General features: G+C 37.0%; 6 protein-coding genes across 10 annotated transcripts; 3 read left to right on the top strand and 3 right to left on the bottom strand.

Annotated features, from left to right (window-relative positions):
* Nucleotides 1-375: 375 nt before the first annotated feature.
* LOC128864125 (uncharacterized) lies at nucleotides 376-27,730 on the bottom strand. Of its 3 annotated transcripts, XM_054103641.1 has the most exons (8): nucleotides 27,604-27,730; nucleotides 27,197-27,471; nucleotides 6,724-9,275; nucleotides 4,263-4,388; nucleotides 4,039-4,180; nucleotides 3,826-3,966; nucleotides 3,534-3,753; nucleotides 376-2,227 (listed from the first exon to the last, which is right to left on the bottom strand). In XM_054103641.1, exons 3-8 carry the CDS (start codon nucleotides 9,207-9,209, stop codon nucleotides 1,020-1,022), a joined length of 4,323 nt encoding a protein of 1,440 aa, XP_053959616.1. In that variant the 5' UTR covers nucleotides 9,210-9,275; nucleotides 27,197-27,471; nucleotides 27,604-27,730; the 3' UTR covers nucleotides 376-1,019. The 3 variants fall into 3 exon arrangements, with proteins under 3 accessions (XP_053959616.1, XP_053959617.1, XP_053959618.1); XM_054103642.1 differs by having other exon boundaries at nucleotides 27,197-27,730; XM_054103643.1 differs by lacking the exons at nucleotides 27,197-27,471; nucleotides 27,604-27,730 and adding an exon at nucleotides 16,965-17,236.
* A 5,081-nt stretch (nucleotides 27,731-32,811) lies between these two features.
* LOC128864126 (uncharacterized) lies at nucleotides 32,812-79,135 on the bottom strand. Of its 2 annotated transcripts, none has more exons than XM_054103644.1 (5): nucleotides 78,233-79,135; nucleotides 35,995-37,088; nucleotides 34,404-34,661; nucleotides 33,411-34,336; nucleotides 32,812-33,306 (listed from the first exon to the last, which is right to left on the bottom strand). In XM_054103644.1, the coding sequence occupies exons 2-5, from the start codon at nucleotides 36,521-36,523 to the stop codon at nucleotides 33,097-33,099; spliced, it is 1,923 nt and encodes a 640-aa protein (XP_053959619.1). In that variant the 5' UTR covers nucleotides 36,524-37,088; nucleotides 78,233-79,135; the 3' UTR covers nucleotides 32,812-33,096. The 2 variants fall into 2 exon arrangements, with proteins under 2 accessions (XP_053959619.1, XP_053959620.1); XM_054103645.1 differs by having other exon boundaries at nucleotides 78,757-79,135.
* Nucleotides 79,136-79,798: 663 nt separating this feature from the next.
* On the top strand, nucleotides 79,799-98,270 carry LOC128865241 (uncharacterized). Of its 2 annotated transcripts, XR_008454774.1 has the most exons (9): nucleotides 79,799-80,877; nucleotides 80,944-81,251; nucleotides 81,332-82,666; nucleotides 82,746-82,886; nucleotides 82,948-83,087; nucleotides 83,154-83,293; nucleotides 83,358-83,648; nucleotides 90,835-96,947; nucleotides 97,074-98,270. XR_008454774.1 is itself a non-coding variant. In XM_054105376.1 (8 exons), the coding sequence occupies exons 1-8, from the start codon at nucleotides 80,568-80,570 to the stop codon at nucleotides 92,643-92,645; spliced, it is 4,476 nt and encodes a 1,491-aa protein (XP_053961351.1). In that variant the 5' UTR covers nucleotides 79,799-80,567; the 3' UTR covers nucleotides 92,646-98,270. The 2 variants fall into 2 exon arrangements, 1 of the variants encoding a protein (XP_053961351.1); XM_054105376.1 differs by having other exon boundaries at nucleotides 90,835-98,270.
* Nucleotides 98,271-102,736: 4,466 nt separating this feature from the next.
* Nucleotides 102,737-105,624, bottom strand: LOC128863919 (sterol carrier protein 2). The gene is made up of 5 exons (XM_054103340.1): nucleotides 105,402-105,624; nucleotides 104,519-104,842; nucleotides 104,275-104,465; nucleotides 103,261-104,144; nucleotides 102,737-103,184 (listed from the first exon to the last, which is right to left on the bottom strand). The coding sequence occupies exons 1-5, from the start codon at nucleotides 105,444-105,446 to the stop codon at nucleotides 102,994-102,996; spliced, it is 1,635 nt and encodes a 544-aa protein (XP_053959315.1). The 5' UTR covers nucleotides 105,447-105,624; the 3' UTR covers nucleotides 102,737-102,993.
* Nucleotides 105,625-107,504: 1,880 nt separating this feature from the next.
* On the top strand, nucleotides 107,505-117,318 carry LOC128862742 (transport and Golgi organization protein 1). The gene is made up of 11 exons (XM_054101446.1): nucleotides 107,505-107,839; nucleotides 107,902-110,340; nucleotides 110,421-110,905; nucleotides 110,977-111,109; nucleotides 111,171-111,490; nucleotides 111,591-111,734; nucleotides 111,796-111,956; nucleotides 112,015-112,116; nucleotides 112,185-112,399; nucleotides 112,465-113,178; nucleotides 116,431-117,318. The coding sequence occupies exons 1-11, from the start codon at nucleotides 107,704-107,706 to the stop codon at nucleotides 116,514-116,516; spliced, it is 4,935 nt and encodes a 1,644-aa protein (XP_053957421.1). The 5' UTR covers nucleotides 107,505-107,703; the 3' UTR covers nucleotides 116,517-117,318.
* Nucleotides 117,319-119,654: 2,336 nt separating this feature from the next.
* Nucleotides 119,655-121,004, top strand: LOC128864058 (uncharacterized). Its single transcript, XM_054103545.1, has 4 exons — nucleotides 119,655-119,809; nucleotides 119,924-120,565; nucleotides 120,630-120,743; nucleotides 120,819-121,004. Exons 1-4 carry the CDS (start codon nucleotides 119,724-119,726, stop codon nucleotides 120,922-120,924), a joined length of 948 nt encoding a protein of 315 aa, XP_053959520.1. The 5' UTR covers nucleotides 119,655-119,723; the 3' UTR covers nucleotides 120,925-121,004.
* The last annotated feature ends 892 nt before the right edge of the window (nucleotides 121,005-121,896 follow it).

Below are 121,896 nucleotides of genomic sequence, written 5' to 3'. Positions count from 1 at the left end.
TGTCGTACTCCAAACCGGTCTCGTTTTAAAGGACTGTAACGTCTGAACTACAACGAATTTCAATATAAAAATTTGCAAGTATATTTTTGAAAGTATAAACTATCATAACATAAAAAAAATCGATTTTTTTGAGATTCTATACCAGAAAGGTCCCTTAAAACAGTACAGACCCCTCCATTTTTAGAGGGTCGCAAGACGCACACCACAAATGAGAGAAGGAGCTCGGCCGTACACCTGACAGAAGTGTACGCGCCAATTATTTATTTTTTATTCATTTTGAGAAATCTTTGTCTTCCTGATCATTCAGGCTTTGAACCATGTCGCACTTACATCAAATTCAAATACAAATTTGTTTCTTCTAAGATAAAGCACTGATGAATGTTTAATTTATTTATTGTATTTAATTTGAAATTATCCTTTATAATATTCTTACATTGGATACATTCGACGTTTTTCCATGATTTTCAAACTAATTAGCCGATAGCATACACATTTTGGTTTGTTTTAAAATTCACAGAAATTCATCTAGAATAACATGTACGTATGTTTGCATCTACATCACAAATACTGTTGACCACAAATTCTCCAGTTCACGTTTTATTGTTTAAGTTTTCGTTTCTGTTGATTTTTGTTTTGTTTTTTAGCAATAATAATGTGGTGATATCATCAGTTTCTAAATTTGTATGCCAAGCTAAAATGTGTGTAACAACACTTTTGCTGTGAGACTTTATGAAACAGTGTTTAATTTATTTTTTATCTTATTTTTACAACAAAAATTTCATCTAAAATTTTTCTTATATTTTTTTCGTTATAATCATTATAAATTTCGCATTCGCGTACTAATTTAAATAGAAATCTTTCTTTCAGTTCTATCTTACAATTATATGCAATTCATCTCCATAATATAAATATTTTTCATTCATTTCCTGCTTTTTTCTCTTTTTGTTTTGTTTTGTTAAATATTATATTTTTTCTTAACATGTTTTGAATGCATTCTTTAATGGCTAAAATATGAATCTCTAAGAAAGTTTTACTACATCTACACTACTACGTTGGTTGGTATTGCAGCTGCTATTGTTGGAATTACTGCTGAAGCTAATGTTGTCACAGTTTGACATTCCTATTGATGCGGGCGATGATGTTGAAGCCAAATTGTCGCAACTTTGCTCCTCCTTGTGCTTACTATCACCCCCGCCGTCGCCGCCGCCGCCGCCGTCATACGCCTCAATATCCGGCAAACTATTTTTGCTTTGTGACGATGCCATTGTGGAACAAGACGGATATCTAATATCCTTTTTTCTCGCACCTCCACACACCTCAGACGTTGGCCCATTGTACAGCGTCGATTTGCCACTCTCATCCAATATAATGTTCAGCTTATCTGTACATAGTTTCCGGTGGCCTTTGCCACCGCTACCGGATGATATGCCTGATCGTTGGAAGAGCTCCGTTTCAAGTATGTGTGTCGGCTCACCGACTGGATTTAATCGTGTGCTATTTGCATTGCCGTCCCCCCTTTGGTTGTTGGTTAGCAACTCATGCAGCGTAGAGCCATCCTGTTGCTTGGACATTTTATAAATGGCTGGGCAAGACTTAGAGCTCTTTACGTCGTTTGTGTCTTTATAGTCGCGTAATTCATTTAATTCAATATTGCTGTCTCCGGCAATAGTGTCTGTAGGAGTACCGTCATGCCACCTGCTATTGTCACACGGTGAAGCGTGTGCCACTCTCTCACATCTGTGTCCATGGCAATGGTGATGCCTTTTCTTTTCGGCAGTTTTTATTGGTACCAACTTATCCGCCAATGTGGCGGCATAACAGTTATCTTCAATGCTACCCGCACCCGCCGGATGCTTATCGCTTATTTTCAATTGACTTAAAGTGAACTCAGCCTTGGATAGTGATGTTAAGCCGTCGCCGTTGCTTCCGCTGCCACAACCGGCAAACATCATGGGTGTATTCATTAGGAATTCCCTGCTTATTTTGGATGCATTTAAATCTAATTTCTTATGATCCAAATTCTCATTGATATAATTGATGTGTATCGGAGAGGTCTGCAATTGGAGATGTGAGCACCGTAGCTCATCTTCAGGTGGTGTATAGTATACTGATGCTTTGCTAGCCGAGTTCAGAGCCATAACAGCTAATTTACTTTTTAAACTCTTCACTTTGGCCGCGCTAGGATTGAATTGATCTCCCAACTGGCTTTTGAAGTATACTTCAATATCTAAAAAAAAGAATATAAATAAAAAATTTTGAACAAAAATCGTCTTAATACCAACTTAGTTTAATACGAAAGCAGAAAAGCTAGTTTAATACGAAGCATTTCCAATTTATTTGATAATCTAATTCTTGTCCAGGTAGGACGCCGTAGCTGAATGAGTTGGTGCATGACTACCATTCGGGAGTGCGTAGGTTCGAATCTCCGTGCATAAACATCAAATTACGGAAACAGTTTTTTCTAATAGCGATCGCTCCTCGGCAGGCAAATGGCAAACCTCCGAGTGTATTTCGGAAAAAGCTCCTCATAAAAAACCCATTTGCCGTTCGGAGTCGACTTAAAACTGTAGGTCTCTCCAATTGTGGAACAACCTCAAGAAACACATCACAAATAGGAGGAGGAGCTCGGCCAAACACCTATCAGAAGTTAAAGGCGCCAATTATTTACTTATTTTTCTTTTAATTCTATTTAGAATCAAAAATGTCTTGCATACATAAAAAGTGGCGTAAAATTAATCCGCCTATCGGAAGATTTACAATTTTTAAAAATGTGAACGAGACAGCTGCAGTATACAAATATGTGGAGTGCGTAAAGGTCAAAATAAAGTTTCCCATCACTCAAAAAACAAATTGGATGATGATATCTTCTTGTTTCAAGGTAATAATGATTTTGTGATGCACATGATGAGAATATCTGCCTTCTACGACACGGAAAAATACTTCATTTTAAATCTTATTACCAGGAAACCGAATATGTAATATTTCAAGGTTATGTTTAGTTAGTAGCATCTCTTGGAAAACACCCACCAAGTTTCAGCCACATCGGTATATTTCTTTCGATTCTTTCTATTCCTTTGAATCGAGAAAGTCGAGCGCTTTACCTTTTCCATCACGACAACATCAACTCCCTCACACCTCAGCAAAATTAATGGAAATAGGGTTCCTACTCGTTTCACATCCGCTCTATTCTTCAGACTTGGCTTCCTCGGGCTAATATTTGTCTCCCAATTTTAAGAATTGTCCGGCGGGAAAAATATTTTATTCAAACGAGGAGGTGACTAAGAACCGAATGGCTTTTTTCCAGACTTGGAGAAATCTATTATTCGAAAGGGAATAACAAACTAGAACAGCGTTGGACAAAGTGTAGGTATAACTTTTAGACTAAGTCGAAAAATAAAAAAGGTTAACCCCAAACTATTAAGTAATTTTTATTTTTGCCCAGACTTTACAAACGACCCTCGTATTTGTAAAAAAATAACTTTAATTATGAATTTTGTTACTTCATGCGGAGCACCAAAACTACTTATACTAACCTTCAGCAATATCCTCTTCGCAGCGACCCCGACAGTTTTCAAAATAGAAACTCGGAAGATTTTCCAACACTTTATTAAGTGTTTGTTGTTGATATTTGTAGCCTTCACGCAAGCGCAAAACTTGGTGTGCACTAAATTTACGAATTTTGTTACGTTGGAAGACGTAATTTTCGCGCACCCAATTCAATTGGCCTGTGGAATAATCACGAACCTTTTTCACCTAGGGTCAAAATAAAAAATTAAAAATAAATTCCAAACATTTACACATTGAAATGTCACGAGGCCAAATTACCTGATCATAGTATTGATCCTTTAGCGATGTTAAATGTGTGGAGCCCATGTCTCTAAATTCTTTCAAATATTTGGCTTGAGATGTATAACTGCTTTGTATCCATTCAACTTGTTGTACGCAATTTTCCCGAATGCGATGCACCTAAGATTATAACAAAATTTTAATTAAAAAAAATCAAACTTTTTACCATTGCAATGTTTTCAATATTTTTACTTGTTGCGCATAGTTTTCGCGTAACCGTTCCAATTGTAGGCTTTTGTAACTTTCAATACTGTCAAGCATGGCATAAATTTGACGCGCTCTTGGGGATTGCTTGTTGCGTGCACAGCAGTAAAATTTATCGAAAATGCCGCATCTGCAGTGAATGTTAAAGCAAAAAGAAAAGAAGAGTTCAAAAAACCCAATTACATGCGCATGTATTTGCAGGCTGTACTTACTTGTCGCAGAGCGCGCGAAGCCCTTGTACGATCAGTGTCAGCGAAAGGAAGGCGGTGGCGGCGGCGATACCCGATAGAAGGCTCTCAATTTTAACCCGGTAGAAGACAATTGGATCGATGTAGATTCTTTAAGATTTATATAAATAATTAATACAAGGAAAAGTAAAAAACTGTTCAGCTTAAGCTAGAAAAATATATCTTTGAAAATAACGCAGTAAAACTACAGAGCCTTTCAAGTTCGAATTTCTTTTTAGCAGTCTTTTTGTTTTTTGACAGCTCGTACGGTTCCATGATCACTATTTTGAGAAGTGTTAATTAGAAAACCCACAATTGACTAAAATGAGTTCGATTTGTTCGGGAAGAGTACAAAAATAATTAAACAAATTGTGGATAAGAGTATTAAATGTTAACCTTTTTTGGTCTACTGTTGAGGGTATGGAAATGGACGACATCTACGTATGTGGTTTAAACAAACCAGTGTGACATATTGCAAAGTTTTGTCTATATATTTATTTTTTATTTGATTGTTTGTAGTATGTTAAAAAAATATAGTTTTTACTACAACGAAAACCATATAATAGTTTATATATAGTTTCAAACTTTAAAAATTGAATATAAAAGTCAAAAACTTAATCCAATCAGAATATTTAGCAAAATTTCGTGCCAGTTTAAAGTGGCTCAAAATTCGCTTTGATTTTTTAACTTTTGCTCTTTTCTAGCCAAGGCGGTAAATCAGCTGATTTGTTTTTTGTCTTTCGCCGTGTTCATGTGACTGTCAGTTCAGAATGAAGCAAGGCGAATTCATTATTTGTTTTCTAGTTTCCCAATACTTTTCTTTGACAATCAACTGTGCAGAACATTGTTGTTAATCTATTGCCACCACATTTAATGAATGCGCCTTGTTTCTAGCGGTCTTATGTACAATCTCTTCTATATACCTTCTGCTCAAATATGAACGAGACGTTATCAATAAAACGGTCCGCGGATGACATATGGCAAAAATAAATTTTTTGTTTTTTGGTAGGACTGTTATAAGCTTACATGGCAAATTTCAGCGTGATATGTCACATAGTTTGTTTTCTGTGCTACTGTAAACAAGTCAAGCTCGATGGTATATTAACCTGTATACCCAGTTTATAAAAAAAATTAAAAAAGTAAACAGCAAAAAACATTAATTTAAAAATATTTAAAAACAAAAGGAAGTTTTTCTAAAAATTTTGACTAAAAAGGTAGAGATTTTGATAAATTTTGAACAGTCTACAACTTTATAAAAAACAAAAAAAAATTAATTAACAAAAAAATTCAATGGTCTATAAAACTGCATACCCAGAGCTTTTCTAAAAATTCTGATTAAAAAGGTAAAGGTTTTGATGAACTTTTTTAAATTTTGAACAAAGTTTGAAAATTTTAGTTGTAGGGATTTCGTTGAAGTAAGAACTTTATTTTATAAAAAAAAAAACGAATAAAAAAAAATTTCAAAAAAAGTTCAATGGTCTATAAAAACCAAAGTTTTCCTAAAAAACTTGATTAAAGGAGTGGAGGTTTTGACAATTTTTTTTAAACTTTGGACAACCTACAACTTTGAGTTGTACATATAGTTGTAGTATGAACTTTATTTAAAAACATAAAATTAAAAAAAAAAAATAAAAAAAAAAATAAATAAAATATTAATTTAAAGAAAAATTAAGTAAATATAAAAAAAATTAAGTAAAAAATAAATAAATAGTCAAAACTTTTCAATAAGTCACCCTGCCATTATTGTGAGCATAGCTGTATACCCACAGTCAGTCATAAAAGTTTTGGCATAGTTAATTTTTTTTACAATATTTATTGTTAATCATGCTACTTTTTCTCGTTAATTTTGTATGAAAATAGTTTTTAGTATAATAAAAGTGAAGTTTCAAACTTTATCCGAAATTCAAAAAAACTTCTCATGCAATTTTCGAACTTTTTCTATAAAATTTGCAATTTTTTTGTATGCAACTTTATAGCTCATTTAATTAGAGTGTAAAATAAAACAAGTTTGAAATTGCTGAAAATTCCCCTCGATTTTTAATAATTTTTCTGTATAATAAAGTTTCTGCATTTTTCCCTTCAAGCGTTCAAGCATTCTGTTGAAAATTTATATGAAATTCAAAATTTAAATTTTTAATGATGCATAAGATTTTAAATTTTAAAATGTGTTTTTTGTTGTTGTATGAGCAATATTTCTATACAAAGTTAACGAAAAAAGAAAATGACACGAAAAACATTGGGAATATTGCAAAGAAAAAAACTCACGGAACAATACTTTTTTGACTCACGGTATATATTTTTTGTTATTTTGCTCACATAAATATCCATGAGACCCTCGTATCGAATCATTTTGCAACGCTACGCATCTTTGAGTATTTCTCTCTCTTACTCTTTCTAATTTTACTCTTTTATAAAACTGTAGTTTTATAATAAATATTATACCCACCTCATAAACGCCGATGCATTGCCCATGATGTTGTACGCATAACAAGTGTAGAGCCCACTATCGCTGCGCGAGATATTGTGCACCAATAGCGAACCATTCTCGATCAAAGTCACCCGATTCATCACGTCGCTTGCCTGCAAACTGACGTTCAACATGTTGTTATCGTCCATTATGAGCGATGTCAGTGGCAAATGACCGAGAACTTTATCGTTGTGATTGATGATGACCGGCCGCTTGTCGGGATCAGCATGGTGCCGCAAAATCTTATTTGTAGGTGTTACCCAAATGACGTCAGGCGTAGGGCTGCCTGAAAACATGCACTCTAACTTCGCCGTCGAGTGTAGTTTGTGCATTTTCGACTCGGACGACTCCAAAATTACCGGCTTCAAGCAATGCAAATGTTGCAGCACATTCACCATGTCACCCGGATGACCATGATGGCATGTCAGTGACTCAGTCAACTCATCAATATCATCACCTATGTCCATGGACGACACATCGGCCGACATAATGGTGCCTTCATACAGATTGCTAACATGGTCGGCACGCAAACGACGTAGTGTTGAACTGCTATTGCCCAGCCACTCACCCAACCAGTACATGCGGCAGTCGCATATGTAGTCGTTGTGCCGAATGTGTATGAAGCGTAAATTAGGCAGGTATTTCACACTCTCCGGTATGTAAGTTAACTTGTTGTCGCGCACATTCAAGCGTTGCAACTGGCCAAGATGTCCTATTTCAGCGGGCAGATGCTGCAACCCATTTCCGGCCAGCAGGAGCTCGTGCAGGTTGGGTGTATTGCGGAAGAGCGTGCGTGTGAGCTGAGTCAATTGCTTGTTATGCTGCATGGAGAGTATGCGCAAATTCGCCAACACTTTCGGATCGACATAGTCAATGTTGCGCGAAATGAAGTTGCCGATTTTCTCCAGTGGCGTTGAGTCAATGCGCAATACAAGCAAAGCACGTTGCGACATAAATACGCCACTTGGCAGTTGAGTGAATTTGTTGTAACTCAAATCGAGCTGCTGAAGATTATGCAGCGGATGAAAGAGTATTGAGGAAATGGTGCTAATGCTATTCATCGACATGTTCAACATAAAGAGGTTCGAAAGTGATTCAAATGCTTTGCGATCTATGCTATTTATATTATTTTCCGATATATCCAAGTAGCGCAATTTTGGCAAATTATAAAATGTGTTCTTGCCAATCGTCTCCATTGCATTTTTTTGCAAGTACATTTCACGCAGTTCGCCGTTCAATGCGAAAAAGTTATCCGGAAAGGAGAGTAATCGGTTATTGGACAAATCGAGCGTTTGTAAATCGCGCATGCTTTGAAACAATTGGAACGGTAATGTCGTTAAACGATTGTGTGCCAAATAGAGCCGTTGCAACTTTAATGCGCCAGTGAAGGTGTTACGCGGTAAATCGCTTAGTAGATTGCGCGTCAAATTCAGTCCTTTAAGTTCACTTAGGTGGCCCAAGAATTGCTGACTCAACACATGTATACGATTATCATCCAATCGCAGCTCGATCAAATGATTCATGTGCTGGAATTCCGAGAGTGTACAGCTTTGCGTGTCCACAGCATTGCTCGTCAACTTCAGTACTCTTAATCGTCGAACTGTCTGCGATTCTGCCCAGCCTGTGCATTCTAACTGATTTGCGGTCAAGTCAAGTGATTCCAAATACTCGAAGTTGGATTTGTAATTCGAAAATAGCATATTTAGTTGCTGGTCACGCAAATTGCTGTACGCCCACTTGAAGTGCCGTACGCTTTCGTACTGCTGCAGCTGCAAAGATGACGCATCCGCATTGGCATAACAATGCTGCAAAATTATATAACCGTAATTGATGTACATCTTAGAACGCAGTTCCGCGTTCACATTACTGATGGTCGTATTCTCGCAGAAGAGCTTGAAAACGTTCACATCATCGGCTCCACCACTGCGCTCATATGCGGTGTCTACATCGCCACCAACAGCTCCAACGGTATTTGAATCCGCAGCCGTTGGCACCGAAATACCATCCATTACAAATGAAGGTATTTGTATTTTATAACCTAGCACAGAGATTTCATGCTCATACCTCTTCTGCGCCGGTTGTCGTGGTTCTTCTTTTGCAAACGTCGATATGCATGAAGCGGATAGCTGCTGGATGAGAGATAATGAAGCTGACGTGTCTACTAGCTGCTGGTTTTGTTTTGGGTAGAGGTTGCCTTCAGCTTTGAATTTGGTAATGGTTTGCTGCGTTTGTGATTTTGATGGCGCAGCATGTTGTTGTTGTGGCGCAGAGCTTAAGCTAGCAAGTGATGACTCGTCTGCGACTAATGCTGCGGAAGCGGCGGCCGCAGCACCAGCTCTGGTGGCCTTATAGGCATTCTCTTCTACATTGGCCGCCGACGAGACTGCATATACATCAACAACAAAAACACTTGCAACTGTTAGGAATAGAATCAATATCAGGGAAATCTTGGATATTGTTTCCATTTTTCAGTATATAATTTTAGAAATTTGTATGGCATTATGTTGACATTTTTCAGCGGCATATTATACCTGAAAAATCAGAAAAGGTAAAATGTTAGCTTGTATAATAAAAATTTCAATTAAATTAGTTATCAGAATTTTAGTAAATCATAACTCACGCGCAAATGTTTCATATATAATATAAGCCATTGGACAAAAATCAAATGTTAACGAGGCACCTCAATTTTAAAATGGCCTGGCAGCAAAACTAGTGAACATGAGCAACTGCTAGTGGTTCCCACTACAGTCGGTTCTACGTTACCGGAACGACCCGGATTTATATCCGGCCAAGGACTGTCACTTCAGCAGCATTCCCCATATATGTATGTATGGGGAATGATTATGCTGCTACAACAACAACAACAGCAACTGCCCGTTCCACATTACCGGAACGACCCGGATTTACTATATCCGGCCGAGAACTGTCACTCCAGCGGCATTCCTGGAACATGTATGGAGAATATTTATGCTGCTACAACAACAGCAGGATGGTCGTTTCCACGCGTGTTACCACAGCATTCAACAAAAACAAGAATAATGTTTTATGCTGTCACAAAAGCAACAGTCCACCATGTCCCGGTCCAATTGCTCCTTCAAAACTTAATTTCGCTATAGCGAATCCGTAACGATCCGTTTAAGAAGTTTAGATCCGTAACGACTAGTTCGATGTGAACTGAAGAGCGGCGAAATTTGCTACACTCACCTCGACTGAGACCATCTGCTGTACTAGATTTCGGAACATAGTGGTACATAACGAATCTCATAAATGAGCCTACTACTCCTCATGAGCATAATAGCTGGGCACTTGACCATTGGCCACATGGCGACCAGGTTCTGAGCACCACGTAACGATTTCTATAGGATCTTTTTGATCTGTAGGTTTGAATGACCTGCACTTCGACGACGGTTATTTCTTCGAGGATGAGGACAGACAAGGAAGAGTTGTTTAACCTCAAACAAGATTCAATATAAATGTGCTGTTACTTTTTTCATACAATAATTGTATTCCCAATAGTCGGCGGGCCTGTTTTCAACTCAGCTTAGGTAATTATAGGACTGTGCGGCTGAGGCGGCCTGTAATCTCATTCATCAAGAGCCTTGATTAAACAAATTCCTTTTAACAGAATCCTTTTAATCCGTCCAATACTTCGACGACCGGGATTTCTACCTGCTTCGATTACAGCCACTGAAGATAATTGCGGTTTCTGATAGTGATGATGTTTTATTGGCCTAGGATTCGAAGGAGCTCACACAAAACATACATTCTCCAAAAATGTTTAAGACAAGCTGTTTCACCAAGTTACAGATAGAGGGACGTAAACGGCAGATAATTGGTTTTTGCTAAGCTTTTCTTGACATAAATACAATCGGAGGTTTTATATAGAGCTCATTCTCCTATTTGTGGCGGGTGTCTTGATGTTTTTCCACAAATGGAGGGTCCTACAGTTTTTAGCCGACTCCGAACGGCAGATATTTTTTATGAGGAGCTTTTTTAAACTCGGAGGTTTGCCATTGCCTACCGAGAGGCGACCGCTATTGGGAAGAACTTTTTCTATCATTTGAAGTTTTATGTATTTCGAATGTACGCACTTCCGAATGGTAGTCACGCACCAATTGCTTAATATCCACAGTTAGAATCGAACTTAGACTTTACTGCTTATGTGCCACGTTCAGATCAGGCTATCAAATATGCTTTAGTACAAAGCGATGTCGATTCAATCTTATATAAAAACTGTGAAGTATAACGGGTGACCAAATAGCTTTGATAAGTTTCTATTAGGGATATCATAATAATTTTCAGATGTACTTATCTATTGCCTATCTATCTATGATATCCATTGCCAGCTATAAACCTCCCTAATGCACGCAATCATTCCCACTGGTTACTGCAAACTGCGAAGAAATCTAGACAGGCCCGGGATATGGCTTAATGAGTCCTGTCAATTCTGCGAATTATATCCAGATACATCAAATTTCATATCGAGAAGAAGCAGTAATCATCTTGGTGTGGTATAGCCGGAAGAGACGCACATACGCTCAATCGCTAGCTCTGCATCATCTGGGCCTGCATGAGATATTACAACGAGTAGTGGGCACCATAGATCTTAAGGTCGAAGTGCACAACTCTATTTCCACATCCATCGACCTATCTAAAATCTAATTTATGCATGTGTAAAGCATGGTCATTACAAAATATGAAACAAAAAATATTTCATACTATCCTAATGGAAATTTGTTACTACCTTAAGCGTAAAATTCTTTTCATCAAAGTTGTTACATTTATTATCCACTGCTAAGCAAGTAATTTATCAACACACTGTCAACTAATCAATCGACCACTCAAAATGAAAATGAGGAAAAAGAACGATTCTGTGAAATGCAATGATCAATTGCCTGGCACCGACACTACACCGCCCCAACAGCATTGACGATGCGAAATGTCGAGGTGAAACCAAGAATGAAAAGCAAGCTTGCATCGACACACTCTGCCACAAATGTTTAATGGGTAAACAATTCTAAATGTAAATGACAAAAAGGTAATAAAAACTGAAAAACTTCTAAAGTATACAAATGTACACAAGCATAAAAGCGAAGAAAGAACGAATAACAAATGGAAAAGCCACGCATATAATTCTTAACAAATCAATAATGCGCCGACAAAGGTGCTTATAAATATACTCGTATATATGTAATGTAGGTATTGCTTATATATGAAAAAAGTGAAAAGGGAGGAAATAACTCATACATGCTACCGATTTAAACACTTTTCATTTCTCTTCTACAATAATGAGGGTACACCGAGAACTTCAACTTTAAACTCCAGTGCAATCGATCAAGGCCTTTTAGAAAAACTGAAGCGCCGGTTTCTTCATGAGTAGGCGATATGCATGCATTGGTACTGCTTTGTACGAGATATGTGCCTCTCATACTTGTCAGTAAAATTTAAAAGATTTTGAATTCTTTTGAAAGTTATTTTTTACCGTTATTCCTCATTTTCTCCATAAATATCCATAAAGAATGCACGAAATTTTTGTTTATATAGAAAAAATGCGCAACCCGGTCAAGAAAAAAATTATCAAAAATTAAACGAGACTTTGAGGCACTTCAAACTTGCACTTTATTATACTAAAATTTAATGGACTACATATAAAACTGCGTACCCAAATTTTTTACACTTTGGAGAAGTTTTGTGAAGGAAGCTTTGACGCACCCCGCGTTGTAATGCTGTGAATGATAAAGTGACCCACATTTTTTATTTCTGAATTTCGAATTTCGTCCTAAGTTTGAAACTTTGATTTATAGGATATTTGTTGTGGAATGAACCATAATTTTATAAAAAATTTGTTAAAATTAAAAAAATTTTTTTTTCAAAACTGGTTAAATTTTTTTTTTTCAAAATTCACATAATAGTCTTAAGCAAATGCTCAATACTAAACAATTCCATGCATTGATGTAGACAACAATTGGATTATTAAAACTAGTATTAAAAATTGAATAAATAAATTTAAAGCAAGTGATTTTATGAGGCCTGGTTGAAATATTGTACGACGCTATTTGCAAAAATTATAAATATTCCGATAGGCTATTTTGTAAAAGATCTTTATTTAACCCGCTTCAAGCACCCAAAAACAGACCATCTAATATGCAATTGTACTTTTACAAAAGGGTTTTTAATAAGAGGTGTTATTTTGATATTCAAAGAAAAATGTTATTTTTTAATATAAATGATCGGATGTTTATTTCATTATAAAGAGGAAGGTATGCCGTTCATAGTGGAAAATAACATCAGGCAAATGACCACCACGACCACGCTTACAGGACAATATTCTTTTCATGAAATTTTCCATAACCGAATTGCAAAGTGGATGTCCTATGTCCTCGATAGCCTCACGAATTCCATCTTTAAGGGCTTGAATCGACTGGGCTGTTGGTGTAGACCTTCTCTTTCACGTGGCCCCAAAGAAAAAAGTAGCAAGGTGTTAAATCACAAGATCTCGATGGCCAATTGTAATGACTTCTTCGAGAGATAACATGGTTCGGAAACTTTTCCCGTAAAAGATCAGTGATTTCGTTGCTTGTGTGGCACGAAGCGCCGTCTTGTTGAAAATAAACGTTGTCCAGATCAATACCATCCAATTCCGGCCATGAAAAATCGTTAATCATCTCTCGATAGCGCAATCCATTTACCTATAACACCTGTTATTGAAAAATCCTATATATACACACCTTAATTTGATAATACATATAATTGATCGTACCATCAGCTGTGCCGCAAAACGAAATCAATCAAATTATCAGCAAACTCAATCCAATCGGGTCTTATTGAAAGCTCACTTTGACGGTATAGGTAGTATTTTAGATAGTATTTGGCGTTCATTACTGTTTATTTGAATTAATTTAATAATTAGCTACCCTTAACCAGTCTCTGCGTTGTCTAGCCCGTAATTGTGTTGTGATTAGATTCAACGATTGCATAAAAATCTAAAACAATCACAAAATTCACTGAATATCTAAGTAGGTACATACGAGGGTGGTTCAATAAGTACGCCAAATTAGAATAGATCTCGTTGGCACCTCAAATTTAAAATGTTGCTTGTCAAGAAGTATCTAACAGCCATTTGAGAAAGAAGCCTACGAGCATTTCCATAAAAATTTTAACAAAGTGAAGTTTAAACATTTTTACCATAATTGGATCAAACAAAAAAGGTTGAAAAGTATTCGATGCGCACACTCATACTAGCACAAGTGATGCCGAACATTCAGGTCGTTGCAATTTAAAGCTAAAACGAGTACATTTAGAGAGAAAAAAGTTCCAACTATTCAAAACATTCTTCGTTTTTAACGTCATATACTCATGTGCGAAACAGCGGCTCCTGCCACAAGTTTTATCCCCGCGGGTGGAGCATTATGCATAGCATTTTGTGTACTGTTGTGGCAGTACAACAACAACAACAACATAGGAGATATAGCTTAGCGTTAAAGATGTGGGTGGAATGAAGAAACTGCCTATTTTAAGGACGTTGAGAAATTGTATTATTTGGGTCACATCAGAAAATTTAAGGAATATTAGTTAGATAAAGTATCAGTAGCTAAAAATAGACTATGCTGGCAAACAAAAGTTCTATTTACTCAACATGACGTTTCTTATTTCAATAACAGGGTGTTATTGATCCACCCTTGTGCATATCGAAGGCAGTTGTTAAAACTAAAAACACAGATAGGGGGAAATTTACTCACACATACATACAAGAATACACATATATGTACATATCTAGGTATAAATACTTTTAATTCCATTCGATTTTTAATTTCGTTTTTTTTTTTTTGTGTTCAACAAACTTGCATTGTGAGAGATATAAAATTAGATATGTATGTATATTTCATAAGACAGATTTTTTTAAATAGTTTTCTTAATGAATGAAAAGTATGAAAAAACCGAAAAGGGGATAAAGTACAGGCTATAACATATAAACCCTTCAGCAAAATAATAAAAATCCTTCACAATTTTATTATCATCTCCAGTTAAGCAGTCCTCTGAACTAGTCTAAGTAAACCTATAATAGTAGATTTAGATTTAAAATAATTGGAGGTTTGCACTTCGCAATACTTCGTCCAGAGCCAGTTCCCTTATTAAATTCAAGATAGAGCTGGGTTGGACTGAGCGTAGGCGCCTTTCTTCTGGCTGCAAATGTCCGAGATATACCGCGCTATACCTATCTTTTATCGTTTTGGGCTTGTATGTCCTACCACCGGCCTCTTTTGGTCAAGGATTTAGTGATGTATTCGTGACATAAAGGCGTTGTACTTGTAAGAAACTTGTATTGGAACAAGATTTATTTAAAACAAAGAAAAGACAAATAAAAAGTCCAAGGAGTTAATGGGGTTTGTCAGATAACAGTGCCAGGAGCTGAGAAAGCAATTTCAACTAATGCAAAATTATTTTTTCGAAGAAGAGAGAAGTCTTTCCTAATCATTTGAGATCAAGCGTCAAAGTTTAGACAAGGCGATACCTTATCGCAGAAATTATACCATATAAACGGTTCCGTGCTACTTTTTTAATTATGGTTTTACAATGTAAACATGTGACAGGTATTTGAAGAGCTGGTCTCAAAATGAAGGTCATTAAACCCGGGTTTTACCAGTTTTAGTTCAGAAAGAAGCAAAACAAATTGATCTAGCGGTGAATGATGGTAGTGCACAGTACATACTAGCAACAAATCATGTCACGGTTATAAAGTTTGAAGCAGTGAATGTCCGCATTTTTTTTTCTTTTGAACAGATATAGCGTTTTTGAGAAGCTATGCATGCCAAAAAGGAGCTAACGATACAAGGGCAAAAAATGTCTATTGTTTTAATTTTCGATTTCCGCAATGCAGGAGATCCTAGGCCCCACTGTCGGTATATGAGACACAAATGATGGACGTGACCTTTATAATGCCTCAAAAGCATGCCATTACGTCCCATTCCATTAAATACTGGCAATGACAAGCAAGGAAATAGTATTAGTACAGGGTGCCTCATCTCAATTTGGTCAATTGAGTTATTGAATATTTTTGCACTGCTCAATATTCAGAAAATTTGTACTCTTTCAAGCGTCATAATTTATCTCAATTAGTTTCCAAAAACAATATCGATTAAGTGGCTGCTTTTATTGGTTAGACAAAAAAAGTTGTTTGATTTACAATTTTAGAATTTTGCTTTCTTTTGCCTAACAATTCGCTGAGATTTTGTTTAAAATGTTATCTCTGAGCTCTTCATGGTCTTCAGTTTGTTGATATACATTTTATTCTTTAAAAATCACCTCGAATCCTAATCAATATCATCTTTATTTGAGACCAGACATGCCGGGAATTTCGGTCGCAAAAATTCCATCACTAATCCTGTGGTGTGGCATGTCGCTAAGGTGCATCGTACGGCCAAAATATTTTCCACGACACGCACGCTGAATTAAGTTTCGGTGCATATTGAAATTATGGCTGATATTTAAAAATTAAAATGTGTTGAAAATTGTCGAAGTTATTCGATAATTCCATTGACCAGATTGAGGTGGCCGCCGTAGCCGAACGGATGGGTGCGTGACTACCATTCGGAATTTGGAAAGAACGTAGGTTCGAATCTCCGTAAAACACCAAAATTAAGAAAAACATTTTTCTACCAACGGTCGCCCCTCGGCAGGCAATGGCAAACCTCCGAGTGTATTTCTGCCATGAAAAATCTCATCATAAAAATATCTGCCGTTCGGAGTCGGCTTAAAACTGTAGGTCTCTCCATTTGTGCAACAACATCAAGACAGACGCACACCATAAATAGGAGGAGGAGCTCGGCCAAAGACCCAAAAAGGGTGTAAGCGCCACTTATATATACAGATTGAGGTGGAGCAAAAAACTTTGCTTTGCTAACAAAACTTCCCGCTCAGGATCATATACGACCGTAACACGGGTGGTGTATCATTTTCTTTGCATAACTTATGCTTGCAGGTCTATATACAACAAACGTCACACCAGCTTGTATGCGTGACACTGTTATTCGTTTAGCAATCAAGCCAGAGGTTATTTATGGCATGGCACAAGTACCAAAATTGGTATGAACGTATGCATTCTTGAAAATCGTATGAGTTGCAAAATAGCTAACATTTTCACTTATACGAAAAATTGTTAAAAAACTTTTTTCTTAACCTAAGATACTTTTATACTATATTATACTCATTGTTCCACCGACCGTGTTCTGTATGCACTATTGCTTTAATTTTTCCACACTTCACATCTCTAATCGCCATTTACTTAAAGCTCCTTCATCCGCATTGAACATAACTTAAAAAAGTTTACTTCAACATGAGGTTTGCAAATAAATTACCACTTAAAAGTTCAGAACAATTTGGGTTTTATGTTCAATTACACCATTACCGCCAACAATAAAAACAATCAAAACAAATGTCACAAATGCAGACTGCGCCGAATTCCTACGAATGCCTCTGCATTGCCACGAAAGCTACGACTGTGACTGTCGCTTTTGTGCGCCACCTGAATGAGCAATAGTAGCGACATTTTTTCTAAAGCAAAAGAATAAAATAAAACAAAAACAAGACAGAAATGAAAGTAAGTGCAAAAAACACAGAAATTCGATAATTTAATTAGACGAAAGCGATAAAAACAGCTGAGTGCTATTTAAGCGAGGGCTCCTTGTGTTTGCCAAAGCTTTTTCGCTTATATATTTTTTTATCACTAATAAGTAAAACACGCATTTGATAAAATATGATATTTGCATTGTTTATATTTTTGTTTAGGATTTGACGATACATAGAAAGACGAGAACCTTTCTATACCGAAAAAATACACACAAAAAATTATAATTATGTATGCGTGTGCATACAACCGACTCGACTTAACTCCCAAAAAGAAACCGAACCTTCTGCTTAACTTTTCAGCAAAAAATGAACTCATTTCGTTGAAATATCATTTATAACGGGCGTATATTTTTTTTGTTTTTTATGAAAATACCACTTTTATGACTTTATTTGTTTACAAATTGTATGACACTTAGTGTTTATCATAGTGCAATAATACAAAGTGTGCCAGGTGGCAATGACATTCGTTTTTAGAATGCAGACTTGGCAGTTAAATAGCAATTTTTTACATTCTGCTGCATTTTTTCAAAAAATATTCTTCAAATATGCGTACACAAATCTTGCTGGCACACTTTGTATTAATTACACTAGGGTGTTTATAAATAATTTCAGACATAAGAAAATTATAACGGTTCCTTATTGGTTTTTGTAACACGATAAAACATTCTCAAAAATTGTTGGGGAATACAGCTGAATTGACAATCCTTGGCCAGGGCGTTCCGTTCGACTGTTGAGGGAACGTTCCGTAATAGTGCGATTATAAGCTAATTGGATAATGGGAATGGTGAAACACTAACCCGTGATAAAATTTGTAGCATCTCGCAATGTACGACTGGTTAACGTGGGAGTTTACTAGGTTGTTCAACAAGTTTTGCGGTTCGATAAGAGAGAGCGTTGCCTATTTTATTTTATTTTTTGATATTTCGTTATGATGATACACTGCTCATATTAACGTATATGAAGTTTCATTTTAATCTGTCAATTCATTATTTGTTTACAAACCAATTAGGATCGACGTGTCACAATATTTTCTACAAAGGAAAAAATCAAGTATTGCGCAGTGACTGAATTTTTATTTTTGGAAGGTTTAAAAGCAAGCGAAATTTAAGAACGAATGCTGAAACCACTTTTTGCCATCAATTAGTACAGTAGAAAGATGCATTGCGGAATTTAAACGAGGTCGTACGCGTCTTGAAGACGATTCACGTCAAGGACGTCCAAAAACAGCAACGCTAGAAATCGTAAAAAAAATCAGCATATCGTATTGGAAAATCATCGAGTGACTGAAGGAGATTTAGTAGAAACCCTGGCATCTCATTGGGCAGTGTAAGCCCTATTTTGACTGAAGTATTGGGTGCCGCTATTTCGCTAACAATGGAACAAAAGCACTTCCGAAAGCGACTTTTTCAGCAACATTTAGAGCATTTTCGAAAAGGTAAACTGGATTTTGTATGTCGATTCATCACTATGAATGAGACTTGGGTCTATCACCATGATCATAAATAAAAATAAAAGGCTAAAGAGTGGTGCGGAAAACTGGTCCTTCGGCACCGAAACGAGTTCGTGTCCCGAAATCGGCCAAGAAGTTTGTGGACTACTTGCAAAATGGTAAAACAATAGATTCTGAATATCATTGTAACCTTTTAGACCAGCTGAAGAAAAAATTTCATGAAAAAACATTCTGTTTCATAAGGACAATGCACCGAGTCACAAAAGCATTTTCACAATGGCTAAAACCCATGAATTATTGGAGCATCCATCGAATTCACCAAATTTAGCACCTAGCGACTTCCATCTGTTTCCAGATCTAAAAAATGCATGCGTGGCAAGCATTTTTCATCAAATGCTGAAGTCATAACAGCGGCGGAACCATATTTTGCTTCCAGATTCTAACTTAAGGGATGGAATTCATAAATTGGAATCTCGTTGGAACAAGTGTATTGATGTTCAGGAAGACTATACTGAATAATAAAGTATATTTCAAACCATAAAATTGTGTTTTTCTTATCGAACCGCAAAACTTACCGCAGAACCTAGTAAATAGCTATATTTCGTGAAAATTTCTCGGATACCTGGCAGCATTGTTACCACAACTAAAAATGATATATAACCTAATCAAACTTATCTCATCGATATTAACCCTGCGCGTTATCTATTACCTACAATAAGTAAAAATTCACATTAATCTTATTTACGACCTCTTACTTGCTTTAATTTATACTTTAATTCATTTTATAACCGTAATTCCTCGTTGTGGTGCTTTGAACACTTTTGCTAATAAAACTTAAGTCCACATGCGATAATTTACAAACCAACTTGTTTTGCATTTTTTAGCAATAAAGTGCTGTTTATAGTGCACATTCATGCATGGCTGCGCTGAGTCCAAATTAAGTGCATATACATGTATATATGTATGTGTGTACATGAATCCATTCACATTATTATTTATTTATTAAGCTGAATAGGACACCAATTGAGTGTCTTCTTCTCATATATTTGTAAACACGGCCATAATTAAATGCATTTCATTGGCACACAAATTTGTATATTTGAGTGAAAGATAAAATGCATTAAAATATGCAACCACTTGTCTTAATCCCAAAAGCAATGTACAAATTTGTGGTAGATTTCCTAGCTGTGGAGTGAAGTAAGTGCGGAAATAATGAACATTACATTTTTAGTTTTCTTATACAAACTTTTACTGCAATGTATATATACATACATACAGTGTTGGTCAAAACCTAAGCATCCCCTTAGAACATTCTTTACCTTCAACGGTTGCACTTCGACGGACCCGAAGAGATGCGCGAGCTATTTTAGCCGGCTTTTCATACTGCATCCTCCGGGCGACAGAACCAAACATCGTGCTACCAGAAGGCTGCACAAACTGACGAACGACAGTGCGCCACTTACTTTCTCCGGTGATGAGGTTCAGGGGGCCATCAACAAATCGAAATCATCAAAAGCCATTGGCCCTGACGGATTAAACGCGCTGATGCTGAAGCATCTGGGACCTCTGGGAGTAGGATTCCTCACAAGGTTCTTCAATCTGTCCCTGGCCACTCTCGTCATCCCTGACAAGTGGAAAGCAGGGAGAGTGGTCCCACTACTGAAACCTGGGAAACCCACCAACCAAGGGGAATCTTACCGGCCGATAACTCTCCTTTCCCCAGTAGTGAACACACTTGAAGCCCTCCTACTCCCACTCTTCACGAAACACCTGGCCCCAGCCACGATAATGGCGTCGGGCAATGACATAGATGGCCTGTGTTCCAAATTGAACAACTACCTCACCGACCTTTCTCGCTTTTTCACTGCGAGGAATCTCCAACTTTCCCCCACCAAGTCCACGGCGACCCTCTTTACCACCCGGACAAAGGCGGTCAAGCTGTCCCTTAAGGTAAAAGTCGATGACACACCAATCCCGACGGTAAATAACCCCAAAATTTTGGGTGTAACCTTTGACAGCTTGCTCTCCTTCTCTGCGCACACAACCGCATTTGCCACTAAAGTCCAAAATAGCAACAAGGTCCTCAAATCGCTGGCCGGCAGCACTTGGGGCAAAGACAAAGAACTGTTGCTTTCGACATTTAAGGCAATTGGCCGGCCGGTTCTAAACTATGCTGCGCCTGTCTGGTCGCCTGGAACTAGTGATACGCAGTGGACAAAGCTACAGACATGTCAAAATACCGCCATTCGGACAGCGACCGGGTGCCTCCTGATGTCTCCCATTCAACACCTACATAACGAGGCACAAATGCTCCCAGTAGCGGAGCACAACAACTGCTCAGCAAGCAGTTCCTGCTTGGATGTTACCGCAGGTTTCACCCCTGCAGACACCTGCTTGAGCCTGAGCCGACTACGCTGACGAAATCCAGGACAAAACTAACCGCAACCTACTGGACCGGACAGTATTTAGACAGTCAATAAACGACATCCACCGGGAGACCGTTACCACCTTCATGAACTCCCGTCCTGTGAATGCCGTAATCGGAGTCCAACCACCACCTATTGCAGACGAAGAGCTCCAGCTTCTCCGTGAGACTCGTCTAACAATGGCACAACTATGTTCTGGATACTGTAGCAGGTTAAACTCCTACATATCCAGAATCGACCCCGACATACCAAACACATGTCCGGCAAGTGAAGGTACCCCGCACGACACTAACCACCTATTGGTAAATCAGCTGAGTTTTTTTTTATTTCCTTCGCCATGGCCATGTGGCTGTCAGCTCACAATAAAACAAGACGAATTCGCTCCCACGACAGTTGGTTCTACGTTACCGGAATGATCCGGATTTATATCCGGCCAAGGACTGTCACTTCAGCAGCATTCCCTATATATGTATGGGAAATTTTTATGCTGCTACAACAACAACGAATTCATTATTTGTTTTCTACTTTCTCAATACTTTGCTTTGACAATCAAACGTACAGAACATTGTTGTTGGTCTAGAGGCACCATCTTTAATGAATGCGACATGTCATAAAGCCAACTTCGTAAATATTTTGAAAGCGGAAGCGACAAGCAAAACAGCTGATTTAGAGGATTGGCGTTTTTAAACATTAAAATTTGGGTGGCTAGCATTTGTTTTTGGGTATCAAGAAATTAAATATGAACGGTTTGGAACTTGCTATCAATTTCGCAACAACGATTGCAATTTTTGACTTAATGGCTACGTCAATCAGCAAAATTGCCGTATTTGGGCTAAAAAGCACCCCTTAGCTATTCAAGAACAGTCATTCCATCCTATGGGCTGGAGGAATCATCGGAGGCTGGCGCCAGTGTAACAGTGAATGGCGAACGCTATCGCGTCATGATATACGACTTTTTGATGCCCCTGATCTCCAAACCATTTCGTTCTAACAAGACGGCGCTTCTTTTCTGCGTCGTCTTTTCGCTAAGCAATTTATCTCTCATCTCAGGCCAGTGGATTGACCACCAAGATCGTGTGATATCTCACCTTTGAACTTTTATTTGTGCGAGTATGTAGTCTATATGCTTTGTGGATAAACCACCTGCTATTGAGGCATTGGAAGCCAACATTACTAAAGCTATTCACGAGATACCGACCGAAGTCCTCCAGCGGATTACGGCGCAGTTGCGGCCAACATTTGAAAGGGATTATCTTTAAAAAATAAATGTCATGAATGGTTCTACACAAAAATAATTAAGATTGTCCAACTAGAATTTTCCTTATTTTATTTCAAATTAAATTCCCATACCTCTAAATTGAGCACCCTTTATTTATACTAATAGGTCTATTTATAAGTTCGTGCGGTTTTACAACAGATGGCGTAACTTGATTATTATTCCATCGATCCACATTTCCAAACATTCATTGGAGAGCTACTGTCGTAAGGCACAAACGTCAGTATACGTTTTTTATTTGAAGCGTAAACAACAATATTTTTACCACACTTGAAAATGTCGAATTTCGTGCCAAATAATGTGTTTTTGCGGGGAATTCTTCTTCATTATTTTAATATGAAGAAAAAAGCAGCCGAAAGTCATCGTATCTTGGTGGAAGTTTATGGTGAGCATGCTCTATCTGAGCGAACGTGCCAGAAGTGGTTTGCACGCTTTAAAAGTGGTGATTTTGGCTTGGAAGACGAAGAACGCGAGGGTGCGCCGCCAAAGTTCATGGATACCGAATTGGAGGAATTGCTCGATCAAGATCCGGCTCAAACGCAAGAAGAGGTTGCAAAAACTTTGGGAGTTGATCAATCAACCATTTCCAAACGTTTAAAAGCCATGGGAATGATCCGAAAGGTAGGCCATTGGGTGCCGTATGAATTGAAGCCAAGAGACGTTGAACGCCGTTTTATGGCATGCGAACAACTGCTTCAACGGCACAAAAGAAAGGGTTTTTTGCATCGAATTGTGACTGGCGATGAAAAGTGGGTCCATTACGACAATCCAAAACGTCGGGCAACGTATGGATACCCTGGCCATGCTTCAACATCGACGTCGGCGCAGAATATTCATGGCCTGAAGGTTATGCTGTGTATCTGGTGGGACCAGCTGGGTGTTGTGTATTATGAGCTACTGAAACCGAATGAAACGATTACGGGGGATGTCTACCGACGACAATTGATGCGTTTGAGCCGAGCACTGCGAGAAAAACGGCCGCAATACGCCGATAGACACGACAAAGTTATTTTGCAACATGACAATGCTCGGCCACATGTTGCACAAGTGGTCAAAACATACTTAGAAACGCTCAAATGGGATGTCCTACCCCACCCGCTGTATAGTCCAGACCTTGCGCCATCCGATTACTATCTCTTCCGATCGATGCAACATGGCCTGGCTGACCAGCACTTCCGTAATTACGATGAAGTCAAAAAATGGATCGATTCGTGGATTGCGGCAAAACCGACCGAATTTTTCACAAAGGGAATCCGTGAATTGCCAGAAAGATGGGAAAAAGTAGTAGTAAGCGATGGACAATATTTTGAATATTAAATTTGTAACCATTTTACGTCAATAAAGTTTCAAATTTCGAAAAAAACCGCACGAACTTATTCATAGCCCTATTATTATATTTTATATTTACTTCGAGTATATTTTTATGTTCACAGGCAAAACTTGAGGAATTTAGCATTTCAAAAAACAAAAAGTTTAAATCAAAGAAACATCTTAAGAATATAATTTCATGGGCACCATATATGACAAGCCAAGAATTTAAATTAATATTCAAAAGCATACCCATTATTCTGGGGTGCAGAGCTCTATCCTCCTCTATTTTTAAGACTTCAAACAGCAAATTTTTTTTAAATTTAGATTTCACTTTATTTTAAAAATTTTCGTAAATGTAAAAAAAATATACAATATATGTATATTCATTCAAAGGATTTATAAATTTTTATCATGGAAAAATGTTTTATATTCAACCCCAAATGGATGATAACACGTTTTCCCACGAAGCTTAACATCTTTGCTTGAGGGCAGTTACAACATTTTCCGGCGAATGAACGTATTTAATAGAGAAATGTTCCTGAATAGTCGCTAATTTGAAGTTTGAGAATTGGATTTAAGAATTGTTCGCAGTTTCCATTCTGATGAGTACAAAAACAAAATTTATGTTGGCACAGCGCGCGTACTATATGCTTTTCCACATTACTGTTTCTGGATAATTTTTTATCAATTTATCCAATTACTCCTGAGTATGATTCCCTCTATTTCTTGTCCTTTTATTATGTTTTATAGCAAATTTTCAAAACTTATTTTATGTTTTTTGTCAATATCGTACTCTTGCATTACGTTCATTAATTCTATTTATTTATTTATTTACTTGAAATATTAATATAAATAATCACATTACAAATTCAACGCACCTAGCAAGAGGTTATCGGCCTATCATTAATTCTAAATTGATTAATTCGCAATTATTGAAAGCGCTTAAATCGTTTTTCCATGTGTAAATGGCCGCGTGAAACGTTGCTCGCAGTGATGGTTCCGTTGCATTTTTTTTATTTATGCTTAGTTGTACTTATTTTTTAGTGCTGAATTCTACGTTTCTTTTTATAAACAAAAAATATTTATATGTATATAATAAAAAAATCAATTTCACCAACAATTTACTCGATTTTCACTAATGTGGTCACTTAAATGTTTGCTCAATACTGTATGTTCCGCAGTATAAACTCGTATCACCTTGCGGAAGCAAACCCGTGGAAATTTGCAGCAAAAGCATAATATCAAAATACGCTTTTCATTTCGCACAAATGTAAGCATCCTACATACATATGTATATACATATGTATTATATGTGCATGCATACATACCCATAGTATGTGCTGCATGAATGGAAGCTTACACATGCGTATGTATGTATGTATATACCCACCAACGTGGCAGAAATTGAAAATGGAAGTTTTATTATTTGCGTTAGCCATTTTTGTTGCTTTCTTCACACTTACATCCATGCATAGGTATGTGTGGAACTTCCCTTTTTCGGCTTGTTTACATCCTCTATGCTTCACTCACACTGTGAGACAACATCAAAGGACATTACATAATACATTCCTTGAACTTTGGCTCAAACAACAAAAATGCTGCGTCAAACATGTACCTACCTATATCCAACAGCAGTGTGATAAAAAGTAAATTGCGGTATTATAATTTCACTTTTGTCCAAAAACCAACAACACACAAAAATCAAAACAAAGCCAGGTCACATATTGACAATAAATCGTCAAAACACAAAAAAATTGAGAAAATGGGCAATACGTATTGTATATGCATACATACATATGTAGGTATGTAACATATTTGGGTACATGTGAACTTTTATGTACTCTGGTTACTCCCTATGTTTACATATATTCATATATACAGATTCATACATATATACATATGTACTTAAATGTAATAAGCCTTAGATGTATGCGGGTTCATATAGATTATTTTTGAAAATAAATAAATAAATTTTATTAAATATTGAGACTTTTGATAAAAGAGACTATGTTGCCTCATTCTTTAGTAAACTTAAAATAGCTCTACGGATAAACTGAAGCTTGGAAATGGAAAAACTTTGTATTTGCAAACATCCACCAAACAGAGTTTACTTCTAGAAATTCCTCTACATTATGTTTGGGTGTCAATCAGCCCTATGAGCTCTGAAGTCTCATATCTGCGAACACTCCGTATTTACTGTACAGAGCAATGCTGTCTGCCCTATCACCTTTTAGTGAACAAATGAAAGACTCGTTGTTTTTGCGGGCTTGCCTCCAACTACAACAAATGCAATAGCTACAGCAAAACTATCCCCTCATTGTTCATTTACACTATTACCAGTTGTATTGTTGCGTAATTACTGCAGTCCTTACATATCATAATTGGAGTCCTCAAAATACATAAAAAATCGCACAGTTTTTATATTAAAATGTCCCCATTATTATTGCAATTAGCGCAATTATTGTTAGTTAAATGCTGCAGGCATGCAATTCAGGGGTAGTATATACAAGTAAGTATGTATGTATGTATGCACATCAATCTGGATCGTTTTGATAAGAAGAATTCTTACTATTAAACTTTAGTATCCTTATAAAATTGCTTAATTGCTAGAGCAATGAGTTGAGAAACAGGTCTCAAACTTATTGTGCATTTTTTATTGTTCGTTTTATTGCAGAATTTTAAATAAAAAACCAAAGAAGTAGCCCCTGCAACAACTTAGCGCCTCGCTCCAACGCTGGTCAGTTCTACGTTACGATTTATATCTGGCCAAAGTCTACCACTTCCAAAAATGTATGGGGAATGTTTTATGTTGTTACAGCAAAAGCATTCTTACGCTTAATTTTACTGAGAAACAGTACCACACATATAGCACGCATTTGTCTCTATTTTAAGATATGAATCGTGCTACACGTCGACTGCTTAATATGTGCATAAGAGTGTTTGTTAGTGGTAATATCGACCAGCTTCAGTCCATAATTTTAGTAACTGGGTTTTCAAAATTCATTTTTAACATACATATATATGTATTAACGTGTACGCATACTACGACTCTACTCATGCCGCAACGCCTACACATGCTCACTTCTTAATATTTTTACGTAAACCTCTAGGATACCCTTACTCGCAATATAGGCAGTCGCACATTGGACAAACAAATACATCTCGTATACAATACTTTTTCCAGATCCGTAGGGCCCATTATATCATTTCCATTTCACTTCTCATTCATATAATCCTGAATTTTTTGCTTCGTTTAACAATCTGCATATATATGTACATATATGTACATATGCATAGTCCAGTGTTTTTGCGGTGCAATATACCACTTTTTACTTTCCGCTGGTACCACTTGCTGCCACTTACCAATTTTCTGGTCACTTCCATTTTTGCACTTGCTGCCTCTATTCCACAAATAACCAAAAAAATGAAGACTATCTTTCAAGAATATCTCAAGGCTTCGTAGATTAAATTTTGAGGCTACACTTCTTAATGGAAACTAGTTTTATGCACTTTTCAATGATTTCACTCAAATTTCAAACATTTTTCATATATTTTTCCCAATATTTTTCTTATTCAGTACACTTAAAACGTAGACGAACGGAATTTTCTGAGCTTTTCGCAGCCAAATAGACGACAAACTGAAAAACGGAAGAAAATCATGCAACGAAAGCAATTCGAAAGATGAATAATGATAAAAGCCGCGTCAAGTAGAATATGCGAAAATTGCGAAACAATGAAGTTAAAGAAGCCAAGTAAAATAAATAATTTACTATGCAAATCTCTAGATCTAGTTGCTGCAATTCGCATATGAAATTTGCCACAAAAAATATTTTTGCTGTAATTCAATATTAAAAATGAAAAATCAGTGTTAAAATTAGGATTCGCCTCGCTTCTTTTTACACTTCACAAAAGGGTTAAGGAAATGCCAAAGAAAGAAGGAAAACCGATAACAGCTGCTTATTGAATACAGACGTGGCGATTTTTATTGTTGATACAGTAGCGTGCCAAATAACGATAAACGGAAATAAACAACATTCCGTGCCTAGATGGCATTAATTTTTTGGCTGTATGTGGTTACAAGACATCTGCTAGTTGAGTTTCACATTTGGCCACAACTGAGAACAAATGGTTTTAAGCACAAAGATAAACGTTCAAGGTTTAACAAAATTTTCTAAAAAAAACACTAAAATTAATGAAAATTATCAAAAATTAATGGAAAATTCAAATGTTCAATGATTTTTCGATATTCGCTCTCTCAAAAGACTTAAAATACTCTTCGAGCTCATATTAAGTTATAAATAGCGAACGAATGAATTATTTAGAACTGTGGTTCACGATTACCACCTATGGCAACCATTTCCACGAAATTCACAATTGCAATTGCATAATTTACAATATCAGTGCAATGTTTCAGTCTTAATCAACAAACATTCTTTGGGTTTGAGGTCACACAGGAATGACAGGCAATGAAGACGCCTGTGCGGCAGCTAAAAATCATCCCACCTAGAAATTCAATTGAAGTCTTCCTAGTGCTCGACCTCATTTCTTAAAAAACACAACAATTTACGCGTCAGATCAATTTACTACATCGTTCTTTCTCGGCAGGGCTATACACCAAACGAGAATCAGTATGCAGCTCACCCTAATCGACGACAATAGGAAATGAACACATCGTATTGCACCGCCCCATCTCCAAGAGCGGGCAACAAATACACGAAATACTAGATTGCGGGCGGTACTATTCAGCTACAAACAAGTAAAGGGTATCCGTAGGAGGGGCCTTATCACCTCTCCTCTGGAGTCTAGTAGTTGACATTTGACTTCACTTGCTGGCAAACAACAGCATCCGGTGCCAAGATATGCGGATATCGTTGTATTTATAGCAAGCCGCAAGTTCGAGAACACTTTTTTCGACATATGCAAAGAGCTTTAAACTTGAGGAAACGATGATGTGCTGCGGTGGGCCTGGATATAAACTCGTCCAAAACAGTCATAATTCCATTCACCATTAAAAGATTCTTACGAGGAATAAAGGAGATTAGCATGGCCGGGATTGCTATTGGATTGACCTTGTCTTGGATGTCAATCTTAACTGGAAAAGGCATGCGACGCAATCTTGTCCAAAGCAACAAAAACTCTCATGATCTGCAAACGTTCATCCTGGAGTTGTAGCCTAAGAATCGTGAGATGAATGTTCATCATGATAATAAGGCCAATGATAACATATGAAGCTATTACTTGGGTCGATACCCTCGAGAGTCCCTCTCTCGAAGGTGCGGGCAGCATTAACTAACCTTCAGCGCTTAGCATACGTATGCAATACAGGGGCGATGCGTACCTGTCCTATAGCTGCAATGAAGGTGATGCTCGAGCTGACACTGATTCACATATTTATTCGACAGGCGAATGACTGGACTGAGGCAGCGGATGGGTTGTCGACTGTTATTAATAGGATCCGAGCGCTTCCTTTCTAATGGGACAAAACACCATCAAAGAAAAGCTTAGAAATGAAGAGCTAAGGCTAAGAGGCGTGAGATGGCACCAAATGATGGAGCTACGCCAGGCGAAGTCTTTACTGGTGGAGTATAATCAAAGGAGGCTCAGACATCTCATAACCCTCCCTAACGATAAACTGAGAATGCTCACGGGCATTCTCACAGGACAATGAGGATTGCACAGTCATCGGCCCCGGATTGATATGATCCACTGAGTCCTATTGTTTCTGTGACCAGTCCCCGGAGACTCACACACACCTTCTTCATGAATGTGACGCTATAGTGCGCGGAAAGAAAAGACAAGTCGGTCGGATGTGGATGGAAGAAAGGCACAATCGTCAGCCAAGCCCAACTCTGTGTTAGGGTTATTAAAAGAACTGTTTCCTGTTGTTTAACTTGTTTGAAAGTTCGGAACAAGTACTAAATTCGTCAGCGGAGATCTAGAACGCTTTGCATCAGTGTTTCAATAGTTCCAAATCAGTGTTAAAGTCTCCAAATTATATCCTTGAGAAATAAAACTCCGTCATAGCTGAACGGGTTGGTGAGTGACTACTATTCGGAAGTGCATACGCTCGACATCCTGGGCACGAAACACCAAATGATAGAACAGATCTTTTCGAATAGCGGTTCCTTCTCAACGGTAGCCAACGAGAAACTTCTGAATGTATTTTTGAAAAGGAAAAGCTTCTTATAAGAAACCATCTGCCGTTCGGAGTCGGTTTTGTCCCTCCAAAAAGAAATCCAACAATCGATCAAACAATTTTTTTTTTTTTTTTTGGGGTTTAGGTTGCTTCAGTATTTCTGAGGAAAGATTGAAGACTTATTTGGCCAGCTTAAGAGCTAAAACGCCAACTCCAAGTGTAAAAAAACAATTTAAACTTTATGCTCGTTGTCAAGGTGACGTTTCACACTAAAAAAATTCTTTTGCTATTTTTTATTTGTTCCATTCAGTTGTGAGTTACAGGGTGTTAACAATGGAAGTCAGCAAGGACAAAATTCGGTACATTTTATATGTAGATTTTCTTTGATGAAGACGAAAATGCAAGCCACGCCGCTGAAATTGTGAATGTTGTTTATGGTGCCGATACCGTGACAGCTAATTACGTGCAATTTTGGTTTCGTCGATTCCGTTCAAGCGTTTTTGATGTTAACCCTCCGTTGGGCAACCGAGTCTGGCCAGACTTTTTCGGCCTTGGACGTGAATTTAACATATTTCTGTTGAAGCTAACGACTTGAGCTTTCGGTAGCTTCCTAAAATTTAGTTTTCTATCGATTTATGGATATAACCTTCTGGAAAGGATACTCGAATAGAACGAAAAAATGCCAAACCCGGGTGCCCGGCTGAGGTTTTAAAAAAGATATATATCAAAAGAAAATGTACACCAATTATTGATAAGTTTTCACTATTTATTTATTTATTTTGAAATTTGAATTACTTTTTTATAAAAACATAAAAAAAATGTGGAAGAGGCGCTAAATGGAGATAAAAAAATTCCCAAAAATATGATTTTTGATCTACTTAAGACTTGCACTTTATTATACCAAAATTCAATGACCTATAAAACTGCATACCCGAAATTTTTCTAAAAATTCCTGAGTAGAGTTTGAAATTTTGATGAAAATTTGCCGAATTTTTTTTAATTTTATACAAATTTCGAAACTTTGTTTTACATGGTTGTTGTTGTAGTATGGACTCAATATGTATAAAACAGTTATCAATATGTGGCGCGCACTTTCTTTTGACGTTGACTGTATACAAGGTGAAGTCCAAAATAAACAAGACTGAGCTAAAATAGAAACGACAGGAGCTTTGTTCTGATAACTTCGAGTTCATTTATGCAAAATAGTCCCCTTTGGCCTCGATACACTGTTTTGCGCGATTGAAAAGCTTTTCGAAAGAGTGGTTCAGGTCATGTCCTTCAGGATGTCGGTACAAACCTTTTGGATGGCCTTTACGGACGCAAAACGTTTTTTTTTTTTATGGCCAAGTCACAGGGAGTCATATCAGGCGAATACGGTAAGTGATAAATGGTTAAAATGCGATTTCTAGTCATCAGTCACAAGAGTGGATCGATGAGATGGGGCATTATCATGCAATAAGCGCCATATTCTTCCTTCGCGGTATTCATGGCCAATTCGTCGAATGCGATACAACAAACGTTTCAAAACACCAAGATAGAAAATTCAATTGACGGTTTGGCCCGTTGGTACGAACACCTTGTGGACAATTCCTTTGGTATCGTAAAAACAAATGAGCACCGACTTGATTTTTGACTTCCCCAAACGTGATTTTTTGGGTGGTGGCTCGTCTGGGGTCTTCTATTCGTCACTTTAACGCTTAGTTTCGGGTTTATGTTGGATATATTCAACTCCGATTCCATGAATTTCAACAATGATTTCGGTTCATTTTTGATAAATGTACAAACAATTTCGATGGAGTTTTCGGTGATTACTGATTTTGGGCAGCCCGTACGTTCGTTGTCATTTATGTCTTCACAACCATCGCTGAAACGTGTAAACCACTCATGAACTCTGGCACGAGATATACAAACATCGCCATAAACTTTTTTTCATCAATTCAAATGTTTCGGTTGCATTTTACCGATTTTAAAACAAAATTTGATATTAGCTCTTTGTTCGAAACTCATTTTTGTACCGATGACACAGACATACTGACACTTTAGACGCAATAACTTCGCTTCCACTGAATCGAATGCCACCAAGCTTTCACTGGAAGTCAACAAGGGATGCAACTTCCAACGCTCTAACTCATTAAAAAGTTGGCGTCATCAAAACCATTTTATGATGCCAGTGTTGTTTATTTTGGACTGCACCTTGTATAATAAAACTACGTTCTAACTCATACTGTGTCTGTGGTTGTTCTTGTTGTAGCAGCATAAACATTCCCCATACATGTACCGGGAATGTTGCTGGAGTGACAGTCCTTGGCCGGATATAAGTACGGGCCGTTCCGGTTACGTAGAACCGACTGTACTCGTTAGGTTGCAGCATTCGCGTCTCCGGTTCGATATTTGTGAGAGTTTAGAAAAACTGCAGTGTATTTTTTTTTGTTATTGTGCTTCATTTATTATTTATTAATTTAATAATTTACATTTTATTAAAAATGCCAATGTGACACAATAACTTACTTTCCTCGTATTGGAAAACACCACCTTATCTTCCAGCCCGACACGAACCAACAATCGTCTGCATCAGAAACCGTAGTTGATTAACTGCGGCAGTCAGGAGTGAGAAGGGTGATTGCTTTTTTTTTGCTTTGACACCGTTAAACTCTGCGAGCAGAGGTGGCTACTCGCAACACGAGTAGCGAAATGGCGAAATCCTACTAGTTTTGAACCAGAAATTTCATTCACTAGCTCAGGTTCTCCCTGCAGGGTGATTACCACATTGAATACATACATACATATACTAGTGTTTATAAATATTGTAATGGCATTTATAATGCATTTACGTGTAGGTGTGTTTAGTCTACAAAATAAATACATGTATATATTTATTTGTAAGTATTTAAATATAAGTATCATGTTTGCAGTGGTAAACACTAAAGTATGTTTCTCATGTTACATAATTACTATATTATATAGGTATATTGTATACTTCCATACACAAACTAAAATATTGTTTCCAAAAAAATATCCAATTTTTAAATAAAAATATTCTTGGGTCTTCTCATATTTGTATACTTAATTTAATACTATTACAACTACAATTCAATGTTTTACGATTCTAATGTATAAACCTAAAATACTATTTACACTTGGTACTCTTATCCAGTAGTTTCTTCCAAAGATCAAACTGTTCATTTGACTTGACCATATGTACACTGATTAATTTGCGTATATTGCACGGATTGAATGCAATACGTCGATTGAGGAACTCATTGGCGTGTACGCGCTTGATACCAAGCTGTTGCGCAACGATTCCCGTTGTGAACACGTCCTCCAGCTTCAGATATACCTGCGCAAATAAATTACCATTAATGTCATAATCAAATCTAATACGCTGGTACTGCTATACACATTCACAATCTATAGCTAAAAACTGAAAAATCGTCCACTCACCTGTTGGAGACAGCGGTTATATAGTGAATGTATGACATCGCTTGTTATGAGATACGCTGGACCGGTGGTGAATGGTGGAAACAGTGGCTGACTGAACTGATCAGTCGATACGTAGTATTTCGATTTTTTATTGCGTATGGGTTTCCATTGTTTTGCCAAGCGCCCGTATATGACACGCTTCTCTTTGGCATGGTTATCTATGAATTGCAGCAGCTTTGGCACATTGATAAACATATCATCGTCCGTTTTCAATATGAATTTCGCCTGCTGACAATGTAGATCGACCCACTCTAATGTGGAAATAGTTTTCAGCGTCAAATTGGTATACGAATCGATGAAATTGCCACGTATCATATCACCATAAATGAAATTCTCTATACTCAGTTCCTTGCTTACAGTCTCATTTGTGGTGCGTCCCAAGACGAATGCTATCGATACATCACGACGTGTGCCATAGTGCGCCCAAGTCTGTCGTATGGCAAGACGTGCCTCGGCGTGGTTTAGCGCTGACGAAATAAGTATCAATAACTTTATATCTTCACCTTGATTTGGACAAATCTTAGCGAAATTAATTTCCTCATTTAAGTGGCCCGGCTCGTAGATTTCGCTCGTCGGGATACCTTTTGTATGGTCGGAATTGTTGCGTGGCACCGGATGGTTTTTGTTAGAACTCACTTTTGGTATCGCTTTCACTTTACTTATGGTTTGTTTAGTCTCTACTTTGGATGAAGCTCGATTTTCAACAGTGTTTTGCTGAACAGCGCTGCCACTACCAGGTCGCTTAATTGTCATCACTACGGATGGAGGCAAAGCACCGTCATCGGCTGTTTCATCATTATCGTCATCTTTGTCTTCTCCTTTGGGTGTCTTAATATTCGCACTTTTTTCAGGTAGCTTCTCGCTGCCCTTTGAATCTTTAGTGGACACTGCAATGTAAGCAAAAAACAAAAATATTATTTGTAAAATATATTTTTCTAACCTCAATTCACTTACATTTCTCATTCGCCGTTGGTGATGCTGTGATGTTCTTCAATATCTTGTCTGCATTTTCGATAAACTTTTGCAAATTCGACGTTGGTATCATAACATCCGAATCCAGTATTTTGTTTAGATTGCTACCCGTGTCACTGGGCTTTTCGTTAGTTTCTTTTTGTTTGTCTAGCTGAGCTTGCGGCTGGGCCTTCGATTGTTCTTGCGCAGCGCCAACGTTATTGGTGCCAGTAACGTTCGGGTAGTTTATACTGCCGGCGACTAAATAGATAAAAAAAAAACTTAAATTAAAAAAACGTCCTAAAATATTTAAAAAGGTATTTATTTTAAAGCCAAATTGTTTAAATAACTAAACGAAAGAGAACTAGAGGTAAATTTAAATATAAAAATTAGTTTTCCTCAACGCTTCTTTGTGCTATAATTCGTAAATCCATTTTGAGAGAAATCTAAGCATGCGATTTCCAAGACAATCGTTGGAGAAAATTAAATAAATTTATATATCAACAAATTAGTATCCTTTATCAATCTGCTTTTCTTACTATAAAAAGTACTCCTTAAAGTTTTTCTGTTCACTCTTATCGAGGCGAAATTCCCCATTGCTCCATTTTTCCCCCTAATCCCCATGAAGGAGAGGAATGAATAGTACTCCGCGCTGAGTGTGCAATAACGGGATCCGAGATCTGCCTCTACAACAAAACCTCTTCTAATACAAGGATGATAGAACCAGGTTTGCTTGTTAGGTGAAAAAAAATTTTTTGAGGGAAACTTTGGATTATACGTCATTTGTTTTGTGTTTCACAAAATTTAGCTTTGGCTTAGTGAAACACAAAACGATATCTGTCAAGTTCGCTCAGAGCCGAATAACGGTTTGCTAGGCAGTACACCTCTAAGAATTTTTCACCATGCTTCTAATAAGCTTTTTATTGTGTCCATTGCTTTGGTGCAAGCCATCGGCTGCTGTTGTTTTTGTTGTTGTTGTAGCAGCATTAACAATCCCCATATATAATATGTATATACTGGGAATGCTGCTTAAGTGACAGTTCTTGGCCGGATATAAACCCGGGTCCGTTCCGGTTACGTAGAACCGACTGCCGTGGGAACGGCTGCTCTTACAAGGTTGTTAAGTGCTCCCGGCCACTCGGTATCCTCGGCTTGCACTGCGTATACTTAATCCACTCCCCTGTTCAGTATGACAATTATGCTGTCTCTTCACTATGAAAATCTATCGCTGATGCTGTCGCTAGTTTGGAACCTATACTTTTTAAAATTAGCCAGCCCTTTTCATTTCGAAATCATAATGTAAAGAAATGCTCCTGACCTTAGATTCCTGTTCAGTATGGGAATTTAGGAATATTAGGTTGCCTCTTTACTAAAACAACTATCGATAGTTCATCTATGGCATATCGAAAACTTTTGATTATTATCGCTGGCGCTGTCATATTTTTGGATTTATAATTTTTAAACATTTTAATGCTTTCAAAAAAAAGCCCAAAAGCGATTTTATCACAACGCAAAATTTGATTTCTCTCAGCTAATGACCCCCTTAGCCTGATCACAGTAGTTTTATAAACTACATTTTTATCTTGCAACTCACCCAAAGCATTGTCAATATTTTGCACTTCTGCATCTTCAAGCAATTCGTTGCCGAAACGCTCCATTTCATCATCATCCGGCGCCTCATCATTTACATCGTCCACATCGATTGTTGGTTCTCGATGCTGATGCTGCTTCTTTGCTGTGTTTGCCGCAGGCACTTTGGCTGCGCCAGTGCCTGTAGCTGTTCCAGCCATAACAGCGGCCTTTTTATTCATTTTCAGAAGTGTTGAACCACCTTGTGGCGTTTCTAAATGGTTACTCGTTGCTGCAAAACCACTGTTGTCAATGCCATTGCCAAATGAGAGAGCAGCATCGTTAAATTTACTCAGGTTAGCTGCCGCTAGTTGTTGTAATTGCGCATTTGCGCCGCCGGCATGTTCAGTAATGGAGGCAGCATGCAAAGCGTGTGGTGACGGTGGTGTTAGTGTTGCATTTGATGAATATGAGGCGTAAATGAAAATGGTTAGGACGACTATGCTCACCACGAGCAGGAAACGAACTACTCTTATATTATGTATGTTGCCCATAGCTGCTATTGGTTTTGTTGTAGTAGCTTGCCTATAGTTGAATGTCGTTAATTAATTTACTTTTTGACTGGAAAAATTCTTTCTCAATTCAATTTGCTTGAACTAATTTGTAAAATATTTTTATATTAGCAAATAGTGCCTGCTATTTTGAATACATTGCCAAGTATTGATATTTTTTGATTCGTTTACTTTTTAAAAGTTTGCCAAGTCCTTGAGAAATTAACTGTTTATAATTAGTTGTTTTTTGTTATATTTTTATTTTGTGATCCTGAGTTTTGCTGTTGAGTTTTAAATTAGCGAACCGGAATGTCGTTGTCTCTTATGTTGAATTTCAACTACTTGGGATATGCTGAAACCCAATCAATATCAATATACGGCTTGGCTTTTATATGCATAATTCTTCTGCTTCTATTATTCTCATCTACCCTGCTCTCCTGTTGCGATGCTTAAATGCAGTTGTGATACTTCAGAACTGTGTAAGTGTCCTCTTAAAACCAGTTTAAAAGTCCTCTATGGCCGGCTGATTGTTGCTGCGTGGATTTATGAATTCTTACGTGTTGATTAACTAGAAAGGAAAAGTAAATGATTGTAAATAAAAAATGCATTTCTTGACGGTTTAAATTGAAATACTTTAACAAAAACAAAAACATTTATGAGTGTAGTTAGAGAAGATAAATTAGGTTATGCATAACATTTCTTCAAACAGCTAATTTTTTTTATATTCGAAGCTTGTGAACGAGGCTCGCGGGCAAGAATTTTTTATTTCGTTTATTACAGAAAATATTTATTTATGCCAAAAAAAAGTTTAAGTTAATTTTCTGCACGAAAATTGTACCAGATGCAGTGTATTCTCTCCTAACGGATACCTCCTCTAAGCGAATAAATGTTTCAGTCTCTTAGGTGTCCCCTTAACCTTGCTACGGTCTTCAAATTAACTGACGCGGACGGACTTCGGGTCAAATTTGACCCAATACTATATTTTCAAGGTTTATACTTGGTTTTTGATTATTTTTACTGTTAAGTTCTTTTCCATTAAATGGGTATCTTAAATAAAAATGAAAATCCAAATATATTTATTCCATTATCATATTTTTTTATTAATATACTTATGAAAATTTTTATTTTATTTTTATGTGAATAATACAAACTTAAAAAAACGTTTATTCAATAACAAAAAGATATTCATGAATAACGAAAACTTTAAATAAAAAGTGTATTTAATAATGAAAGAAAAAAGAAATAAATTATTTCAGACAGTTTGTACACAAAGTAATAGTTTTAGAATGTTGTTTACATATATATTTATTACAAATGTCGCAAACTAATCCTGTTTTGTTATCAGTTTTTGGGCATAGTTGACATCGACTTCTTTTAGTTATTTTCTTTTCCGACGTGTTTCCAAATTGACCTGATGATGATGGTTGTGCATCCAGTTGAGAATCCTTTCGTATTTTTTTGGCAATTTCAAGTGAAAAATGTGCTCGTGGTAACGTTTGTCGCTTTTTTATATAGAGTGTTACGAGCTGCATACCAAGGTTTTCCAAGTAAAAACGGCGCTTTGTAAGACAGCCCTCTTTCCAGGTGTGGTTGGCGGATTTGAATAAAACGAAAGCGTTATAAGCTGAAATGTCGATTATGTTACTAAACACCACTTGAGGCCACCGTTTTGTCATTCGTTTGCAAGTGTAGCCGCTTACAGCTTTGTCCAATGTGTCTGCACCACCTTTACATTTATTGTAGTCTAGTATTATTTCTGGCTTTTTATCCCGACGATTACTAATTTTTGAATCATGGTGTAGAGTGCTAAGTAGAATCACAGCTCTATTCTTCTTATGTATGTACGAAACGAGAGTTGTTTGTTCGGTAAAAGCGAAGATGGATGAATTTAGTGGTCTTCTTTTTATGTTCACTAAGTCTGGTGGTAGTTCGGGCTTGTTTTTGCGTATTGTTCCTACTATCGTAATACGTTTCTCCAATAATTTTTGTGCCAATTGATAAGACGTGAAAAAATTGTCCGTTGTGAGGTTATGCCCTTTTAGCCCTTCAATCAAATAAATTATTTCAGATTCACACATGCCTTGATTTTTTTCGGGGGTTCTTCCGATTGCCTTGCCAGTGTAAGGTTGGATGTTCCAAACATAGCTCGTTGTTGAATTACAAAGTACCCAAAATTTGATTCCATACTTCGCAGGCTTTGCTGAGCACGAGTAACGCGTTAGTCCAAGAATCAAGCAGATAATATTTTCTCTTGAAGCTCTCCCGGCACTTGTTACAAGAGGGTTTTTGAAAAGTTTATGTGACCATTTTTTGACGACATGATTTCAGAAGGCACAAGAGAATTTTCGTCATCACTAAAATCACTGTCGGAAGAATCTGCAACCTCAACATGATCTTCGAATTCAGAACATGATTCCTCATCATCCGAAAACGCGGCCAAAGAGAATTCACTTTCACTATCACTCATCGTTACGAAATACATAGTCGAATAACCAAACAAAGCACGTGCTTTTAAATTTATGTTTACTGTGAACTCAATAAAAGCAGATTAAATAATACAATGCAACCGCTGAGCGAAAAATTTGCAATTAGCAAATAAATTTAACTCAAATAACGTCTGATTTATACGTTGGGTCAAATTTGACCCGAGGGTCATAGATGTAAAAAAATTTCTACGCGACAGAGCCTAATAAATTAGAAAAAGTCACGAAACATCAAGTCCTGAAAAATTTTGGTTGTTGAAAAAACTTCATTTTTTTCTTGAAATGGGTCAAAAATGACCCGAAGACCGTAGGAAGGTTAAGAGAGAGTGTATGAACAGTGTACTTAGTTAATGGTCGCACTCGTGCTTGCATAGCCTGCGAATAAAAGTGTCTTATCTAAATTACTTACAACGGCACACAAAATGGTGAAATTGAGTCAACTCCGTTTTGAAGCCATTTTAATGAATTTAAATACAACAACAATTTCGAGGGAATCTAACAAACGGCACGGAGGGGCGCTGATATTTGATATTTAGGACTAGAAATGAAAAGAATGAGAAAATACGTTTCTAATGATATGTTAGAAGTCAAATCGGTCAAGATTTGGCTGAGTTATTCTAGTTTTACTTGAACCAATGTTCCAAAAAAAGTCAAAAATAGCTTCCCTAAACACATTGATTTGACTCCGTTGATAAAATTTCTCAACTTCTTTATGCAGACCTTTTAAGCATAAACTCGTCTATCATTTGAGGCAGATTTTTTTTGAAAAAAAGTATTTTTAAAATCGTCATTTATTTATAAAAACTTTAAATGCATTTTTAAATAATTTTTTTAAGTTTTATTTATAAAAATTAGATTTCTGGAGGAGATTCAAAATCGGTTGATCTCACGTAAATCTTAATAGTTTTCCGAAATATTTTCTCGGAAGTCAGAAGCGAATCATTTTTTTTATTTTTTTTATTTTTAAAATCTAATTTTATTTATAAAAATTTTATTTTATTTATAAAAATAAGATAATATCTCATGCACATTTAAATCGGTCAATCTCACGTAAATCTTATCAGTTTTCCGAAATGTTTTCTGGGAAATCTTAAATTATAATAAATTTTAAATTCCGATGGAAAAACAATACCGATTTTTGTTTTTATATGCAGTGTCATGCACCCTATTAAACATACATATCGTCACATGAAATCAAAAAAGCCCTAAGTTAAATTTTAAAAATTTTACAGGGGAAGCAAAAAACCTTTTAAAATGAAAATGTTTTATTCACCGTCACCGTCACCGGCTTTTCGAATTTTGTTTATACCAACGTCATTATTGGTTGTTGGATTATAAAATTTTAAAGGAACATGTATAATGATACGGTGCATAATAATCAACTAAAAAGTCGATTTTGAATTTTTTGTAACTTAGGGCTTTTTTGAATTCATATGACGATATATATGTCTGAATTTCTAGTCACTTTTTCGAATAGTTTGGATTTTGCCGAAATAAAATTTTAATCAAAACCTCCAAGTTTTTTATAAGATTAATTTTGCGGCACCTTGTATTATTTATTTTTAAAAGGGCATCCTTATCTACCAGCTTAGCATAAAACCGTATTTATCTAACCTTTTTAGTATTTGCAAAATCGCTTATAAAAATAAAGCAAAGGTAAAGTAAGAAACATCAACACTCGTCAACGAAAATAAACTGGAATTGCGGTCAAGAAAACTTGAAGCACACTGAATATCACCCGGGGCTATAAACGTGCGCCATTGGAGAATGGGAAGTGAGTGAGAAAATATTAAAATAAATAAAAAGTGCGAAATAATATTTTGGCGCCTATTTGCAAACAATTTTTCAGAGATCTCAAAACTTGTAATATTTTCTTGGGTAATTCAGTAAATAAGCAAAAGTTACAAACAAAAAAGTGCAATAGCATTAGAAACCGGTCACTTAAAAAACAATTAAAAATCAATTTAGTTTTACTAGAAATATTTTCACTTCTTTTTAGTTACCTTTTTCGCCCTTCTTGCTTAAATACTCGCATGTGTATGAATATCTGAGTAGATACTTTGTAGGGAAATCCTTAACTGGTGAAACGAATATTGCCACCATTTCACCATTTGCAAACTATTCCGCTACTAAAATTACGACTGTCTTTATAGTAAATTCGTATTAAAATTGAAAGAAAGAAATGAAAACTGAAAAAAAAAAATGGAACTTTTGACACATTCCGACTGCTTGCTTCATATACACTCAAGGTCAAAATAAAATACACACGAAATTTTTTTACCAGTTTTGACTAATTTAATTTTTTTTAATATTCATTACTTTCTTATAAAAATATCGTTTATTCTACAATAAACATCAGTTTAAAACGTTGTACAAAATTCATTAATATTCCAAAAAATTTTAATAAGAAATTAAAAAAAATAATTTTTGGTACGCAGCCTATTAAATTTTAGTATAATAAAGTATAAGTTTAAAGAAAAATTTTAGTTGATTTTCGATAATTTTTTTCCTAATCGCGATGCGCATTTTCTCCATATAACAAATGCATAACATATTTTTATATCTGAATTTTTTTGGAGGTTTTACGTATAATAAGATGTAAACTTAAAATTAAAAAAAGTAATTAAAAAAAAGGTTGTGTAGCGTAGTACACATAACAGAAGAGAAACTTTCAAGGGCAGGCAAAAAAAGAGGGAGCGACCCGAGAGAGAATGAGAGAGAAAGAAAGAATATATATCTAAATAAATTCACATTTGCAGAGAATACAAATAGACAAAATTTACAAATAAATTCCCCTTCATCGCTCGACATATTGACAACTCGTACTTTTACTATAGATAGTTGCATTGTGTGCGGACAAGCCACTGACGATTCGACCCGTGTGCGGAGGCCCTAACTGCGTTAATTCCTAAACATTCTTCAAATTGAATCTGCCTTGAGAATACCTAACAGCTACGTTAAAATCAAATGTGCTTCGACATAAGTGTCTTGCTTTTACCAATAGCACTGCTTACATACTATACACAATAGAGCAAGCGTATCCAACTTGCACTAAATATCAATCGGCTTTTTTTTACAGACGTACACGGGGACAAATTTGTTTCTTTTTCGTAATATTTGAAGGTAAATTAGTTAAAAAATTATCGAGGAAAAAAGAAATACGGTACGCAACGACTATGGATCTGAGCTTGGACGAAATAATTAAAACCACAAAGATTGCTCGACCATCAGCAGTTAAAAAATTGTAAGTATGTCGAAATATATTTCCCTGTGTTCCAAGTCTGAGCAATCTGAAATCTTTTGGTTAACGCTTTTCATTCATTGCAGCAACGATTCGGAAAACCCACGTAAAGGTTTAACATTGCGAAAATCCTTAAGTAAGCCGATATTTAAACAGAGCGTTGTGACTGATGCCCGTAATGAAATAGTACAAAATATAAACTGTCAAATATCAGACGGTCAACAGCAAGTAATCAACCGAAAATGGATGGATTTATGATGGTAAATTACTATGAAATACATATATAAGGTATAGCTCTCTCTCTCTCCTTTTCCTCTACGTTATATCTTTTTTCTCTCTCGCGGAACGAAAATGCCCAAAACGTTGAATGGCCTTGAAATTTTACTCTCCATTCTCGCTCGCCCATCGACGTCTAAGAAGTTTCACTTCAAAAATATTTTGACATTTATTCAATGTTGGAAATAATGGTAGAGCATCAGAATATGACTTCAATAATTTAAAAAAAAATTATTATTATTATTATAATACTATTATATGAGCGCACATGTTTTTGATTTTTTATTATTACTTTGTTTTTATTAATAAATAGTTTTGATTATGTTAATTTTTTGGATTATATTCAAACCACTCGTATATTACGCCTGTTCGCGAATCGGTCGAAGCGCCGTTACGTCCATTAGAAAGCAGAAGTACGGTCTACCGCCAGTTATCATACGAGTATTACTCGCCTTGAAAGTCTATACACTTTTGCACCCAAAGAAACAAGTTATCAAAACATTTATTCCATCCGAAAAAGGTATCTCAAAAATATGATACTTCAGCATTCTTCTGCTGAATAGTTTTCACCACGCATTTCAGTTTTGACGAGAGAAGTCATTAGACTATATATGTATCAGCTGAAAACGGGCAATAATTCAATAATTTCATCTTTTTCTCCTTCAAGTAATCAATTGATTGAGCTGCTGTGTGAGAGGTAGCGATGTCGTGGTGAAGAGTGATGCTCGTTTTTTTTTCTAATTCTCACAATCGGATTTTCAGTTTAAACTCTAATTAAACTAAGTTAATCGTAGTCAACATTTAAACTCAGTTTAAAGTGCGGAGCTCTTTTTCTGTGCAAGTTTAAGGGCGCAAAAAAAAAAATAAACTAGCACTGAAAACCCGACTGTCAATTATGAATATTTTAATGGTGAGTACACAAAAAATCATAACAGCTAATTTTAGTTTATCATCAAGGATGATAGATACCAGGTTTGCTTGTTAGGTATGGCGAAAGAAAAATTTTAGGGAAACTTTGGATTGTACGTCATTCGTTTTGTGTTTCACTAAGCTAAAGCTAAATTTTGTGAAACACAAAACGAATGATGTCGACTTATCTGTCAAATTCGTTCCGAGCCGAATAACGGTCTGCTAGGTAGTACACCTCTAAGAATCTTTTCACCATGATTTATTATATTCACCTCCACTGAAGTAAACTGTAATTTGTAGTGTTTGTTTCAGCTAATTTAACATAAAAGCGAATAATAGCAATGTATGAAATTTTTATTAACTTTTTTGGATACATGAAATCTGCAAATTTTTCATAGATTTTTTTCGTAATTCTATCCATAAGTGTTCCATCGAAAAATAAGAGAAAGGCACTCCAATCGTTCTATTAATTTAAATAACATACATACCAGGTACGGCTATTAAGTCACGAGATTGACGCTGCTGTAGAAGAAGCTTGGTACGGACAGTCTTTTACCATGAAGCCTTCGCTTTCGAATGCACTACCTCTCTCGTCTCTCGTTTATATAAACAAACCAGAATAACATAGCCTTCATTGGCATTAGAGTTCTTTATTTTGTCTCACCAGAAAATGTTAGGAGTCACAATAGCGCTAGACAATTCGTCGAATCATTTTGCATTGTCTGTCATGATGTTTATAGCCAAGTAAGTACAACACCCCAGCAGTGGAACTTTTAGTTGTTTAAAAATAGCGACCATCGTAACTTTGTTCTACATACGACGCATATGAGTTATTATTATTCGAAATTAATTGCGTTAAATGCATTAACAGAAATAGAACGGCTGATGAATCTACTTCACAGCGTAAGTGTCATTGCACGATAAATGGCGAGATATAAACCAGAGATTTAAAGCATTTGACTACAAAAATTTCATTGATGGATGATTGCTCTTGGCTTTTATGTAACTAACAATAAGAACTTATTTGTTCACAATTTTAGTTTTTTTTTATTATTTCAAGTTTCATTACTGAATAATTGCAGCTCCGATATAACTACTTTTTTCATAATAAAATATCTCTTTCCAAAAAACGCACCAGTTGGGTACTAGTGCGTAGGTGCTCATACATATATAAGAACAATTTAGATAAAGAATGACGCACTTTTCCCCCCTCGAATTATTGAATAATCACCACAGTAAGAATTGGAAATCCCTTAGTGGTGGTAATTGCTGCGCTCTATGACATCATAACCTCATTGTACGAAGTTGAGTGCATTTTGCGCTGATTGAGTGAAAACCATTTCAAGTTCTACAAAAATTACATTACACAACAACTATCTGAACCAAGGCATAGCAACAAAGTAGCAGTGGTAGGGAGATACCAACAATGGTGTGCATTTTGTAGTTGCTTGAATTCTCTAGATAACAATAATGTAAAATGTATACAAAGTTTGGCGCGATTTTGGCAGAGTTTAACAAAGCGCCTTTCCTTTTTTTCTCGTGCTAATCGGCGCCAGTTTGGCACACCAAGTCAAACCAAGCCATTCTCCACCTGAAACCGAATTCTTTCCAACGTAAATGAGACTTCCCTTTTCCTCTGCACCACCAGCTGCTAGCGCATCAAATACTTCCAAAGCTGGAGCGTTTATATCCGTTAATGCGTTCGACATTGCATAGCCAACCAAGTTTTTCATATTAATCATCTGCTATATTCGCCGCAAAGTTCCAAAAATATTCTCCAGAATCTTGCTCTCGAACACTCTAAGAAGCGCTTCATCGGATGGGTGCGCCTTTCTGGGTGTTTGACCGAGCTCCTTCTCCTATTTGTGGCGTACATCTTGATGTTGTTTCAAAAATGGAGGGATCTGCAGTTTTAAGCCGACTCTGAATGACAGATATTTTTTATGAGGAGCTTTTTCATGACAAAAATACACTCGGAGGTTTGCCATTGCCTGCCGAGGGACGACCGCTATTAGAAAAAAAACTTTTTCTTTATTTTGGTGTAGTCACGCACCAACCCATTCGGGCACGGTGGCCGCGGGAATGATAAGAGAACTTTAAAACGTGATTTTTGTTCGACGAGAGAGGACTTTACTACTCAATTTCCTGCCTAGACCAAAACAGCTCTCCTGTCCGCTGGATTTCAAGACTGATATTAGTATCGGTGTTAATAAGCAAAGTCTCTTACCGAAGATATTAATTTACATAGATATTATTCACAAAGAATGTATTCTGAATTGTCAATGTTAATTTCACAGAATCGACAGATGACGGTCTCAGAAGACCAATTTTGTTTAAGCGATAAGTTTTAGTCTAGTCTTAAATCTACTCTGTTAAGCGAAAGTCTTTATCAGAAATTCTTTCTCCGGCGTTAGGAATTGTTTCGCTTGTCGCTGACCGATAGAATTTCGCCAGTGTTCAACGAATTCCTTCTCCTCCCACTTTCTGAAAAATTCCTTAATGTGACCTTTTGTAAGTCCACAGAAATGCTCAGTACGAATTTTTAGCTAGATTATCAAGCCGTTCATTTACCTTATATCCCTCACTTATTATACTTTGATTTGTACTGATTTTCAAATGCGGAACAATACATCAAGCGAAAAAAATTCGGTTAAAGAAATCCGCAACTCCATAACTAAGAAGGCCTATTTTAAACACATAATAAACCACACATAACTAACTTTCAGTAAAATTAACGAAATTTATAAGAACAGAAAGAAAAGAAAAAATAATTACTTAATAGCCAGAATTAAAAGAATCACAAGAAGAGGAATTACCGAAACTGGAGTTTGAAATGTTTGGAAAATCATAATCTCATGAATCAATCTGAATCTGAAACTTCTGAATCCTTCGGTATACTTCAAACCACACATACACTGAAGTGATTGGGAGCTTGATGGAAAGAATAATGAGATGGAGCCTACCGTGGTACCGTTACGGTGCGCTCAGCGAATTTGACAATGAGTTACGTCGTTTTAGCTCCAGTATGGCCAGATTACCATTTTCGTAACTTGATTTAGCATTTTTTTGTTATTTAGTCTCGGAGTTTTAGTTCTTTCTTCATGACATTTTTCTAGCCTGTTCTAATTAAAAGTAATGTTTATAACTTCGTAAAATATACATTTTTTAAAAATTAGTTCAATAATTCACTCAGTTTTATTTAGCTTTCCTTTTTTTAACATTTGGTCGCATTATCCGCGATTGCAGTTGTTGTTGGTGTTCTTCTGCTTTCAGCAGTCAAATCTCTCTCTCGCTACTGCAGTGTTGCCTAGCTTTGGATATAAAAACGCATTAAAATGCCCATTTAAAAAAAATAAAATACGAAATTTCTATTGAACTACTTAAAGAACTTTGTATGGGTGACAAATTGTGGTTGCAAATAATGGTTATGTACAATTTAATTTTTTGAGTTTTTTGTTAAGAGAAACTCTTTTGTATGAGAACGACTTTTTTGCTATATTTGAGGTTATGTAACAAGATAAGGTAATCCTTTTGTAAAAATATCGTTATGGTTTCTTCGGTATTTTTTGGTATTTTTTTACTTATTTTTACTATGAATACATCTCTTAATGGCCGATGTCCCACTAAGGATTGATGACCGGAAGAAACGATTAGAGGTGTAATGGTTTTAATTCGCATTCAGCAAGTTCAAACGCTTTTTAAAATGTGTAAAAAGGTTTTCAATCTTAAGAAGAGTTGAGAGAAGAAGTTTTAATATTCTTGCATAACCTTAAAAGGAACAAAAAATTAAATTTGCACTTTCAAAATATCAAATTTTATAAGAATCAACAAATTTTCATTAGCACTGAAATCTTCTCAGATTTACCTTTTTTAACATTCTTTTGTTTAATAATACAGTTGTTTTTTTAACTCACAGTTTCGGTAGCTTTGAGTTAAAAAAAAAAAACAGATATTTTCGCATTTTGGGTATAAAAAAAGCACTAAATTTATGGTTGCCAACACTGCACAACTCGGCAAACGTGACGTCACGCACTCTCTGATGAGTGCAATATTGTTTCTATCATTCTTGGATTGAAAGTAATTTGTTTTAAGGAAAGATAACTAATTTCTCCCCTTCAGTTCTTGATAGATGCTATTTGTGCATGGAAGAACAATGAAATAGCTTGACAACTTTTGGTTTGGGCAAGAAGGCGCACTATTGCATACAGCCCATCCAATAATCGATCGCTCCGATCTCAGTTGGGTAAATGCGTTATCAGCTGCCTTGGCTGTTTTGGAGCTGAAATTTTCTTAATTCTACATTTTTCCACCCTCAGATTATCATTTGTGTTCCGTCACGCAGAAATTTGTTATTGGAATAAAGTTGAAGCGAATAAAGGTCTAAGGCTTGCAAAGTGCACTTGATCAGTTTTTGAACAGAAAATACAGTTCTACACAAATGGAATGAAAACTGTAATAAAAAAGAATTGCAAAATGTATCACACAAAAAAAATTACAAAAAAAAAAAGTATAAAAAAAAAATAATTAAAAACTTAAAAAAAAATTATAAAAAAAATTAAAAATTGCTAAAATTTATTATCAACCTTTCCAGACTGCCCAATTCACGTATATTGTAGATTAATTGAATTACAAATTATTTATTAAGTAACTAGAAACACGTACGACTGCGGGCTGTGCCAAAATGTAATATTTGCTCAACTCTCAAATTACGCCGTACCGCGTACTTCTGACACACATGACATAGTCGATTTGTACCCGATACTAGAGCTCAGTTGTAGTTAGTATGAAGATTTAGTTTTCAACCAGGACGTCGGGGATTTTTTAAAGTTTCAGTTAGCACTCAGAATTTGAAAAAAAAAAATTATAAATCTAAATATAAAAGTATCATATCGGCGGACATATTACAAATATTTTGAAAGTGGCTTAAGTCATATATTTCTTGTTGCGCGATACTAACGGTTTGCATGAAACATTTTTTTATATTTTTTTTTTTGGCTTTTCAATAATGAAAATTTATTATGAGTGAGTTAAGTTTTATTTATTTTTTTATTATTTATTTATTTATTTATTCATTGTACTAATCCTGCACAAAATTACTTTTTTTTAGCCTCGTTTAAAATCAATTACCATAAATAACCAACATACAAATAAATCAAAGCAATAAAATATGAATTTTATTGCAAACACAAATTCAATAGAGAATTTTTAAATTTGAAAAGTTATTATTTTTTTCATTTCTCATACTCGTTCACTCAATAATCACCCCGAAAGGGCAAAATGAATTCCATATAACAACAAAATAGTTCTTCGCTCGTAGTTGCGCTTTCAGTTAGGAAAGGAGTTGCCATCGTGTGCCTTATTAGTGTGGGCCGACTGCTGGAATTAATTAGCTATTTTTGCTTTTTCTTTCTTCTTTTTCTTCTTTGACTTCGATCACTTTCATAATTAACAACAAACGATTTTCTACTGAAATAACAACCACACTTCTCATTTTCGATGATAACGCAAACATTTTAGTAAACATACTTAGATTAAGTTAACGTGATATCAAATGACTAATAAGCAAATTTTGTTTTATTTAGTGTACTTAGGCCACTTTCATAACTACGGGCATGTGTATCGGGTGCTTTTCTTAGCAGCATGAGAACTATCGATAACTATGGTTTGACAGCTGACAATGACAAACTGTGTTGACATTTCAGTTCAGTTAAGTTTGGCAAGTGTATTCTACCATGAAAAAGCTCCTCATAAAACAAGCCACCATGAATCGTTTAACGACAGAACAACGTCTAAAAATTGTGGAAATTTACTTTGCAAAAAAAAAATCTGTTCATGAAGTTCACAGAGCGAAGTGTTGAAGAAATTGCTGAAAGGTCGATCCTCAACTTGTTGGCCGCTGTCCTCCGACTAATTGAAAAATTTTACGTAAAATACAGCTCGTGCAATAATGAAGCCAAATGACCATCGTTTTGCGTCGCATTTTTGCTGATTGGCCTCATTTAGATTTATTATTCAGATTTATTGGATGACAAAGTAGTCAAAAACTGGACTGACAAAGTAGACCGTGTAACTCGTAGCCGCAGCAGACATATTTATTTATTCATTTAATAACCTAAAAATACAATATTTCATACAGACTATGAAAAACAGATTAATGCTAAATAATTCTATTAATCTAAATTAAAAATATATAATTTACTTATTTCGTTTTAATGTAGACAATGTTCCATTTTTTTTGTCGGGATAGATAGATAGATAGATAGCAAGTACAGTACTCAGACACTATTAAGTCTGAGGTATTTTTTTTAATTTTCTTTAATTCTACCCGACCTCCCGAAAATTTCTGAGTAGAACTTGTCACATCAGTGCCAAAAGACCTCAAAGACCTGATTCGAGCCAAGGCCGGGTAGACACACAGAAAGTGGTCCGCTGTCTCATTCTCCTCCCCACATCCTGGGCAGAGTGCACTCTCTGAGATGTTTACCTTTTCCATGTGCTTCTCCCATAGAAAGTGTCCCGTCATCAGTTCAACCAGCTGCCTACAGTCCCTTCTGCTTAATGACAGGAGGATTTGCACTGTCGGTCGGACGAAACAGGTAGCATCAGTTTTGTACATCTGCAGCCTCTCTCAGCCTGCCAGGCTCGCTTGTGGGTTAGAGTAACCCGTTTGCTAACCGTTTGCTTTGATGGCTGCAGAAGGGAGTGGCAGAACGGGCTCCGGGCCGAAGAAATTGGCTTCAGAGCCCATCGTAGCTAAAGTGTCAGAGATCTCGTTACCCGCGATACCCACGTGTCACGGAATTCATAGAATTCATTTAGTAACACTTTGAAGTGGCACTTTGTGGAAGAAAAATCTAGACCAATATGATTTGAAAGCATATTAAATTATCTCAAAGTTCTAGAAATCGTAGCATTGAAAGCATAATTAGTTCTAACTATCTCCAAACAGAAAGTATCATGATTTCGTAAGCTTTGCCAGGGAATATTGAATATTGAAATTACTTTTCTCAAGTAGCGATGGGAAGCCAAATCACCCCACTTATGAAATCGAAAACGAAAACGAAAGTGGTGGAGAGAATAGTTCTTCTAATATCTAGTATTTTGATAATTTTATAAGAAGGAATTGGATCAGTGAAATGCAACGAACGCAAAGCATAACGGACAAATACTTTCTGGGCACGTTCAAACCTACTAATATGACAAGCATAATATGGTCTACAAATAAAGACGACGAGCTGGAGTACTCCGAACGCACAAGAAAGATATATAACAGTTGTAGAGTGTATGGAACAACAAAGTCCGTACTAAAGCAAGCACGGAATATGACTTCGCAATGGTGTAATTTACATGGCTTTGAAGAGAGAATTTAGAGTCAAATGCCACATCAAGAGCACACCATACAAACACATTAATCATTTCACTTAGATTGGATAATCTAGAACTACCAATACCAAGATATGCCGAATATCATATCCGAAAAATAATAATTATAATAAAAAAAAATTGTCCAACAATATTTCTGTTTTGTAGTAACATTTTAAGTTCTCAAGCAGTTTTTCAGCTTTTCAGTATGAAATCGAATAGGAATGAAATTTAAAATACTTTTTGATTTATTATAATTATACTTTTAAGACATTTTTATCCTTCAGTACCCACATGCCCTTATTAAAAAATACTTTTATAAATTCTTAATAACTTTTTTTAATCCTGAGCCCTAACTGAAACTTTGAAGTCCGCTTTAAAAAATCCCCACGTGCTGATGAGAAATGTAAAATGCAGTTTCACTACAATTTAACTGTAGTTTAGCGCACTACAATTTGAAGTGCTTTCCTAGAAAAACTCTTGATTTTAATCAAATTAGCTCGTGACCACTTAAAAAACGGAAATTAATAGATTTTTGTTTTTGTTGGTAACTCTGTATTTGTACTCTATGCTTGTATTAATAATCTTCTTGATTGTATTTCATTAAAATAAAATGTTATTTTCAATTTGCAAGGTTGTTTTTTGGTTTTCAGCGATTTGTAACATATGCACGTAAGTATGTTTGTATGTATTCAATGACTGCAGCGACGGACTGATTCGATTTGTTTGTCAATTTGAAGGTAAACTAATAATTCAATAAAATTTTTGCTATGGAATTTTGCATTTATTGTCTTTTCTTTGCTATGAAGCGAAGTTACTTGCCGGAAACGCAAAGACCACAACTGGAAAAATTAAATTAAGTAGTATCGACTATTGGGTGAAATCGACCAAGTAATTAAAAAAGTATTTGTAAATTGCCAAGAATGTTTACATCCACTTATATATTATATATCCTTATATGAGCAGTGTGTAGTGCTTGATGGGGCCATAGATTTCTTCCAAAGGCACACATCCTGTGAATTCGAGTGCGAAATGAAAAACCATACTTTAAGTAGGAAATTCACTAAAATCGGTAAATTTATGAAGCTTCTTTATAATTCATAGGTTAACAATAGGTTAAATTATACACTTGTGCTTAACTTAACACTCAATCACTTGCCAGAAGCCAATATGCAGGAAAAAATAAAAAAGTGTCCAAATGTGGAACTTTGCTGCCATTTGCTCACAATTGACAATTGAATGAGTTGAACAGTTACAGATATGAATTGTGTGAGCACATAACAGCTTCCACAGCGAAGGGGAATATTTAAAAAAACTAAAAAACACGCTTTTATTGCCAATCGAACTAAAAAGTATAAAATAAATTTTAATGACAAAGAGACCTATAATGAAGTAATAGCAAATCGAACGATCAGCCATAGTCAACTACCTCACAACAGAATTATAAAAAAATTAAGATACAAATAGAATAATTCAAATTAGGGGGCGTCCATAAATTACGTGAGGTGTTTTTTTCAATTTTCTGATCGCCTGTGCTCTGCAGCTCTTGTGATAGATGCGAAGTAAATACCGCATGTACTGTAGCATATTTTCTTTAAATCATCACGTATACTTGGGCAATAGAGATCAATAGGCGTGCTGATGAAGGCATTCAGCGGTTCAATCTGAACGCGTATTAGAAATGGAGCAAATGATTTTCCGTCATGTTCTTTAAAGTCCGGAATTGTCAAACGTCAACCGACGGGCTACACTGTACCGCAAATTCAGATTAAATTGAGCTATTTGGTATAAAACAAATATGGTGGTTTGACAGTAGTAATGTATAACGTCGAAGTATGAATGAAATTATTTTCTTTCGAACGAATTAGTGAATGATCTTAATCATACTACGATTACGCTTGAGATTAAATCTTAAGCATGTACAATTTTTTTGTTTCAATCAGAAAAAAAATTGCGTGATATTTGCCGAGACCCCCAGACCCCCCTCTCTCCAATGTAAGATTAGATGAGATTTGACTCGACCCCCTCCCCCCTTAAACATCTCACGTAATTTATGGACGCCCCCTTAGAGTTAAAAGCGTGGGATGCATTTTGCTTCACTTTCATAACCTTCTGTACATAGGTAGTTGCCAATAGAATGATTGTAATATTTACTAATATATATCAAGCATCCCACGCTTTTAACTCTAATTTGAATTATTCTATTTGTATCTTAATTTTTGTTATAATTCTGTTCTGAGGTAGTTGACTATGACTGATCGTTCGATTTGCTATTACTTCATTATAGGTCTCTTTGTCATTAAAATTTATTTTATACTTTTTAGTTCGATTGGCAATAAAAGAGTGTTTTTTAGTTTTTTTAAACTATTTTTTATTTTCTACTTTTTAGTTCGATTAGCAAAAAAGCGTATTTTTTAGTTTTTTTTTAAACTATTTTTTATTATGAATGAAAATTATTGTTATCATTGCAGTCAGTGAATTAATGATTCGACATATTCGTGTTATATTTAATTCCTTTCTTATCGACTGTGAGTCTAAAGCTATGCAGTTATCGGCCGTGATAAAGAAGTAATCGGGATGAAGAACTTATTTCATGGAGGGAGCCTGAGAAACGGCTACCACACTGCATTGGCCAGTTTTTTTCGATTTTCGTGGGGTGGTGCAGTATGAATTCCTTCCACCTGGCCAAACTGTTAATAAGGAATATTATTTGAGCGTTATGCTTCGTTTACGTGAAGCAATTCGTCTAAAAAGACCACAATTATGGGCAAACAACTCCTAGTTTTTGCATCACGATAATGCACCGTCTCACACTGCACTCGTTCTTCGTGACCATTTCGCCAAAAATTCCACGCATATCGTTCCGTAACCACCGTATTCGCCTGATTTGGCTCCGTGTGACTTCTGGCTATTCCCAAAACTCTGAGATCACTCCGAGGAACGCGTTTCGAGTCGATTGAGGAGATAAAAGCTGAATCGAAGAAGGTGCTGATGGCTACACCGGAAATGGACTATTTGGCATGTTTCGGGGATTGGAAAAATCGTTGGCATAAGTGTATTTCATCGAGAGGGGATTGTTTTGAAGGGGATGAAATTGATTTACAAGAATAAATAAAGATTTTTCATTTTACAACCAAATTCACCTTACTTTTTGCCCACAGGTAAAAAAAGAAAATATTAATCCTGGCAATCCTAATAAGGATAATGGAAAACTTTTATCAAATTATTGCATTGTCATCGGTCCTTGATAGATGTGCAAAATTCCAAGTCGATCAGATTTTTAGAAGCCAGTGAAAATTAAGCTCAAAGATTCCGTTACATACATACATACAACCCGACCTAATAAAAGTGTGTTAAAAAGTGGTAGAGCGAAGAACGGCAGTGCTCTGTTACGGCAAAGCGGATAAAAGGCGGTGGTATATTTTTAAAGGTGGCACAATACATCCATCATATAGATGAGGTTCTATAAGATTGAGGGCTAAGTATATCCAATTTAACATAAATAATGAAACTTTATTAATAGGAGCGGGTTAATAACAAAGGTGCGTCCAAAAACCCTTCGACGACAGTAAATTGCCCCATACTTCGCTTAACGACCCAGATAGGTTCCGGGAGCGAATCAATCGTTTTCATGTAAACTTTAGGCAGATCGATTCCAATTAAAAAAATATGTATTTCTATATAATATATAAAGTGTTGAAGTGCTCAGCATATAAAGTAATCCCGCATTTTATTTTCTATAAGAATTGTTGTTTTAGTCAAATGAAATGTTGCCGCCATCAATTTCCATTGTTGCTGAATGATTGATTTAAAATTTACTTAAAATAATCGTCCAAATTAGTCTACTGTGCCCTCCTTCCTTTCTCCTTCTTTTTGCAATGTTTTATAGTAGCTAAGCGCTGAGTTTACCACGCGGAATACCTTTAAGCTGCATTTTTCGTCGGAATCACTTTGAAGAAGGATGTTTATTCACTTATGAAAGAGTTGCTCTGTCTCACCTAATTATTGGTTGTCCAATGATTCATTTTAGGCCGTAAATCGAAAAAGTGTCGTAATTGAAAAAGATCGTTATACAGACATGCCGTATTTTTTAGGAAATTTTATTCAAAGTGGCAAATGGAATGCTTGCTTTCTGGCATTACAATAATGTATAGTGTCAGCCACATCACACAAAAAAAAACTAGTAAGCGCTATGTTCGAGCTATGACTGAATTTTATATTCCAACCAACGCGCATTTTAGTAAAATTTAATTTAGGTTGGCGGTTAATATTAGGGACTAAACAAATTCATAGACAACAAACTATATATAATTGTAGCATCAGAGGCATGAATGGAAATTTAGTAATAACTTACACTCACGCATAATAAAATAGGAGTGTGGAATTTTGACCAAGTTTGACTATTTTGCTTTTGTTTTTTTTTTAATTTTAACTTCTTTATACAATTTTAGCTCATTTACAACGAACACCATAAACCTAAAAAAAATTTTCCCAACCTGGTGTGAAAATTAATTATGAGAATTCTGAAAATGTTCTTACTTTTTAATCACAATTTACAAAAAAAAAAATTGCTTATGCAGTTTTGTAGCCCATTCAATTTTAGTATGCGGTGCTAGCCAATTTCTTTCATATAAAAAATTGTGAACGTACTTTATATGGAAGAAAATGTGTGAGTGCCACTGTCAGGAAAAAAATTGTCAAAAACCAACGGTGTTTTGTAGCAACATGTACTTTTTTGTACTAAATTTGAATGGGCTATAAAAGTGCATACCAAAAATTATTCTAAAACTTCTGATTAAGTTTGAAATTTCGGTAAAAAATTTCAGAATGTTCATAATTTTTGCAGAAAATTTGGGGGGGAAACAGTTTATATGGTTTTTGCTGCATAATGAGTTCAACTTTTACAAGAAATAATAATTGAAAGTAAAACAGCTAGGCACAATACATCCATCATACAAGGTTACATAGGTTAGGTTTGGCAGCCGCATCGCACATAGAGACAGCGATGCTACTTAGACCCCGAAATGGGTCCGTTGTAAGAAGCAGGGGCTGGGCTACATCTCCCTTTCCATACTAAACCATCCTGAGCTTTTCACAAGCTTTTTGATACCTAAAGTGTATAGATTATCTATATTCGTTAAGAAGTCGGATCTTAAATACCGGTTCCTGCTTCTGGCTAGAGCCGGGCATGTGCAAAAAAGGTGTTGAATTGTTCCCAACTCCTTCTCATTCCTGCAGCTACGACAGAAATCATGCACGCAAACGTCTAGACTCCTTGCATGATTTCCTATGAGACAATGTCCTGTGAGGGCTCCTACTTGATCCTATTTTGAAGTCTACTCAATTTTATAATATTCTTGGATAGACGTAGATTTAGCCATGGCCATGTTTGCCTAGCAATTTCACAGGTATTGACACTAATCCATCTTTGATTTACAGAAGTGATTAGTGCGTCATTAATAAGAAGCTTACAAGTTGCGAGAGGTACGCCCATAAAATTACTTATGTTTGGCATTCAGGTACCTTCTCTTGCAATTTCGTCAGCCTTACAGTTCCCTGGTATATCTCCTGGAACCCAGCATAAGATGATACGATATTGTTGGCCATCTCATTAAGAGTTGGGCGACAATGTGAGACACTACTTGATGTTATTTGGAATGCATCCAGGGCTCGTGGAGCAGCTTGGCTGTCTGATAGAATGCAGATATCTGTTGATGATATTCTGTTTACCTCTAACCATGATTCCAGGAAACCAGGATTCACTGATAGAAAGCTCTTCGCAATATAACCCTGATCCTACACCGGTGTCCATTTAAGATCTGCCCGTGTAGATCTTAATGGTTGCGTTGGGTGATGGATCTTATTCAAGCCATTCCAGTCTAGAAAGGATTTTTATTAAGAAATTAAAAAGTGGGCGTGGTTTGTATCCGATCTCAATAATATTTATAACATATCTAAATGAGATGAGGAGCAAAATTTGTATCAAGTTTGGGTGATTTTTATTAAGTCGTTATCGAGATACACGCATTTACCCAAAAGTGGGCGTGGCACCGCCAATTTTTCAAAATTTTACTTTGCTTATCACTTTTACCACATTTTAGTAGTTTTGCCGCATTTACATATAAGGCGGTATCAAAATTTTTCTTTTCTGCAAATTACCGTTATATGGGAGGTGGGCTATTGACCGATTTCGCGCATTTTCAATAACAAACTACCTTGTGTACCAAGTTTCATTGAAATACATTAATTTTTGCTCGAGCTATTGTGCGCACGGGGCAATGGGCTCCGCTCATCATTCTAAGCATTACTATGTATGCTATTACTTACAACCGTTATGTGAACAAAATTATAATACCACTCTGCAAAAGAAAATAAATATAGATGGACTTTCCCCAAAAACGATATTGGAATCATCCAAATTACCGAAGTCGACCAGGCCCATCCAATCTTTTTTTATTTCAAGCATTTAGGTAGTGTTACTCACATACAGGTCACAATATTTATGATAAGTTCAAGTGCGCAAAGTTTCAACGAACTCAATTTCAACAAAAAGGGACTTTAACTTCTTTTTACTACAACCAACAACACCTATAAAGCTGTTCTTCAATGCTAGTAAGGTCAAGTGCAAAAACTGCAAAAAATTTCATTAAATACAAAATGTGCCATTGGATCTCACTTCGCAAGAATGTATTTGTGTATCAGAACCTTACCATCGAAAAATTGTTGTCCATAACCATTGGACGTTGCGGTACATAAAAATGTGACTACAGGTTTTGTGTTTACATTTGTACATACATATGTACATATGTATGTGTGTATACTAAAATTATAATAATAGTGTGCCGAATACGCTTTGGCTGATTTAGGTCAAGTTCACGCCAAGTTTAATGACGACGTTAAAAGGTAATTGGCTTTTATGAGTATGTTTTTATTGCAGAAGATGCAATACGTTTGTGCCAGCGCTTTCTTTCAACGCCATAAGCGTATGTATGAATGTATGTCGATACGCATATATGTAAAATTTAATTGAATTGCTTAAAATGATCGGCCAAATATTTGACGAAATATGTACCATTTGGAGCGAATTTTATTGGTAGAGACCTTATTCCATTTATGCAGAATTTCTAAGTTTTCTGAGCGAAAATCTAATCCAAATGCGGTTCCCGCCCCCCTGTAGAATTAAATTTTTGCCTTTAAGGAAGTTCTGCAGAGCGTGAAACAAACGATAGCCTGAATAGGCAATGCCAACAAAGCTCGTTCAATCTCCGCCGTATCATCAAGGTGGTACGAAGGTTGTCATTTATACTTCTGACCGAACAATGCAAAAATTAACATTGGTGCTGCAAAACAGTTTCATTATTTTTTAAAATATTCTTCTCGATAATCAATAAACTTTCGTGCATTCAAAGTTCAGTATCCGGGGTGTATTTTTAAATTGTATGAGATACAACGGGGAAACATCTTCTTTACTCCAAAAAATCTTAATGGTGTTTCTCAAACTAATGTCCAAGGATCGGCTCAACTACACGATAGGGGACATGACGATCTTGTTCAATCATTTAGTGCACAACAGTCGGTGAGTTTTTTAAGGTATTAAAGGATTGTGCTTGCTCGCTGTCGAGTGGTTTTAGTTCATCCATGTATTCTTGTTCTGTTGAGCCATGTCGAAAAATACTACCTCGAAAATGTTCACCATTTAATTCCATTTGAATTTTTAATTCCGATATGCATTTTTAAAGCCACTGTAAGCAACACTAATAAAGCTCGCACATCAAAACGTTCTGAGCGTATTTATGGTAAAATGTGTCCAACTTTCTAATGAAAGTTTCAGATGGCGCCTGACAACAACAGCAGTGCCTAATGCCAGAAATATACATAGCAATCCTCGTATGTGGTTTTGTTTCATTCATTTTGTTTCCATTTCACACACCCTGAACAGCTTCATTTATTTTTAGTACATTTTATCTCAGGTGAGCCATCATACGCTTAACCCTCCGTTGGGCACCCGGGCCGGGACAGATTTTTTCGACTTTGGACGTGAATTTAACATATTTCTTTATAGTCTTGAACTTCTTCGTAGCTTCCTAAAATTTTATTTCCTTACGATTTATGGATATAACTTTTTAAAAAGGATCCTCGAACAGGACGAGAAAAGGCCAGACGCGAAGGTTTTAAAAAAGGTGTCCAACGGAGACTTAAGAATGGTTCGGTTTCGTTCACAGATGGAAATTTGATTCATTCAAGTTTTCACTGTTAAAAGGCAACTCAGACATCGGGCTGCATTTTGTATACAGAGTTTCATAAACTGGCATTACGGTAATTTATAAATAACATAAATAATTGTGGCATACGTCTTTATGTTGTTCCACAAAAGGAGGGACCTACAGTTTAAAGCCGACTCTGAACGGCAAATGGAGACAGAAATACACTCGAAGGTTTGCTATTACCTATCAAGGGGCGACCGCTATTAGAAAAAAACTTTTTCTTAATTTTGCTGAATCACGGAGTTTCGAACCTACATCCTGCGAATGGTAGTCACGCACCAACTCATTCGGCTACGGCGGCCGCATACCTAACCTTCTATAATTGAGTTATGGGAAATTCCAAAATGCTTTCAGTTTGATACAAATTTTCAAATTTGTTTCTATTTTTTATTTGTCAAGAGGACAACATTTAAGGGTGTTTTTTTTTTTAGCCAAAACACAACTTGTACACGAAAGGGTTTTATCTTTGACATGCATTATCTTTAAACACATTTAAGCTTTTCGGTTGCAACCTAAAGTATATACTCATAATTTTATATAGTATTTTTGATAAGTTAATAAAATTTGTAAAAATGATTCCATTGTATTGCTAAACACTTTAAGAAATTTCTCCACTTTTGAATTCCAGAAAAAACTGTAAACTAGCACTGGCAACACTTTAAATTAGTACGCACAGCTATTATTAGCTTCTATTTGCGTGTTAATATTGTCAGAGATTTTTATTTCGTGTCTGATTTTTTAAATAACATTTTGAAAAAAAAAAAATTACCAAAAAAATGCCAAACAAAGAAACCTCAAAAGATATGAAGCTGATTATTAAAAATATTGGCAAGAAGATAAGAGCACTCGCGAAACGGGAAAGATTCTTAAAAAACTACGCAGTATATTATTACTACTAAGTAAATTACCAGGAGGTAGCGGAAAGCCCGATAAACCCAGGCAGAAAGAAAAATTGCTCATTTTAATAAGACGGGCCTGAAAACTTCCATTGCAGTTAGCACTAAAGCGTGCGGCATTTACGCCGCGCAACAAGCCATATTTATCAACAAAAAATTTTGCTAAACGTTTTCAATAGGCCAGTAAATATCTGGTTTTTTTTTTGCTATATTAGAACGATAACAAACAATGTTGACATTTCAGTTCAATAAAGTTTGGAAAGTCATCAGGAATCTTTTAACGCCACAACAAAGCTTCCAAATTGTGGAAATTTACTTTGAAAAAAAAAATTCTGTTCGCGAAGTGTTGAAGAAGACACCAAAATCAAGAAACAAAGTTGAAATCGTAAGTATTTTTATGTTTATTATCAATGTTTTGAAGATAACAATTGAGTTTTGCAAACACCTAAAATTTTACATTTTGCCCAAGTTTTTTGATTTTTTAATTTCGAATGACTTTTATAGAAGGTCTTTCAAACGCGACGCCTATATGTTAGTAGTGAATAATTCCTAGACGGTATCTTTTTTATGTCATCTTTCACAATACAGACAGTTGATAGATCTTAAAAGATCAAGATTTGTATTGCTCGAGGATAGAGAAAAGAATGGCAGACCAAAATCAGGACGTTCTGTTCTGAATATGCTGCTGAACAACCTTTAACATCGATATGTCAACGTTCTCAACAATTAGGTTTTCATGAATCGACTGTTTGGCGGATCTTCCCTGTAGACGTGCTCATGGTGGACATTGAAATTATGCCTTTTTTTTACATATAATGTTTAAGAACCGTATTTTGAAAAAAAAAAAAAAATAATAATAATAATAATGAAACCTGAAAGAATCTAAATTTTTATATGTTTTATGTTTTTATTTATATGGAAATCGAGTCAGTAGCAGATACTGTATTTAAATTTGCGAAGCCTCACACAGAGCGACTAACTCAACATATAAAAAATGAAGTAGCCATCCTCACTGATCAAACCCTATGGAAAAGAAAACTACAACGTATTATTATTATTATTATTAGAAGGCCATTACGCACTGCGACCAGAGCTGATCTATTGAGAAAGGCCTATTTTTGTAACCCTAGAGTTTTAGGCTTTTTAAAAATTTTAGCATAATTTTGGGTTTGTTGTTCCAATGATTGCATGGAGATACTACGATACCACCAAGGTGATGAAGTCTCTGTCTGAACAACGCAGGGCATTCACAAAGCACATGTTCTGAACTTTCTATGTCCATTTCGCAAAAGCGGCAGACATTGGTCTCACATAGACCAATATTATTTAGATGATACCTCAGGCTGCAGTGACCTGTAAGATATCCTGTTAAAGGACGCAGACCTGCTCCTTTTAGTGAAAGAAGCTTGTCAGATATTCCTTTGTTGGGACTTAGCAATAGTTTGGCTTGACGCTGACCGGCACAGTTTAGCCAGTCTGCAGCAAGTTTTCTTTCTAAGGAATTCATTAATGTGGCCTTTTGTGAGTCCACAGAAAGGCTCAGGACCAGTAAGTTGCATATTTGCTCCTTGTTTTGGTTCCCTAACGTGTTGAGGTTCCCTAACGTGTTGAGAAGGTTTAGGCAATCATTTACCAATTTGGAGGTGATAGTTGTTGATAGAAGGGCTTTTAGAGCCGCTTGGCTGTCTGAAAGTATGAAGATGTGAGTGCCTCTCATTTTCCTGCTAAGGCATTCTCTCACACATATTTCGATGGCATGTATTTCTGCCTGGAATATTGTTGGGTAGAATCCCATCAGAATCGATTTTTTGAATTTAGGCCCATTGATTCCTGCCCCTGTTCTACCATTTTCCAATTTGGACCCATCAGTAAACCATAGCTGGGAGCCAGGTTTGAAAGTGATAGAGTTAGTTCTCCAGTCTGTTCGTTCATTAATTATAACTTGGAAGAGTATTGGTTTGGGTGATAGTATATCATCCCCCTATGAAGAATGGGACTATGTAGGAAGTCTTTTAAGATCTTTAAATGTCCTTTCATATCCCCACTTTTAATCTGAAGGCACTCGAGCGAGCTCCCCTTTCAATTAAGATTGGAAGCGGTGGTATGTTCAGGAGCACACCCAATGCATCCGTGGGAAATGTTTTCATAGCCCCTGTAATACCAACACATATCAGGCGATGCAGTTTATTTAATTCGTTTACTACTTTTCTTTCCTTGACCTTGGGCCACCATGCTAAGGATGTATAAGTGACTATGGGTTTCACAACTGTGGTGAATGTCCAGAAGGTCATTCTAGGGTTTAGTCCCCATGTCTTACCAAAAAGTCTTGTGCAGGCAAAGAATGCCCTTGTGGCTTTTGAAGTAACTCTCTCAATATGGGAATTCCACGTAAGCGTTTTGTCAAGACTGACGCCAAGATAGTTCGAGAGTTGAAGTGTTGTTCCATTTAGGGTCGGACATTTGAGATTTATGTTCCTTCTCCTAGTAAACGGTACAAGTGTTGTTTTGGATGGGTTAATGGAGAGCCCATTTTCCGTGCACCATTTGTTTATTATTGTAAGGGCTTGCTGCATGCGACCCGAAATGGTTTCCTCATGCCAGCCTAATACATAAACTACTAGGTCGTCAACGTAGCCCTGAGTGTGAAACCCTAGGTTATTCAGTTTGTGGAGAAGTTCATCTATGACTAGAGTCCACAAAAGAGGAGAGAGTACGCCACCTTGAGGGCAATTACAACGTAAAAAAACACTATATCTAACACAGTGACCCAAATATTACAAATGTTAATTTAAACATCTGTAAACCATATTTTCGAAAATGACATACTTGAAAAAAATTGCTCGCTACTTCGAAATGAATATTATAACTTATTGCAATAAAAAAAAATGTATTCCAACAGAAAAAAAATGTTTTATTTTAAAACAGCATCTAGGTGCGTCTTTTTAAAGGCTCTTTATAAAAATAATAAATACAAATGAGAATATATTGTACCTTAAAAACCTATCCTCATATGCATTCGGGAATGCAGTATTATCGAAAGATATTCTATACTTTTCTATAAAATGTATATTTCAAGAAAGTTAGAAAAGACTTCAAGAATATGTGTTCTTGTCAGGTTAAATGGCAGCCCTAACTTAAGGCACACTTGGACAAATACAATGTGTTCTTGTCAATATCACATAAATTTTGATTCTCCCAAATCTGCACATAAGAAAATTTTCCAAATGAAAGCTAAAAGCTACTAAAATTCCCATCGGGCCAGCAGACATCAGTCAGTTGCCTTAAAGCATATTGAATTATATCAAATTTTGACAATGAATTTTGTCTGGCTAAATTGGTAAAATGCGTCACTGTGCGGCTGAAGTTGCAAGTGTTATTCGAAATGTTTATTATTAAATTTGTTTATTAGCTTTAGCTATTTTAAGCTTTCAGCTATTTTAAACTTTCAGCATATTTATTAAATAATAGATAGTTTTAATAATAGCTTATAGACTAATTGAGAGCAAATGTGTTGTTGCCTTAAAATGTGGTCGTCTATTACACTGTGCGACAATTTTGGGGTCATCAAAATCAAACCACACCGGACCTTTTTTTTCTGAAAATATACCTATTCAATAGCAAAACCCTCGCTGTGTTTTTAAAAGTTAGCTCGATTTTTTTTTTATAGCGTTTTGAAGTTTTCTATTTTCATGAGATTTTGGAGTTTTACCTGTACGCTAAATTTGACTTATAAATCGACCTTTGTTTGATTTAATCGATTTATTTTGTCATAGCTTGATGCAGAAATTTCGTACATGTACAAATAAACTTATTTTGAGAAGAACCTATCTCAATACGCAATTTTGAATACCAAAATTTCGAAAAATTTTATGTTTTTACCATTTTTTACTGTAATTATGAAAATAATTAAAATTTCTCACTATTTCTTCTAGCAAAAATGTTGCAAAATGTACTAAAAAAATAAATTTTTAACAAGATTTTTCTTCATAAAAATAATTTTTTTATACTCTGCTTTAAATTTTTTTTTAAATATCTAAAAACTCTGTAGGTAAAAATATTAAATAGATTAAGTAAAAAGAATATAGACTTGAATTCTTATAATTTTTTTTTTTTTTTTTAATAAAATAAAGAATTTTTACGTACTAAAACCTTAGAGACGAGCTCTTTTCGACAATGATTGAATTTCAACATCATCATTATCAGAGTAATCAGATTCATCATCGGCTTTGAGTTGGTTTTGTCAAGTAAAACAGCTTTTAAACTACATTTCGATCTGTCAATAAATAGCCTCCAGTCGTCTGGGCTGTATTTAATTCCCATTTCACTCATCAACTTTACAATATTGTGACAATGAGCAAACGTCTTTTCCTCATTAACCGCAAAACAATGATTGAATTGTTCTTTCCTATTTCGATACGCCGTAACTTTCGTACCTCTTTCTAACAAGTTATTTGATTTTAACATTGATGCTAATATTTCTGATTTCCGCTGTGTTAGTTCCAATTTAGCAACAATTTCATCTAATTTACTTTGCGTTATTAGAATCGGCTGGTCTGACGTTGATGGTTCGGGAACATACTCGGAATGTATATCAAATAATGATGGCTGTGTCATAACAGAAAAAGATTCACTTAAAGCATCAAAATTGGGACATTTTGGCACTGGAATATTTTCATTATGATCAAGCGGTAATTGTACACACTGGACTGAAACGTATTTTTTGTTTTTCGCTTTCTTTTTGTTCAATCCGATCACAGTATTTGCACAACTATAACAATTTTTTGGATCATGTTCTTCTGGATTGTGCCATGGCATTGGCATTCCAAAAGGCATTCTGCTATGTTTTTTGTGCAACCAATTAACTAAACCAACATAACAAGCTCTACACACTATGTTTGGCGCCCAAGGTACATTCAAAATAACTTCACGATCAAAATAATGTCTGTATGCCACAGTAAAATCATCACTGATTGATCCATGCTTTTCACTCGCTGGTGTGAAACGTCCACAACAATAGCAGAAAACGTTAATATTTGCAGGACAATTGTACATTTTTTATTTTCTTAATTCATAAAAAATTCACGTAAATGAAATTAATAAATTCAAATATGTTAACAAAAACCGTATTGTTCACAAAATATTTAGCGCGTCAAATGTGTTTTAGGAGTTGTTATGCACGAACCTGATCTCGCAAGACTGCTGCGATCTTAGAACAGGTAAAATCGTTGGGAACAAATTTTGGAATTTCTAAAACAAACATTTCCTGATAAGACAGACTACAACCTTCTTTATACTTTTTATTTTGGAATGTGTGCTAGCCACTTTTCTATGTACTTAACAGGCTAAAAGTCTTGTGAGACCAATCTTGCTTTTCACTACTTACGACCACATTTTATTACATCCAATATTCATTGAAAAACCGTATCTGGAAAAAATACTAGCAAAAATAGAAAAATCTGAAAATGTGTATAACGGGTGGTTACGTATAAAATTATTTTCATAATTACAGTAAAAAATGGTAAAAACATACAATTTTTCGAAATTTTGGTATTCAAAATTGCGTATTGAGATATAGGTTCTTCTCAAAATAAGTTTATTTGTACATATACGAAATTTCTGCATTAAGCTATGACAAAATAAATCGATTAAATCAAACAAAGGTCGATTTATAAGTCAAATTTAGCGTACAGGTAAAACTCCAAAATCTCATGAAAATAGAAAACTTCAAAACGCAATAAAAAAAAAAATCGAGCTAACTTTTAAAAACCCAGCGAGGGTTTTGCTATTGAATAGGTATATTTTCAGAAAAAAAAGGTCCGGTGCGGTTTGATTTTTGATGTCGCACTGTGTTATCGATTCCCTAAATACAGTAATGTTCTTTTCATTTTTTATATTACAATACTTCGTAAGTCATTTAATGGTTTCAGAATGTTGCCTTATTAGATTTGTAGAGATTAACTCTGAAATTGTTCTTATTCCTTAAACTGTAACGTTGCCGGTATAAAATATTTTTGGCATATTATATTAAAGTCAAGTGAGAACTTCATCGAGGATCAGCATCGAACGCGTTTAACCTGAGAACTCAAGAAAAAACGACCACAGTATTAAGTGAGACACGACAAAGTTATACCCTAGCATGGAGTGAAAATATACTAAGAAACATGGGAATGAGCGATCTTATCTCAGCCGCCGTACTCTAAGAGTTTTGCTTCCGCCGATTGTCATTTGCTTCGATCGAAGGCATAAGCGTTCTGGTTGACCACTATTTCACTGGTATGAAGAGTTCAGGAAATTAACTATTCATGGATCGCCTTCAAAACCGAGGAGTTCTGCCTGTGTGGAATACGTGCGCTACCCGAAAGATGGAAAAAAGTTGTAGCAAACGATGGACGGTAGGTAACACAATGCCTTAAATTTTAAGAAAAAAATGGATGAAGCAAATTTGTAGGTACACCGAATAATATCAAAATATCAGATGCTTCACCTTTTAAAATGAATTTTGAAAATAATAATAGAATGAAGGCCTTATTATTATCCGATTTTGCTCATAACCATATCCTGTGCCTGGATGGCTAGAGAGCTTACTTACTCTTACCGTTCTGAGCCTTTTGATAGATGTAGTTACGTCTTTACTTTAACACTTTCGCAATTTCGTAAAGCTGCTTCAAGTAACCGTTATATATGTACACCAAATCGCTATTACGTGCGCGTGGCTGTGACAAGTACATAGTTAAAAACAGCGTTGTTGGATACCTAAACACATAAAGATGACGGGCGCAAAGTTTTGAATATAGGCGAATTGTTTACACACTTGTACATACCGTTATGTTTGCGTATTTACGTACGTAGTATCAGTTATGGCAATGTTAAGCAAAATTTAATTCATACAGTAGCGTGAAATGAAATGGAATCCCATGCGACTTTCGATTTAGCGAAATTATTTCTCGAAGTTTTCATACCTAGAAGGGGTTTTCATTATATATGTCTAAAGTAGGTATTTCTTATTGGCGGCCACCGTAGCCGAATGGGTTGATGCATGGCTACCATTCGGAAGACGTAGGTTCAAATCACCGTGCAACACCAAAATGAAGAAAAAGTTTTTTCTAATAGCGATCGCCTCTCGGCAGGTAACGGCAAGCCTTCGAGTGTATTTCTCTCATGAAAAAGCTCCGCTTAAGGGGGTCCTCTAGTTTCTTGGGTCGAAAATATCGAATCGCCAAAAGGGAAGAAGGAGCAGCTCTGCGTGACTTCCAAGAAGAAGAGGAAGGCCTATTGTATGGTCCAGGCATAGCAGATTGACGGTAAGATGAAATTTTTACTATAAATCACATGCGCGAACTTTGAAACGCGTTTTTCTTGAAACACTATTTTTCAAAATAGTGACCACGATATTTCAAAAACTACTGAACCGATCTTGTTCAAATATATACCTCATCTTTAATATATTATAAGCCAGCGATTGAACTAGGATTATCATGATTGCTTCGATAGTTTTTTTCCTATGAGCGAAAAAATTAAGAAAAAATAAGTAAAAAATAGAATTTAATTTTCAAAAGTGTATACAAAAATTAATTTTTGTAATTAAGAATTCATTCTAGTTCAATCGCTAGTCTTAAATATGAAGATTAAAATGTCGTTTGGTTTTTCGATTTCAGATAAGCCAAACAGCCGCAATCTTGGTCACCGTCAAGCACCTCTTTTACTTTATGTCTTCTTGTCGGCCACTATAACTTTTATTCTATTATATATTTTGTCTTCAAAAAATTTGTAAAGCTCATTTAAATGTTACTAAAGATTATGTGAACACAATGAGATTTATTATTTTGATCGTTTGCCCGTTAAAAATTATTGAAAATCCCGAAAAAAAACAGACGAGAAACTAGAGGACCCCCTTAAAAAAATATATTTCGTTCGGAGTAGGCTTTAAACTGTAGGTCGCTCCATTTGTGGAACAACATCAAGACGCACGCCACAAATAGGAGGAGCTCGGCCAAACACCCAAAACAGGTGTAAACGCCAATTGTGTAGATTTTTCTTATTACCCTTATTGGTTGTTGAAATGATTGCTTAAGCGATTTTGGTCGCTATTAATTTTTTTAGTCCACTTACTTCAATTAGTGATACCAAGTCCTTCTCCACTTGGCCTTTATAACGTAGAGGGTACTTTCATCTTCCTTTGAAAATTTCGCTCAGCAACTGCAAGAATCTCTCCCCCGTTATATGATTTTTAAGAAGTCATTTCGTCAATTCTGATGCAGCTGAAGTTATTGGGTAACCTCATTTTACATAGCAGTATTAGCTTATCTATGATAGGTAACTCCTTTGTGTACAGACAAATCTTTAACCGTTTTTAAAATGGATTTTAATGTTTGATGTATGTGGACTTATTTTCTTTGGCATTCCCTCCAAGATTTATCGTATTGTGAATGTGTGGTCGATGGAAGATGTACAGGACTTTGGCTACACCGATAAAATTCATTCAATTTATTAACGATGGGCTTTAAACTTTCACAAAAAAACGATAGTCAAAACACGATTTCGTGATAGTTAGAATAGTTAGATAGATAGAAATTAGTTTACTTCATAATTAAAAAAACGATAGTCAAAACACGATTTCGTGATAGTTAGATAGATAGAAATTAGTTTACTTCATAATTAAAAAAACGACAGTCAAAACACGAATTCGTGATAGTTAGATAGATAGAAATTAGTTTACTTCATAAAAGTTTCAGCCAAGGTGGGTTCAGGTGTTAAGTCGTCAATGGTATTGCCATCGCCATACCATATATATTTTCGGTAATATTCTGAGTAGATGTTCATTCGCACGCCCCTTATCAGATCCTTACCGACGTATTTATAGTTGAGCAGGCGTTTTCTTGACAGTCGTTTCAACACTACCGTAACGAACATGATTTATGTATTCAGCAGCATTCTACAACAATTTTTGAAAATGTTTTATGCTTTACAACAACAACAACAATAGCTACACCTATATTTTATTGCAAAGTGTAGGGAGAGAAATGCGAATCTAAATTAGCTATTTATTATTTTTCCTTTTAAAGTCTTTTAAATTCTGCAAAGGGACGCACTCGCACTCTTACATATTTTAGTAAAGGAGTTTTGCACTTTTGGCTGTTTTGCACTTATGCAAGACTTAGAGAATCCCCATAATGATTAGAAGTTGTTTATTAATGCCTCGGTTTCTCATGTGGCGCTTCTGATTTGCCATTCTCAGAAGTCGATAATTAAACTTTTTTTACTATCTGTTGTTCCGTTATTTTCGCAAAAATTTCCTTATCTATGTTTATGGCAGTTATTCAGGTGAAACGACCTTGTGTGGTTATGGCGACACATTTAAATCACCAGCCAATTATCACGACAGTGGCTCTCCGAAAATGAATCAAATTAAAGTTATGCCAGAGCATCCGCTGATCGCCTTAGGTGATGGAAGTAATTTTTCCAAGTTACGGTCACCATTACGCAGTAAAATAATTCTAAAATGCAGCAACAATCACGTACCTGCAAGGGCCCTGAAAATTACTCGAATAATCGGTTATTCATGTCCGACGTCTGTCTATTTGTTCGCACGGATATTAACCGGCATCCGTCTGTTCGAATAATGGTATTTTTTGATACATTATTCGAATACTAAAACTATTAAAATTTTGTGAAATGAATCAATTCATTGAAATTCAAGTAAACGAATCTTTGCATACGTGTGTGTGCCTGATTCAATAATGAAAGGCTGTGTTAAGTTTGGCAACTGATTTCGGATGCTACTTAATATTGATGCAATTGGGAAGAAAGAGGAAAATGGGCTTAGGTTTATCACCTTTTTAAAAAGGTAGTAAAACATTGAAGTAAGATGACGTTGCTCAACACCAGCAGCGCCGTCAGAATTGGGAAGGACCTTTCCGAGCCGTTTGATACCAAACGAGGTTTCAGACAGGGTGACACGCTGTCGTGTGACTTCTTTAATCTGATGTTGGAGAGCATCGTACGAGCCGCAGAACTTAATCGCTCAGGCACAATATTTTATAAGAGCGTACAATTGTTGGCGTATGCCGATGATATTGATATCGTCGGCCTTAACAACCGCGCTGTTAGTTCTGCCTTCTCCAAACTGGATAAAGAGGCAAAGCGAATGGGTTTGGTGGTGAACGAGGACAAAACGAAGTACCTCCTGTCTTCAAACAAACAGTCGGCGCACTCGCGTATCGGCACTCACGTCACTGTAGACAGTTATAATTTCGAGGTTGTAAAAGACTTCGTTTATTTAGGAACCAGCATTAACACCGATTACAATGTCAGCCTTGAAATCCAACGTAGAATCTCTCTTGCCAACAAGTGCTACTTTGGACTAAGTAGGCAACTGAGCACTAAAGTCCTCTCTCGACGAACAAAACTAACACTTTACAAGACTCTCATCATGCCCGTCCTAACGTATGGCGCAGAAGCTTGGACGATGACAACATCCGATGAAGCGACGCTTGGAGTGTTCGAGAGAAAGATTCTGCGTACGATTTTTGGACCTTTGCACGTTGGCAACGGCGAATATCGCAGACGATGGAACGATGAGCTGTATGAGCTTTACGGCGACATAGACATAGCGCAGCGAATAAAGATCCAGCGGCTTCGTTGGCTGGGTCATGTCGTCCGAATGGATACAAACGCTCCGGCTTTGAAAGTATTCGATGCGGTACCAGCTGGTGGTAGCAGAGGAAGAGGAAGGCCTCCTCTGCGTTGGAAAGATCAGGCGGAGAAGGACTTGGCTTCACTTGGTGTGTCCAATTGGCGCCGGTTAGCACGAGAAAGAAACGACTGGCGCGCTTTGTTAAGCTCGGCCAAAATCGCGTAAACGGTTATCGCGCCAATTAAGAAGAAGAAGAGTAAAACATTGAAAAAGGAAGGATGATATTCGTTCTATATGTGCCGTGTTCTTTATACTAAATATATGTATACTATATCTCACGATATTTTGCTGGTTTCATCAGGTTTTAGAAAGGTGAATATTCAAAATCCAAAAGTCGTAATTTGACGAACAAGTAAGATAACCAAAACCATATAGGAATAAAATTAAACTTAACTTAGTGTTTTCAACTTAGTTAATGTATTTGAAAAATGTCTGCTTTGACAAAATAATGCATTATAAAAGTGTATATTTCCAATTTTTCTAAAGAGCTTGAAAAGTTGAAAATTTTGATGTCACTTGTTTGAAATTTGTTAAACTTTAATAAATTTTGTTTTTGTTATACAATGGCCTATGTTTTGATAAAAAATTAACGGAAAAAATGTAACATAAAAATATCACCTTGATCAAAAAGTTCCCGGAACAACCGCAAGGTCAACGCTCTTATTCAACTGAACTCCCAAAGAACCTGAATTGATATCGCCAAAGACAGTATTTCCAAGGCTGATCCGATCCAGTATTCATCAAACGCATCATTACTGCAGACGAAACATGGCTTTATGAATGCGACACGTAATCCAGAAATCAGGCGAGTGAGTGGAGCTCTTCGAATGAAGCAAGACCAAAAAAACATCATGTCGTTTTCAGACAAAAAAGAAAGCGATGCTCACGGTTTTTATAAGGAATATATATTTGAACTTTGGGAAGATATTCAGGGAACATTTTATTCAAGGTGGTATAGCGAACATTCCAAAATATAAAGCGACTTAATTATGTGACCACAAGAGTGTTGCATTATGTACACTAGTGGAAACCCCTATAAACCCAATATAGAATAAATTCACAATAGCGAACAACGCAAAAATAGAAGTGCCTATAAAGGCAGTAGGACCAGTAGGTGCACAGCATTTAAATCTGGCTTAAGCCTTGATTATACAGAAATACCTTAAATATAAAACTTATAAGAAAAATCTAATTCATAGCCTTATGGAGTTACAAAAAAAAAAAAGAACGAAAGATGCAAAAAGCTAAAGAGGAACCAGAAATCTTCTTCTCTGACGAAAAGCTGTTTTTATTACAGCAACCCCACTGGTGACACTGATACGGTGTGATGCAATACCGCGAGATGATATCTGCATTTTCACTGATAGCCAAGCAGCGATAAAATCCCTGACAAAAGAGTCGACAGCATCTAAGGTAGACATGAAATGACGCACATCACTTAACGAGATGGCTGAGTCATTTAACGCAAAGGTAACATGGGTTCCTAACTATTTCGACATTGAGGGGAACTGCAAGGCTAATGAACTGGTGAGACAGACTTGGTACCAAGTTGACTGACGAGTACACATGCAATGACATAGGCATACCCATACAAACATTTTAGCTACTTATCTTTGAGACATTTTTAAGAAAAGCGAGTGAAAAATGGCGTAACGAACCCACCTGCAGAATAGTCTGACAATTGTGGCCGATTCGCAATGCCAAACGCACTGAACCTCCAAAATAAGCAGTCTGAGCACATTGATTTCGGTTATAACGGCACACATGCTCAGAAGATGGGCATGTAGACACATGACTTCTGCAGCAGCTGTCTAAATGAGGTTAAACTACGTAGGCCATTGTCCTGTTTCATCCAGACGTAGATTCGACATTTTAGTTGGAAGTGAAATGGAAAATCTCAGCGCTGTAGAAATCAGGGATCTTCTAAAATGGTTTTAGGGTAGATAAAGACAAGTTATGAAAACTTTTTCTGCCTTAAACCCATTGGATTGTAAGAGTTGGGCCTATATGCTTAGCAAAATTGTGAACTTAAGCAACATAACTTTCGATATTTTTCGAAATTATTTGTTGAAAATTTTAAACAACATAACAAATGAAGTCGTTTGTGCTGCCTGCCAAAGTCCTCTCAAACTTTTTTGAGTCTAGCACCAAAAAACAAAGGTGAAAGAATTTCACGTGATGGGTCGAATTTGTCCTCAATAAAATAGAATAAAAATAATGTACTATTTTTTTCGAAATAAAGCTATTAATACCGTTATATTATGCAATTGAGAGAAAAAGCGTGTGTTCTGCCAATGAAAAGCTTCTCATAAAAAAACCATCTGCCGGTGTAAAACTGTAGGTTCCTCCATTTCTAGAAAACAGCAAGACGCACCCCACAAAGGAGAAGGAGCGCATGTCCGGTTTCACCAATAAATATTTTAATTTATCAGGCTGTTAAAATTTGCAATTGCAAAATTTAAATACGAAACTTTGCTATTTTCAATATTAACACTGATAACTTTAAAATTGGGTGGTGAAACTGGACAGAAAAAGTTCAGACTTTGTATAATAAGTTTTCATCAAAATTTTCAATTTTTTAGACAGATTTGTTTTTTTGTATGCCAAGCAGTTTTGTAGTAAATGCAAATTTGATATAATAAAGGGTTTTCCAATAACAGGTGTTAAGGTCGTAGTCTGATAACTTACATATTTTGAAAATTTCGAATTTCGGTTTTTTACATATTTTAAAAATGCGATATATTGGTAATATACTGTACAAATTTTAGACCGAAATTCGAAATATTGACGAAATTATAGCACATACATGAGAGCGCCTCGTACTTGCGCGCGCTAAGCCACTAAAACTTTAAATGCGTTTTTCTCAAAACAACGTTTTTCCGGATGGCCGTCGTGAAAACAAATTTTCTATCTAACGGATGGAGCTGAAATTTAGATATGTTTTTCTACACATCAATAGTTCTGACGGGTAGTAGATTTAATTTATTTCGTCCCTAACTTTCCATTTTTTAGTCCGATTTCCAATTTAAAAAAGGCAATTTTCTTACGAAGTCCGCCATTTTGTTATTTTTTGTCAAAATCATTTGATCTTACTACCCGCCAGAACGACAAGGACACTGATTAATAAGCAATTTGTTTTTTCTGTTTCAGCTGACCACAAGTGACGAAATCACGCCGGCCAGCCACTGTACCTCTTTTTTTTGCCGCTTGCTGCAGTGTACAAAAATAGTATCAAAACATTAAAAACAAAAAAAAAAAAAATTTTTTTTTGTACACCTTCTGATACCTTTAATAGCATATCAGCATAGCATACCGATTGAATTTTATTTTCCCTTCCAAAAAATGTCCCAAACATGGCCTCAAAAAACGTGTAAGTTACCAGACTACTGCCTTAATTTGAATGTGATTGCGCTGTCGAGAGATGATTAACGATTTTTTATGGCCGGAATTGGATGGTGTTGATCTGAACAACGTTTATTTTCAACAAGACGGCGCTACGTGCCACACAAGCAACGAAACCACTGATCTTTTACGGGAAAAGTTTCCGGAGCGTGTTATCTCTCGAAGAGGTGATCACAATTGGCCACCGAGATCTTGTGATTTAACACCTTGTGACTTTTTTCTTGCGGCCACATGAAAGAGAAGGTCTACGCCAACAGCCCATGGTCGATTCAAGACCTCAAAGATGGAATTCGTGAGGCTATCGAGGACATAGGGCAGCCACTTTGCAATTCGGTTATGGAAAATTTCATAAAAAGTAGTTTGTCCTGTAAGCGTGGTCGTGGTTGTCATTTGCCTGAGGTTATTTTCCACTATTACCTTCCTCTTTATAATGAAATAAATATCCGATCATTTATATTAAAAAATAGCATTTTTCTTTGAATATCAAAGTAACACTTCTTATTGGAAAACCCTTTATTATGCTGTAAAGCTGCTTAATATAATTAATATAATAATAATAATCTTTTGTGTTGACGGTTGTTCTACAATGAAAGTTCGAATTTTTTTTACTATATTTTATCATACCAAATGTCAAAGCTGCATACCGAAAATTTTTCTAAAAACTCTGATTAAATAGTTTGAAATATTGAAGAATATTTTTTTTAATTTTTTTAAATTTTGTACAAAATTTGAAACTATAGTCTAAAGTTTTTTTGTTGGACCTTAAGCCAAAGTGTATACAGTGAGTCAGTCCCGGTGTCAATGCTTATTTGACAATTTGTAAAGGAAGTGATTTATATGTGCTTGTTGTTTGCTTCAAGTAATGCAAATTTTTATTTTATTAGATTTAATGAAAATTTTCAACCAATACATTTGAACGAATTGTCGAATAAGCAAGTATACATTTTTTGTTTTAGCTACTTGGCTCCCTGTATACACTCTACCTTAAACTATATTCTCGTAAAAAATAAAATCAAATAACAAATAATAGTGGAAAAATATACATTATAGTATAGAAAAATATACGTTAGTATATATATATCTACACGAATAAATTAATGTATGTTACATATGTGTATTACAATAATTGCCAGCTAAGGAGGTTATTTTTAATAAAAATACTCTATAAATATAACAATATTATTCCCCTCTAAGTACTTTCGCTTCATTCATACAAATTTACTGAATATGAGATATTAATGGTTTTACGGCAAAGAGGTGAGTTTATGAGAATCGCCATGAGTGCGTATGTTTGAAACTGACCAATGGGGATAATTGTAAACATGGGTACCTTCAACAAAAAGCGTTATTACAAAAGTTACAACACACAAATCATCTCATGCATGTGTGCGGTGTACCTATGTACTACGCATGGATGTGTAAACTTATGCTTATATACTTACATACTATACATATGTATATATGTAATTTGCACATATATATTAAAACTTTTTTATGATAAATTCGACTTCCAGTCATCAACTCGTAAAGTTAATCACCCAAAGAAACTGGCACTAAACACACACACATCACATCACTCGATTGCCAGCAGTACTGGTTTTTAGTCTCGTTTATTTATTTCTTTACTTCTTTCTTTAGAGTGCGCCAAATTAGCGCAAACAATAGTCCATGAAAACAAAAAACCAAAGTGAGATAAGACAAGATCTTTAGCTACTAAAATTAAGCAAAGTCGCCGTTAAAAGTATTATTCCGTACACACAAATGCAAGTATTGATACAGGTGTCCTAAGGTAATTTTGGTAGGCCTACACATTTTATTGTATTTCTGTTCATACTTTCATGCTTTCTTATAATCAAATAAAACCCATTTAAGATGTTAGAGCGAATATATACAGTAGGTTCTGTTTTTATGCGGTAGATACGTTCCGCAAGAAACAGCATAAAAAAAACAGCATAAAAAAAGCTACTAGTTCTATAGTAAAACTATAGATACGTTTCAAATGCTAAAACCGCATAAATCTGAAATAATCGCATAAAAAAGGGCACTAGTCCCATATTATTACTATAGATACGTTCCATAGACCGCATGAATCTGAAATAATTAAATAAAATCGCATAAACAAAATATTGTATCTTTGAAAATTATATCTTTATATATCTTCCATACTTGTAGGGTTAGCATTTCTGATGTAATCTATGATGAGTTTTTGCTTAGCTGGTTTAGAATCTTGTTTATATGTACAATTCCCGATAGGTCGACATGCATTTTGTAATTTAAAAAAAAACCGCACTATTTCAAAACCGCATAAAAAAAGCCGCATAAAAACAGAACCTACTGTAATTTATAATATGTGTATAAGCTCGTTCAAGCTAAATGATAATCTTTTTGATATTTCATTATCTACTCCTATGCGTAGTACGTTGAGCTTGTATGTGCCATTATTATACAGTAAAACCTGTGATGTGTGACACCTTTAAAATTAGGACACTCACACATACTAGACGAATGTTTTGCACCAAAAATGTTATAAAATTTGTATACTTTTATTGTTTCACTTGGGCACTTTCTATCTGAAAAATCCATGGATATTTGCAAAAAATGTGTGATTTTCATTAAATAAAAAATGTTTGTTAATGGTCCTAATAGAAACCATTTTAAGGAAAATTCTTAAAGGAAGCAGAGTGCATTGATATTCTCGACGTTTGTGGAACGTTCCGCGTTTATATCCACCTTGGCCGGTCATTCTTAAAAATTGGGAATGGGAAATTTTTTAAGCTGATACAATAACAACAACGAGTATATTGAAAATAACAACATACATACCTCAAAACAAACTTATACAGGCTTTAGTGAAGTCATTCAAAAACGAGAATGGGAATTTTATAAAAATTTTCCAACAACTGAAACCCAACCGGACATTTTCAAAAGCTCAATTAATAAAGACGCAATTACATTTTAAAAACACAGAAATGATATTAATAAAAAATGCAAACAAAAAAAGTAAAATAGTCAATCACACTACACGTACAATTTGAAATGCTTGCCCAGAGAGTGGGCCCACTTGGACGAAGAAATCAAGTTCATCCTTTGAGATACCATTCAATCACAGTAATTTGAGCTCATGACCATGTGGCAGATATTCATTGAGATAAGTGTTCGATCTGTTATTTAGTGAAAAAAAACACATATACATATATACTATTTTATATATTTTTATAAATTTGTTTTCAATATTTTTATTGCAAATCATAGCCCTCATATATGTATGTAAATCCCCGACGCTGTTTTAAATTTTTTCTTAAGGAATAAAAGTTAAGAAATGTTTGATCTAAATTCGATTTTTTTGCAAAAGCCAAACTGAAACCGAACTGAACTTTTGTGAACCGAAACTTGATATTCAGTTGTTCCCTAAAAATAATCATCTTCATATTGCAAAAGAAGCTTTAACAAAAGTCAATCAAGTCATTCAACAGAACTCAGCATATCAATCCACTCTACCACCGGAATTTATAGTTATTCACTGGATCAAACTACTAGCCTATCAATCCAAACATTCACTTTATTTTGAAAATAAATTAAAAATTTCTTAACTTGGACACACACATAAGTTGGGCAGAATGGCCATACTGCCAGCGTCCAGATCAGCCAGAATTTACTGTATTATAAGTCACACAGGTATATGTAACTCTAAGTCAGATCGGTCAGTAACAAATTCCGTGATGACACAAGGATTGTAAAAAATGTATTTGCATATTAATATGAGGAAAAGAATGCGAGACAATAACGGACATGACGCCACAACTACAAAAAAAAAACCCCCCAAATTGTTTTGATGTTAAAGACGCATCTCCGGATACAAAAAAGGAGCACTATGAATGGATGCCACATCAATTAGAAATTTAAAATTTAAGAGACCGAATTTTCATGGGCGAAGCGCTGCTGAAATGAAGAAACCATGTTATGTTTTAAGCGAATGGCGATGAAAAAGCATAAATTGTTACATTCATGTATCTACCCAAGAGATTTTGAACGAAACTTTACAAACGACACTAGGAACATTATTTGCACCTCGCATCTACTCAACCAACCAAATATGTATTTATATAGAGATAAACACATTGCGCTACTGAATTTATTGCCTTTGGAATAGTAGTGCTTTTGCAATGGAATATCATATTGTGCTTACCTTATAGCTTGTTGCACAGACGTCTTCTTTAGGCACACCTAACGTAAGCGTAGTAAGTAAAGTAACAGCTGATGATTATTTCATTAAGGGCTGATCTACTGATTGCTCCTAGCAACGGCCAACGCACCGAGTTTGTTTATTTGATACTATTCAGCCGGTGCGCGATTAAATTACAACCAAAATCATTTTCGTAAACTCGTTTTTTATAATTCACACACATTACATATACACATACGAATTTCATTTGTCGACTATTCAACACGGAAGGGGTTTGATGTAGTGCGAGACCAACGGGTGCGCAACACTGTTAATTCCAAACACACTAAACGCGAATTCGACGACTTACCAAACCGACTAACAACACGTTAGGACCGAAGCCGTCTTCGACAGCGACTACCTTACTACATATACCGACATTGATGCCAATTCGCTGCTTATGATGAATGTTTAAAGAAAAATTAACAACAATACGCGAATGTTGAAACTCTTGTAAAAAACAGGCTCACAAACACACCTACACATACCGAATCACTTTGCTCTGTGCTGCTTTTGGACGTTGCTTTTGTGATTGCTCTTGATTTGCTGTATCCGCAGCCCGAACGTCAACCACTCAAGACTTTAGATATTTATAAATGGCAAAATTGTTGTTTCTGATGATACTGCTGCATGTGAAGAAGTTTGCGATGTGGGGGAACTAGACGGACAATAGGTGAACTCATTAAGCGAAGAATTTGCGAAGCGATTTAAAATTATCTTTTTGAAACTACGATTTTATCTTAAATATATAATATTTTATATTTCGAGTACTAAATTTACTAATCTCAATCTTTTTTCTATCGAATTTCTTAATTGAAGTACACTAAAATAATTTCCGCGAATGTCTTTGCACCCAACACGCTACATTTCTTATTCACCACTGCAGTGCTACCAGACCTTGTTAATATATCAATTAGCAATTCATACTTGGCTGATGGAACCAATCATCAATGAAAGAATACAAGAGTATGCCTTTCCTGGCCTATGGTGTCAGTGTGTCAATACAGTTAATAAACAAACAAAAATAAAGAGAATAAAAGTCGAAAGGAAGTGGAAAGTCAAGAATAAACAACAAATCACGCTCTCATACATTTGCACACAAAAGTTTGTTTATTTTCTGTACGGACATCGCTAAACTGCCTAATTCGACATAAATAAAATAATGATTTTCGAGAGGCGTTTTCTTTTGTCGCAATAATGTCTCATTCATTCCCCCTTGCGACAAAGCTGCCAAACTTTGATTTTCTCTCCTTAAACTGTAACACTTTGACTTTGACTTTTTGGAAGGGTTGAATTTTTCTTGTCTATTCCTCTATGAAATATGAAATCTGTTCACTGGGCGTATGACAATATTTTCGTAATGTAGAAATATAATGAAGTAACTTTTTTTCGAGCAAACAGAATACAAACGAGTTTTGTTTGCGCATTGAGAAAGTGCTTCCGATTTCTCAACGCCAATCAAATTCACCACCTAGTTAAATGAATTCAGCTACTCAGTTCCCCAAAAATGCAATCCTGTACTTCCCAACTACGTGACCCGAACATTGCAGCTTGCTTCGTAAGTTCGTGGTCAAAAATTGTGTTGATGTGCGAGAAAAACGCGTGGAAAATTATTTAAAAAATGTGAAAAAATTATAAAAATACAAAAATACTTTGTTGAAAAGTGTATTGAACAGTTTTATAATAAAGTATAGTAAATGCCGAGTACACTGGGGCAATAAACTGTTGCAGTATTTTGCGCCATTGAATCAGCAGCGGCACAAAAACGAAAACAATTCAATGCAGCAGCAGAGGTCGTAGCTGAAGTTATAGCAACGTAGGGCAGCGTAGGGGCATAGCAGCCGCAAGTGCATTGAAAAATTCTCGATGAAAAATAGGTTGAACTGAAATTACTGTTGGCGAAAAACCCCCAAAGAGGTTTTACAATTACATATAGGTGGTTTTATTTTCTCAAGTGAATACAAAGAACTCAAGTTGTGTTGTATGTGGCATTTTTTTTTCTTTTTTTTTTTTTTGGCAAAGTGGAGGTGGCAAACTGAGCGAATTGTGTTTTATACAGTCGTGTTAACGTTCACGTCCGTGCTCCCAATATTGGCGCTTTGAAAAACTACGCAGTGAAAAGCGCAGTAGCAGAGGTAGGGGCCAAGACGGAAGAAGCGTGGCGGTAAATTCATCGATTTTTGTTATTGCCTCTCGTGCGGGTTTGCGTGCACTTTAGCAAAGTAAAGTAACACCCAGGAGAAGGGTGAAAAATTAAACAAAGCGCATAGTGAATGTAATTAGAAAAATAGAAAAACCGATGGAAAATATACAAGCGACGTGTGAAACATTAGCCATGCAAAGTGCAAGAATTGAAAGTGGCGCTAAAATAGCCTTGTCGCTAGAGGAACATAAAGAAGCACCAGTACAGGTGAAGTTGCATGAACCTGTCAACGGGCAACTAAATGCTTCAAACAATGGCACTCTGAATGCACTCGTGGAAAAAGTTGGGCAAAGCGCAGGAGAAGAAAAGGGAATTCCGCTGGCAAACGCTGTTAAAGTCGATACACAGCAAACTAAGAATTTACAAAGTATTGTAGATGTTGATATGAAATATCGCAATGATAAAGGTGAGTTGTAATAGGGAATACACGATTTAATTTATTTACTGTTGCAGTATAAAATAAATTTTACAGATAAAAATCATAAAAAGAAAAAGAAGGAGAAGGATCGTGAAAAAGATAGAGAACGAAATCGTGAACGTGATCGGGACAAAGAACATGATCGCGAGCGCAACAAGGATAAAATTCGGCAAAAAGAACGAGATCGCGAGCGCCATCGAGAAAGGGACTCTACAAAAGAACGTGCTAATAAGGAACACAATTCGCACTCTCGAACATCTTCCGGGGTTAACTGCGACAAAATAAGGGAAAGCGGAAATAAACATGAAAAGTCAAAGCCGAACACTTCGTCGAGCCTATCTTTCAAGCGTGACAGAGAGAAGGTATACTATAAAAGAAACTTGAATAGTTAAAGTAAGGTACATTTATTGATATTTACGCATTTATTAATCTTAAATTGCAGCTTCCTTCTGCAGAATCCACCATGAGTTCCTTGACCGAGCATAGACGTCGTAGTTCCGATAGTAGTCGTGGCAGTCACAGCAGCTCAACGAAGTCTCATAGCCGAACCAACATCGCTGTAATTGGTAAAGAAATAAATGTTGCATCTCAAGAAATAGCACAGGCTAAGAAAATCGAAGTCGAAAAACCAATTTTGCAAATAATAAATACAATCAAAGTTGAATTGAAAGAACCAAAAAATAAACATCTACAAGTGCCAGAGAATAAAATTATTGAAACGGGCCAACAAGACATAAAGGAAGAAAAGGAAAAATTGGATAAAGAAGTTCCACTAAACATTATTTCTGTCAATGCTATAACAGAGCCCGCAAAACTAAGTAACGGTATCAGTGAGGCCGGTCCCAATGATTTAAATATCGATAAACCAGTTGCAGCGGTAAAACTAGAAGACAATGTGATAACGAACGTTAAAACTGAGTGCAACGGCAATGCTTCAAATGGGAATATCGCCGAAGGAGGAATCAATTGCACAATCGCAGTAAAAACGCGCGACGATGTTACGCGCCAATTAGTTTTCAACAACGAACCCTTTGTGAATCCCACTCCGAAAGAGGCAAAGGCCGAAACACTTAATGATAATCGAGTGATCTCACATACTCCTAAAATGTCACCAGTGGCTAAATCGTCTAGTAGCAGCGCGCATTCGACGTCGACGTCGACATACAGCTCGAGTGGCCGCAAATCTTCCTCATCCAGTAGTAGTTATCATCGCAAAAACTCGACATCTTCATCATCCTCTAGTACGAAGCATTCTTCTTCTACAACGTCAACTTCGACACCGGCATCAGCGTCGGCATCGTCATCGTCATCTTCCCGCAGTCGCGATTGTTCTAAGTGCTATAAGCGTTCAAAAATACGTCGTGCCAGCGTAGGCACACAATTTCACCAAAATGAACCCTTCGTTTTAAGTACTCCACGACGACGTCTACAACGACCACCTGAGGGCTTGGAACACTTAAAGTACGGAAGATTATTTGAAGTGGATGTGCATCCGAATGGTGGCGCATCTGTAATACATCTCTATCAAGATGAATTGGAACAACTATCTCCGGAACAGATGGAGGAACTGGTGGAAGAATTTTTCAATGTTTGTTTCGCAGAAGACGATCAGGGATATGCGTTGCATGTAATGGGCATCGTGCATGATGCTGCACGTTACCTGCCCGATTTATTAGAACACATGGCAGAAAATTATTCAACGCTAACCGTAAAAGCAGGTGTTCTGGGACGGAATTCCGACATTGAAACCTGCACAATGGCGCAATACAATGAACAGGTAAGTGGTTCAGGGATTAAAAAAGAAGAAGAATCTTTAATCTTGTCTGTATCTCTTAATTGATTGCGGTATTCCGCAGGTTGTACGAAATTACTCGCAAGGCACTTTTCGTTATGGGCCATTACACCAAATCAGTTTGGTTGGTAAGGTGCACGAAGAGGTGGGCGGATATTTTCCCGATTTGTTGGGGCGTATTGAGTCGAATCCTTTTCTGAAGAGGGTATTTTATAATAAATATTATGATAAAGGATTAAATTCATTTATATCAAATTATTTTACAGACCATGCCCTGGGGCTCATATTCGGTTTTACAAACCGATCCTCGTCTTTCCAATGACGGACCTATATTGTGGGTACGTGCAGGCGAGCAATTAGTGCCTACAGCAGAGCTGAACAGTAAAACACCACTGAAGCGTCAACGGTGTGTTAAGCTTTTCTGCGCTTTTTTAAATAAATTATAATTCTATTCTTTTTATTAAAATTAAAGGACACGCATAAATGAGCTGCGAAATCTGCAGTATCTACCACGATTATCGGAAGCGAGAGAGACTATGATTGAGGATCGCACAAAGGCACACGCGGATCATGTTGGGCATGGTCACGAGCGAAATACCACGGCTGCTGTGGGTAAGTACGCAAATTTGCAATTTCTTTTCAATTACATATTCATAAAGAATGCTATATCGTCTAGGTATACTTAAAGCGGTGCATTGTGGCCAACCTTACACTCATAATCGTATTACAAAGGACGTAGTGGCCTTTGCCGCTCAAGACTTCAATTATCTTGTCGAAGCTTTGCAACTCGATTTGCATGAGCCACCAATATCACAGTGCGTGCAGTGGACTGAGGATGCCAAGCTCAATCAGTTGCGACGTGAAGGCATTCGTTATTCTCGCATTCAGCTATGCGATAATGATATATACTTTTTGCCGCGAAATATTATACATCAATTCCGGACGGTTACAGCTGTTACCAGTATTGGTAAGTGCTGAAAGAATTACGACAATCTGTTTATGTAATTTGCATGTTTACAGTTTTCCACGTAGCATACCCATTAATTTATCAATAAGGGGCGGTTGTTGTTGTTAATGTTGTTGTAGAGATACATCAACCTCTTCCAGTAGGTGTAGTTACCGGTCGTCATTGTAGATCTTAGCTAACGGTAGGCCCAGGAAACATGCGGGTAGGGTCCTTTCTAAATGGAAAAGGGTGTTAGTTTAGTGGGTTTAAGGGGGCATTTGAATAATTGGTTAGTATCGTGTGGGGTACTTTCACGTGCCAGTATGTTGAGTATATGGGAGTCGATTCTGGGCGGGTAGGAACTTAACCCACGACAATATCCTGAACGTAATTGTGAAAAGATAATTTGGGTCTCACGAGGCAGCTGAGGCTCTTTGTCTGCGATGGGTAAGTGGTTGGGCTCCGGTGTCGACATTCGGGGGCAAAAGAGTTTCTATGAATATCGTTAACACTCCGTTGGACACCTTTTTTAAAACCTTCGTTTGGGCAACCGGGTCCGGCCTCTTTTCATCCTGTTCGAGGATCTTTTTTAAAAAGGTTATATTAATAAATCGATAGAAAGTTAAATTTTAAGGACCCAGCTGGAAGCTAAAGTCGTTAGCTACAATAGAAATATGTTAAATTCACGTCCAATGTCGAAAAAGTCTAGCCAGTTCCGGGCGCCCAACGGAGAGTTAATGTCTGTCTATAAACTGTTGTTATTTTTGGTGTTGTTGAAGTTGTAGCAGCACTAACACTCCTCATACATGTACGGGGGCTGCTGCAGGAGTGACAGTATATGGCCAGATAAAAATTGGGGCATTTGAATAGACCGTCTGTCGTGGGAATGGTCTATAAAAACACTGTCTGGTCCAGTAGTTCTAGTAGCGTTCAGGCCTTTAGATGTAGAGCCACCTCGTGACTCGCATGGAAATACGCATAAAAAAATATAGAACTGAAATGGTGTGAAAGCTACCTTAGTGGAAGAAAGCACGACATGTAGTTGGTAATGCGGTATCTACAGAAACTGATGCTGAAATTGGTCTATCGCAAGGATCCGTGTTGGCTGCAATCTTATCTTTATCTATATTTCATAATATAATATATATTGTAACTCCTTCTTCAGAATTCCCCGTACAACAAAAGCATACTTCAGTATTCCTGCCTACAAAAAATTCTACTTAAAAACGCTAAACGAAATAATAAATAAATACTTCAATGCTCTCTTTGTTGTTGTGTTTATTTTTGCTGCTTGCACAAAAATAATAAAATATAAAGGGAGCATGGGAAGGGACTAGTTGCCCTCTTAAAAAGATCTAAGTGGTTCAAGCAACTTAGTTAGGGGATGGAAATCAAATGCGGGCATCACAATGGGTCTTAGGACCTTGTCTTAGACAAGTTACCTGGCTTTCCTAACCTAACTTAAATGGAGTATTAATTCCATTGTGATTTGGTGTTTGGATCTTCTACTGTTAACTTATGCATGGAAGGGATGCATGCTGCTGCGTTTGCCTTGATTTTTTCTAGGTTTTTAAGCTGAATTAATAATAGCAAAGCTTTTCTTGTGCTACATTTTTTTTTTCGTTTTCGCCAATTGTAAGTTTATTTAAAACTAAGAAAAGCGAAAAATAAACCCAGGGGAAAACTACTTAGTCTGATTGTCAAATAATGAGTGCCAAATCCTGCAAAGTGTTAGCATATTTTATTATTATTATTATTAGTTGCTATAGCGCTAGCTTTGGGCGCAATGATTTGCCAATGCTGAACGATTATAGGTACTTCTTGGTTTTCATCTTGATCTGAGGTCATATTAGATATCCGTTAATTTCTTTAAATTTCTCAGTAAGGCTACGGCGCCAAAATCCTTTAAGGCGTCAATCATTGTGGATTCCAATCCAGCGCCATTCTAGTTAAAATCTGTTGGTCGCTGGCTTGCGCAGTGTATGTCCAATGCCTTTCCATTTTCGCTGCCGTATTTCAATGTCTATTGATTTTTGTCTGCTTCGATAGTTATTCGTTTGAAAACCAATTGTCGGGCCACCAGGGACGGAGGATAATTATAACAGATCGATTCACAAGTGTTTACAATTTCCGTCGCAGATACAGACTCTAACCACGTTTTACATCCATACAGTAGGACGGATTTAACATTCGAATTAAAAATTCGTAGCTTCGTACGCGTAGTCAGCGGTTTGGAAAACCAGATCTTTTTGAGGTTTGCAAAGATTGTCTTGGCATTTTTTGGTTCTAGCATCAGTATCGCCTTTTGCACCACTATCCAGTGTGAATTGGGTTCCTAGATAAGTGAAGCTGTTGATGTTTTCGTTTTGTCATTGTAGTGATTGGGTTGTTTTTTGTTCTAATATTTTCGTGCAACACTTCAATTTTTTTACTTTAAAGTCTATTTGTGCAATAAACGCTCTGATAAGTATCGCTCGCATCTGCGAATGGAATCGTTACTTAGTTTTAGTGCAAGTATTAAAACGCGTTTTGACTGAACCGCAAAGAAAGATAAATGGGAAAACTCCCAACGTGTATACACTGAATCGCTTTAAACGTAGCCGAGCGCAATTACCACGTAAACTTACATCGGGAAATAGGTTTTTTTTTTTAAGTAATATTGACTTTTTAAGCTTTGCTGATATCAAAATTGGTAGTATGAACAAAGTATGTTTAAAATATAATGCGAAAAAGTGGAAAGGGGAAGCTTCTGGACTTTGGTGCGCCGGCCGAATAATTTTTTTTGTTAGAATCTTTCATTCTCGGATCGCAACCATTGTCAGGACATTTTCTTGGACTCAAATAAAATAGTTGAAGAAAAATGTATGCCCACATTAAAAACTCAAGCACAAATATACCACCGCACCGGATCACGACGGTAATTGCCACAAATTTTTGCAAATTTATATCGTTTCGGAGGCCGCTGCTCAACTCTCGACGCGACTACGGATGATACTTAACCTAAAGGGAGAACAAAAATTTGGTTGGTTGGTTGTTGTTGTTGTAGCAGCATAAACATTCCCCATAAACGTAAGAGTATGCTGCTGGAGTGACAGTCCTTGGCGGGATATAAATTCTGGTCGTTCCAGTAACGTAGAACCGACTGTCTTGGTAACTTGGTATTTCTCGAGGCGTTATATGATACCTTGATGAAACTAAAGACTACAAGGTGGCACAAAATTAAGAACCCTATCGAAAAAAATGTGAAATATTTTGAGAATTCAGTAGATTGTAATACAATTTAAAGATACTGAAATTTAAAATAGGTTGAAATGACCGTACCAAATAAATATATAAAAAATTTACATTCCGGAACTCAAGACTGCAACCATTTTAGGTACAGGCTGGTCCATATAGTTTTTTTTTTTAAATTTTAACTTCACTAATTGTGTTTCCGTATATTCGCTTCTTCGAAGGTGCAAAATGAAATTGGAATAGCTCGAGCCAAGGAGCACCAAGAGATTTGGTGGCTCCTAAAACACCCAGGCTAAAAAGCCCATTGTATTTAGAGTTTGACAGTTTTCAGTTCGGGCGTGTCACAAAACACTTTGCAGTTTTGCAGCGTTCTAGACAGGACCAGCTCTCTTTAATTGCATACGCTGATCCAATTCATGATTCCTGCGTAACTGATTCCGATTATTGGCTCCGGCCCTTGTGGGGGAACTGCTGTTCCACGGTTGGCCTCTTCATCGGCAATTTCGTTTCCTTGAACATCAGAGAGTCCTGGAACCCATATAAGTACAAACCTGTTCTGTCTTGCGACAGAATTAAGCTTCTTCTTACATTCTTGAACAATCTTCGAGGTTTGCTTCGCGTGCTCTAGGGCCGTCAGTGCTGAATTGCAATCTGTTTCCCGCTCCATCTCCTCTCGATTATACATTCGGCTACTTTTAGGATGGCAAAAATTTTCGATTCATAGTGATACTTATTACTATCGTTTAAGTACCATCCGGCCCAGACCCTATTTCATTCTTGGACCCATCGGTAAAGAAAATATCCGTCAAACCTCTCTGAATGCATTCTGGATTGCTGACAATGTTTTCTTGCAAATGAAACAATGGGTATCAGGTCGTCGAAAGGGAAAGTATTCCCGTTATTTCAAGTGGCTTCATCGGCTGCATTCACAGTAACGTTGCCTGTTAACCCAGTTTTCCCAAACCTTGGGTTTCTGGCTCCATTTTAAGACTGGCTCGATCTATATTTGCCTTACGACTTGAATCACTAATAATTCTTCGCATAAAATCGCACCTACAAAAAAAGTTTCCCAACGTTGTTTACGCCTAAAGCGATTCATTAAATTTTGCGGAGATATGATATTGACTTTCGGACAAGTATTCGAGCGGAACAGAGCTGCTACTGTCAAAATAATAAAAAATTAAAACCAAACCAAAAAAACTATATGTACCATCGTGTATAGGCCCAATACATTTATTTTTATGACAATGTTTTGTGCGAAAAAGAACGAAAAAAAGTGTCTCTGGTTTAAAATTAAATTAGATAACAAATAACAATAGTTATTCCAAATTTTTATAATTAGCCGTTTGTTAACGCCAAAATCAAGGCGAATTTATTAAAGGTGGTGTTGGTAAATCAGCTGATTTGTGTTTTTTTCTTTCGCCGTGTCCATGTGGTTGTCAGCTCAGAATGAAACAAGGCGAATTCATTATTTGTTTTCTAGTTTTCCAATACTTCGCTTTGACAATCAAACGTACAGAACAGTTTTGTTGGTCTAGTGACACCGCCTTTTAAGAATGAGCCTTGGCCAAAATATTATTGATCGCTCAAAAATTGAGAGAGCAAAGTGACACTTCAATGGAAGAGAGACTCCCATTTTGTGTGGGAAAAATTTTAGCCATAAAAAATTACTCGTCGCGAAAATATGTGATCAGAATATCAATATATAATTGAACTTTTTGTAAGCAATCAAATTTATGTTTTATGGAATCTCGATATGTCTTCTTCTACTGGTTTTTGCAAGTAAGGGGAAATTTTTCACTCGTTACAATTTTTTTGTTTGTTTTTTTTTTAGGAGAAAATTTTCGCTTATGCGGAAATGGAATAGAAAGTTGATAAATTTGATCCGTTTTTGCAAGTAATGGGAAATTTTCCGCTCCTTAACTATTTTTTCTTTTCTTTGAGAGAGAATTTTCGTTTACGCTCTTGATTTGGATTGACGCCTGGTAATTGGTAATTTTGTTATCGAACACAACTACAGGGTGGCTGATGAATTTTGCTACATTAAGAAACTCAAATAACTTTCTTTTTAGTGTATGGAATTCATTTTTTTTTTTTTTTTTCAAGTTGAAGGTCATTAAATTTTATTAAATGTAGCTTAACTAGTTTTAAAAATAATTGAATTTAAATGCGCCCCGTGCTCGTTGACACAAGTGCGGCATCTTAGTAAAAAGTTGTTCATTGCTGCTTTGAGAGTTGCGACAGGAATAGCCGCAATTGTTGCCCGAATGGATTGTTTTAGTTCATCCAAATTTGTTGGCTTTGTTTTATAAACTTCTTGTTTACATAAACCCCACAAGAAAAAGTCGGGTGCAGTAAGGTCAGGCGACCTGGGGGGCCAACGAAATTCGGAGTTTCTTGAAATCAGTTTATTGGGAAATTTTCGTCGCAACTCTGTCATAACAGTCTGGGCTATGTGAGACGTTGCCCCATCTTGTTGAAACCACACAGAGTTGAAAGGAATTCTCTCTCGGCGTAGTTCTGGATAGAAAAATTCTTTCAGCATTTTCAAATAACAGTCTCCAGTAACCGTAACGGTGTGACCATTTTCTTCAAAAAAATAAGGCCCGACAATACAGCGTGAAGAAACCGCACACCACACTGTCACGCGAAGAGGATGCAATTCCGTCTCGTGGAGTATCTGTGGGTTAGAAGTACTCCATATTCGACAATTTTGTTTGTTCACATTGCCGTTTAAATCGAAATGGGCCTCATCAGACATGAAAATGCAGTTTAACATGTTTTGGTCTTTTTCCACCATTTGCAGGATCTTCTGGCAAAATTCCAAGCGAATCGGCAAGTCTGCTGCATTCAGTTTGTTAACCATTTGAATTTTGTAGGGAAATAAGTCTAAATCTTTGTGCATTATTGTTTGCAAAGACTGTCGGCTGACACCAAGTTGAGCAAATAAGCTTCTTGTTGAAACCCTTGGATTGCTTTGTATAGCTGCAGCTACAGCAGCGATCGTTTCCTCCGTCCGAACTGGTGGGTTTCGATGATAAGGCCTTCTTGCGACTGTTCCTTGCTCAGCAAAATTATTCACCAGTCTCATTATGGTCCATTTGCTCGGGGGATCGCCGCCAAACATCCGCCTGTACTCTCTCTGTACCAAAACTACGGACTCCAGTGCGTGATAGCGGCGGACTATCCAAATTCTTGTTTGCGTGTCCCAGTTATCCATTTTAATAAATTTTAAAGATCAATCTGCAAATTAAAACAAAAATGGAACAGATAACTTAAAAAGAAAAAAGGTAATTCAAATTTTTTTTGGTAGCGGCTTTCATCAGCCACCCTGTATTAGCTCCACTACTTATTGCGAAAATGCTCGATTTAGGCTTATTGGCTTAAGTGCAAACCCATAGCTAGAACACCTTGAATACCTAAAGTTAAACCTCTGGCCTTAACAATTACAATTGTTGGTGTTTTTATAAACAATCTTATATTGGAAATCTTGAATTGGAAAATTGCGTTCGGAAATACAATTGCAATAGTCAAAAATGCTTACTTAACAGTAACAATATTTCAAAATTGTAAAAAAATTAAGTACCTCAAACCCCAAACTTTGGGACTTTCATAGGGCATTCTAGGCATCTCGAAACATTATTGTTGTAAAAGCTTAAAACATTCCCCATACATTTTTGGAAAATACTGAAGTGACAGTACTTGATCGGATACAAGTCCTGGTTGTTTCGGTTACGTATAATCGTTTGTCGTGAGAACGAACTTAGTTCGTAGCAGGAAGACTTCCATTATATTTCTATTAAATTCTTCATTTCGGTGTAAATACGCTGTGGACATTTCCTATAATAGGGGCATCACAGGATCTTTCTTTGAATAATGCATCTTCTTAGAATAATCTCCGTTATTATTAATTCAGTTGCTAAATTTTAATTTTACAGCTAATTAATATTTATTTGGTATTTTATTCTCACAGCTTGGCACTTACGTTTGCGTCAGTATTATCCGGGGCAGGAGGTAATTAACGAGAAGAATAATCCGGTGTTGGCAGAGCCACCACACTACAAAGAGAAGCAAACACTGTTGCCACATCCTGTGTCGCACGACGATCATCATGGCAAGCGCACACCGTGCAAACGTTCACACGATGGTAAAACCAAGAAGACAAAGATCATCGACATCGATGGCAAAGAGCGGCGTTCAAGTGAAAGTGGCACTGAGGATTCCAATTCAAAAGACGGCTCGGAATTTGCGGCATCAACAGGCCGTAAGCGAAAAGCCGTCAGAGATGATGCCAGAATCGATATGCGCAAAATGGTACTCGAACACGAATTAAACAAGTCGATGACAGCGGGCAGTGGGCAAGACGATGTGCCGGCTATTTCAGCAAATGACAGCGTTAGCACAGCCGGCAGTAGTAGCGCGTCTACTTCTACTACAACAACCGCAGTGGCAACTTTAGGTAAGAGCGCCAATGAGAAACCTTTGAAAAAGCGCAAAGAGTCCAAGGATAACACATCTAATGTAGAGGCTATAAAACAAGAAAGACGAAGCAGCACTAACAGTAACAGTAATAGTTTAATGCATAAATTTAACGCTAACGGCGATGTACCAAATGAAACGCAACCCAAAAACTCCTACTTAAACTCAGTTACGAAATCTCAAACGCAAACTTTCGTGCCTAGCGCACAAAATGTCGTCCAAAAAACTAACTATGAACTACTTAACATAACGACGCCAGTAACACCAAAAAATGCAGCGCTAGCATCAGTTGCGTCCACACCATCCACATCACAAAAGATACCCAAACTGCCGGAGCCGACAGTGCCTGCAACACCCTTGCCACTTGTGCCTCAAACGCCCTTTACACATCGCGAGGCCTACGTTAACAGTCTAAATCAAAAAGAACCCGAGATCAAAATTCAAGTACAAATAATATCCGATGAGCCTTCTCCTACCCCCTCCTCCAACGTCTCTGGCGCCATCGGCACCACCAACATCAAGGCAGCATCAGCCAACGTACAAACGCAGCCACCACCAATACCGCTGATGCCGTATACACCACAGGCAGTATTGCCACTGCCCTCCACAGCACTGCTGCGACCAAATGATTATGTAACCAATTCGATGTTGAATGCCGCAACAGGAACGCAAAGTTGTACGCTGACTTCCCAAACGGATACTATCAATGTACTTCCTGTTGTAACTGAGCCCGCAACGCTCTGCCAAGCCCAATTGGTTGTCGATCATGAGGAAGAGGTGACCGTTTCCGAAGAGCTTATTGCAGTGGCACCATCACCAGCAATGAAAGCAATCGCTTCAGCACCAACGACGGAAGCGGCAAGTGCAACGATGACATATCCGCCATTACCGCCGGAAATAGTACCACCATTACCGCCACCACCACCAACACCAACACCAGTAACGCCGCTAGAAAACAAAACTGTGTTGCTCGCAGCACCACTCATATGCACAGGTAATCAGCCAGCTAAAGCCGTAGCAATAATACCGCAATCGACGATATCAACAATACCAACACATCAGGCGGCTGCGACGCTCAAAAAGAGTAATAACACCTGTGCCACTGTTCGAATGTCTGCTGGTACAGCGGAGCAACAAGTTGAACGAAAGGTGGCACACAAAATCATAAAGGTCGGATCGATAAGTAAGACACCAACGTCAGCACCAGCTGATCTGCTTAGCTCCATCATGGCCAGCATGGATAATAGTAATGCGGCAACCACATCGACACCCACCACACATAACTACTCATCATCACTACACTAAAACGATGGGCTAATGGGCTAAGGTAGTTAACGATAAGCGGGCGCATTTTCGCCTGAGATGATGGAAGTGAAATGATTTATTGTACTACCGAAAAGTTGAAGTGCTGAGCAGCTATAAGGAATATCGAAACAAATTTTTTAATAGTGTATATTCTGCTTAAAAAGGATATATTTGATGTTCAAATGCGTGTGGCACTTCAGCTTTTCAGTGTTCAGGCTAGCAACTGAAAAGTGCATAAAAAAATTACACCTATGGAAGAAGAGAGAAATTATTGTTACAATTGGCAACATATTTGTAAATACTTTTTTATTATATTATCTAACATTTCACATATATTTATGAGTAGCTTAACCTGAGTTGTAAGAGACTAGTTTTCCTTAAATTATCTATGATGAAAAATTGTTTGATTATGTGCAACCACATATTTTTCTGCTTAACATAAACGTATGTATATGAGCGCACATTCGCAGTTAAATCAGTTTGGGCTTTCTATTGAAAAGTAGCGACAAAAATATATTTTCGAGTTCACTTAATTTTTTTTTAACTATGAATGGGTACCATTTATGTTTGGTTTGCTATTAGGTAAAGACAACAAACGATTAACTAACACGAACACACACATTTAGCATAATAATTCGCTATTACGGATATCAAACAGATCTGAAAGTCCAGTAGAAGTAAACGGGGGAGAACTTTCAAATGAGATTTTCTAGAGATTGTTGTTATTTTTTTTAATTTTTAATTAAATGTTAAATATTACAAGAAAGTACATGTATACATATATACACGACGTATGTAAATAGAATGTAGCGCATATTTTTTTTATTGGGTTTTCTAAAAGAAAGGCTCGCATTGAGAGGCTGCGGCGGCGTGTGCGGAATTTATTGTTTATTATTCAGTCACTGACGTCAAATCATCGTGGCAAGTTACACGATTGGGCAGCACGCGCAAATGTTCTTGTTGTTGTAGTTGGTGTTGTTTTACCAGAATAAAGATTCCACGTAAATGTTTGGAAAAGCTGCTGTAGTGGCATACTTTACCGTACGTAAATTCGGTAACGTAGAATCGACTGCCGTGCAAATTATACAACTTTCTTGAGAATGTTGGGAGAGTATGGCGGCTATCACTCGATCACAATGGATCGGCAACGGTCTAAGTGAGTTGGTCTAAAGACGGCTGCCACTTCTACTTATCACTCGTAGTAGTGATGTGAATTGGAATTTTGCGATTTGACGTCGCTAGACTTTGGCTTTGGGGTTTTATAAAGTCGCAGGTCTACGCCAACAAGCCTCAACCGATCGATGCTCTCAAAGTCAACGTACTCCAGGCCATTGCTCAAATTCAGACGGGTCATTGAAAATTGGACCTCTCCCATCTGTGCCACCGTGCGGTGTAACAGCGGGCATTTGAAAAATTTCATATGCCATACATTCTGAAAGAATTTCGTTGTTGTCTCAGAAACAACTTGTTTTATTCCATTTCGACTTGCACCTTTGGAAAACCTTACAGTTGTATGTGGGTTAGTTAGTTAGTTGAATTGGTGATTCACTAATAATCCAATTAGTGTTCCGCACGATTTGGTTGTCACATCCTCGCTATCAACAAGTTATATGATTATTTCTTCACGACTATATCCAGTCTGTGCGATTGAAAAACCTTATAAGGTTTTTTACGTCTATGCCGGCCAGCTCTTCGAGGATTTGAAAAAGCGGTTAGCCAAGGGTTGACATCCTTGCTTTCCATAGGGCAGGGCATTCACAAAGGAAGTGTAATGTAGTATTCGTTTTCTCCGCTTGAGTATAACTATATTGGCAGTCAATACAAAAAATATTAATGAAAACGTGAATCATATCAAAAATAGATCTTCATTACATTTTCATAATGGCTTCATGTAACAGTCAAAAGGAAGAAAGGAATATAGAGGCATAAGGGCTATATCCCTGCATACTATCACAATCGGCTATGGGCCAGAGTCTCCCGTAGGACAACCGCTTCAACCTAACCTAACCCTGCAAACTCGAAATTTTTCTAAAAATTCTGCTTAAAAAGTTTACAATCTTGTTGAAAATTTGTTGATTTGTTTTTTTTTTTTTAATTTGCACAAAGTTTGAAACTTGGAATTGTGTATATGGTTTTTGTAGTAAACAGAAAAAACAGAGACTTGCATTTCGCATGCCTGTCTCGCCATAAAGTTGTTGTATTGATTGAAATTGAATATGAATTTGGATATTTAGATGGCGGCTGCAGCAATCGAGTGTATTTGTGCGTAGTTTCTGGATTCGTTGACAACTGCGCGCATACAACTTTTTTGTTTTTGTGCTACTATTTGAATGACGGGATAAAAATCCACAAATTGCTTGGGTATTCCACTTTATTTTATTTTAAAATCAAACTGCTTGTCTGTCCGTTTTTACGGCAGCTCCTTCTTAAATTTATGAATCTTCAAAACGCCGGGTAGGCACGTGCGCCAACGCGACTGTTGCTTTGCGAAAAACTGAAAACATTTTTTAGGTCGACCGATAGACCTCCAAGGGTGTTGCCTGTGATTAAAACCATTTGCCTTACGTAGATGGCACAAAACTGGAACAACTCTTGTGGGGCGAAAATAACTTTGTCCTACCATTTTTTAAGAATGGTAACGGCAATTTATTTATTATTTTTTTATTTTATATAATTTATTTGTACAATAAATTAAATAACCTACAAAAATAATACTTGCACCGCTGGCATACTCTTCAGATGCCCCTTGCAACTTATCCGAAGAAATTTATGAATTACTTTAGCGATCGGTCAAAATCCTTCTGAGCAAATCAATCTGTTTCAGAAAGCTATACATTAATTGTACATTTTTAACAATGTAATTTTATAGCATCGCGATGGGGTCTGCGTATTACGAAATCTCTTGTCGACGTGCAACTATTGTTGGACAGATTAGGATGTGTCTAGGCGTTGCGGCTTCCGCGCAGAACCAACAAGTGTCGCTCAAGGATCGTTGTAATACATGAGCATGGGTTATAATTGTTAGTCAATTCGCTTACTAGTAAAGGGCCTTACCACACGGGGAGGTATGTTTGGGACGTAGGCTGGCCTTTTTTTTTGCTTGGGTTGATTTCAGAGTAGTGATGGGCGTACATTGCCCAGTCTATGGTTAGTCGTCTTTGTCTTGTTACCTCGGTAAATATGTCTCACTTAGATGAGGCGTCATACATTAGTGAGGGTGTGATGGGGATGTTTTTGGTTGCGGCATCACATCCTATGTGCCCGGGGACTCAATGGTTTATTATTTATGGATAGGTAATCATCCATTACCCTCACCCATTCGCCTCACAGTACAGTGCAGTTTCACATAGTTTATGAATTTCAAGAATTATTTATTGCGATATAAATTTAATGCTATGAGAAAATTGTCTTCTAGTTTTATGGAAAAAGTGGCTTGCTTTTATCGAATATGGGCCAATATTGAGGCAATAACGACACACTTTATTTAATTCGTATGCAAAAGAAATCTCAAGAGTGGTATATCTAAATGATTTGGTTCAAATTCGATGCATAGAATTAAATGAGTGCTGATAAATTTTTATATATTACAATAATTTAAAATTATTGTTAATTTTATGAAATGGCTTCTTGGCACAAGTCTCGCTAGATAATAAGAATAATCGCGAGCTTTTTTTCTCTAAAATAGTCTTCTTTTTTACAAGTTGCTCGTGGTGTTGTTATTATTAAAGGGGACCCATTCCCCATTCAACAACGACAGTTAGTTTTTGTAACAGCATAAAACCCTCCTCAAATTGTTGGGGACGCTGCTAAAGTAACAGCCCATTTTAGGTTTGGACTTGGTGAACTGGGTTTGGATAGTGTATTGTGATGAGTAGAAGGAGGTCAGGTCAGAAGGTCGAAGCGCAAACCTTCAATTCTATTCTATAACAGTCCATCTTGGGTTTACTTAGGGAACTAGGTTTGGATGAGGTATTGTGATGCGTAAAAGGCACAAAAGATCAGGAGGTCAAAGCGCAAACCTTCAATTCTATTCTATAACAGTCCATCTTGGGTTTACTTAGGGAACTAGGTTTGGATGAGGTATTGTGATGCGTAAAAGGCACAAAAGATCAGGAGGTCAAAGCGCAAACCTTCAATTCTATTCTATAACAGTCCATCTTGGGTTTACTTAGGGAACTAGGTTTGGATGAGGTATTGTGATGCGTAAAAGGCACAAAAGATCAGGAGGTCAAAGCGCAAACCTTCAATTCTATTCTATAACAGTCCATCTTGGGTTTACTTAGGGAACTAGGTTTGGATGAGGTATTGTGATGAGTAGAAGGAAAACAGACAGGGAGATCGAAGTACAAACCTTCAATTATTCAATTCTATAACAACCCATCTTAGGTTTCCTTAGTGAACTGGGTTTGGATGAGGTATTGTGATGAGTAGAAGGCACAAAAGACTTGACGATCGAAGTGCAAACCTTCAGTTATTCAATTCTATAGCAGTCGATCTTAGATTTCCGTGGTGAACTGGGTTGGCATGAGGTATTGTGATGAGTAGAAGGCAAACAAACAGGGAGATCGAAGTGCAAACCTTCAATTCTATTCTATAACAGCCCATCTTAGGTTTACTTAGGGAACTAGGTTTGGATGAGGTATTTTGATGAGTAAAGTGCACAAAAGACTTTTAGGATGAAATGCAAATTTTCAGTTATTAAATTCTACTTCAGTTCTTGACCGTATAAAAATCTGTGTCGCTCCGGTAAAGTGGCTTTTATGGGATTAAGATCTACGGATGGTTAGCATAAGAAAAAGCTAGGCAAACGATGGATGGATAAACAGTAAATATATTCAATATGCGTCGCCTATAAGGAGAGTGGTTCCACCGAACTTGAAATAATTTTTCATATACATACATACAATATTTTACTGCGATTTAAGAAAAAAAAGTTTTTGTTTGAAAGTTTTCATGCCGTTGTATTCTCAATTGACCTGCATATATGAATGTATTTTGAAAGGATTTGACTATCAGATTTTAAATACGCGTATGCATACATACATAAATATACTTAAACAAATAAATAAATATATTTAATTTTTAAATGCACCATCTATTTACACAATAACTCATTAAGAAGCACCCCATTGCTAGTGCAAGAAATTGGGCGAAATGCGGGAGGCGGTGTGTATTTGTAGGCGTCTAAGTTGTTAAATTGCATTAGTTGCAAAAATCGCAGGTCTGCATATAAAAAACATATTTGTTTAATTGTATTTCGTTTTTTGTTTTCTGTGGCAATTAGTTTACATATATACATAAATATTTACATTTGCATATATGCGTGGTACCTACATATATTTTGTTGTATATCCCTATGTGAAACGCGCATACATACATGTTTACATAAATACACGCCCACATATAGTATGTACATACATACATACGTACGTACGTACGTACATGCATAGTAAGTGTTATGTATGAATTGCGCATCCCATACATACATACATATGTACAGAAACAATTAATTACCTACAGAAATACAATACATATACATATATACTTATATTACATATACATACTTACATACATATATTAAATATAGATGAAAGATTAGCAAATAAAGTTTTATTAATACGTCAATGATTTGTTTCTTATCATGGAATGAAATGTACATACATACATATATACTGCTCGTTTCTGGGAAGAACGTTATAACTCAAAACATTCGAAATACGAGAAAAACGGTTTCAAAGTTTTCAATTACGAGTATACAGTCCCCTCGTCAGGCAAATGGCAAGCCTCCGAGTGTATTTTAGCTATGAAAAAGCTGCTCATAAAAAACCATTTGTGGAACAACATCAAGACGCACGCCACAAATAGGAGGAAGAGCTCGGCCAAACACCTAACAGAAGTGTTCGCGCCAATTATTCATTACTTACGAGTAAGGGAGAATGGGGAGTTGTGAGACGGGTTTTGTTTTTGGACCCGTATTGCTCAAAATCTTAATATTCTGCATATGTCAACGATGGAATCTTTAGTCAATGAATACTGGAAGCTATGGTATGGTATATTTAACAAAACTACAATTTTCCTTAAAATTAAAATTGTATATAATAATATAAAATATAATAATATACAAAATACAAAAATGTGGGGAGTTGTGAGACACCATGGTTTAAATCAATAAAAATTACTTATTTTAGTTGTTAGTTCTTTATTAAGATGAAAAATAAGAAAGAAAAGACAATTGTTATAAAAAAGTGTATAAAAAATGCAATGCCATCAATCTGATGATTCGCAGTGAGAACATGTATAATAACCAGTTCGTAAATTGGCACACTTTAGGTGCACAGCTCGATCGCATACATTGCAATGAATGGAGTTGTTTCTGCTTAACTTTTTCGGCATTTGCAGAAAATTTTCATGATATATTATATTTGTATATATGATAATGCATGAATATTGCGAGGTACTTATGACAGATGCGTTAAAACGTCGAAAAAAAAACGGTGTCTTACAACTCCCCAAATCGTTTTTTTATAAATGGCCGCGTAGTCATAAACACATCGAACGTTCATGCCCAAGTGAATGTGTAAATTCAAAGCTAATAGGACAATTAATAATTTGTATATATTAACATTTGCAATTTGCTTCAACAACTCGAATGTATCGCAAAACAAATGATGAAAAAAACTTACCGAGGCATTCCAAAACACAGTAACTGGAAAGACGCGTCGAATGCGTGTAAATATGACCAATGCTAGCTGAAAAGTGAGATAGCATCGAGAACACTTGTTGGCACTTAAAATCGAATGTAAACAAATAAATAATGCCGAACGGTAACAATGTCTCACAACTCCCCATTCTCCCCTATTTATTTATTTTTATACAGCCTAGTTCACTTGTTTAGAGGCAATAATTTTTATGGATGAAAATGGTTATTAAAACAAACGTATTTTATCTAGTAATCCAAGGTTTTCTCATACTTAGTCTTGCCATAAATTCTGTGACTAATTTTACCATGCATACGGCGAGAAAAAATTCGCAAAAAAAAAGTTCCTTTATTTTTGCTTTTGTTCGAATGCATTTTCTACTCATAAATTATACTCAGTTTCTTGGCAAATTTCGCTTGTTAACAATGTAGTGAGGAGCTAAGGAAAATCGGAGTGACATTTACGAATTGCTGAAAAAACCTAATATTTCGGGAATGTTTGTTTACCGCACGAACAATCGTTTTTCCCAAACGCCAGAATTGACAAATAGAAGAGAAGTGGTCCTCCTCCCGTGGTTAGAGCTAGTGCAGTCAAAAAAGACGTTCGAGAAAGAATTCGCAGAAATGCCCCCTTAGAAAGCAGAAAATCATGTGCAGGGGAATGAATGCATCAACCAGATCCATGTCAAGATTAATTAAAGATGGTCACCACATGAAAGCCTTCCATCGCTCAACTGGACATCTTTTGAAGAAAATTAGACTCGACAGATGCAAGCAGCTTCTGCGGTTGGCACGCGATCAACGACCATGAAAATATTCTTTTCACAGATGAGAAAATTTGCACTGTTGAAGAAGTTTTTAATAAGCAAAACGACAAAATCTATGATAAAACTACTAAAGGCGAAAAAATGTTGTTCCAAGGGTTCAGCGTGGCCACCATCCAGCCTCCGTCATGGGTTTGGTGGGGAGTGTTTTGTAGGAGCGTTACATGTCTTCAAAAAAGTGTACTAGGAGGATGACTTAGAGTTCGAGATGAAGCAGCTGAGCAGTACTCTTTTCAATGGAGAGCTTTGGATCTCCCAGCAAGATTCCGCTTCAGTCCATAAGGCAAAAAGAACCCAACATGGCTAAAAAACATTACTCCTGGGTTCAAAGCCGCAGAAGTTAGGCCGTTTGGAAGTCCAGATCTGAATCCATTTGACTACAGTTTGTGGTCAGAGTTGGAGAGCATGCGCTGTCGAAGACCTCACAGAAGTTTGGAGATCCTTGAGCAATCTTTGGTTCGAGCAATGACGTGAAATTCCATGGAAACCGTGCGTGCTACAATAGCTGAATGGCGTAATCGTTTGGAGCCTTGTTTAAAAGCAAATGGTGACCATTTCGAATGAAAATTTAAATTTCTTTTTTTTAATATTTTCACGATTAAATAAAACTAACTTCATTAAAAAAAGTATTATAATTTCATATCTATAATGGACTTAACTTGTAACAGAACTTATGGCGGGACTAAGTAATTCAAGTGAACACTGTACTTTGCTCGAAAAACATACTTACTTACTTACTTAGGTGGCCATAACAACCCGTTACCGAGTTACGGCCGACCTCACTAGCTCTCCAGGCGCCTCTGCTCCGCGCGCGCCTTCTCCAATTCTGTACACCAAGCGAGCATAGGGTTTCCTCCACCTGGTCTTTCCACCGGAGCAATGGTCTTCCTCTGCGTCGGCTCCCTTGGACTTCGCCCTCAAACACCTTCTTTGCTGGAGCTTCTTCATCCATACGCACGACATGCCCTAGCCAACGCTGGCGTTGGATGGCGATGCGTTGAACTACGTCAATGTCGGCGTAGAGCTCATACAGCTCGTAGTTCATTCTTGAACGGTAGTCTTCGCCAACGCGCACAGGACCGAAGATCTTACGAAGAACTTTTCTCTCGAACACCCCAAGAGCGGCTGCATCGCTTTGTGACACTACCCATGCCTCTGCGCCATAAAGCAACACGGGTATGATGAGCGTCTTGTAAAGTGTCAGTTTGGTCATGCGAGAGAGGGCTCGACTACTCAATTGCTTACTTAGCCCATAGTAACACCTATTAGCAAGAGTGATTCTCCGTTTGATCTCTTTGAGCTCGAAAAACATATTCATGAAAATATTACTCCATCTAACAGTATTTTGCAGCAGAAAAACCTCAGAAGTTGTAATATTTTGCTTGATTTATTGGTTCACTTGAATAAGAGGAAAAAATAATAACAAATATAGGCTTTTTTTTTACATTTATTATTGAACGCTCTGTTGGGCAAACCGGTCTGGCAAGACTTTTTCGACTTTGAGAACGTGAATTTAACATATTTCCATTATAGTTAACGACTTGTGCTTTCAGGTAGCTTCTTAAAATTTTAAATTTAATTTTCTATCGATTTAAGGATATAACTTTTTAAAAAGGATTCTCGAACAGGACGAGAAAAGGCCAGACCCGGATGCCCAACTGAAGTTTTTAAAAAAGGTGGCCAACGGGGGTTAAAGTTTAATAGTTCGTGCTGCCATCTTGTTTATAAATTACTTCGTAAATACGTCGATGAATGGATTTGTATGAATTTTCCAGACGGCCTAATGAAATTTCAGACCAGGCCGTGATTCGAGTTAAAGCATTTTTGTCTTTAAATTGTTACCTATTTGCATAAACTTTACGAGCAAGTCATCCCCATAGATTTTCAATAATGTGAAGATCTATAGAATACGTTGGCTATGCTAAAGTCTCAACGTTCTGGCACACAATCCAAGTTTTGACCAAACTTGAAGTGTATACAGGTGCATTATCCTTTTGAAAGATCCATTTTTTGTATCCTTATTCACTCCGCTCGGGAGCATAGGGCCTCGACAAAACTCTTCATTGTACCCAGGCTGTTGTTTTTGAGGCGTCTCATGTGATGTCGGTATCTACTAGCTCGCGCAACATCGACTTTCTCCGAGTACCATAATCTTTAGCCGAACGCAACCTCTTGACCGACTGGAACATCTGGGTTCTATAGATTTGCAATATGTATCGGGTGTTTTTTAAGAGCTTGAGAACTTAAAATGATAAGACAAAATAGAAATATTGTTGGAATGAATTTTGTTGGTATTCTGGTAAATAAGTTCATGGCATTCATTTTTTTTTTAATATGATATTCCTCATATGTCCGCCGTGGCTATGGGTTGGTCCATGATTCCTTTGATCAGTCCAGTTTTGGGCGCATGGCGTCAATGGCGACTTAAATATGTAATAAATCGATTGTTAGGCGCAACAGTCTGTCATTCTCAACTGTCAAACCATAGTTGTCGACATCGATAATTCGCATGTAGCTAAGAAAACACCCCACACATATATCTATTTTGATAAAATACAGTTAAGGCGCTATTTAAGCTTTCGTTAAATATTTATTTCGCATTTAAACGTGTGTATATAAAATAATTTGTGTGTATGTGCACATATAAAAATGGAAAGTGTTCAATACAAACACAAAAAACTTACTAATATACTAGATAATTATCATACATTGCATCCAATTACTGATTTTATAATTGATTTAAACCCTTATAACCAATAATAAACCCCAACATCATATTATTAAAGAAAAATCAAATTTGTGAAATATCCACAAAATATGTGAAGTCTTATAGCTTCGCACGTAGCGTGTCGATGCGCGATTGTGCCGATTGCTGCAATTCCAAAAGTTTCATTGCCAGGCCCATATTGCCTTGAATTTTAATCTTGCCCTGGAAAAATGCCTTTTGCGGCGGTAATTTTCCGGTGATCAGTTCGGTAACATCATCATCGTTGATGGTGAATGTAACATCACATTTATCTGCATAACAAAATTGAAAGAGTTTACACATTTGCGCATACTTTTTGTTATATGGTATATTTATATGCACGCTCACCACTCCCATTGAAGGTAATCTTGCCTTTACCCTCCTTAGCGTTAATGACCCAAAAACCAATTTGCCCATTTGGCCCATTTGTTACTTTGAAGCCGTACACAGCGCGCACCTTTTCGATTAGGTTGTCTTGATCTTCTTGCATGGCAATTTCTAAGAGCTTCAGCAGTGGCGTCACTTTGAATCCCTCCGCGTTAGCGGCAAACTTACTAGCTGCAGTTAAATTGCGGCTGAGGTTTGTCGCTGCTGGAAAGCCCAACCGGTACAAAGCAAGAACAACTGCGCCACCTAAGCCCAAATTGTGTTGCAATGCCAGCTTGCAACCAGGCACTTGTCGTTTTTCAGCCAAACCACGCAACTGCCAGCACAGTTCGGAACATTGAGCCAGACCGGTGGCACCCAAGGGATGTCCCTTAGAAATCAAACCGCCGCTAGGGTTCACAACGTATTTACCACCGTATGTATTATCACCGCGGTCAATGAATTCGCCAGCTTTGCCTTCTTCGCACAAACCTAATGCTTCGTAGGTGATTAGTTCATTAGCTGAAAAGCAGTCGTGCAATTCAACTACATTTACATCCTGCGGTTTGTAGTTAGTTTTCGCAAAAATGCGTTGCGCAGCTAAACGCGTCATGTCGTAGCCAGCAATTTTCATCAGGCTTTTGTCGGCAAAGGTCGACTCGGGATCGGTAGCCATTTCCATGGCAACTATTTCCACAGCTTGGGCCTCCAAGCCATGACGGCGCACAAATTGCTCGGATGCTAAAATTGCAGCACCAGATCCGTCCGAGGTGGGGCAACATTGCAGCTTCGTAAGCACACCCTCTACCACCTGCGGCGAACGCATAATTTGATCCAGCGTATATTCATCGCGAAACTGGGAGTAGCTAAGTGCAAAAATTTTGAGAATAAGTGAAAGGGTTAAAATTTACAAAAAGATAAGATAAGTGCTGCATATTTATATTATTGATTGTTGAACTTTGATCTTTTGAATGCAGATGGCCGTCTGTTACTTACGGATTATTAACTGAATGTTTGTGATTCTTCCAAGCGATCTTGCCAAAGTGCTCTGGCTTTGTTCCATACTTCCTCATATGCTCCTTGCCAGCATTACCAAAGATTTGCGCTGCCATTGGACCGCTGCCAATTTCGGTAAGTTCCGCCATTTCGGTGATGTGACGTTCCATGGGATTGGCACGATCAAAGTACTGTAAGAAATAGAATTAGTACTGGAATTTCGATCATCTAAAATAATGCTAACCTTAGCTGATAATGAGCCCCGCTCCATCTTTTCAAAGCCCAATGCGAGCACGCAATCGGCATTGCCTGATTCTATAATCTGCTTTGCCAAATAGAGTGCACTAGAGCCAGTCGAGCAATTGTTGTTAACATTATATATTGGAATGCCGGTCATACCAATGCCATATAAAGCTCGTTGGCCACAAGTTGAATCACCATATACGTAGCCGACGGCGGCTTGCTGTATCTCTGAGTAGGAAAGTTTGGCATCCTGCAAAGCTTTAGTGACAGCTTCTTTTGCCATATCTGGGTAACATACATCTGCGCGGCGACCGGGTTTCTCGAACTGGGAAAAACGTAAAAGAATAAAATATGTAAATGATTAATAAATATGTTGGCCGAGCAAACAACAACATGCACATATTGTTGAGCAGGTTATATACATATATATATATATATATAAATATACGTATATAAATTTATGAGTATGATTGCTTGTATATAAATTTATGAGTATGTTTGACCGAGCTTTCTCAATTTTTGATGCCTTGTCTCATAATTACACAATAAAGATTTAGGTCCGCTCCTCTTACCGAACCATTCCAGGATTTTTATTAGGCTAAGAACTGCCCGCATGGGTATATTTGTCTCAAATCACCGGATCACTTTCTCCGCTAACAATAACATTTCTTAAACCCATAAATGTTTGGTGCTTTTCAGATACATTTCTTTTGTTTGAAAACAATTTTCCCAATCGTGACGGAGCATTTTGTTGGTTGTAGTTTGCTAAACATCTACCAACTTGCTCACGACGCCGATTACACTGAATTTAAGTACAAAGTTCATCAGTGAAGAAATATGATAATTTGGAAACTGCAGTCCATTACATTTACAATCCAACATACCTTGGTCATGCCCACACCAATTACGTACACTCTAGTTTTCGTCATTTTTAATTACACTGTTTTTAGATTTTGTGTGGAAATAATTTGATGAAAATTTCTACTCAGCTGATTCGCAGTACTTTATCAGACAACCACTTCGTGGCAAATATAAGACCACCACAGATTCCACGGATCAAATACAATGAACTATGTACTGAATCAAACTTGCACTGATAAAAAAGATTTCAGCTGGGAAATGGACTTAATCCACCGGTACTCAAACTGTATTTATCGATTTTTTTCCTATAATCGATACATATCCATACACAGATAATTGCACGGCGCACTTAAAGTACGTTCTCATATGCATTAATTTCCAATAAATCCACAAAATTAATCTACCCAATCGCATATGGCAGATTATCTGCAAAATTGGCAATCAGCGGTCAATACTGTTGTGAAAGGTTTTTCTTCATAGGAATTATTTTAGTGGAATTATTTATTTAATTATTATTAACGATATGAATAAAAGGCAAAGAGAAGGAATAGCGAATTTAATTGCGTAGTTGGTTACTAGCAATAAACAATCGGAGGAAATCCGTAAGCGACAATTACTGAGGTTGCAAAAAATTATGGCCGCAATAGCATGGGAAGTTCTACATTATATTTTATATTATATTATAGTAATAAGAGGACAAAACATTTATGGACACACGCTTTTTTCTGTAAAATGAATCCATTCTGGAGTAATATGAAGGAAGTCAAGAAAGGGTACCACCTTGTTAATTAAAACAATCCAAATATGTGCTTACGCAGTTGAAATCTCTATTCTCTCGAGGAATACGAACGATTTAAAAGAAATCTTTTTAAAAATTAACAAAATTGCGAACGGCATTAGTCTGTTTGTAAACTAGAGCAAAACGAATATTTGCTGAAGTCGAGGTGGCCTAAAAAGGTTCAAAATTTGTTTGTGGGAACTTATACTTTTGAAGCACTACAGGATTTTAAGTATTTGGGAGTTATGTTTGCATGCTGCGGTGATTCTACTTTTGCAGTCAGGGATCGCATCAATGCCGCCAACAAAACATATTATGCCTCCTTCAACTTGGTCAATTCCCGGCGCTTGTCTAAAGCTACAAAGCTAACTGTGTCTTTATCTAATCAATCCTTACGTATGGATGTGAGACATGGAATCTTAAAGTTGAAGACTACGAGCTGATTGCCAGCATGGAAAGAAAAATTTTTAAAAAGATTTTTGGCCGAAGAAGATTGGATGATGGTGCCTATAGACTCCGGTACAACTCCGAACTAAACGATCTCACTCAGAACAGCTGTGCGCTTTGTTAATAAAATGACTAGGTCATGTTATCCGTATACCAGCTGCCTGTGCCGTGAAGAAAGCCATGACAGGAAGGTACTTGGCGTAAGGATCCGAGAAACCCATGGATAGACGGAGTGGAATACGATCTCAAGGATTTGGGAAAACATAACTATGGAGCATAACCTTAAAATCGACCGGGTTGGAATACTGTGAAAGTAGAAGAAGTATGTGTTTAACTTGAAAGCAAGTTGAAGCATTGCAAGGAGGTATATTGATTATTTTAATTTTTTCATGAGATCCACATGAAATCAGTATATGGCGATATATCGATACGTACGGTTGCAGGGCACTTTTAAAAAATTACGTAGGCTACATGCAATTGCAAAGGCAATTTTATAATCAAGACGCAGTCGTCTAGGAAGCAACTAAAATTTGCCTTGACTGTAAGTAAGAGTCGCATGCCAAAGTTTTGCTCAGCTGTTTAAGTTGCACTAAAGATTTGTATTGAAAGAAAAAATGTATATTAAGTAGTCAATGTACTAGAACTATGAATGTTAAAATATTGAAAGCCGAATTGAATGAAATTGGTCTAGGTAAGCCTCAAGTAATGCTGGGCATTTAACCCAACGTGTAGTGTGAATGAAATTACTCATGTGCACATTAAGTTCAAAAATGGATTTCCTGAATCTTTAATCCTTAAAAATATTGTGTTATGAACAAGCTGATTTCGAACTTATCGCTTGTTAAGTGCATCTCTTGTTTTTTGGGTTATGGCAACCCTCTAAACGAATAGACAAATTTGACAAAACGATTACAGATGATGTGGCGAACAACGATTGTAGCGAATTTTCACCTATTTTTCTTTCAAATTCTGTCGATTTTATAGAAGAAAGTAGTAATAAATTTGTTTGCAAGCTATCAGTTAAGTGAAACGAGAAAAAGTGTATTAAAGGGCTATTCAATATTTTTAGAAAGCAAAAACACGCGAGCAAACAATGCAAGATGTTTGGCAGACTGAAATACACGACAATGAACTCTGTGCTCGTGTTTCTGGGCGTTTGCTGCGTATTCCTGCCTACATCTTGGATTGCAGAGGGACTTTCTGATTTCAGACTTTGTGCAGATCCCGAATGCCATAGTAAGAAAGGTGTTATTTTATTTTTAATATTGTTTTTGTATACTTCTCATTTCTTTGTGTAGAGACAATATCGCTGGCTAAGGCGAAAATTAGATATCCGGCGGGTGCGGCAGGAATGGTGTCTTTCGAACCTAACGCAAATATACGTGTAAAATCCAAGAGCGCTGGTAAAGATCCGAGTGTATGGGGTATTGAGGTGAATGGACGTGAAGGTTACGCACCAAAAAATTTAATATTAGAAAATAAGATATTCGTGAAAGATAGTGATTTAACACATATTGTGCCAGTTGTACTACCTGGTGACAAAAAAGTATCATCGACCGCATCAACACCACAAGCTGCAGCACTCAAACCTTCGGAAAATTTAGCTGCGACGAAAGAAGAGGTAGATCTAACTACCACATCACCATTGGAACAACCGTTGGATGCCGACAAAGTACCAGTTACTAATTCAGCTGTTAGTGCAGGTAAAGACGTTCCAGCGCAGGCAACGCCAGTGCAGCCCAAAGTTGAAATGATTGATGGTACAGCAATTCCAGTGCTGCACGAAGCAAGTGAAAAGCCAGAAATTTATCCTGATACATTGAAGGAACCTTTGCAAGAAAATAAAGAAACAGTAGCACTTGAAAAAGACACTAAAACATCAAACAATATAATGGATGCAGTTGCATCACAGAAAATTGTTCTTGAAATGGAAGCGGAGAAAGATTTAAATTTTATAGTTAAAGAATCTTTGGCTGACAAAAAAGATACTGGAGACGTTGCAGGTGATACAATAATATCAAATAAAAGGGAAGAGGCAGCCGAATCACAACAAGCTATTCCACAAATGGAAGAGCATAAGGAATTGCAGTCCAATGCTTTAGACAAGAAGTCTGCTGAAAATGGTAATACTGATGATGACGAAGATGAATACGAAGAAGATGATTATGACGATGACGATGAAGAAGACGAAAATAAAGAGGGAGAGAATAACATTACCAAGAATAATAGCGTGGAAAATACCAAAGTTCAAGATAAAGACGAGCCCCCCAAATTAGAAGAACTTCAAGTTTCAAACTCGTCAGCTGCCATAGAGCCTTTAGTTAATAGTTCCGAAAATGTTGAAGTACAATCAATACTTAAAATAGAATTAGAAACTGAAAGCCCTAGTCCGCCGAAAACAGCTTCAGACAGTGAGAACAACATTCAACCATTAGCTGCAGATATGGCGCAGGACACTGCAGAAAAGTCGAATTTACAATCCATAGCCGAAGGTGGTAGCGAAATGGAAACAACGAGTGCCACACCGCCAGTTGAGGAACAGAAAAGTGATGCAACACATGCGGAACAAGAAAAAGGCGAATCCGAACCAAGTAAAATTGAAGTTGAACCCTTGACGCAGCCGACGAACGATAAAACGTCAACCAAGGGCCAAGAAGCCAATGTTGAAGCCACAACGGAGCCGTCAGTTACCGAATCTGGTTACCAGCATCACGTTGATCCGCGCGAAGAGACATATGATACGACAACTTTACCAACAATGCTTTTCCCGCATACACAGACACCTGAACCGCAAGTTTCGGGTTCATCTGAAGTACCGGAAATTAGTGTCTCAAATGTGAATTCATCTGCTGAAAGTGAAGAAGTTTTACAAACAGTTCCTACAGAGTATGGTGAAAGGTCACCAGTTCCTAATACATCATCAGAAGTTGAGCAAACGCAAGAGTTATCAGAAAATAAGGCATCTCTTGACGTTACAACGCATTATCCAGCAGCGCCGGTAGTTTCTGAGACCATTTCCGAAGAAAAACATGATTTAAATGAATCAAATAGTGAACAATACGTGCCTACTTTACCATTATTCCAAACCCCAACACAAAATGAAGTCCAACACCAACATCAGAATCAACAGCACCACGAGCATAATCAACAATACCAGCAGCAATATGCAGATTTGCAACAACCTCATCACCACACACACCAACATGATGCTTCTGAAGCATCACATGAATTAACGAAAGAGACTGAGCTGAATCACGAGACGACGCCATTTCAACACTCGGATAGTAACGAATTACTTCACACTGTATATCAACCCGAGCCAGCTAATGAGCAGGTGCTGAATCCACCACAACCTGCTGACCATTCACAAGAAACGATACAAAGTTCAGTTAACGAAGAAGTGCAATCTGACCAATTTGAAGCTCCAACGCCTGCGCCATTTGTTGAAGATAGTCAAAATAACAACGATGTGAACGTTGCATCGCCAGAGGAAACAACGCCTGCCGCAACGCATATCCCATCAATTACCGAATCTACACCAACGGCGCCTGTAGCGGATAATGTAGTGGACATGGAAACAAGGGAGAAAGATCAAGGGCTGTTTGCCACTATACTGGGCACTGTCAACAGTTTCTTGTCGAATGGTAAAAAAGAAGATGCGATCGTCGAAGATGAACAACTGCAACGTATTTTATTCCCCGAACGCGTTACTAGCGGTAAAAAGGCAAAGGATGGTGGTAAGTTTTGAAAATCGCACTAAAGCTTTTATTCATTATGAATTGAACTTTTTATTGAAAAATGTACTATTTCAATGAAGATGACGGATATTGTGAACAACTTACACCAAACAACTGCCCACCCTGTGCAATTCGGGATTTGAATAATGCGGCGGGCGCGTCGTCTTCTATAGCTGGCTGCCAGCTGGATCTGAATAATATGTCCATAGACATGCTACTGACCGTGGCTGGCAATAAAATGCTTGAAATGAGTGAATTGTTGGCCTGCTTGGGGACAGTGGCCGTTACGTGTCTATTCTTTTTGTTCGTGTATTACTGTTTCTGTAACAGCAGCCGTGAAGGAGAATTGCTGGCAAAGTTGAATGCGTTGGAGCGCAGTTTGTTGGCTACACACAAAGAAAACGCTATACTGAAAGAGGATTTGATGGGTACACGCAACAAACTGTCAAGTATCGAAGATAATTCTTTTGGTTCCAACGATATGGTAATAGCGCTGAAGAAGGAGTTGGAGGAGGAACTGTTGGAAAAACGTCAGCTGCAAGAGCACGTGGCAAGCCTAGAGAAAGTATGTTATCTTAGTAATATCAATTCTGAGTGCTTAAGTATGAAAATTTAAAAACAATTTTTTTCATACAGGAACTGGAAAATGCTGCCGAGGCTGGTCTGGAGCTAAATAAAATTGTTTCGGAGTTGTTGAGTAATCAGACTGGTGATGAGTCCATTATAAGCAGCGTCGAAGAATTGCAAAAGCAGCTAAATGAGCAACAAAGTAATGCATTTTATTTATTTAAACCAGTATTTGCTTTACTTATATTCGCGCTATTGTTTAGAAACCATTCTGGATATAAACGCTAATTTGGCCGAGAAAAGTCGAGAGAATAGCGAACTGCAGCTTATGATTGCCGAGCAGAATGCGCGACTTAGTGGTGAGATTGCATCGCTGCAACAAGATAACGACGAGCTCGAGGCGGAAAAGGGTAATTTACAAACGCGCGTAGAGGAGGTGAAGCGAGAGTTTGAATTGGACATAACCAAGGCACTAGAAGGCAAAAACTTCGAGATAAAACGGTTGCAAAGCGAATTGGTGGACTTGAGCACTAAGTTTGAGGCGGAACATACAAGATATCAGACCAGCTTGGCGAAAGTGGAGGTAAAGTGAACAAAAATCGATTGTAGCAATAGTTCTCCATAGATGTTCGCAAGACGTTTGAAAAAATATTAATAAAATTTTTTTGGTTTTGCTTTCCAAGGCTTTGGAGGAGTGCCTGCGCACTGTGCGCAGAGATCCCAATGTGAATATCAATAAGGTTATTGATGCGGCTAATTTGCGCGCCGAATTGTTAGATATCCAAAAAAGATACGCTACACTAAAGGAGCGATTGGATACAGAAACGGTACTGGTTAAAACAAAAATTAATTAATACAAAATTTAGATTCTTATATCTTTTTAAACAGGATAGCAAAAAATTAGCCGATGAACAATTGCAGATAGCCAGCGGAGAAAACGAGAAATTGAAGCACGATTTCCATCAATCCGAGAAGGATAAGCTCGAAGCGCAAACACGCTTGGAAGTGCTGTCCAACTACTTCAAAGAGAAAGAAACTCAGCTGCAAAAGTGGGTAAACATTTACTTTCCTATGCAACATATTTTCATTTTCTTTTTGCTATTACAGAGAATTAAGTCTGAAGGAAGCCATGTGGTTGAAACAGCAAGGAGAAACCACCAGCACTGTGGATCGTCTCACTACAATGCAAGAAGAAATTCAAGCACTGAAGTACGTAAATGTTGTTAAAAACTTTATTTTTTAATTGAATATTCATTAACGTGCCTATTAAACCCCAGATCACAAAATGATGCCCTTCGTGCTGAGATTGAAGCCCAACTGGCTGCACACAAGGCGCAAACTGGTACATTGGAAAATCGAGCACATGAAACATGGTTGGCGGCCCGACAATCAGAGCGTCGTTATGAGGAAGCTCGCGCCGAAGCCACAGCACTGCGTCGTAAGCTCACATCGTTGGCGGGTGTTGGTGGCGTCGCAATAGGCGAACCAAACTGTAAGCTCTGACATGTTTCATTATCACATTTTGTGGTAAACCTTTAAAATTCTCTTCTGTTTCAGTTGAAAAATTGCCCGGCACCGAATTGAATAATGCGCCCTCTCCCATTCACATGGAATCGCCCGGTTCACCGTTGTTAGGTCGGCTACCGCCGCCGCCATTCCTGCCACCACCATTCATGGGACCACCACCTCCATTTATGGGTATGCCACCACCATTTGTGCCACCTGGTGAAATGCGTCCACCGCCATTGGGACGTTTGATGTCGCCACCGCCAGGCGCTGGCAGCGGCGGCAGTGGTGGTAGTGGACATTTACCACCACGACGTGGTGGTCGTTATTCGCCAAACCGTTCTGCTTATGATGATTATGATGATGATGAAGACGAGGAGGACTATGTGGATGACGACGATGAGGATGAGGATTTGGAAGATGAAGAGGAGGATGAGCGTATGCGACAACGTCGGCGACGTCGTGGTAGCGATATCAATGGTAGTTGGCATCGTGATGATTCATATTCACCACCACCGCGCGCCTATCGCTCACAATCACCTACAGATAGTCGTTACAATTATACATCTGAACGCGATCTCATTTCGACATACGATACCGAAACCGATTTCGAACAATCACCGAGAAAACTTAAAATTCGTGGTACACAGGGTGCACGCACGACCTATCGAGACTATTTACCACAGCCAAGTGCCTCGTCACCGTTGAATGCGTCCTCCAATAGCAATGCCGGCAAAAAGCATTCAGCGTCAACATTCAATAAAGGTAAGAATGTGGGGTTGTAGAGAAATGACGATGTAATCCGTTATAAAGTCACGGGGTGTTTGTTGTGTGTGGGTGTAAGGATGGGACAGAACAGGAATTAGAATTAAAATTTTAACAAGGTGGCGCAAAATTAATCACTTTATGGGTGTATGGATGAAATAAGGCAGATATTCGAAAAAATATTTATGCAAGGTGGCGCAAAATTAATCATGCAATTTAGTTTTGCAATAACTTTTTCATTAAATAAAAAAGGGGGAAAAATATTTTGAGTGATGGAAATCTTTTTGTTTTACCTTTACGCGCTCCATTGCTTGTCCAATTATATACTCCAGCTTCTCTAGTTCATAAGTCTTAAATATGATTGACTTACGATGCCATTTGCAAAAATTAAAAATCTTCCGATAGCGTGATTAATTTTGCGCCACCTTATATGAGGCTCGTATAAAAAAATGTGGCACTGCACATACACCAAACATATAGTATATATATATAATTGGCGCTTATACCCGTTTTAGGTGTTTAGCCGAGCTCCTCCTCTTATTTGTGGTGTGCATCTTGAGGTTGTTCCACAAATGGAGGGACCTACAGTTTCAAGCCGACTACGAACGGCAGATATTTTTATGAGGAGCTTTTTCATGGCAGAAATACACTCGGAGGTTTGCCATTGCCTGCCGAGGGGCGACCGCTATTAGAAAAATGTTTTTCTTAATTTTGGTGTTTCACCGAGATTCGAACCAACGTTCTCTCTGGTAGTCACGTACCAACCTATTCGGCTACGACGGCCGTCAAACATATACACGTTATGAATTTTGTTTGTGTGTCAAATCGTTTCGTAATGTATGATGTGCTTAACATCATATGAAGCTAATTTACTTCATTTGATATAAATATTGTTGTGGTGAGAAAGTGATGACTTCATGGTAATCTTACAATTTTAAAGACACTGTTTCTTCTTCACTAAATTTTGAAACATTTACTTGATCTATATATAAATTGATTCTTACTGGGATGTTTGATCACATGATATTCAATCACGTGATGTTTAGTCACATGATATTTAATCACATGATGACATGCTTTGAGCACATACTGTTTCGTCACATGATGTTGGGTTGAATTGCATAATTTTTAACACTACAAGGTGGCGCTGTTGTTGTTGTTGTCGTCATCGTTGCTGCTGCTGCTGTTGTTGTTGTTGTAGCAGCATAAACATTCCCAGTGCATATACGAGGAATGCTGCTGAAGTGACAGTCCTTGGCCGAATATAAATCCGGGCCGTTCCGGTTACGTAGAACCGACTGTCGTGGGAACGACTGGAACAGCTAATTACATGCAATTTTGGTTTCTTCGATTCCGTTCAGGCATTTTTGATGTTAAAGAAAATGTCGATAATGTCGATAAAATCACAGAATTAATCGAAGTTGACCGGGATGTTAGGTAGGTAGGTAGGTAGGGTGGTTGTCGCAAGACACACTTAGACCTTCAGCAGGTCCATTGTGATACCACTGGAGCTTATCCTTACTCTACGTGTTCCTTTTCAAACCATCCGGTTGCTTTAATAAACGAGCAGAGCTTCGTTAGTTTTAGATGGGCTATGTCCGCTACACCGGTTAGAAATGCTGTCTCGAGAGTGCGTAGCCTTCTCATAGCTAGGCTTTCACACTCACATAAAAGGTGTCTGACTGTTTCCTCTTCTTCTGTATTAAGACAGCTTCTACAGAAATCGAAGTAAGGGAGTCCTAACCTTCTAGCGTGGCTGCCTATTAAGCAATGACCAGTTAAAACACCTATCATTTTTCTTATAGATTCTCTGTTGAATCGTAGCAAGATCTTCGATCGACCGCTGTTCCAGTTCGGCCATGTCTGTCTGCTTAGTTCGCATGTTGTGAGGTTTTGCCAGATTGTATTTATCTTTTTGATGGTTTCCCTGTCTATAAGTAATTTACAAGTGGCTATGGGCATGGGTATCAGCGCCTTATCCGGTTCGAGACCGAGCGTTGTACCGGTTCTTGCAAGTTCATCCGCCTTACAATTTCCTGCAATGTTTCTGTGGCCTGGTACCCAGATAAGGTGCACCTTGTAGCACTTAGATACGTCATCTAGTAGTTTAAAACATTCTAGAACTGTTTTTGACGAGTGTGTTTTTGATTCCAGCGCTTTTATTGCTGCTTGACTGTCCGAGTAAATGAAGACTTCATTTGCGGATAATACTCTCGTTTTTATCTCTTTAAGTCCCTCTTTTATGGCAGTGACTTCCGCCTGAAATACACTGCAATGATCAGGCAAGCGAAATGATTGGCATACTCCGAGTTTGTCGGAGTAGACCCCTCCGCCTACTTGGTTGTCTAGTTTTGAGCCATCTGTGTAGATGTTTAAGTCATTTACCTTGACAATGAGCCCGTTATCCCATTCCTCTTTGGAAGGAAATACTGTGACAAAGGATTTATCGAAATTGATGTCCTTGGTCCTACAGAAATCCGTTGTGCTGGGAATGCAGGGGAATTGTTCTAAAATTGAGGAATGCCCTCTTTGGTACGTTCTGAGTAGGCCGATTTCTCTTAGTCTGAGAGTTGCTTTGGCAGCTGTTTGCTTACCGTACTGCTCTATTGGTAAAATGTTAAGAATAATATTTAGTGCATCTGTGGGTGTGGTTCTGAGGGCCCCGCAGATGCAAAGACTGGCCATTCTTTGTACGTGTGCCATGGTTCTTTTGACGTACAATTTATCTAAAGCTGGCCACCATACTAATATGCCGTATGTTAGGATTGGTCTGACAATTGCCGTGTAAAGCCAGTATACGATAGATGGGGAGAGACCCCAACCGGGATGTTAGTAGTCGTAGATTCGCCCGGGAACTAAAGATCGACCAGAAAACAGTTTTAAACCATTTGCGCTAAAGTTTTACGCAAAAATAATGGATTTCTTTTTCCCCACAAAAATCATATGAGGTGACGTTAAGTCATAAGCCATTTGGACATGACACGCATGCAAAATGTAGATATGTGTCATTACAAAAGTCAGTAAGAATTATTATTACTTTCATGTAATTGCAATTTGCGAACAAGACAAATTTTCTTCAATCAACATCTCAAGAATAGAATATTTCGTGAGAGGTGTGGCACATTAAATTCTAAGCAAAACTAATTTATAAGCACGAAAGTATGAATCAGATTTTAGTATATATTTAAATATGGCCATATAGCCTAAGTAACTAATTTTTCTATTTTTATTCTTCATTCACTTTCCCTACAGGCCACATCAGTTCCGGCTCAGAAAAGTCCTACAATGCACCACCACAACGACATGGCGGCAAGAAGAGTGGAAAGTCTGCGGTTTAAGCGATTCGGGGGCGTTTAATTGCGTGGGTGCACTGTTATTACATACAAATATACATCTGTATGCATCAACTTGTGAACGGAGTTCAAATGTTTAATTGGCTAGACATACTAAATAATATTAACGTATAGTTAAATGAATAGTTATATAACCAAAACTAAAATCGATAGGGGAGAAGCATTAGAATATCAGCAATTAACACCAACAATAATAGCAATATCGTTGTCATAATCTGCAATACTCAAACATTTCGCCACGACACCTATCCACATTCGTACATACCGTCTACAAACGAATAGATATGCGAAGTTTTGATATCGAGTTTCCACATTCTGCCAAACGTTATAAATTTACAGCATTTCACTTTTGCAGTTATTTTTTCTTTTTATGTGAAATCACTACCGAATGAAAGATCAAAATTTTCTAAAATTTTTACAAACCTAATTTTTCCCATTCTTGTTTTTGTTAATAAAAAACAATCCACTTTTTGTGCAAATGTTTACAAAAACTGCAATTAGTACTCAGTGGTGTGCAATGTGCAACTGTGTATGACGTCAGCAAGCAATTGCGTTAGTATGTATTGTATAAGAAAGTGATTCCAGCTTGCTCACCATTGGACTTCCGCAGGTGCTAGATTATGAATCAATAAATGCTTTTTCATTGTACGTAATTAGGTCTATGTTGTAACATATAGTTATGAGAGTTTTATTTTAAAAGAAGTCATGTATAAATATCATTGCAATAGGAGGAAATAAATATCAAATATAAAAAAACGAAAATAAATACCTAAATGCGTAAAATGGATTTATTTTGTGATTTAATTATATAATATAAAAGGTGGCACAAAATTAATCACCCTATCGGAAGATTTCGGCCGCTGGAGCCGAATGGGTTGGTGCGTGACTACCATTCGGAACTGCGCGGGTTCGAGACCCAAATGATAGAACGTCAACTGTTAGAAAAAGTTTTTTTCCAGTACTGGTCGCCGCTCGGCAGACAATGGCAAGCCTCCGAGTGTATTTGAGCCATGAAGAAACTTCTTATGAAAAAATATTTGTCCTTCGGAGTCGGCTTAAAACCGTAAGTCCCTCCATTTGTGGAACAACATCAAGACGCACATCACACATAAAACGAGAAGACTAGCAATAGAGCGCGTAATGGTCAAAATAAAGATTTCCATCACTCAAAACCATTTTTTTTATTTAGTAAAAAGTTCCAAAATAAAATTGATGACACAGGTCTGCAAAAAAAAAAATGGGTTCGGAATGTTCTATAAAAGTGTAGTGTCGTTTCCGAAGTAATTTTTTGCGTAGAATCCGAATCCGTTTTTGTGCGGCTATGTAATCGACCGTATCACGTCTCTTGTTATCTCAATGGATTTTCGAATATCGAAAAATTCACAAACACTGAAACTTCAAAATGCGATATCTCAGTGAAAAATAAAGATATTTAAGCAAACTCAACGGCATTTAAAAGAGGAAGACTTATACTTTAAAATACTATGTTTACTTTTTTATGAAGAGCAAAATCTGCGTAGCTACATAACCTCAAAAATGGGCAAAAACAGCGTTTTTGCACTTTTAGGTTAGGATATCTCAGAATCCTGACGTGATAGAGCAATTTAAACCCCGGATTCGGATTGTACGCAAAAAATTACTTCGAAAATGACCCTACACTTTCCTAGAACAAAACGTTGTTGACCTGTGTGATTAATTTTTCACCCCCTTGTATATTTAATAACAAAGTTGAGTATACTTTTCATGTATTTAAGGGCATTGTATTGGGTGCCGAGAAATCAGGGCACGAAATAGTATTCTGTTACAAGCAAAACAGGGTATAAGTTCATCTCACTCATATATATACTTACAAATATATACAGGGTGCATACGGTAGTTGAGGACATGCATACATGTGCCTATAACTTCCTGATACCAACATTTTTCTTTTTGATCTTCTTCAGATAAGAGATGTAGGACTACAGCTTAACTCAAGAAATAAAGAGACATGCAATTATCGTCGCTATATACGACGTGATGTGATATATAATCACACTGATTTAGAAATCCCTAATTTTCTTAAGTGCGCGCATTAAATCGTTCATAACGTTCGCCATGAATTTGTAGCATCAGGCGGCGATGCCAAATCTGTTGCAAAACGCAAAACACACAAGAAACATACTGGCACTGTCTCATCTGCACAATTTATTTAAAAAGTGTAGGCGAACATTAACGATGACCCTTCAAAATCTGTGCGGGCCCTTGCGCGGGAGCTTAATGTTTCTGAGGGTCTTACTCGTTGAGTTGTCCATGAAGATCTCCTCTATGAGTTTTACGTTATGCCCAAAAAACAGTTTATGTCGGAGCAAACACGAGAACAACGAGTTACCCGATCGAAACCTTTCTACACAAAATTAAACACCCTGACGCGCCTGCGATATTATGTTGTTTTCTTAAGAAGGAAATTTTGGCCAGGATCAAGTGTAGTTTAGCAAAAGCTTGTTGAAGTAACCACCTTCCAAAGTCAGTTCATGTGTCTGATTCATCGCATTTTATGGCGTGTGCCTTCTAGGCCTTTTTTAAAGTTAAATCAGCAAAATGCTCGAAAGTGAAAGAGATACGTCGAGGAAATACTACGGAAAAAAAGATAGTCCTGCACACAGTGCAACAAAGCGAAGCCGCACAAATAGAGACATAAGCAAACGAGCCTATAGCATGAAAGCTGGCTACAAATAAGATGGACCCAGACGTGGGTGAATAGGATGTCGTTCTGGGCCCCCCCGAAGTAATGCAGAAAGTAGTTCCGGGAAGGGCGTCTCCCTAAAAGGAGAGGAAGGATTGTTTTAGTGGCTACATCACTCCCCGCGGTAGACGACGGTCGCGAAGGCGTTTTGAAACCAACCTCACTCACAAAAAAAAAAAAATTTTAGAGTCAGTGTCATTATTTAACAGCCACAGCTGGTGCTACAAATCTTCTAATTGAGGTCGCATAAGTACTTTTATTTCTATTAAAAAATTCTGTTTTCCCACACTGAATAGCAACTTCAAGTTTCTAACAAATTTGAAATTTTATTTTCCTAAACTAAAAATCTGGCATTGATAAACAATTTTTTTTTTATTTGAAAATAGAGTGATAGATAAGGAAATAATGTGGAGTATTCGAAATTTGCTGCAAACTATAATTCATTTTGACATCTAAATCAACACTTTCGCATGGATCTGAAAGCTCTTCTGCTGAATTCCATTTCGAGTAAACGGCCGCTGCTATTCAACAGGCGCATGCACATCGGGAAATGCTGGTCGGCTGGTTTTTTTTTTTTTGATTTTATTGTGATTTACACTCAAAATGTTTTTAACAAAGTCTAATTGACGGCTGCTGCTAACAAATTCTATTTTTCGCTTCCCAACTCCAGTTATTCCGTCACCTATGAAGTCGACGGTAAAATGCTAAACGTTATTCGCATCAGGCAAGTTTACGCCAAAGTCCCATTACAAATGCGTCTGCAACGACGCCAACGCTTTTTGCAAAAATTGAAGAGCAACTCAACGATTTGCGCCAATGCAAATATCCATACAAACAATTCGCTGGCACGTATTGTTATACCCGAGCTTGCCGATTGCGCTACTCAAACAACGAAACCGCAAATGCGCAGTCGCACCACCGAAACCGAAGCGCAGGTTCCTTCAGTGCACCATCAACAGCAAACCATACGACGTGCACTGCGCAAGCAGAGCACACAAACCGATCTTAACTCTCAATGTCAATGCGTTCAGACCGAGCGTCGAATGGGAACGCGTGGCACTCAGACGAACGAAAGTAGCGCGGAAACGTCGTCATCGCAAACCGAGAATTTTTGCTTCAACAATCAGGTGCAAACGGAACCAGTAGAGGAGGACAACCAATGTGCAGATCACGAAAAGGAGGCGTTGGTGTTTATGTTAAATGAAATTGGCGAAATGATTATCAATCAGAATCATTTGCTGCAGAACAACTCGACCATGCTGAGCCAGATATCGGAGATGGCGATATTGAGTAAGGTGGCGGCACGGCAGAAGTGAGTATCGTCGAAGCTGCTCGTTAAAATATTGCGTTGTTTGCATATTTGAATTTATTTTTAGAAACATCAAACAGCTCGATAAACAATACAAATTGCTTCGTTTCCACCGAAAGCCTGGTAGATATCGGATTGGCATGCAGCCAATACAACAGAAACTGCCACCAGTAAATACGAGGTGTGTGAGTGCTGTTTTTTATTGCTAAATGTGAGTTATCCATTTACATATGCATATATTTTATATTTCTTGCAGGAGCCAATGGGCACAAACCATTTATCCAATAGGACTCTCGAGCAAAACGACGCAGACGCGTCAAGAATCGCGGCGGCGTAGACGTTTTAGAGTTTTTTGTTTATAAGTATAACTAAATTATAATTATTTTAAATTATCAATTTTCTGTAGAGGTCTAGGGTACTTAATTTCGAAAGAAACAACTAAAATATATTCCAGATTGTGGATTATTTCAAATCCAAATTTATTAAATTTATGGTGAAAAACTCCACGTCTCAACAGAACTCAACGTTTCAAACACTCAACTGTCTCAATTCTTGTAGAGCCCGAGTCAGTGGACAAATCCTGCAAATAATTGTATTCATACACTTTCTGCGTGGTCTTACACATTCTGATATAGCTGGCGCTGACATTAAAAATCTGATGAGTTTCATCAGCAGCACAAAGCGGTTCATAATCCGCACGCTCCTAACCATTCCATCACCACCTCTCCCCGCCCTCTCCCTGCACCTCATCGGTCCTTCCCTTCACCTCACTTCCTTGACAATGGTATCACAAAGGACGAATCCTTCTTCGTCCAAGTGTGCTCACTTCCTGGGCAACCATACCAACCTAACCTAACCTACATATTCTCACTACAGCTGGATATCTGCACAAAGTGCTCAACTGTCTTCACTGCAATAATCATTTTAGGCGATAACCTGTCATCTAGTGGAGATACCAATAGCCCAATGTCAACCCTAGCGTAGACGAGCCGGGTCTTCGCTAACAGATTGGATGTTTTCTTAAGCCCATGTTTGGGCTCGATCGCTGAATCGTGTAAGTATATAACGCTTTCTATAGCGGCAGTGATCCAATCTTCGCTTGGGATCATTAAGAAACTCATTCATGCTAAGAAGGGACGTTTCATTGCAAAGAGTTAGAAGTAGTAGAAGAACTATTGTGAAAGAAGCCAGAGATAATCGGTGAGCTCATTTTGAAGGAGGCGCACGCTACTAGGCTCCATAAGGCGAATGTTTTCAGCAATATAAAACATTTCTGTCAGAAAAAAGATTCATACAATTAGATAAGTGAAAACATGCAGCAGTATAAACATTTC

The sequence above is a fragment of the Anastrepha ludens genome, chromosome 5 (genome assembly GCF_028408465.1).
Source record: "Anastrepha ludens isolate Willacy chromosome 5, idAnaLude1.1, whole genome shotgun sequence".
Lineage (NCBI taxonomy): Eukaryota > Metazoa > Arthropoda > Insecta > Diptera > Tephritidae > Anastrepha > Anastrepha ludens.
This window is presented reverse-complemented; position numbering and strand designations above follow the sequence as displayed.

Coding starts and splice junctions, on each gene's coding strand:
- LOC128864125 (XM_054103642.1), bottom strand. CDS start 9,209: ATGGAAACAATATCCAAGATTTCCCTGATATTGATTCTATTCCTAACA. Junction 4,181..4,262: donor CTTCGCGCGCTCTGCGACAA/GTAAGTACAGCC, acceptor CATTCACTGCAG/ATGCGGCATTTTCGATAAAT. Junction 3,967..4,038: donor GCGAAAACTATGCGCAACAA/GTAAAAATATTG, acceptor TTATAATCTTAG/GTGCATCGCATTCGGGAAAA.
- LOC128864058 (XM_054103545.1), top strand. CDS start 119,724: ATGGATCTGAAAGCTCTTCTGCTGAATTCCATTTCGAGTAAACGGCCG. Junction 120,566..120,629: donor AAGGTGGCGGCACGGCAGAA/GTGAGTATCGTC, acceptor ATTTATTTTTAG/AAACATCAAACAGCTCGATA. Junction 120,744..120,818: donor CTGCCACCAGTAAATACGAG/GTGTGTGAGTGC, acceptor TATTTCTTGCAG/GAGCCAATGGGCACAAACCA.
- LOC128863919 (XM_054103340.1), bottom strand. CDS start 105,446: ATGACGAAAACTAGAGTGTACGTAATTGGTGTGGGCATGACCAAG. Junction 104,466..104,518: donor GGGGCTCATTATCAGCTAAG/GTTAGCATTATT, acceptor TATTTCTTACAG/TACTTTGATCGTGCCAATCC. Junction 103,185..103,260: donor GATTACCTTCAATGGGAGTG/GTGAGCGTGCAT, acceptor TTTGTTATGCAG/ATAAATGTGATGTTACATTC.
- LOC128864126 (XM_054103644.1), bottom strand. CDS start 36,523: ATGGGCAACATACATAATATAAGAGTAGTTCGTTTCCTGCTCGTGGTG. Junction 34,662..35,994: donor AAATATTGACAATGCTTTGG/GTGAGTTGCAAG, acceptor TTATCTATTTAG/TCGCCGGCAGTATAAACTAC. Junction 34,337..34,403: donor ACCAACGGCGAATGAGAAAT/GTAAGTGAATTG, acceptor CTTACATTGCAG/TGTCCACTAAAGATTCAAAG.
- LOC128865241 (XM_054105376.1), top strand. CDS start 80,568: ATGGAAAATATACAAGCGACGTGTGAAACATTAGCCATGCAAAGTGCA. Junction 82,887..82,947: donor CGAATCCTTTTCTGAAGAGG/GTATTTTATAAT, acceptor ATTATTTTACAG/ACCATGCCCTGGGGCTCATA. Junction 83,649..90,834: donor TACAGCTGTTACCAGTATTG/GTAAGTGCTGAA, acceptor TTATTCTCACAG/CTTGGCACTTACGTTTGCGT.
- LOC128862742 (XM_054101446.1), top strand. CDS start 107,704: ATGTTTGGCAGACTGAAATACACGACAATGAACTCTGTGCTCGTGTTT. Junction 110,341..110,420: donor TAAAAAGGCAAAGGATGGTG/GTAAGTTTTGAA, acceptor ATTTCAATGAAG/ATGACGGATATTGTGAACAA. Junction 111,735..111,795: donor AGCGATTGGATACAGAAACG/GTACTGGTTAAA, acceptor CTTTTTAAACAG/GATAGCAAAAAATTAGCCGA.